Source organism: Equus przewalskii, chromosome 4 (assembly GCF_037783145.1).
Source record: "Equus przewalskii isolate Varuska chromosome 4, EquPr2, whole genome shotgun sequence".
In the NCBI taxonomy this organism is placed as follows: Eukaryota; Metazoa; Chordata; class Mammalia; order Perissodactyla; family Equidae; genus Equus; species Equus przewalskii.
Window position 1 is genome coordinate 61686519 of NC_091834.1, and position 143241 is coordinate 61829759.

At 47.2% G+C, this 143241-nt stretch overlaps 1 protein-coding gene across 26 annotated transcripts; it reads left to right on the plus strand.

The window, feature by feature from the left end:
- The first annotated feature begins 4017 nt into the window (after positions 1-4017).
- Positions 4018-62897, plus strand: ADCYAP1R1 (ADCYAP receptor type I). 26 transcript variants are annotated; one of them, XM_070616162.1, is made up of 19 exons: positions 4768-4965; positions 8274-8433; positions 15955-16094; positions 17534-17639; positions 31289-31399; positions 32842-32862; positions 34161-34202; positions 36599-36708; positions 37353-37450; positions 37927-38059; positions 38936-39089; positions 39505-39565; positions 40123-40192; positions 44018-44109; positions 47013-47096; positions 50972-51052; positions 54295-54424; positions 55823-55864; positions 58006-62897. In XM_070616162.1, the coding sequence occupies exons 3-19, from the start codon at positions 16044-16046 to the stop codon at positions 58192-58194; spliced, it is 1575 nt and encodes a 524-aa protein (XP_070472263.1). In that variant the 5' UTR covers positions 4768-4965; positions 8274-8433; positions 15955-16043; the 3' UTR covers positions 58195-62897. The 26 variants fall into 26 exon arrangements, with proteins under 26 accessions (XP_070472285.1, XP_070472269.1, XP_070472262.1 ...); XM_070616173.1 differs by lacking the exon at positions 47013-47096 and having other exon boundaries at positions 50969-51052; positions 58006-58226; positions 59044-62897; XM_070616175.1 differs by lacking the exons at positions 4768-4965; positions 8274-8433; positions 47013-47096 and adding exons at positions 10068-10315; positions 10673-10737 and having other exon boundaries at positions 50969-51052; positions 58006-58226; positions 59044-62897.
- The last annotated feature ends 80344 nt before the right edge of the window (positions 62898-143241 follow it).

The following is a 143241-nucleotide window of genomic DNA, read 5'->3' on the forward strand; positions in this document are numbered from 1 at the left end:
ATCATGGTTCAGGGGAGACAGTACAGGCCTGAAAGTCCAGAGATCTGCCACTAGTTAGCCTTGTAACTCTGAGCCAATCATTTCTGCTCTCTGAGCCTCATTTGCCTCACCTGTGAAATGGGGCGTGCTAACCAGTCAAGTCTGCACTTAGAATTTAGGGCTCCAAATCCCTGGGCTCCTGGTCCCACCTCCCCCTACTCCGGACAGTCCTCCCTTGTTCCTCCTGACCCATCGCCATGCCCTGTGGGGTGGGACAGAGAGGACTCAGGACTCCTCAGCTCTGAGGTGCTCCCAGGCAGCTCTGAAGATGGGTCTCTCTTCCTTCTGTACTCCAGGCTTCTGGTGAGGCAGCTTCAAGGATTTCTAGAACACAGTCTGAAAAACATGGATCCAGGCAGCCTGATGTTCACTGCTTTGGTTTCTTAGAGAATTCCAAGGGTCCATGGGATAACTGAAAAGGCTCTAGATGGCACTGACCATCTGATGAGGATGTTGCTTCCTGGATGAGAGGGCAGGGGTGAGAGTGCACCTGACCTAAGGTGCCCTGCTTCTGGAATGAGTGCTCTCCCAAGGGAGCCCGGGCCCTGCCACCTGGTACGTCCCTGCAGCCTTTGTATCCAGGGGAGAGGGGACTTTTATGGAGCAATGGGCATGGCTTACACACCTTCATGGAGCTGAGCATTCCAAAGCCTGCCTGCTGCTTGCTGTATGGTATTTCCAAGCCTTCCAGCGGGCACTCCCTGAGGGACCTGGGGCTTCTGAGAGTCTCCCTGGCCGTCCGACACCAGCACAGATGCAGAAGATGACCAGAGGGCCTTCTGGATCAAACTTTGCCCAGAGCTGCACAATCGAGGCCTCTGGCTCCACTGGCTAGTGATTGGTGACTCAGGATCAGCATTTTGCTCTTCCGTGGAAAGAGACACATACTCCACAGCCTGGCCTTCAAGGCCCATGACATTCCCCAAATATGAACTAAATCGGCTAATGCAGGTAAGGCAGTTACTTTCCATCCTTTTCACATCCTGGAGCATGTAGAAAACAAAACATGTATCTAGGTCCTGGGGAAAACGGAGCAGGCTGCTTATAGCTGCCCAGGATGCTGAGGACAGGACCTGAGTACATCTCTAACCGGTTCTGGACTCATGAGCATGCCACCTTGGGACACTCACATGTAAAGCCTTTAGCAGAGGACCTAGGACAGTGGTTCTGAACCTTGCTGCACATTACAATCCCCTGGGGAGCTTTAAAAAAATACTTTGGTCCAGGCTTCACCACAGACCAATTGTCTAATGGTCTTGGGTGGTAAGGCCCGGGCACGAGTATATTTTTACACCTCCCCAGGGATTCTGTAGCACCAAGAGGGTTGAGAAGCACTGGCCCAAGACGAGGTGAGCATTCAGCAAATGTCAGCTATCTACAATAAAAATGTCCTGGTGTCCTCAAATGTGCTGTGCTCTCTGCCTGAGCAGCATAAGGCCAGGGTGGGGTGGGGTGGGGTGGGGTGGGGGGCCAGGAGTCATGGAGGGAACTGCTACTCAGGAGAGATGGATGCTGGGTAGGGCAGCCTGGCATCCATCTCCTTCGGCCACGTCTCAGAAAATTGAATTAAAACCCATATTTTTCAGCTGCTGCCCGCCTGGCTGGCTGGCTTATGAAAAGGAGATGAGGTAGTGAGCACCTCAGGGGAGGGAAAAGCTGTTGAGGAGACCCCCAGCCTCCCTCTGGAGGGGACAGATGGCAATGCAAGGGGTCCTCTGGGAGAAGACTATTCCCGAGGGTGGTCCCTCGGCCTCCAGTCTTCCCAAAGCCAGACAGGCGGGGTGAGAATGGGCTGGCTGGCTTGGAGGAACAGGGAGACCTGGCCCCGTCCTTGAGAAGGCCTAGTCTGGGCAACAGAGTTGATGTAGCTCCTGCTCGAGGAGAAGCAAGAGAGACCAGAGCCATATGCCGGGAGGGGTAGAGAACAGTCTCCTGGGCTGCCGGCATGATGGGGCAGCCCCCAGGGGTAGAGTAAGACTAAATTGGGAACTAGGATGTGGGCATTAGTCCCCAGTCTGATAAGAAAGTTACCTATGTGTCCTCGGGCTAGTCCTGTGGTCCCTCTAGGCTCCGGCACTTTATTCATAGAGAAGGGGACTAGGCAACCCCCTTGGATCCCAGCTCTGTTGCCTATTTCCTGCTTCACCCAGGCCGCTGCTATTAGGTAGGGCTGGGATTAGAAGCCATCTGCAAGGACTGCTAGGCCATATAGCACCTTGGAGAGAACTGGAGGCGCTCCCGCCAGGAGCAACTAGAAAAAGTGCCCCTTTTGGGGAGACTCTGCATGCCTGGTTTGGTGGGCGGTGGACAGAGCAGGAGCTGGATTTCCACCCCTACTTGCCCCTTGGCCAGGTCCTTTTGTGCAGGGCACGAATTGCACAGTGGTACCCAGAGCCCTGACTGACCCCTAGCTGTGGCTGGCTAGGAGCTCACCCTCTGGCCAGGGACCTTGAAACAAAGGGAGAACAGGCGAAGGGAAAGGGTGTGAGCAGAGGACCGCTGGGTTCCTCCACTGTCTGTCTGGCTGCCCAGGCAGAGGAAGGTGTGCCCGAGTCTGGCACCATGCTACCTGCTCACTGCCCACACCAAGATACATCTGAGGACACAGAACAGAGAGCAGGGGACCCAGAGCCCCCTCCGGAGGGGGACCTGGAGAATTAAGAGTATCGGAAAGGAGATAAACCTGGAACTGAATGCAGAACCTCAGAGCTATGGGGACCTCATCTGGGGGCCTGACTGTGGATGTTTCCAGGGTGAGCTGGCCTGCTCTAGGTGACTCTGGTTTCCACTCCTCCTCACATGCCTGAGCCCCCAACAGCCTGCCTTCCACGCTTCCCTCCTGACTCTGAGGCTCCTGGCAGCCCTTCCTTCCCGCTCCTGACATTTCACAGTTTACGGAGCACTTTCACACATAGCATCACAGTTGATCATCACAACACCTGGCTGGAGCCTGATGAAGGAAGTAGGCTCCCAGGGTTAGGGCGACAAGCTAGGAAGGGGTGTAGCCAGGTCCAGAGGGAAGTCCTATCTGTCTGACTCGAGCACAGCACCTGGCCCTCTTCTCTCTAGAGAGGTCCCAGTCCTTATTGATACAGAGAAAGACTAACAGTCTCCTCCTCCAGTAAGCTTTCCTGGACTGAAAGGAATATAAGTCATGCAAATCAACAGTGTGGTATACCATCGGGGCCAGTGTCTTCTGTGCGGTAAAGAAAAACCATCAACTCACTCTGCAGACCCAGGGTACTCCTCGCTTCTTTCTGGGGCCTCAGCTGCTTTCCCTTCAAGTTTCCATTATGGACTCCTGCTCCATCCTCCAGTCCTCTTCTCCTCACTTGGCCTGGAATCCCCAAGGAAAGGCTCAAGTCTCTTTCTCCTCCCTCCTCCTTCCCCAATTGGAGGCTTCCCCAATAAGGTGGCCACACCCAAAACTTGGGCCCACAGGGAGGCTGGACGATGACTCACTTGAGTGGGGAAGGGCAGAGCCTGGTAGCATAACTGTGGATGGGGATATTGAGGGAGCCCTTGGGATACTGATGCCTGGGACGGTGACCAGAGACTGAGAGCAGGGACAGGTGGGGGCAGTGGGATGGTGGGTGGGGTGAACAGAGGGCAAGTCCTCTGCCTGGGAGTGGTAACTAATTGTTCTCAGCTAGGGTTGCGCTCCATCACTGACTGGCCGCGCGACCTTGACCTGTTTAGTTCTCCTTATCAAGCCTTAATTATCCCACCTGTACTAGGAAGAGATTCAGCAGGACCACAACAACAGAAGCAATAGTAATTTATTCAAGAGTGAGTAAATAAAGTCAGCGAAAACCTATTATGGGGCGTGTGTTCCATTCTTATTTAACGCTGTTGTCAAGAGGGAGGGGTTGGGGGAGAGGTGGCTCTACCAGTGAAGAAGCTGAGGTTCAGAGAGGTCAAGCCACCCGCCCAAGTTCACAGCGCTAGCCCGAGCACAGCCGGGACTGGAGCCCAGACAGCTGACTCCAGAGCAGTATCATTTTCAGTTACTGTAAGCACCCCTGTAAGACACCCCCCTCCGGCCCCCCGCCCCAGCCTTTTCTGGCCATAGAGGGCTTCTCCAGGAGATCACACTTGAGGACATGCAGGCAAGCACCCCAAGCTAGCTGACCTTCCCAGGACTGGGCTGTGGGAGCAAAGGAGAGCCCAAGGAGAGTCTGGGACTTGCCCGGTAAGGAAGGCTTCTCGGAGGAGGAGGAACAGGCTCCGACAGACACGGAATCATGAGGACGTGGGAGAGAGAAAGGTGAGGGCTTTCTCGCGCCGGGTATCTTAGGGAGGGTGGAAAGGAGGGCGGTGAGCCCCGGGAAAGGCCTGACTCTGAGCCCCGGAAGCGGGGCGACAGAGGGGGGCGTCGCCTCCGCATCCTCGCCCCCAGGGTCTCGGCGCCTCAGCTCCCGCTCTTGTCTGCGGCGAGGCCTCCAAACCCCCGCCGGCCCCCTCCCCGGCCTAACCCCTCCCCCGGGCGCCCATTGGCCTGCACCCCACCCCCCAGCCTGCGAAGCGCGCGGGGGAGGCGGTGGTCGGTCGCTTCCCTCCTGCCCCAGGCCTGGCTTCGCGGCGGAGGTGGCGCCTCTCCGGCAGGCAGACCCGGCCGGGAGGGCGAGGGCGGGCGGGGGGTGCCGCGCGCGGGCCCCGGGCGGCGACTGGCGGCGGCGGCGGCGGCTCCAGGCGAGCGCGGTCCCCGCGTGCGCACACGCACACGCCGCCGCGCAGGGACCCGCGGACAGCGGGCGCCGGCGGCCACAGAACGCGGAGCCCCGGCCCGGCGCGCGCTCCTCGGCGCACACGCTCCCCGTCCCCGGGCGGCGCGGGGCGCGGACTCGCCGCTGCGCTCCCTCGCCGCGGAGTCAGCCCGGCCGGCAGGGCAGCCCGCAGCCCCGCGCGAGGCCCCGCCGCGAGCAGGTAAGGGCCGCCCCGCCGCCCTTGCCCCTCCACGCCCCGGCCGCCCCCCCCACCCCCGACTCTAGAACCTTCGCCCCTCGTGGCCCACAGACCCCCCACTCCAGCTCGGCGGTCTCCACCGCGTCCTCCACCGACGGAGAGTGGGCCAGGGCCAGCGCGGGGCCAATCTCCCGAATCCCAAACGAAGCCCCTTCCCGCCGCTGCTCCCTTCCTGCGCGACAGTCTGACCCCCCCCCCCCACCGTGTCTGGGGGTCGCGCTTGGGGCGACAGATCCCTGCACCCCCCAAGGGGGTGGGGTCGGCCTAGCCACCTCGCGCCTCTCCGGGTGCTGAGAACCGAGAACCAGGGGCTGGGAAGGCGCTGCGGCCAGAGGGACCTGTCTCTGTGCTCCCGAGGCAGACGGAAGCGCCTACGCGAACTGGGAAGGCGACGCTGGTGGGTCCCCGAGGGCTGGGTACCGCAGTCCTCACCGGGTTTGAGGGGTGGGCAAGCGATGTGCTCGGTAGGGTGTGGGGTAGGAGCAAGCGTAGAATGCCCCCTCTATGGTGAAACATTCGGGATTGTTCAAAAGAGCGTTGTCCCTCGGTTTCCCGCGGCGCGGAAGGGCCGGGGCCAGGATGCCTGGGCTTGGGGGGTCCCGCTAGGAGACACCCTGCGGCGGCCTGTGGGAGAAAGGTGCTCGTCTCCCGGGCTGAAGCTGGCCGGCCCGAGACCCCTGCCCGTCCCGTTCCTGCGGCAGCTGCAGGGGGGGGGGGGGGGGGCCACATCCTGGTGGGACCTTGGCAGGTTAGGGCTCAGCAGGGAGCCCAGCCAGAAGCCAATTGTATTTCACAAGGAGCCGGGGAGTGGAGCCAACCCCCTGGAAGCAGCTCAGGCCCCCTTTGGAAGATGCTTCTTGGGTGTGGTAGACCCCTGCTCACTCTCCAGACCATTTCTAAGCTTTTAGTGCAGATGCGTCAGTTCCACTTTCTTTACCTCCCCCAGCCACACAGTGCCCCACAAAGCCAGTTCCTCTCAAAAAAAAAAAAAAAAAAGAAAACCCGAAAACTGAGACACAGCATTTGGCTTTTCCTGTGAGCAGCCCTGCGCGGTGTGGGGGGGGGTGGGGGGTGGGTGGAGGGAGTGTGGAGGGGTGCAGAAGAATGGGAGTGGGCCGCACACACTGTGGAGGGCAACAGCCTTGAAACTGCTGTTGGCAGAGGAGACAAGCATCCTGAAGGTCAGGCTAGAACCTTTTGAGTGGCCGTGGGCTTCTGAAGGGGAGAAAGAACTATATGGGGGTGGGGGGCAGGCTGTGGCAGCACCCACATTTTCTCAGGAGGCCCCAGTCTGTGTTTGGTGCTGGCTGCAGGTGGGGTTGGCGGAGCTGAATCTGGGGCTTCTGCTTCCCACTGACCTTGGGGAGGGCAAGCCAGGCCGCCAGTCTGGATGCAAGCCAAAATTTGTACATACAAATTAGAGACAGAACATACTGGGACAGGCCCTAGGCCAGATCATCCATCGAATCCATCAACAAGTGTGTGTGGGGTGACCAGGATGGCGGAGTCGTCCCTTCCATCCCCCACCAGGAGTCCTTCATAGGCGGTTCTGTGTCTGGGATGAGACCTGGTGAGTCTCCTTGCCCCTGTGTGTGGTGAGGGGAAGTGTCTGTGGGGAGCCTCTCCATGAACCCTTTCCTGCATTCCACTGAGTAATCAGACTGAAGGATCCATTAAGGTCCTGTTTTGTGAAAGGTTCAAGCTGGCAGGGGTTTGATTGGAGAAACACTGTGGGACCCATCCTTTTTCATGCAGCTACCGCCTCTCTGCCATGCTCTACCTTGGACACTCCCTCAATTTGTGTTGGATAAACAAACACACAAAATGCATGTTTACAGATCAGTATATGCAACTGAGGAGGTAGGAAGGGCAGGAGCTAAGGCCACAGGGTGGCTTTCTTCCTGAGGACATGGCCTGAGGTTGAGGATCCCAGGTCTGACCGAGAGCTGGCACTGATGAATTGCAGGATAGCTTGTGCTGCCTGGCCTAGGGCAGGACCAAGGTGTGCCTGGCACAGAGCTTGAGTTTGGCTCTGTGCCAGGAAGGCCTACCTTCCCCGAGAGCCGGCCAGCATGGAGCTGACACCTGGAGTAACTGGTTTCTTGTCCAGGGAGGTATGGGAGCAAAGGTCTGATGCCCCGGATAGGGGCTGCCTGGGGGCTTTCTGCACTGGGCTAGCGGCCCTGGAAGCTTCAGCCGTCTTTGACCAAAGGAATCTAAGAGTCCAGGGTCTCAACAGGCTGGGCCTAGTGGTCCAGCTGCCTGGCAACCTGCAGGCTGGAAACTCCTCGCCTGCAACGTGTTTGTACTGAGCCCTGGATGCCGTCAGAGGCACATGGTGACAGCCACCCCCACAGTGACACACAGAGAGGGAGTGACACACTGCTGGGAAGGCATATAGACTTCCCATGACAACTGCCGGAGAGCTGGGGCAAAACATGCAACAGCAGAACGACGAAGGGACCTGGTGACACACCCACTCACACAGATCTGGTCACAACTGGGGGCTCAGACATTTGCCTGAGGAGGATCACAGAAGTCTGCCTTGGTGAAGTCCAGATGCACGATGAATGGAATGGGGAAATTCTGCATGGGTTGCATGAGACCAGAACAAGAGTTGACAAACTTTCTGTAAAGGGCCAAATAGGAGATATTTTAGGCTTTGCTGGCCGTAGACTCTTGTCACAGCTACTTCATTCTGCTGTTGTAGTGTAAAAGTAACCATAGATGACAAATAAAAAAGTGAGCATGGCTCTGTTCTGATAAACTTTATTAACGGACATGGAAATTTGAGTTTCATGCAATTTTTGTGTGTCATGAAATATGAGTCTTTTAGGTTTTTTCTGACCATTTAAAAATGTAAAAACCATTCTTGGCTCACTGGCTGTACAGAAATAGGTGACAGGCTGGGTGTGACATGCTGGAAGGGTTTGCTAACCCCTGGGCTATAAGGTTAGAGAAGAGAAGTGGTTTAAGAGGTGGAAGGAGGGAGGGCCTTAGTACTGAGAGCCTGAGCTGCCCTAGGGGGCGTTGGATGCTTCCCTCCACTCTGCTTGGAGCTCAGAGTGCCCATCTGCATAATGGGTCAGTGCCAGGAGAGGCCCCCCGCCTGGCCTGAGCACCCCACCCCAGGCAGCCTCCTCTGTGTCCGTGTCATAAATCTCCCACTCTGAGGACACCTCGGCACAACATTCATGGGACGACATCCCAGCGCTGGGACTGATCAAACAGATCCTGAGTCCCCTTTCCCCTTCACCCTCTGTGCCCAGGTCTGTGCCCACCTCCACCAGGAGGGAGACTGCAGGGAGATCTGGACATGCCCCTTGTTTCCAGACAGGACATGAAACTGACAGTGAGCAGCACAAGACCTGAAACAGCCCAGGCAGGAGTGAGGGGCTCTCATCCAGGAGGAGGGAGAGGTCAGTGGAGGTGGGTGCAACCAGGATGGGCTTCCTGGAGGTGGTGGGAGGAGGTCAGGTTGGCCTTGAGGAACACCTGGACGCTCTCATCCTACTCCATGCATTGCCTTAGTGGTCCTCATCGTTCCCCCCTGACAAATGGGCACCGCAGAGGGTTGGCTGAGAAAAAAAATGTAGAGCTCCTTGCTAGGCACCTTGGAACTTCCCAGCTTCTGATTTAAGGCTGCGTGGTGAACCAGGTCCTGCCTTCAGTTTTTTCTTATCCCTTCTGTCCCCTTCTGACATTTCCTTCCTGCTATTTCCCTGGAGGTAGGCCAGGGAGACTCTCCTCTCCCATTGTCCCAAGTCTCTGGATTGTGTCCCCCTCTTTCCATTCCAGCTGCCCTTCCCCACCCGGGCCCCTATCACCTCTACCCTGAATCCGGAAAACGGCCTCAGTGTGGCTTTTCTGCCTGCACTTTCCCTTCCGCTCAGCTCACCAGCACTCTGTGGAAGGTTCCTGAACAGGGACTCCTGACTTCACTCTCCTGCCGCACTCTCGTCAGTGCTCCCAGCCCTGTCCCGTGGAACAGGGCAGCGTCCCTGGCATCTGAGGACTGGCACCAGCCTCCCACCCTCTTGTGCACCGCCACCGCCTGACATCTTGCTGTGCCCGTTGACACCCCAAGTCACCTTCCCAGACCCATCCGCCAGGCACTCATCACAGTGTCCTGGGCCCCCACCCCGTGCCCTGCCCGGGCGTGTGCCGGGGGCATATGCGAATGGGAGCTGTCCCTCCTTCCAGGAGACTTGGGACTGCTGGTTAACAGGGTCAGTCCTCCCTCTCCCTGAGCCACACCCTAGGCCTGGGAGGTGCTCAGAGTACCCTCGCCCTTCCCCCTGTCTTCCAGCACTGCCCTTCCCACCTTACTCTTCCCCCTTCTATCATCTTCTGCTTCCTCCTTCCCCCTCTTCTCCCTTTTTCCTCTTGCTAATGGGGGGGGGGGGCGGCGGTGCTCTCCTTGCCAGAGAACTCCCAGAACCCCTCCCGGACAGGGGATGTGCCTGGACTGTCCAGGGTTGAAGGGCTCTGCAGCATGACCCTGGGAAAGTCTCCCTGTCTCTGGGGGCCTCACACCCTCACCAGTGAAATGGAATAATATCACCAGCATGCAAGTATGTGCTCCTGCCCCGAGTCCGCGTTCCCTGAGTGTAAATTGTAGGGCTTGGGTGGAATCATCACTGGGGGCCCTTTCAGGGACCTGGCTTCTGTCACCAGCTGTGTGCAGGACCCTGGGGGCCAGGTTCTGAAAGGGGAAGGTTTGATTGCCAAGAGGAGCATCAGTATTATTGATTAATCCCGCGATTGCCAGGATGCGTCTCCCCCAGGTGCCGGGCTCTGCCTTTATCAGCTCTGACCTTCCTGAGGAGGAAAGGGGTTCCGTCTTCCTTCCCAGAAGCAAGTGCAGTTCCCTCCTTTTGAGGGGTGAGCTGAGGGGGAGCAGCGTTTCATCTTTCAGCCTTCGCTCCCTGGTTCCCTGCACTGGGAGGCAGAGGAGGAATTGGGGTGCAGTCCTGCTCAGGTCTAGTTAATAAAGGGAGCATGTGGCCAGCGAGGGAGGCCGTGATCCACTTCTCCTGGGTCATCTTCTGTCTGGTGTCCAGGCTTGGCACTGCCCTGTGACTGAGAGGGATGCTGAGCAGCCAGAGGACTCCAGTAGGAGATTGCCCAGCTGGCCCCAGCTCCTTCCAGGCAGGAGAGGGACCCCAGGCTGTGTGGTCCAATGGAGAGGGAGGGCAAGCTGCCACTCCCACACGGTGGGGGCTTCACGAGGCAAAGGATGGCCCAGAAGGACATGGTGGGAAGACGTCAGAGCTTGCTCCTGAGGGCCCTGGACCAGCTCTGGTGAGGGGTAAGTGCCCCATCCCAGGAGCCGGGCCGTCCTCAGCCGAGATGCTGCAGAAAGGGTCCTGCAGGGTGTGGGGGAGTGGGGGATGGCTGCAGGGTCTCTGAGTCCCCTCCCACTCCATGTGGGAAGTCGGGAGCCCGGTGAGTCACCTCTGGCTCCGGTGTGCTGAGTGATGATGCCATCTTCCTGTGTGCCTGGTGCAGTGGCTCACCGGAGCACAGGACGTGGCTGCTCGTGTCAGTTCCCGCTCCTGGTCGGTCGCTGGGCTAATGAGGCCTGAGGACGGCAGGCTCCCCTGAGTCTGGAAGGGGGCATGTACTTCCCTCCGGTTCAGGTGTCTGTCACATCCCTTTCTGCCAGGCAGGGCTCTAGGACTCTCCACTGTGTGAAGCGTCTCCCCCTCTCTGGCCTCGCTTTCCCCACAGGTAAGTCAGTCGCTAGGAGGTGGCTTTTAAAATCCATTTCAGGTCTGAAATGCTGCGTCTATAATTAACTCTTCCTAAGGAGGGTGTTTCAGATATAGAAATATGGGCAAGGAGTAGCCGAAGCCCTAACCAGTCCCCAAAGGTGTGAGAGGGATCACTAATGGGGTACCAATGGGTTCTGAGCTGATCTTCCTTTTACCAGTGACAGAAAGTGGCAGGAGCACAGGGATGGAGCATGCAAGCTTTGGAGCCAGGCTGCCTGGGATCACTTCCCAATTCTACCATGTATTTGCTGTGTGACCTTGGGGAAGTTGCTTAGTCTTTCTGTGCCTCAGTCATCTCAGCTATAGAACGAGGATAATGCGAGTAACTACTTCATAGGTTTTGGGCAGGTGAAATGAGTTAATGCATATTTATTGCTTGGAAGTGCGCCTGGCACATACTGAGTGGTTAATAAATGTTAGTCATTAGCAAAGAAAGGCACAGCAGGCCTGCTGTTCCCATTTTGAATGTGACACAGGGCTATGGGGGTAGAGGTGACAGCAAGAGGATGCAAAAACCTGAACATCAGTGGTAAGATGATAATAGTTACGCACATGTAGCTAGGACAGTCTATACTCTATAGAGTTTACTTATATAAATTTGTTTATGCCTCAGAGTAATATCTATGAGATAGGTATTACTAGTATTCTCATTTTACAGGTAATCAGATTGAGGCACAGAAAAGCCAAGTGGCTTTCCTGAGTCCCTAAGGCTAAAAACTCTAGCAAAATGGTCCCCAGCTTCACCACAATGAATACCAGGACATAGAATTGTCCTCAGACCAGTTGCAAAAGCCAGTGGCCCCAGCAGAGCCTGGACCCAGGAGACAACCTGCGTGTGTCAGTGAGAAGATCATCCTGAGCCACTTGTGTGGCTGGGCCGGAAGAACCCAGTGTCCATCCCCAGGGAGAGGGGAGACCAACCCCAGGCTGCAGTGGCCGGGCCTAGTCCTGTCCTGTGAGAGGGCACTGGCTGCTTGGGGGAGTCCAGAGGAGGGGGGCAGCCAGGATGAGGAGGAGGAGGAGCCCCTGAAAGGGCTGCAGGTGGCAGGCCCAGGGGATGCATCTCAGAGGGCAGATGAACCAGCATGTGGCCCTGAGGAGGACCAGGTGCCTGAGACAGTGAGCTCTGAGCGCTGTCCAGCAGGGATGCTGCAAGGTGGCCTCGGGCAGGGATAGGATGGGGGCAGAAGTGCCAGGAGGGGCTGAGGAGATTGTCACCCTGGGAGAGGTCAGAGTAGGTAATTCCATAGGTCCCCAGCAGAGGAGTGGGCTGGTCAAGGCCGGGCAGCTCCCAGGTTCTCTCTCGCTGGTGTCTGTGTGCGGTTGGGCAGGAGTGGACTATAGTGTGTGTATGGGGTGTTAATAAGCCAGGACAACAGTGGGCCAAGAGTAGATCTTACAAGTTTTCATCACAAGAAAACAAAGTCGTTTAACTGTGTGGTGGTGGATGTTGGCTACACTTATTGGGATCATTTCACAATGCGTACAAATGGGGAATCGTTATCTTGTGCACTTGAAACTAATGTTGTATGTCAGTTATATCTCAACAACAACAAATAAGAGAGGGCAACAGTGGGAGTCAAGACCCTGGGTCTAGTTCCAGAGAAGGCCCAGGTTGAGTTCCCCAGCCCCTCTCCCTGTCGTCAGGTGGAGGGGACACCTCTCCCTGGTTCATGTCGTTGCCTAAGCAGCCTGGTGACAGTGCGGGGAGCTGGGGCTGGTGGGGCTGAGCCGTCTGCTCCAGCTTCTTTTTAATCCACTGCAGGGGTGGCTGAAGAGCGGCCCTGCCTGGAGCAGGGACGAGCCTCCTGCAAGTCTGGCATCCCTGTGTGAGCATGTTTGTGCACGCATGCACACACGTGTGCATGTGCGTGTGTCTGTGTGTACCTGCGCCTGCCTCCGAATCCAGATCTAACTGCCTCTGTGTATCTGAATGCCTTTGCAGAATAAGTGTGTCTGTATTATGATATGCATCAATGGTCTGGGAAACGTACCTGAATATCTAAATGTGTGGTTGCACCTGTAGGTCTCTTTGTTCTATATGTGGTGAGTGTGCCTCTGCATTTCTGGGGAGGAGAGTGTGTGTGTGTGTGCGCGCGCGCACACGTGTCGTGTCTGCTGGTCCCTGTAGGACTCTCCACCCTCGTGTGTTCTACACATGGCATTTATATGATGCCTTCAGGCGGGCGCCCTGGGGATCAGTGTCTCTCTTTTTCTCGGTGGGATTGACATGTCTTATGCTCTTCTCTGTGGACCTTTTTCTGTGTATTTGTGTGTGTGTGAGAGAGAGGCAGAGAGGGAGAGGAGAAAATCAGAAATCAGCCAGCCCTCAAAACACAAACTCATTCTCTGCTTGCCTGCTGCCCCGCTAACCCTCTGGAGCAGCCAGAGCAGTGGAAGCTGCTAGCTCTTCCGGGCCAGCTCTGCTGGTTCTAATAAAGGTTAGAACAGAGGCTCTATAATCTGACTCTATGCCAGAGTCACCTGGAGAACTGTAAACAACACTGATGCCCGGGCCCAGCCCCGGAGAGGCCCACTCAGTCGGCAGGGGTATTTTTAAATGCTTCTGAGTGGTTCTGATGGGCAGCCCAGGGGAGCGCTGGGCTGGGAGGTCAGAGCGCACCTTGGGAGCAGGGTCAGGGCTTGCGGGAGGAGGCAGTGAGTCTTGGTTTGAAGGAAGTGGGTGGTGCTGTTGCCTTCTCAGGGTGTTGCTAGGAGCTCTGATTTCATTTCTGAGTGCTCCTCCCTCTTCCCAGGCCTCCTCCTCCAGGAAGCTTGCTCTGTGCCCCAGGCCGAGAGGTCTCTCCCAAGAGACAGAAACAGTGGCTGGCTGATGTTTCTAGTAGCATCTTGCTAGGAGTTGAAGGGAGACAGCTCCTCCGGAAGGAGCACTGTGTGTCCACATAGTGACACAGGCTGTGCATCCGTTTCCCTCCTGTGGCTCTTGTCTGGGCCCTGCTGGCTGTGAGGCAGGCCAAGGACGGAGCTCAGATGAGGAGTCATCTTCCTCTTGGCTAAGAAAGCTGAGACCCGCAGAAGCAAAGGATCTAGCTTGTGGCCCAGTGCTGGGGCCAGAACCCAGGCCCAGGCCGCAGATTGAGATGGTTGGCACCCCACCAGAAGGGCTGTGTGGACCCCTTCCTTACTTCAGACCTCACTAGCCTTTGGCCTGCCATTGTCCTAGGTGTGGGAGAGTCAGCTCTGGATCTCGGAGGCCTTCTGGCTTGCCCACGCTTCTCTAAGCCCTCTGCTGGCTGAGAGAGACTGCCTCCAGCATCTACTGAGGGCCGATGGGCCAGGCACTCCTCTGTTCCAGCCAGGCAGGTCAGAAGTGTCAGCTCTCTGCAGACTGAGCTCTGGGCTCCCCAGGAATAGTGGAAGTGACAGAGCCCCCCGGGGGCCACCAGTGCCAGAGGCAGCTGGTGACCAGCAGGGATGTGGAGGGCTCTGGGAGGGGTTACAGAGACTAAAGCCTGAGTGTCCAGGACAGCTGGTACCTCAAGGTGCCCAGGGATGCTGAGCCGGAGCCTGCCCAGTCCTGACCTGCAGGGGACAGGGTGGGCCAGCATCCCCATGGGCCCCTGGGCTTCTCAGAGCATCTCTTAGGGGTACTCACAGCCTCCCTCAGCATCTCTGAGTGGTCCCTGAGCTGGCAGGGCAGCAGGTGGGTGAGATGAGGGCCCCTTTCCTTGAGCCTTCCTGTGGCTGGTTTTCTTTCTCCTTTTTGGGTGCTTGCTTGTCACCAGATTGAGCTCGGAGAGGCCTAGGGGAGCTTGGAGAGGTAAGGAGTGGGGAGGGAGGGATGGGTAGGCAGACAGCCAGGAGCACAGAGGCCCCGGGGTAATGGCAGCTCTGCCCACTGGTCGGAGGTGTGCAAGGACTGATGGTTGGGATGCAGACCCCCATGGGCCTCCTGAACCAGGCACCTATGGGTTAGTGGTGGCCCTGATATGGGCCTACTCAATCTCTTTAATAAGAATTTAATAGTAATGAAAGTAATAATTTTTAAATTACCATGTAGTATTCCATTGTATGAGTGTGCTGGGGCCTATTAACAGTGCCTGCCTGATGGATGCTTTGTTGCCCCGGTTTTTGCTGTTGATGCTGTTTTAAATGATGCTGCGGTAAACATCCTTGCATTTGCTTCTTTTTGTATGGTGCAGATATTTCTCTAGGAAAGACACCCAGATGTGGAATGGCGGGGTTGGAGGGAATGTGTGTTAATGATCCATTTTAGAAGCAGACCAGACTCTTCCCCTGGGAATGTGCCAGGGCTCCCACAGCCTCCTCCCTTGGCTCCCCGTACCCTGTCTGGTCCCTACTTGCGGCTCCCGTTCTCGAGGACCAGCCCCCCCCCCGCCCCCCCCCCCGACTTGGAGTTCTGCAGCACTGAGGCCTGAGCGCCCTCTTCAGCAGTCACTTTGGTTTGTGTGTCGCGGTGGTAAAGGCATTATCCTGGGGGCCAGGTGGGCTGAGGCAGAGTGGAAGGAGGTGAGGTTTGTTAGGGGAGCCGGCTCCGCAGTGGAACAGCGGCCTTCGTGGAGGGAGCGCTTTAGACAGAAGCGGGTTCTTTCTCATGCATCGGTCTGGAACTGGCTCCACCTGCCAGGCCGGTGTGGCCTTGGCCCCGTCAGCTCACTGAGCCATCTGGGTTCCTTTCGGAGCATCGCTCCCTGCCCCTGGTGTTGCCCCTGCTGCACCATCAGAGCTGGTCCAGCGCTGGGGAAGGGTGGAAGGACGGAAGAGGAGAGTATGCGATGCCTTGTGGACGGGTGGTGCAGAAGTGGCACTGCCCCCCACGTGTCCTGGGGGGACCTTCGTCATAGGCCTGCACTTGAGGGACCTGGAAAGGTCCTCTCCAGGTGGGCATGCATGGGCCAGCAAAACCAGTCGCTGTTGGGGGAGACTGGGGGAGACAACGTCTGCTGCAGAGGAGAAAGCCATCCAGCCTGTCCCAGGAGTAGGATGGGGGCTCAGCCAGCATGTTCCCCACTGTATCCTCGGTGCCCAGCACTGAGTAGGGGCTCAGCTGATGTGTGTGGGATAGAAGAATAAAGAACAGCACGGATGAAGGCATGGAGGGGGATTACCCTCGGAGGCTGAGAGCCTTGCTGCAGGGAGGGGAGGGGGTCCCTGCCCCTCCTCTGGATTCACGCTTTTCCTTTCTCTCTAGCCCGCAGACACCTTGGGGCTGACCAGCGGCTGCTCTGACTGGGAGGCAAGCAGTCCTGGCCTGAGCCTCCTGCCAGGCTGAGAAGTGTCATGGCCAGGATCGTGCAGGCCTCCCTGGCTGCTCTCCTCCTGCTCCCTATGGTAAGGGCCCAGGACCCTCTCCTGCCTGACCAGCTGGAGCCCCAGGCTCACCTGAGCCCCCACCCCCGGAACCTGTGTCTTTCATGTGCCCTCAGTGAAGCTCAATTCGCCTGGCTGGTATCTCTGCCAGCACCCACAGCGGGCCATCCAGCACCTTTGTGTGAATCGGAAAGGGTGCCCCTTCCTCAAGACCCTGTACTGATTTGACTGGAAATTGTTACATAGTTTATATCCCTATTATGATGGTGACGTGCGGCAACCTTTAGAGTTGTGCAGTACACAACCTGCTCAACTGTATGGAGGGGCCCTGGTCAGGGCTGCAGATGGCTTTTTTGATTCCAGTCCCCAGCCCACAAGTCTTTGCCAGGTTAGAGCTCAAAAGCCTGCTTTCTGCTCATGTCTCTCCCCCAGCTAGGGGGATTGGGGGAGGAGGCTTCCCAAGCTTTGGCCCTTTCCCCTCAATCTGGGAATTCAGCCCTTCAATGGATACAGCAGTCTTCAGAGCCCTGGATGCCGGTCCTCCTTCTGCTCTGCCTTACTGTGACCACAGACAAGCCCATCCCTCTCCCTGGAAGCCGCCTGCACATCTGTGAACAGTCAGAGCTAGACTGGATCCCTGAACACTACCCTGGAGTTTTGATTAAAGTGACAGCATTAGGATGCAGCTGTCATGGGATGATGCGCGGGCTTTGAAGTTACTTGGTCCTGCGCTTTAATCCAGTATCTGCCGCTAACCACCTGTGTGACCTTGGGGGCGAGTTTCTTAACTGTTCTGAGCCTTGGTTTCCTCTTCCGTAAAATGGGCCGGGAGTAAATGAGTGCAGCTGGTGGGCCCCACTGAAAGCAACCGCTGCTCCTTCGCCTGCAGCTCCTTGGGCTGGGCTGCGCCTTCTTCCTGAGCCCTCAGAGGAGACAGAGGAGGAGCTCTCCCGGCCCCTCCTCTCTCCCACCGCGGCTTGCTCCCATAAAGTGCAGTACTAGCCGAGTGGTCTCTGGAGCCACAGCACCTGGGTTCAAATCCAGGCTGTGCATCTACTAAGCCATGTGACTTTGAGCAAGTTGTTTAACATCTCTGTGCTTGAGTTTCACGTCTGTAAAATGGGAAATGGTGAAAATAGTACCTACTTTGTAGTACTCGATATATATATATATATGGACAGAACAATGCATGCACATGGTAAAGTGCCATATATGTGTTTACTAATATTATTAAAGACGTGGCTGCAACTGACACCCAGGGAGGGGGTGGGATCCACCCAAGGCCACATGTTGAGGTGGTGAAGGAGAAGAGCCCTCATGGTATGTCAGGGTCCCTGCTGGCCCTGAAATCTCTGTCACTATCCCCTTCCTGCTTCTGCCACTGCCCCCCACGGCCCCTGGGGCTTAGGTAGCAGGCTTGTAGACAAACCTCCAAGCTCCCTCCTGTGTGTTCCCTGCAGGCCACCACCATGCACTCGAGCTGCATCCTCAAGAAGGAGCAAGCCATGTGCCTGGAGAAGATCCAGAGGGCCAATGAGCTGATGGGCTGGAATGACTCCTTCCCAGGTGAGCGGGGTGTTGGGGAGGGCACAGCATCCCCAGCACACGCAGGCCAGGCTTTAGAACTGGTATCCCAGCCCCCTGCCACCTTGTGGAAAGTGGTAGAAGGTACAGGTCCCTGGGTCCTTCAGAAAAGCCCTTTGTGGGGATGGAGTCCTGAATCTGCTCTGGGCAGTGACACTGGGCTTGCCCTCCTTGGGGACAGCCTGCTCTGGATGCCTCCCTCTGGAACGGGCTGTCCTGTGTGGCTGGAGGTGGCCACCTTCGATCCCATGGGGGCTGGGATAGAGAGCTGGTGTCTGAGCTGGGCAGCGGCTGTCCAAGAGCTCGTTAACGGGCAGCCGGGGCCTGGTGGCAGCAGGGACACAGCTGTTGTTTGTGGCCGAGCTGGAGAGCACCTGGTCCACCCAGGGCAGGAGGTGTGGGGTCATTTCCCACCTGCTTTGTTTGCTCCATTAGAAGCCAGAGAGCAGGCAACGGCAGGAGCTCCAGTCCTAAGCCTGTCTGGGGCAGTGCTTCCCGGGGCTGCTGTTAGCCCTGGGGGGATCCTGCTTCCTCGTAGTGGATGGGGCTGTGCCCTGCAGGACATTTAGTGGCCTTAGCTCTCCCCAGTAGATGCCCCTAACACCCGGGATCCTATGACAGCCACAAATGCCTTGCAACATTTCCAAATGTCCCGAGGGAGTGGCATGGCCCCTGTATGAGAACCAGTCGCCTTGTAACCCCTCTCCTCCTGACTTCCCCACTGTGCAGACAGGACGCCGAGGCCCACAGGGCAAAGGCACCCTCAGCTTCCTGATGCCCAGTGGGGCCAGAGAGAGGCTCTGTGTGGGCAGTTGGAGATTTGGGACTGGGGGCATCCTGGAGGCCTCGACAGCCTCACTTATGCCTCAGTCGCTGGAGGGTGTGGCTCTCTGCCCAGACTAGAGGGATCCACTTTTCTGTACAGATCCTCCCCATTTACAGGAGCTCTTCTGAGCACAGTGTTTAAATGGTAATTCATCTGCAGTCCAGTTCAATGTTATGGTAGGCACCCCCCGCCCCCCACCCTACCCTGAGCCCGAGCTCTCCACCAGTCAGCAGTGGACAGGAACTGGTAATGGAACCACTCCGGCCATGCTGCCTTTTCCCTCCAGCCAAGCTCTTGGTCAGCCCTAACCGAAGCCGAAAGTGGATTTAGGTTCCACCAGCCAGGGAAACTGAGGCAGGGGGCCCAGATGGGCGCACAGTTGCAGGAGACCAAAAGAATATCTGGCCCACGCCTCTTGTCTAGGGGATGGGAAAATGGAGCCCTGAGGGCAGGGACTCTAGACCGCATGGGGGGAGGTGTGTGTGAGGCTGAGGTGGGCCTGGAGCCCAGCTGTCCTGCCTCCCAACCCAGGGCCATTGTTCCTGCATTGTAGGTCTCAGATACATTTGGAGCTGAGCAATAAGAAGCATCCAGGAGGGAAGAGCAGAGCGGGGATGTGGGGTGGGGTCCGGGCCTGCAGGTGAGCTGCGTGCCATTTGTGGAGCCCTGGGCTGGGAGAGGACGAGAAAGCTCACCCACAGGGGTGTCCTGGCAGGAGACAGGTGTAAGGATGGACACCCTCCCAGGAGGGGGCAGGCCAGTGCTGGGGAGGGGGTCTCACCCCCAGGCATGCTCAGGAGAGGAAGAAGGGCGTTCTCTGTGGGGAAGGTGGGCAGGGATCCATGGAGAAGGGGGTATTTAAACTAAATTCTTGGTTCTTCAACCTGGCTGCACATCAGCATCACCAAGGAGCTTTTAGAAAAATGTACCCGAGCCACAATCCAAACCAATTAAATCAGAACCTTGGTTTGTCATAGTCACCTTGATTTCGAAAGGCTCCCCAGGCGATTCTGATGAGAAGCTAGGCTGAGAACCCCTGAGCTGGGCCCTAGGGACCAATAGACACTTGACATCAGGTGAGAGCTGAGGGATGGGTGAATGGGGAGAACATTCTAGGCTGAGGGAACCACAGCAGCAAGAGTCAGGGATGGGGAGGGGAGAAGTGAGTAACTCCCTGAATCTGGAGCCCTGAATTCGGGTGGGTGGTGTGGGCTGGATATGGCTAAGGGCCCCGAGATCAGGTATCTCTATGTTCCGTGTCCATCTCTGCTGGAGTTGGGGACAGCAGTGGGTGGCTTCCACTAAGCTGGCATCCTTCCAGCTTCCCCCGGGACCCCACCTGGCCCTCCTCTAGCCCTGCCTCGGGGGCCCTGTGAGTCAGGGCTGACCAAGCTCACCCCTCAGACCTGAACTTGGCTCAGGGCCCCCCCAAGCTTGTGGGAGAGATTCACTCACCCACCCACCCACTCATTCATTCACTCATCCACCCACCCACTCCTTCATTCACTCACCCACCCACCCGCTCATTCACTCACTCACCCAATCCTTCATTCATTCATCACCTCACCCTCTCACTCATTCCATTCACATGACAAGCTGGAATCTTAGGTGTCTGGCCTGGGTGGAGTGAGGGCAGGGCCAAGGGTAGGGGACTGCAGAGAGAGAGGTTTGCACTCTCATAGCCAGGATTGCAGTTCAGAGAGGTCATGCCACTGGGGAGAGGTGGAGCTGGTGCTGTGGGAATTCAGTGGAGGGAGAAAGCACTTCCTGCTGGGCAGGTGAGTGTAGGTGGTGGGATCAGGGAGGGCTTCAAGGAGGAAGGGGCTTTCAGGCTGGGCATGGAGGAGGGCAGAGTGTGAAGGTATCTCCTGGCGGCAAGGGAATGGCCTACCTCTAACCCTGAGTGCCCAGAGGAGAGAGGAGGCTGCACCCTCCCATGGTCTGCCTGAAGAGAGGTTCCCCTGCTTCTTCCTGTCCCCTTTGAGTCATAGGGTAGAGCTCCATAGGATAGAGCTGAGACCTAATTAAGCAGAGTCAAAAGGCAGCCATTAGGTGGAAATGAAGATGAGACTGTGGGCCCAGCTGGACCACTACCTCCGTAGCCTTTTACTGCTCTGTGCCTCAGAACCTCCTCTATTAAAATGAGGTGGCGGGATGGATCATATTAATAGCCAGTTCTTAGATAGGCTTACCTTGTCCTAGTGCTTTTTCCTCCCACTGCAGCAGGGGGTAGGGTCTGTCATTACCCCTATTTTATAGTAGAGGAAGCTGAAGGACAAGGAGGTTATGTACGTTGCTAAAGCCAGTCCAGTAAGAGGCAGGGGTGGAACTTGTATTCAGGCAGTCTGTGGCCTCAACCAGTGGGATGCACTGCCTCAGAAGAACGATAGGATACACTTTGAGCCCCAGCCCCCTGTCACCAGCCATGTGATCTTATTAAGGGCACTTAATACCTTCATTTTCTTGGGGCAAAATGGAGGAAAAAATACTATCTACCACATGGGATCATTGCATTAAATGACAATTGTAACGAGTGCTAAGGATGGTGTGTGGCATTTGCTAAGTACTCAACAAAGACCTCGTCATCAGAGTTGTTGAGTGCCTCCAGGGTCTCCCCTCTTCTGCTGGATCCGAGTTCTTCTGGGGAGGGGTGGAGACATCTCTAGGAAAAGGTTGGTGCAGTTTGGAACAATCTGGAAAGGCTTTATGGAAGAGCAGAGGAGGGGTTGGGGATCAGATCAGGGCTTCAGAGGATGGATGGAGAGGCATGGGGAGGCAGGAGAGAAAGGCCCAGGGGGTGACCTGAGTCAAGGTCGAAATGAGCAGTGGGTATGGTGGGCAGGAATTGTAACAGCTAGCACTTAAATACCAGGGACTGGGTCAGAATCTTTGCACACACCCCGTCGCACAATATGGCTCATTTAAACCTTACCAACCTATGGGCTGGGTAGAGTTTCCGTCCATTTTTCAGATGAGGCTCTGCAGACGCGCTGTTAAGTTGCCGGCCTGGTGCCTAGTAAGTCACACAGCCAGCAAGCGTGGAGCCAGGATGTGCGTTGGTTGGTTCACAGGTCTCGCTCTTAACCACCACACTGCTTTGCAGCTCAGAAGAGGAGTGAGGAGACACACCCACCCCCTGCTGTCCCCTGGCTGCAGTGAAAGGTCATAGACAGGCAGAGGAAGTCCAGATGAGGCTGGACAGAGGATTTGGGAGAGGAGGGCCTTGAATGTGCCCCCAGAGGCCTGCACTTTTCTTGCCTATGAAAAGGCCAAAGGGCATTTGCATTTCTAAGAGCCGGGACAGCATAAGGCTCAGCCTCTGGTGACCTGCTTGGCTGGGTGGCCCAGGCCCCAGCTCCAGTGCGCTGGAAGGAGAGGGGCAGCGTGAGGGGGACCAAGGAGCATGGTCGGCAGGGGCTTTTCCTGGCAAGCTAGTGTTGGCATTGCCCTCCTCGAGGGGACTTGAGAGCAGGTGGCCACCGGCACTGTTCCAATGCTGAAGTCCTGGCAGAGTGTTGACCCTGCTGTCAGCCGCCAGGGGAGGGTTTGCTCCAGCCTTAATTTTCCCGTAGGCTCCCTAGGAGCCTCAGGTCGGGTCCTTGGGGCATCCTTGTCATTGCAGCTGAGCTAGGCTTCTTGGCTTCAGATTAAACCTGCTTGTGCAATACAGGCAGCAATCCATCTCATTGCACCGTACGTGCATTAGAGCCCCTGGGAGCATTTACAGAGGTGGATGTCCAGGCCCTCCCCAACCAACGCGATCAGCATTTGGGTTGGGGCCTTAATGAGGGTATGTGTCTAAAAGCCTCCAGATGATTCTAAAGTGTATCCAAGTTTGAGAATCACTGATGTGGCCAGAGAATAGCATCCACCAGGGTTCTCATGCCATCTGGGGTTGGAGTGCAGCCCCCAGGCACAGGTCAAGCAGGCTGGAGCTCAATCCTGGGAGCCAGGAGTAAAATTTGAGTGTAACGGAGAATTGGCAGTTGTGTGGTATGTTGTCAATCTGTGCTTTGTGAATTGAGAGAGGCCCACCACCCTTCCATGGCCCCCCTTCTCTGCACCTCCCCTGCCCCTTCTGTCCCTAAGCATGCACACTGTGCACAGAACGCTGGCCTGAGGTCAGCCAGTGTCCCTGAAATATACTTGATATGAAAAAAGAAAATCTGTCAGCTTGTTCCAGTGACTGTGTGAACTCACAGCAATGCTTTTATATATTTTTTGTGTATTTATGTATTTTGTGTATCTTCCCATAGTCTTTTAAATCGAATAAAATGAGTACATTGGAATGAGGACACTGACTGTTAGAGGTGAGGCGTGTCTGTGGCACTGTGTATGTGGTCGGGGGGATGGTGACGGGCTCCCCGGAAGGCACCCACATCCCCTCAAATTGTGGTCCCTCCTGGTCCCTGGATCCCCCACCCCAAAAAGAATATGGCATGGTTAATGCATGTAGTGGCCTTCAGAATGGAAGCTGAGGACGTGCTGGGGGAGGCGCCAGAGCTGGGCAGGCAGCTGAAGGGTAGCTAGGGAAGGTAATGGAGAGGGGAAACAAGCCTCTGACTGGGTGGTTTTGTCCACAGCATCCTTGGCGTGTTTTAAAGATGTTTATTGGGTTGGTTATTGAGGAGATAAATGAAGTGGTTTTGTCCCTCATTCCAAACCCCTGAACGCTAAATGGGACTTGAGACAACATCGAGTCCAGCTCTGTCATGTGACACACAGAGAGGCTGAGGCCAGGGGTGGCAGTCACTGGCCAAGTCACACCGAGGGCTGGAGCCAGCTCTGGGACTGGACCCAGGTCTGCCGTCCCAGCAGGGAGCGCCCTTTGTGCGGCAGGGCTCTTGTGCCCAGAGAGCAGGAGAAAGGACTCCTGTGCGTGGGAACCAGCGTCTCTGCTCTTGAGCATCCCGGGCCCACGCAGGTCACAGGCCCCGCCTGCTGGGCTGGCTGCTTTGTTCTCTCTGCTCAGCCCAGGCAGCCTGCCTGCCCAGGGTGAGCCCAGCCAGCACCTCCTCTTTGCAGGGCTGCGGGCTTCCATCAGCCCGGAGGCTTTGCCTGCGTTTAAGCAGGGCTGGTGGGGTGTAGTCCACCTTAGGAGCCCCCCACACTCTGGAGACGATGGAAGATGCAGGCCTGCAGTGGCCTTGGCAGGGACAGGAGGACGAGAAAGCCTGCTCATTGCTATTCTGACCCGGCCTCTGAGGCCTGTCCAGGGTACAGAGTCCCTCCTCCCAGCCCCCACCTCCACCCTCACCAGAAGAGGAGCGGCCTGGAGGAGGGGGAGCCTCCCCAGGGCTGGGCCCAGCCTCCCCGTTCTTGGAGCAAGATCAGCTTCTTATCTGCACCTCCCAGCTGCTCTGAGACTGAACAGGCACCCAGCATGGGGAAGGGTGGGGTCCATTGGGACCCTCGCTCTGAGGAGCTCACTCCCCAGATCTGACAGAGGGTTCTGGTTCAGTTTCTGTCCAAACCTGTTTTCCTTTGTCCTGTAGTCCTGAGACTTGAGCCTGCATCAGAGCCCCCTGGAAGACTTGGTAAAACAGATTGCTGGGCCAGCCCCAGAGTTCCTGACACAGTGGGTCTGGGTGGGGCCTGAGCATCTGCATCTCTGGCAGTTCCCAGTCGTGTTCCCAGTCTGGAGTCCACCCTTTGAGAACCACTGACTTCCGGAGGGGAGGGCTGCATCTTGGATTCTCCCCCGCCCCCCAGCTCTGAGCTTGCAGCTGGTCCTCATTTTAGGGATCAGAAACATTGGCTGGAAAGTAAATTTTAGTAAATGGAATCATTTTTTACCCTGGAATGGTATGCTAAAATGAGGGGTTTGTTCTAACAATGCCCACGCATCCCGGAGCGGCTTCTCAAAGGGAGGACCGTGCCTTTGTCTGAGTCCCTTTGGTGCCCTGGTCTCACGGGTTTTGAACTGGACAAAATCATCACCATGACAACCCGAGATTAGCTCCTTATTTCGTTCCAGTCGAGGCTAATGGCTCCTACATTCTCTCCGTTCAACCCGCCCAAGTGGGCTTTTTCCTTTCTGCCATTGTCACTGGGCACTGCCTCTCCTTGGCTGCTTTGCGTGTAGTGTCCTCATGGGAGCAGCCCTGGGGGATGTGCACAGCATCCTCCCACCTCCCAGGAATCCCCCCAGGCCTGAATTCCTCTGACCATGTTTCATAGTGGCTTCCGGTGGGATAGACTGAGCCGGGAGAGCGCAGGTGGACTCAGTGTAGAATGGGGGTACAAGTGGAGAGGTGAACAGGGAGCCTTGGGGTTGTCAAAGTGGAGAATTCTCCCAGGGAGTAGGACTGGTTTGATTTTTGACCTCCTATGCAGGGGGACGAGGAGGAGGGGAACTTTCTCCACCTCAGGAGTGTCTGATGGACTTGACCATCTCCTCCTTAAAGTGTGCCCTCCTGGCTATGTCACTCACCTCTCCTGGTTTTCCTTGTGTTTCTGGCCACCCCTCCTCAGTCTACTTAATGTCAGCTCTTCTGAATGTTGGCATTCCTTCTGCGGGCGCCAGGCCCTATCCTTTTCTCTTTTCTTCTTCTCAAATCTCGCCCTCTACACTAGACATATCCTCTGGATCCATGGCACCACATAGCATCCCTCTGCTGACCACTTCCCATTCTCTTTCTCCAGTTCTGACCTCCCCTCTGGACTCCAGACTTTTCTCTAACTGCCTGTTTGAAATCTGGCTTCACTTGGCTCTTTGCACCATCTCAAACTAACCCTATCGCAAATGAAACCCTTGAGTTCCAGCTTGCCTGATTCCCTCCACCATTTGCTTCCCATCCAGTCCTCTGTCCCACTGTGGTGAATGGCTCATCCATCCAGACATCCAAGCCAGAGACCCGGGAGCCATCCTTGATACCTCTCTCCCCTTCACTGCATTAGTCAGAGCAGCCTAGACTGCACTGCAGTCACAAATGAATCTTAAAATCCCAGCGACTTAGCACAATAACATTTATTGTTTGCACATGTCACAGGCCAGGGTGGTCAGCAGAGGTTAGGGGTGGAGCTCCACTCCAACTCCACATGCTCATTCCAAGATCCAGGCTCCTTCCCTCTAGGAACACTGCCACCCTCAACATGTGGCCTCCAAGGATGCTGCAGAGTGGGGAGAGAGAAGGGCTGTGAGGGATGTTTTTGGGATCAGTTCCACCCACTTACCGTTGGTGAGAACTCAGTCACGTGAGATGGGTGAGCACCAACAGTCCCTGGCACACTCGCCGGCCGTATCCAGCCAGTCTGTCACCAAGCTCTGTCAGTCCTGCCTCCAGACTCTCCCACACAGAACTCCTTCTCATCCCTGCTGCCTTGGCTCCATTCAAGCGCCTCCACCCTCCCCTGGACTGCTGCCACGTCCTAACACATGTCCCGTGTTTGCTTTTCTGCTCTTGACATATACTACCTTCCCACACGGCTGAATCAGATCACGTGACTCCCTGTCTTAAATCCATCTGTGGGAGGCGGAATAGTGCCCCCACCAAAGATGTCCACATCCTAATCCCCAAAGCCTTTGAATGTGTTCCCTTACATGGCGGAAGAGACTTGGCAGGTGTAATTAAATTAAGGATTTTAAGGTGGGGAGAGTATCCTGGATGATTCAAGTGGATCCAGTATCACCACAGGAGTCAGAAGTGAAAGAAGAGGGAGAAGAGTCAGGGAAGGAGAGAGGTTCGAGGATGCTATGCTATTGGCTTTGAAGATGAAGAAAGGGGCCATAACGCAAGGAATGTGGGTGGCCTCTTGAATCTGGAAAAGACAAGGAAAAAGCTTCTCCTCTCCAGCTTCCGGAAGGAATGCAGCCTAGCCCACATCTTGATTTTAGTGTAGAGAGACGCATTTTAGACTTCTGACTTATAGAACCATAAGATAAGAAATTGTCATTCTAAGCTGCTAAGTTTGCTTTGTGACAGCAGCAATAGGAAAGTAATGTACTGTCCAAGGGCTTCTCAGCATTTAGCAACAATCCAAAATCTTTCACGTGACTACCGGGATGGTAAGCTCTGTGCAGACAGACTGGGCTGTTGTATTCACTTCGGCATCACTTTGCGGCGTCTGACTCAGAGTGGCACTTAGTATTTCTTGAATAAATGAGTGAATAAGAGGGAGGGGGAGGGGAAAGTAAGAAGTAAAGAAGGGTGAAGGAGGAGAGGGAGGAGAAGGAGAAAAGGCATCTTGAAATCTTCATTCCCAACGAAACTCAGCTTTATTAGGACTGGAACCTGGAACAGATGGGAACAGAGGAGCTGGATGTATTCTTTGGGCGTGGAAGGAAAATGAGTTGCTGTCTTTAGTTAGAAAAACCCCAGGCACTCTCAGGAGCCCAAATCCTGTCCTCGTCTCTCTGGCAAGGGTCCCTGGGAGGATTCAGCTCCAAGGCCCCATCAAGACAGGGAGAGGAGAGAGCCCATATCTCTTGTCCGGGAGGTGATAACTGCAGGAGAAATGGGCACAGGGCATTCTGGGAAGCCCTGAGGAGGTGACTTGAGCATCTTGTGACCCCAGTGATGCAGGCCAGAGGGGTGGGCGGAGGCTGTGATCTCCCGATGGAGTCGGGGACGTTGTTCCCTAGAGGAAACTGCTGCTTTACTCACAACACCAAGCAATACTCCAGTTTTCTGTGGACACCAACTGGATGTCCCTACAGTTTAATTCAATTCTGACACTACCTGGAGTTAGGGCACCCTACAGATGAAGAGCTCAGTCTCACGAGTCTGCCCCCTACTTCAGAGGCCAGTTGCAAGTCATGGGTCCCGAGGTTACCAACACTTCTGTCTCACTTGGCTACAAATCAGAGGTTCCCATGACCTCCTCCTGAGGTTTAATAATTTGCTGTAATGGCTCACAGAACTCAGGGAAACACGTTTACCAGTTTACTGTAAAGGATATTATAAAAGATGTAAATAAACAGCCAGATGAAGAGGTACAGGGGGTGAGGTCCAGAAGGATCCCAGGTGCAGGAGCTTCTGTCTCTGTGGAGTTTGGGGTGCACCACTCTCCCAGCACATGGATGTGTTTACCAACTCAGAAGCTCTCCCAACCCCATTGTTTAGGGTTTTTATGGGGGTTCCATTATGTAGGCGTAATTGATTAAATTACTGGGCATTAAAGATTAACTCGATTTCCAGCCTGCCTCCCCTCCTGGAGGTGGGGGGTGGGACTGAAAGTTCCCACCCTCTAATCCCATGCTTGGTTCCTCTGGGAACCAGCCCCCACCCTCTGAGTGTCACTTCATTAGCATAAACTCAGATATGGCTGAAAGGGGCTTGTGAATAACAAAAGATGCTCCTCTCTATTGGGAAATTTCAAGGCTTTTAGGAGCTCTGTGCCAGGAATCTGGGATGAAGGCCAACTACGTAATTCTTATTATATCACAGTATCACAGTCCCTAAACCTGGTCACTGGGCTGGGCCCTGGAGTGAGGGGTTCTAGTTCTCGGCTTCTCACCTGCGCTGGTGCTGCAGGAATTGCCCCAGGACCCTTAGTCTCTGGACGGGACGCAGGCTGGGAACCTCAGGAGGGCTTTGAGAGTGTGGCAGGCCATGGGGTGGGGTGGGGGGACCTTGGCAGATGCCCCCTGGGAGATGTTGGTCTTGGCAGTGGGCCCAGGGAAGGCAGCCCCAGCCTCCCCAGCCATTCTCCTGGGTACCAGAAGGTCCTGAGTGAACCGCTATTCCAGATTTGAGCTCTGGACACTCAGAGTTGGGAGTACCCTCAGGGACACCCAGCCCTCGCTGTGCACACAGGGAAACTGAGTCAGGGTGGAGGGGTAGATAGTTGCCAGAGGTGTGCAATGGGTCCTTAGCAGAAGTCTTGTGGCTGCTGTGCAGGTGCTGAGGGGACCACTGTAGCCCTGGACCTGATGGGTTGACACTTAGTAAATAGTTGTTAAGAGAATGAAGCCTCTCCGGCCCAGCCTCCACACCTCTGACCTCCACCCTGGGAGCTCCTTCTCCCCTCATGCCGTCCCATCTGAGCCCTGTGTCCCTCCTGTCCCTCAGCCCTTGTGACTGTGCTCCCTCTAGCTCAAGTGCCCTGGGACCCCAGGAACGTCAGCTGGCAGTAGCAGCTGGCTGTGCCAGGGCCTAATGTTCCACATTAAGGGAACATCTGTTGGCTGGGGCTCCCCAGGCATGGGCCACACACAGCCACGCTCTGCGGCCATTCCTCGGTCAACACAGGCCACGGCAACCAAAGATGAGCGGTTGGGTCTCTTTCAAGGCCATGATGTCATAACCAGCACATGCTGGCTGCCTGGCCTGCTGTGATGGATGGACAGGGATCATCAATAACAGGCCTGTGGCTGTGAGACCTGGGACCTGGCTCCTCCCTTGTGGCCCCCAGTGTCCTCGCCTTCTTGATTTGTTGTCCTCAGAGCTTCCTATGGTGCTTCCAGCTCCCAAACTTGGTCATTTTGGGAGCAGGATGCTATAGGCCAATGTAACTGGGTGTGAATTCCCAAATAGCCAGGTCTGAGTTCTGAGAGACAAGGTTTTCAGTGCCCTGAAGCCATTGGTGCCTTCTGGTCCAAACAGCACCCACAGGTCAGTCATGGACCCCAGCAAGGAGGCTGTGAACTCATGAGGCCTGGCCCAGGCCCCCTGCAGGCTGCCTCTGTGACCTGTCAGCGGCCTCCCCTGGCCTTCCTTCTCACCTCACGGGGCTCTGGTTCATCTCCCTGCCTGGGCCTCTCTCAGGGGAATGATTCCCAGGGACACCTAATTGAAATAATGAAATTAATTTTCATAACAACAGCAAACATGCTTTGAGTGAGCCCAGCGTTTTTCTGAGGGCTTTACATATATGAACTCATTAATCCTCACGGCAGCCCGTGCGCTGGGACCCTGTGGGTCACCGGCTGGCTGTCTCTTCTCTGGCAGAGTAGCCCTCTCCCAAGGCTGTCTTAACAGACGGCTCAGCAGGACACGGTTCCTCTCCTGAAACTTCCCTCTGCTGTCGCACACTCACTGCTGCCTCCCTCCTACCCCTTTGCCCCTCTCTCTTGATTGCATCACAACATGTACTTCCTCTGCCCTCCCCGTAAATATGGGGGTCCCCGGGGTCCCCTCCTCCACGCTCTTCTCACTTCGTATCCCTTCCTGGGGTAAACTCTCATCCCGTGGCCTCACCCACTCCCCATGGGCGTGAGTTTAAGGAATTGAGGTGACAAGAGCACTGCAAGGTGTTCACTGGGGGTGGTGGGCTGTACGACCCTACCAGACCTTCCTTTTGAAGAGATCATGGTCACAGCTGTGTGGGGTTGAGTGAAGAGGACCCTGGAGAGGCTGTCACCATGGTCCCAGTGCAAGGTAGGTGGCCCTGAACTAGGTAGGGGTGCAGGATGGACAGCAGGGCATGGATTCCACCAGTATTTGGAGGTCACACCAGCAGGACCTGCTGGCCGATTGGATATGAAAGATGGAGGAGACGGAGGCAAAGCAAGGTGACTCCAGGTTTCTAGCTGGGGCTGAGACAGGAACCAGGTTTCAGCAGGAGATGCTGAGTTGAGTCTTGGACATGCTGCGTTTGGACCATCTTTGGCGCTCCAAGGCCGGGATATGTGGCAGGCAGCTGACTGTGGGAGGCAGCCTGCAGGTGGTGCAGGAGGTGGGATTGGAGTTGTCTGTGTGGTTCTGTCCTTAAGTCCAGGAGCCAGGTGATTTCATTCAAGGTGAGTGGGGCAAGGGGCCAGCACCTGCCTTCAGTCAGGGTGCGGCCCGGTCAGTAAGGGCGAAGAGAGAGTTCGCTGGGGGCCCAGGAGAGAGGCATTTCAGTGGAGAGGAAGGGCAGAATTAGAGAAAGGAGTGAAGCATGAAGGGGAGGTGAGGAGGTGGCCACGAGGGATGGAGAGAACTCCATGGAGAGGCTGGCAGGGGCCGCCAGGAGAGAGTGCATGGCAGGCAGAGGGGTGAGAGGGTGCACTGAGCCCTCAGATCTGAAAACCTGGTCGTCAGGCTTGACATCTTCCTCCTCCTCACGGCTCTCATGCACTGTCACCAGTCTTGGTACTTCCTAAATACTTCTCACTTTGTCCTTGCTCCCTCTCTGTCCTTTGGCATTCACCTGATCAGGGCCTGTGACTCCTCACAATGTGGCCACCAAAGTGGTCCTTGCCTCCTGTCTCTTTGTGCTCCGGGTCCTTTCACAGTTCAGGGCCTCGGCTGCACAGGCCTCTGCCTGGATGGCTTTCCCCTTTTCCCTATCTGGCCAGTGTGTGCTCCTCCTTCAAGTCCTAGCTCCATACCATCCCCAGAGGCGGGTGTGGCTGTGGAGCTGCTCCCTCAGGCTAGCCGGTTCCTGCTATTCCTCCACCTAGGGAGAGAGAGGGCCCATAGAGGAGGACCACAGAGAAGCTGGACCGCACAGGGATGGCGGAGCCTAAGGATGCAGAGGAGTTGCTGCAGGGTGATGTGGGGGAGGGCCACAGAGACTCCCAGCATCTCATTCTTAGGAGTCCTGCCCTGGGCTGCGGCTGGGCCTGCTTCTTCCTTCCCCACAATCCTGCCTGGACCATAGGGCTGTGGGCTGATGTAAAATCAGATGAGGGCTCCCTCCTCACCCCAGAAGCTCCTGAAATGTCTTCTCTTTGAGGATCTTCCCAAGACAAGGCTGAGTCCTGCCTCAAACAGTAGGCCTCACCTTCTCTCCCCTTAAACGCCTCCCTCCTCCTGCAAGGGCATGGCTCTTGAGCGTGTGATGGGCATGCTCACGGATGTGTGTATGCATACGGCGGTGCCTGCAGGTGAGTGTGTGAGGGCTGTGCCCCCTCTCAGCAGGGTTCTCTTCTGCGCAGGCTGCCCCGGGATGTGGGACAACATCACCTGTTGGAAGCCTGCCCACGTGGGTGAGATGGTCTTCGTCAGCTGCCCTGCTGAACTCTTCCGAATCTTCAATCCAGACCAAGGTGGGTTTCCCCTGGGGCCTCTTCAGGCCATCCTTGGTCCCTCCTTCTCCCCTCACTCGGGCCCCAGGCCTTCCTGGGGACCGGCACCAAGGACACGGGGCGCCCTGCAGGCAGATGTTCCCCACTTCAGAGCTGCTTGGGTGGGACCTTGGTTCAAGGAGGGTGGAGGGCAGGGCTCCTGAGGGGGTCAGAGGGGTCTAAGTCACATGTGTGGCCATGCACAGGTCCCTTGCCAACTGGGCCTCAGCTTCCTCCTGCACTTGCCTAAGGCTTCAGCTGATGTCTTTCTAGAAGTAGAGAGTTTCCACGCTCTATGCTCCGCTCCACTGTGGAGTCCTGCCTGCTGCCCTCCTCTGTCCTGTCTGTGAGGGGTGGAAGGCAAATTCTCTTTCACACCTGGAACTCCACCAGCCTTGGCTCTGCCTGGAGGGGAAGGTGATGCAGGAGGTGGCAGAGGGAGATGGTGGGTGTCTGTTGGGGTGCCAGGCCCCTGTCTCTGGCCCCCATGCCAAGACCAGAGAAAGCAGGGTTTAGCTATGATGTACCCCACCTCACCTCCCCTCTTCCCCTTCTGGGGCCTCTTAACCACACCTCCCACCTCCAGACCTCCTGCTGGCCGGGACTTGGGGATTGAGTGGGACCCAGAGCAGGACAGGAAGTGAATTTTGAAAGAGGAGACCTACGAGGGAAGTCCTGAAGTGAGAGGCACAGTGTGAATGGTGGGATGTCAGGCTCAGTGGCAGCCTGGTGACTCAGCCCAATCTCTCATTCACTTCCATAGAAGCCAATTTAATCACTTCCTCCATTCACATTCTCCTTCCATTCAGTCATTCATTTAGCGTTTATTGAACATCTACTCTGGGTCAGTACCGTGGCAAGACAGCTTCTTTTCAATAACAAAAAAAGGCAAAATGAATCAGCAGTAAAATAAGATTTTCTTAAGATGAACTTGCCTTCAGCCTCTCTCCCTCCTCTGGCAGTTGCACAATGAGCATGTTATTTACACCTGGTTCTTAATGGCTCATTAAGGCAGGGCTTTTTAGCAGCTCTGTTCGCAAAGCTGGATTAGTGAGACTTGCCTTACTTAGAAAGCTGAGAACGGCATTTGTCCTTTCATTTCTTGGCCCCCTGGCTGAAGCTGGTGTTCACTGTGACAGTGGATGCTTTGAGGGTTATTGGAGATACAGGAGCACTGATCTCTCCTCCTCTTAGGTGCCGCTGCTCCTTCTGTTTAACTGTGTCCTGTTCTGGGAGGTAGAAGCCTTCACTGTCTGGCCAGTCCCCAGCTTGCAATCCTCATGCCTCTGGGCCCCTAGTGGAGCCTTTGCAGAGTTGGGGAGTGGGGAGGGGAGGGGAGGGCATTGTCAGCGGGGCCCCTGAGTGCAGACCCCCTTCAGCTCCCTGGCTCACCCCTGCATTCTCTCTCTCTTTGTCTGTTTCAGTCTGGGAGACGGAAACCATTGGTAAGAGGAACCTTGGAGAACACAGGCTGCTCCTCATCTGACCCTCCAGGGGCATCCATGCTCTGACTCTGGGAACGGGTGGGAGTAGAATGAGAGGGACCAGGTTCTTCCCTCTCCCCGCCACCCCCCTCTTGGTTCTCCCAGAGATAGGGAGGACACAGGAAGATGGAAGACACAGCCCTTGGCCTCAGGGTGCTCATGGGCTTGTTTGAGAGGACAAGACTCACCCATGGAGGGTTGGAAAACAAGCCCACCCATGGGCATAGGCTCATGCATGTACAGACCTGCAGGCCTGAATGTGTGTGTGAGCCTGCACAGACACTGACATCCCCAGTGGCCATGAAGTTGGGATCTACAGCAAGCTCAGGAGCAGAGGAGACCTAACTATGCATAATGCAGGCAGAATAATGAAGAGGTCAGGGGAGGCTTCCTGGAGGCAGTGGCATGTCAGTTAGACCTTGGAAATAGGATTTTGAGAAGTAGAGAGGAAGTGGCAGTTCATTGCTAGCAGGGGATTGGGCATAAGAAAAGGGTAGAGGTGAGAATAAAGTCAGGAGAGAAAGAAAGATGTCTGAGGATGAAGTCTTTGGAGTTCTGGTTTCCCTTTGATGAGAGCAGTTTCGGGGCTGAGGTGGAGGGTTGAGCACCAAAGAGGAAACACAAGCCCGGAACCCATGTTGCTGTTCCTTGCCCCCCTTTTTTTTTTTTTCCATAAGGAAGATTGTCCCTGAGCTAACATCTGTTGCCAGTCTTCCTCTTTTTACTTGAGGAGGATTGTTGCTGAGCTAACATCTGTGCCAGTCTTCCTTTATTTTGTATATGGGACACTGCCACAGCATGGCTTGATGAGCAGTGCGTAGGTCCACGCCTGGGATCCGAACCTGCAAACCCCGGGCTGCTGAAGCGGAGCGCACTAACTTGACCACTAAGCCACCAGGCCGCCCCCTCCTTCCCCTTTTCTTGAAAAGGCCCCGTCATCCTTTTCCATTCCTCTCCCACTCCCGAGGCCCTCCCATCGTCCTTTCAATGTCCCCTTTCCACTTCCGGTGGTCTAACGAGGAGAACTGAGTCATGGGCTGTCCTTAGCATCACAGGAATTCAAGGGAGATTGGCGCCAGAAGGGGCGGTGTGTCAGAAAGGTGTGCGGCTCCTGTGTGTGATGCTGCCTCTTGGCCGGGACCCCAGCGCCTCTTTCAGAGCAGGGGCCACCTTGGCCTTGCATGGTGGAGAGTAAGCCGTGGACGGGTGCAAGCCGATGCCCGAGCGTTCTGACTCATGCCCACGTCTGTGTTTTGCAGGCGACTTTGATTTCACTGACACTAACTCCTTGGATCTCTCAGGTAAGGGGATAAGTTGAGGTTGGCCATGGGCGGGCTGGAGGGAGGGCATTGGCTGAAGTGTGAGCCTGGAGACCCCCCCTTTCCAGGATGGGCTATGCCTCTCTGTGGCTGTGTGATCTCTGGCAAGTTGCTTTCCTTCTCTGATACAGCTGCAGATTTTCTCCATAGAAAGTTTTACTCAAGGGCACAGACAGAACATTGTGCGTGCAATTTCAGGGGAGCACAGATCTCTAAGCCCCATTGTGGAGCCCAAGTAAAGAACTGGATTAGATGGCCGTGATAGATTTGAACTTCTGTGTTGTAGTGCAGTGGTTCTCAGACTTTGTGATCACTCACCCAGGGGGCTTCTTAAAACTTGGATTTCTGGGCCCCACTGCTAGAGCCTCTGATTTAGTAGGATTGGGGAGGGGCCTGAGAGTGTGCATTTCTAGCCAGTCTCCCAGGTGATGCTGATGGGCTGGTCTGGGGGCAGGCGCCCACTTTGAGAACCGCTACCCTAAGATTCTGTGCTCCTAGGAAATCACTGGGGCAAAAACAGCCGAGTGAAGTGGGCGCAGTCACTGCGGGGTTTTGACAATCTGAAGAGCCCTCATCTTCCGGAGATTTGTATGTGCACAATAGAGTGGCAAATTCATGGAATAGTTCTGAACAAAAAGGTTTATATTTCTCTGAGCCCACACTGTATTAGAAAAAGAAAAAGAAAAGGAAGGAAAATAAAAGAAAGGAAATGGCTTCTACCTCTAGAACAGTTTAAAATGTTTTTTAAAGCAGCCTCCCTTCCCTCTTTTCACCACCCTGATGTGGGTAAAGCCGAGAGGAGATGAGGCCTGGGGAGGGAAGAGGCTTGTCCAAGGCCACGATCCCCTAGGACGTGCAGACTTGCTGACAGAAGTGTTCAGAGGCACTTGGAAGGAAGTTGCCAGTAGCAGCCTGAGATGGGTTTGCTGGAAGAAGGAACGGTTTGGCTTCAAACTGTGGGGCACAAGTAACTCCTTCTCTCCCTGGGCCTTCCAGAGGTCCTCCTTGTCCTGTGTCATAGAACTCAGAATCCGAGAAGTGATGGAGACCCATGTCCTGGCTCTGGGCAGAGCTCTCTTCATAGCAGGGTCACCCCCTCTGCAGCTTCCAAAGCCCCAGGAAGAGGTTTCTGACTCTCTTGGCTAAAAAGAACTGGTCTTATGTCTTCCAACTCAACTGGCAAGGATGTGAGGTTGGAAAAGTAGAGGGGTCTCCTGTCTTGGCCTCTGCCTTTGCCTCCTTCCTGAGCTCCCCAGAGGTGGCCTGGTCACAGAGTGGGGATTCTTCTAGCGACATGGGTACTGGAGCCCCATTTGTGCAGATGCCTCTTGTCCACAATTTCCTGGCCCCTGAATTCTGTGAAAGGAAGAAGCATCCCCATGTGTGCTAAGACACCAGGTAAATTCCCAGGAAGCCGGTTTTGGAGCAGAGGGCAGTCTGAGGCCACACTCAGATGCTGGCCTGGAGGTGGAGCGGGCTTCTTGCCTTCTTCCTATGCCTGGACATCCCAGTTCACCCTTACAGACAATCAGGAGAGGGGAGGATGAAACGAGCAATCTTTAAACGCTAAAGCAGCCCCAGGTGTGGTGCGGACTCCGTTCTGCAGCCAGCAAATGACTCCCACCCCCTCCAGTGCCCCACAAAATGGCCTTTAAAGTTGATCAAAAGAAAATTAAAGTACATTAGTGACAGGAAGCAGCACTTGAAACCTGGAAAGGCAAAAGTTATTTTAAAGAAACCTAAATGTATATCTTAATAAGATCTGGTGCTAGGTTCATGGAGATCTGGTCCTTGCTAGTTAAGCAAGCCATGTGTCCCCTTGGTGCCGGATATTACAGCTGCTGGGGGCCCCGGAGCTCCCAGTGAGAGCATCACACAGAGCTGAGCTTCTCCAGGTGTGATGGGAACTCCTGCCCCACAGTCACCTGAGGTGATTCCTGGACCAGAATCCCTGAGTGGGTGGGCCCTGCGGGAATCTGCATTGTGACCCCAGGTCATCGTTCTACTCGCTGAAGTTTGACAACTGCTAACCTCGGGCCTGGGCTTGGGGCGGGGGCCTTTCTCTGGCGAGCGTTTGTCAGCTCCAGGAGGAAGGAGGCTGGATCCAGCCCGGCTCACCCCTCACCCCTTGTCAAGGGGTCAGCCTGTGCCTTGTCCCCCACCTCCACCGTGTCGTTTGTAAAGACTGAGCTGGAGGTCACCAACAGTCACTCTTTTCCCTCAGACAGTGAAGGACTTCATGAACCCTTGGTTGCCACGCTTCCCAGTTGGGCATATGGGTTTTCAGGAATTCCTACTTAGGAAGTAATTTTTGAGTACAGATTTCAGAGTCCTCTTAAATCATTTCTGTGCCTCACCGAGTTCTCCTTCTGCTGCAGACACGAGGGTCGTGAGCCGGAACTGCACGGAGGATGGGTGGTCGGAGCCCTTCCCTCATTATTTTGATGCCTGTGGGTTTGATGAATATGAATCTGAGGCTGGGGACCAGGTGAGTGTCTGCCCCCCACCTGAAGGTGGTCAGGGTGGGCCTGAGGAGGTGGGTGGAAGGGTGTTCCCATCAGGGGCCTTGACTCCTGATGGGACTACGGGACACTCAGGTCTCTAGGCAGCATTCATGAGTACCTGCTGTATGCCCACACCAGATACACGGAGAGCAAGACTTTCGTTGACTCATTCTGGGCTGAGAAGCAGGGGTTTGCTTCTTGAGCTCCTCCATCCCCCACCAGTGTCCCCAACTTCCCTGGCTGCTCTTGTAGGACACCTAGCCTTCCTATGGCCTAGCACCTGAAGGGTGAATGCTGGGCTCAGCGGGGCCCTCCTGGACCCTTCTCCAGGCCAAGGCTGGTGACTGCTCTGATTGGTCTGTGCTCCTGCCTTTAATAAGCATTCACTGAGCATCTGCAGAGCGGGACACTGTGCAGAGGGGAGTACTCAGTGGGGGATGGGGAGGTTGGCGGGTCGGAGTGGTGGAGGCACTGATGGGGGAGTGGAGGAGGGGAGGTCCGTAAGAGGAGAAGAGAAGGAGGAGCTGGGTGTTGGGCCCAGAGGTGGGCAGGCCCTGGCCTGGGACGCTTTCAAGGGGGGCTGCCCCAGCCCCCATATGGAGCCCTGCATGTCTGCGCCCTGCTCTAGGATTATTACTACCTGTCGGTGAAGGCCTTGTACACAGTTGGCTACAGCACGTCCCTCGTCACCCTCACCACCGCCATGGTCATCCTGTGTCGCTTCCGGTGAGACCCCCATCAGTGTCCAAGTGAGCGCAGCCCATCCCAGCTCAGAGCCCTTGCTCCCTCCCTCCCACCCCAACGCCTTCCCCTGGGTGCCAGCCCAGGAGCTCCCTTAGAAGGCATTTCCCCCACTCGTAGGGTAACAAATGGGAAACTTGACCCCAGAGAGGGCACCTGGCTTGTCCGGGGCCATATTATAGCAAGGCAGAGACCTGTATTCCTCACTTTTATCTTCCTGGTTGAGATAGAGAGAGGTCACAGGAGGGAAAAGTCTGGCCACGTGCATGGTGGGGCCAGGCAACAGGGGCCTGGAAGGGAGTGAGGATTTAGAGAGGTGGGAAGAAGGGAGTGATCTAGGTGGGGGACCTCTGTGAGACAGAGGCGTGGGGTCGGCCCCAAGCAGAGCCTGGAGTGGAGGGCTGGAGTGCCGTGGGGTTCGTGGCTTCAAGGCCTCTTCCTGCGCTGGCCCCCTGGTGTAGGAAGCTGCACTGCACCCGCAACTTCATCCACATGAACCTGTTCGTGTCGTTCATGCTGAGGGCCATCTCCGTCTTCATCAAAGACTGGATCCTCTACGCGGAGCAGGACAGCAACCACTGCTTCATCTCCACCGTGAGTGAGCCGAGCCCTGCCAGCTTTCGCGCGCCCTGCGACGCCCCGCTGTCCGCGTGTTTTCCTGCAGGTTAACGCATTGTCCCCAGGGAACACACAAATCCAGGAGTGACCATGAGGTTGCTGGTAGCCAGTGAGACACCCCCGTCCCTTGACCAGTGTGTGTACTTGGCAGAGCAGATGAGGAAGGTCAGGTGGCAGTGCCAAGTCCACTTAACTGCGGGGGAAACTAGGCTCAGAGAGAGGGCCTGCCTGGCCCCTCATCATTTAACTTGCCCGGGACAGAGCCGAGGGGCCGATTGGCTGGCGTTCTTTCTAGACCACCCCCCAATCCTCATACTTTTGGAGGTAAGTAGAGAAGATAGGCACTGATGGGGTAAGATGGAAAGAGCAGGCAGTCCAGAGCACAGGGCCTTGATCTGGGAGCGCACACTTAGCGGGGTCTCTATGAGATTCTGGGGGGCCACAGGTATCCTCCACCCTTGTGATGTGTAAAACCCTCATTTTACCGAGGATCCTCCAGTGGGGACTTAGCTTGCCTGTGGGGGCTGGGGAAGGGGCAGTAAAGTGGGGGAGGATGAGCTTGGGGAGGGGGGGCTCTATGCTCACACCCCCACCCTTTCCTTTTCTGACGGGTGCAGAGTTGCCTCCACCGGTGGCTTCAACGTGGAACCCTAGGATGCTGCAATTTTAAACTCTTCAAATCCACGAATGCTGAGTCTTTCAGACCCGTGGGGTGTTGGAGCCTGAGCACGCTGGAGCTCAAGGGAACCTCAGGACTCTCCCTGGTCCTGCTGGGCTGGATTTTCAGGGCTCGGTGGGGGGCCAGGGAGGGGAGGGGGGCTCACGTTCCCGCCCTCACGGCTCTCCCTGCAGGTGGAATGCAAGGCTGTCATGGTTTTCTTCCACTACTGCGTCGTGTCCAACTACTTCTGGCTGTTCATCGAGGGCCTGTACCTCTTCACCCTGCTGGTGGAGACCTTCTTCCCCGAGAGGCGATACTTCTACTGGTACACCATTATTGGCTGGGGTAGGTGACCGGCTGTGGCCAGGACAGGCTCAGGCCTCATGGCCAGGTGTGTCCTGGGTTCTGCTGTCAGGGAGTGTCAGGTGAGAGGAGGGAGGTGCTCTGCTGGCCCAGCTGGCGGCACGCTCTGTTTCTTGGACCCTTTCTTGCTCTTCCTGCTCATAGGAAGCCCACCGACTGAGACAGGACATGCTTAGGAGTCCTTCTGAGAGGGGAGATAGCCCGGGTCTGGGGGAGATGTGGACCCCCAGGAGGCCTGGGTGTGAGAAGCACTTAGGGTCTGAGAGGGAGACATGCCCCGTGGCTCAGAACCTCCACATCTGAGGGGGAATGATGGCCCCTGGGAGGCCCAGTTTTGAGGGGGACCCTGGGCCTGTTGGCTTTCCTGTTATCAGAGTGCTCTTTTCCTTGCTCTTAGGAACCCCGACCGTGTGTGTGTCGGTGTGGGCTGTGCTCAGGCTCTACTTTGATGACACCGGGTGAGTACATGCCCGAGGGCCGGGGCCGAAGCCCCAGGTAGGTTCCCACAGATGAGTTCTCAGTGGCTGCCCTGACTTCATGTTAGCTGCTCCAGACACACCATCCAACGCCGGGCCCAGCCTGCACCGCCAACCCTGGGCACCACTGCAGGTGGACCCACATAGCCACCTCTCAGCCGGAACCCAGCGAGAGAATGTGCACGAGTTTGGAGCCCTGCTCTGCTCCAGTGTCTGTTTTCCTTTTAGGGAGGGGAGGAAGAATGTTGAGGGTGAGGCGGCACCCCCAAGAGCCCTAGGTCTGAAGGGGAAATGTGGTCCTTGCCCAGGAGCCCATTGGCAACCTTTACGCTTGGGTTCCAACCCCTGCCTTGAAGGGGAGCAAGGCATTTGAAGAACCAGGCTGGGTTCAGGTCTGCAGCCTGCCCAGGAGCTCTCCTCCCAGCCAGCCCTCCTCAGGGAGCTGCAGGGGAAGAAAGCACCACCCACAGAGCCAGGGGAGTGTCCTGCAGGCATCCCCGGCCCCGGCACATAATCTCTGTTCTTTCTCTGTCTTTCAGCTGCTGGGACATGAATGACAACACAGCTCTGTGGTGGGTGATCAAAGGCCCTGTGGTTGGCTCCATAATGGTGAGTGTCCTTGGGACAAGGAGTGGGGAAGAGACAGGGGTCTGGGCAGAAAGGCATGACAGGAGGGGAGATAAAGAGGTCACCACACACGCCCAACCTCCTTCTTTTTCATGGCTGCATTATATTCTGCAACATGGATGTACACATCATTTAGCTATCTCAATATTATTGGACATTTACATTATTCCATTTTTCCTCATTACAAAAGACGCTCCTAGGAACAATTCTGTGCATAATTTTGAGGCCATGTGAATATTTCTTTAGACTAAATCCCTTAAAGTGGAATTTCTGGGTCAAAATGGGTACCCCGTATCATTGTCTGAATTTATAATATCAGTCATTTAAACTTTTGCACAGTCTTGTGGGGGATAATGGCAGCTCAGTGTCTTACTGTGCATTTCTCTGTATTGGTAGTGCTGCAGAGGATTTTTTTCCCAAATGTTTATTGACAATTTGTTTTTATTCTGGTTATTACCCATTTATTTCTTTAGCTCATTTTTCTAGCCCAGTTGTCATCTTTCTTACTCTTTGAAAGATAGTTAACACTGTATCTGGAATACATATTGTAAGTGTTTTTCCAAGACAGTGTAACTCTTACATAGTCAAACCATTGGGCTTTCTCTTTACTAATTTAGAGCCTTGTTTTCTGTTCATAGAGGCCTTTCCCAACCTGAGATCTAAAAATATTCTTCTTACTTGTTTTATAACGTTTTTGTGGATTGGGATATTACATGCACATCTTTAATCCAGCTGAAATTTTATTTCTTTGTCTGATATGAAATGATACTTAATTTTGTCTAATTTAATTTTTTTCAGTGGAGAGACATTCCACCCTCTGAGGTTTTTTTTATTGAATAGATCATATTTTCTCCATTATGTTGAAATGTTGTTTTATCATAAACGCTCAATGTCATCTTCTTGTGTTTGGCGCCAGACTTTCTATTTTATGTTACTAATCTATTGGCTGTTCCCATGGCGAACTCCCCATTGTGCTAGTTACTGTAACCTGGTAGCATGTTTTGATAGCTGGTATGCTAATTTCCTCTTCTTTATTCTTTTTTTTTGTCAAAATTTTCTTGCACATTTACTTTTTCAGGTGGATTTTCAAATACCCTTGTCAAGTTGCAAAAAAAGTCTGGTTGAGATTTTTATAGGAATTGCATTGGATTTATAAACTAATTTGGAAGATAATTTTCTTAAAACATTGAGTCTTCTTCTCCAAGAACATGGCATGATTCTCCATTTATTCAGTCTTTCTCAGTGTGTCATCTTGCGCAGCTTTTCAGTTGTCCTGTTGAATTTACCTCTGAGGTGTTTTTTGGTCTGTGCTTTTATTGTGTCTGGAATCATTCTTTCATTTATTTTCTAGTGGGTTATGACTGGTGCAGAGGGAAGCTATTAGTTTTTATTTATTTTTTCTTTTCTTGGTTACCTTTCTAAACTCTCTTATTAGTTCTCATCCCTTTTCACTTGTTTCTTGTGGATTTTCTAGGTAGAAAATTACACAGTCTATGAATGAAAATAGTTTATACTCTTCCTTTCCAGTATTTATACCATTTATTCCTTGGTTTTGTTAGGATGATGTTTGCTATAGATTTGGGACATTCCCCTTCAGTGACTTAGGAAAGTTCCTCTTCCTGGCTTGTTTCAGTGTGTATTTTTTTAAAGTCAGGAATAGGTGTCGAATTTTGTCAAATGTGTTTTGGAGACATTTCTTGAAGCGATTGTTCCCTTAGTAATGGACGATTATAGTATTCCAGTTTTTCTTCGTTATGAACAATGCTTCAGTGGATGTGTTTGTGCCTGCCTTTGAGCATGTGTGAATATGTCTTGAGAATAAATCTCTGGGAGTGGAATTTCTGGGACAAAGCATGTGTACATTTAACATTTTCATGGATATCAAATTGCCCTCCATGAGCAGCCTACAGGAGTGCTCCTATCTTGTGTCTTTGCTGATTTGTTTTTAAATTTCATCTTTGTTTTGATTACTGAACTATTCGCCAGTCTTATGCGGGATAATGGTAGCTTATTGTTTTAATCTATTAATGTAACGAGTATTAGTTGATTTTTTTTTGCATTCCTGGCGTAATCTTTATGGCCATAATCTGTTCATTTTTTTATTACACTGCTAAATTCTATTTGTTAATATTTTATTTATATTTTTTGCATTGCTCTGTGTAAGTTCTCTGGTTTTAGGTGTGTGCCTGTGTGTGTGTGTGTGTGTGTGTGTGTGTGTGTGGCTGTGTGTGCTTTCTGTCCTTATCTGGGTTTTGTAGCAGGATTTTGTTAGCCTCATAGGGAATTTGGGAGCCTTTCTTTTTATTTGCTTTTAAACAACTAAGTACAGTCATGTGCTGTATAATGACGTTTCAGTCAACGGCGCATCATGTATATGACGGTAGTCCCGTAAGATTAGTAGTGTATAGCCTAGGGGTGTAGTAGGCCATGACATCTAGGTTTGTGTGAGTGCGTTCTGTGATGTTCCCGCAATAGTGAAATCGCCTAATGACACATTTCTCCGAACATAGCCCTGCTGTTAAGCGATGCGTGAATGCAGTAAGTAAATTACATTTCCCTTAAAGTGTTATAAAACTGGTCTATAAAATTATCTGGCCCTGGTGCCTTTTATTGCACATATCTTTGACTACTTTTTGAATTTATTCTGGGGTCATTGCTTTACTCAGATATTCTACATCTTTTCAGATTTGATTTTGTTAATTTATATTTTCCCATTTTGTTTGATTTTCTCCGTTGACTTAAAATATTGTATATATCTGTTGTCTTGTCCTCTGTCTCATCCCTAAATTTGCTTACTTGCATTTTCTCCTTTTGGGCGGACTAACACATGCACTTAGCACTGTTTCCTGTGCTAAGTTCCAGGTACCGGTTAAACAATGGGCAGGTAATAGAGGACACGACCACTGGGCCCCTGCCTTCGGGGGCACACTGCATCACTTTCATTGATCTGTGAAAACAAACAACTAAACGAAACCAAAATTGAAATTTATTTTTATTGATCAAGTCTACTTTTTTCCCTGTTTCTTTATAATGAATTTTTATCTCTATTAATTTCCTTCTCATATAAGTCAAATTTGTGGTGCTCTTTCCGTGGCTTTCGATTTGAGTTCTTAGCTATGTTGTTTTCAGTATTTATTATTTTTAATAAGTTAGTGTTAGGCTCTACATTTCTTTCCCCGGGCACTGCCTCCTCTCCGTCGGGAAGATGTTCCTGTGTGGTCCTCTCGTTGTGCCTCGTTTCTGTGTATCTGCTCCCCTCCCGCCTCCTTTCTCACCATACGCACAGCTTCCCACTTGGCTTAGAGAGCTTTTGTCCCTGATCTTCCTCTGAGGGTAAATGCTACTCTTGCTGTTCCCAGCTGTCCTGTAATTAATAATGCTCATGGTTGTCCTTTCCGGTTCTCCACATTCAGTGCCTCTGAACTTGGAGTTTCTCCAGAGGACAGCTCTCACCTCTGCGGTAGCCTCTTCTCTGTTTGGCATTATAGCTTTTCCATCATCCTGATCCTGTTTGCCCTTTCTCTTCCAGAAATTACTCACTTTTCTGGCTCGCTTGTAACTCTCTATCCTGTTTCTCAATACTCCTATGGAATTCTTTCTCTTCTATTTCTCTTGTCATTTCAATGATATCATAGGAGGCTGGGAGATAACGAGTGTTCCCATGCTGCCATCTTGGATTATAAGTCTAGATGGATCTTGACTGGAGGGGGGAAGGCCCTGTTGGGGGAATAACAACCTAGGCAGAGGCAGGGGTATGGAAAGTCTTTGCCCAGAATCGTTTCCATCCACTATTTCTTTGTTCCTCAGGTTAACTTTGTGCTCTTCATCGGCATCATCGTCATCCTTGTGCAGAAACTTCAGTCTCCAGACATGGGAGGCAATGAGTCCAGCATCTACTTGTAAGTACCACTGTGTGAATGCCACAGTCACTCCTAACAGCTATGTGGGCCCTGCACTCAGGTCACGGGCAGGAGAAGGCCTGGACTTTGCTCATAGAGTCACCTAGCGTGGGCATTTGCAAGATTTCCTTCTGATTAAAGTGCCTTTAAAATATAGTTGCCCTCCCATCCTTCAGCCAACCCAGGAGTTCCTAATTCGCATGCTGATTACGTCACAGGGAAAAGAGAGAGGAAGAGACTGGCAGATCCCTTGTCACACTAGGAAAATCAAGATGGAAAACGCCAGATCTCCTAGGGTGGTTTAGAAGTTGGATTTCCCTTGGGGGTCTTAGTTCCATGGGAAGCTTGTGATCCCCACCCTCAGCCCAGCGTGTACAGGTTGCTCAGCCCCCACTAGCGAGTGAGGTGGACGTTCTTGCCAGTCTGGGTGTTGGAAGTGAGGATTCTTTTCCTTCCTCACCTCCCCTCAGGGCAGCTCTGCTTCTGAATCTGGTCCTCCTTGTGCAACTCCCTCCTCCCTGAGCAGAGGACCGTCTGATATGGTTGGGGTTGATGGGTTTGTGGGCAACCTCTTACCATTGAGTGTAGGGTTTTGTCCACTTCTGTAGCCATTTGGTTTGTTTCCTATGAGAGTTTTTGCAGTCACATCCCTAACAGCTCACCCCTGCTTGCTCTGTCCCAGCCCTCTCCCAGCCCTTGATCCATTCTGAGTCAGACCAAGTAGCTTGCACTTCACCCTTCTTACCTCGTGATCAGGAGCATGACCAGCTGGATGTGTAGGATGTGGGGACACTTCTGATGCTGAGGAGGAAGGTTGGTCCCCTCTGGTTGGCTGGAGGGGTAAGATGAGCATGGAGAATCTGAGGACAGTCTCTGGGGTCCATCCGTGGGCAAGGTAGAACCCATATGTGTTGCTTCCTCAGGTTGAGAAGAGAGCAGGTTAGAAGGAGCTGAGGTGTTCTCATGGCCTCAGTGGGTGCTTGGTCCTGCCTTCATCAGAGACCCCAGTCTGGGGCTCAGAACCTTGATTGTCTGCCCAGTGGACAAGTGGCTCAGCAGAGACCCCAGCAGAGGGTTCCCTCTATCCAGCCATTCTCCTGGAGACAGGCAGAGGCAGGAACTGCTCAGAGACCAGTCCCAGATCCTTCCCTCAGGCTCCTTGGGGCTTCCCCAGGGAACAGAGCTTGCCCCTGGTCTGTCTGTCCAGCCTGGGCCCCTGCCTTGTGGAACACCTTCCCCAGGGGTGGGGGGTCGGCCCAGGGCCTGGCATGGTCAGCCTTGTCTTCCCTGCATGTAGGATGATGTCATTACATTGGAAAAGACCCCCCTATCCCCTCCCTTTTTCCTGTCCATTTATTGTCTTTTTTTCCCCATGTTCTTGCAAGTTTTTACCAACTTCTGTTTACATGTATGTTATGTTATGTAGTCGAAAGTTGTTCATCCATGTGAGTCATAGTCTCTGAGGCCCTGCACTGGGGGGCCAGTGGGGCCCATTCTCTGCAACCAACTAACTGCCCTAGAGACATCATCCCTGCCTTCGTCTCAAGGACTCACAAAACAGGGCACTGCTGCTCCCCTCACTGTCCTGTCCAGGGTCAGGAACTGTGTCCCTGTGTCTGGCCCCAGTTTCTCCTGCTAGGGAGTAGATTGGCTCCTCCACTCTCAGTTGCCTGGGATTTCTGAGTGGTGGGTACCTAAGTCTGCCTCATCTCTCCTTGGAGCTCTAGCAGCCTGGGTCCCGCCCCCTGCTTCCTGCTGGATCTGTTTCTTCTCCTGGCTTCTCTGGGGGTGCTCTCCCGGCTTCCCCTCACTCTGCATGTGCAGGGATGCACACAGGGGCTCAGAGCAGCCTAAATAAGGACACGCTACTAACTGCTGAACACGCTTTACCAGCCCAAACATCTTACCCCAGGCAGCAAGGACCGCCCCCTGCCCCAACCCTGGGTCTGGTGGGAGGGAAGTGTGGGGCCAGGGTTTTCAAGTTATCCCTTGAACCCTGAGAGCTGTAGGGTCTTGTCAGGCCTTCCTCATAAATAGATAAGAACCATTTGTAATTAGTACATGGTTTATACACTTAAGTACAAACATTGAAAGAACCAGCTAGTTGGTTTGCTTTTACTGTGTAAAAAATCCCCCTGTAATATCAGCAAATCCTTTTTTGTTAGAGAAAGCTAAAGCCATGCTAGTCTCAAGCCGCAAAGATTAAAAGTTCAGATGGATGTGGTCTGCCAGCCAGGTGGGAGGGCTGACGCAGGACAAGGAATCCGCTTGATCCCATTAAATTCAGCAACGTGTTTGAGTGTTTCTGGGGTCAAGGAGACCCTGTTGGCAGACGTGAGGGATAGATAGTCCAAGTGACAATGCTGCTAAGAACTGCAGAGCTTTGAGAAACATTTGCACCTCAGTCCCTGAACAGTGGATGCTCAGACACCCAGCGAATCTGTGGGATAGGTAACCGACTGTTAAATATAATCCCCATTTCACAGCTGAGGGAGCTAGTTATCAGGGAAGTGAAATGAATCCAGTAGGAGAGAGTGAAGCCATCGCTGCAGGCAGGCAGGCCCTTGACTCCAAGCTCCACTACACCATCATTCCCGTCTGCAAGGAACTTGCAGGGAGAAGATGGTGTTAAACAAGTACATAAACAAGGCTTCCTGGAAGACGAGGCCCCAGTGGGTTCTAGCCTTGTGTAAAACGGCCCCACGGGGAATGCTCTGAGCTGGGAGGGGTCTGCTATGGGGGAGGGGAGCCTGTGGGGGGATTGGAAAGGGCAGGGTGTGGTGGGAGAGGGGGATTCCAGAGCTGTGCCCAAGTACCCTTGGGCCACCAGAGTTATGTGTTAGGCTGAGAAGCCCCTTCAGATCTGCCCACAACAGCTTTCTGGTTTTTTCCTCTGTTTCCAGAACAAATTTAAGACTGGGAGTCCCCAAGAAAGCCCAAGAGGACCCCCTGCCTGTGCCCTCAGACCATCATTCACTCCCTTTCCTGTAGGTTGGTTCCAGCTGCTCAGATGCTAAGGGTTTGTCCTCCGTAGTCGGCGCCCCTGACCCAGCCTCAGAAGGGCCTGGTGGGGGCTGGGCCCCTGCAGGGGGCAGTGGCGCTGAGCCACCCACGCCCTCTCACCTGGTGCTTCTGGTAGAATGAGTGGCTGGGGTCTTGAGCAGTGGCCAGGCATGGAATGTGGGCCTGGGTCAGGGCTCCACGTTGCTCTGGCTCGACTTGTCTGGGCCAGGGGTTAGGGCTCAGCTCGATTCTGGGGTCAGGGTTAACCTGCCTTTTCCTGGGTCCAGAGTTTTCCTCCTTGAGAAGCCAGCTGGCTCAGAAAGGGGAGGGTGAGGTTTCCGGGCTGACGCTGTGTTGGCAGCATCCCAGGCCTGGCCCTGCCGGGAGCTGGCTTTATTCCCAGTGGGCTCCTCACTGCAAGGTGGGCATCGGAAGCTGCGATTTGGGTCTGGGGTCGGGGAGGAAAACCCAATCTTTGTCGCCCTCAGGGATGCCACAGAGCAGGTCTCCACAGCCCCTCAGGGTAAAGGAAGGAGAAGAGAACAGACACTGTGGTGCCCTAGGTACCTCAGCAGGGCTGTGACGTGCCCAGTATCAGAAGGACAATGTTCACCTCCAAAGACAGGCTCTTCCGTGGCTAGGCAGAGAAGCAGCCAGGAACCTTTCAGTCCTGGGACTCAGCCACAGCCTAAGGCTTCCAGTTCACATGGGGCTCCATCTTCCACTTCCAGAACACCTGCTTCCCTGTCTAGGAGTGCCCCATCCTCACAACTCCCGTTAGGGATGGGCAGCAGGGAATGGGTACCATGGTTTTGCAGATGGAGAAACTGAGGCCCAGAGAAGGAAACGATGCCACCTAAGATCACCCAGCAAGTCAGTGGCTAAAAAAGCCTTGCACCCAGGTGCCCCGACCCTCCAGGCTGGGCAGGTGGCAGAGGGCTTGCTCATCCTCAGTGGCGGGAAAGGAGGGGGTGGGCAGAGAAGCTCCAAGATATGCTGAGCTGGGCTTCTGGCTAGGGTACCAGTGTGGTGTGGAGCGCTTCCCTGGGGACTGGGCTAGGGTCTGGGGATGCACAGCATCTTAGCATCAGAGGGACCCTATGGAGAATGTGCAGCTCAGTCCGCAATGTTCTTTGGGCCTGCTGTGTGTCCAAGGCTATGCTGCTCACTAGGGATCGGGGGAAATAGGGCTGCTACCACAAGGGCCCCCCACAGGGGTCTGTGTCTGGCATCCTGTCAGGTGTCAAGCCTTGGCAGAACCAAGCCTGGGAGCCAGGGCTCCCTGACTTCCGGGTGCTGTCATGGGCCCTGCACCTGCTGTGGGTGTCTCCAGTCTTCTGATGCAGGCTGACACTGCTCTCCAAGCAGCCCCTACCCAACACCCTTGGCGGAATTTCTTATTATCTCTTCCTCTTGATTGAATTCCTTTTCCCCTTTTCACTAATTGTGGTGACTTTTCAGAGATGCCGACATGGCTTTCTTTCTCATGCTTGTCTCTGGCTTTTCTACCTGCCTCTTGCTGTGTTCCTTTTGCACAGAATCATTGAATGTTTGGGGGTAGGGGGGCCCTCCCAGGCACTGGGTGCCCTGTTTCTTGTCTGCCCCCACCCCGCCCCCCGCCTCATCAGAGGCACACATCTTTACCAGGAGCCTGATTTTCTAGCTAACTTGCCACTAAATGGCCTTTAACATACTTTGAAAGAAATGGGAGGAGTCTGTATTGACTGTCTCCAGGGCCCAGGACACGCAGGGACAATTTGGGAGTTCAAGGAGGAGAGGTCCCAGAGAACAGCTGAAGCTTTAGAATTTGGGATGAGGAATTAAGCCTGGCATATCCGAGGCGACATCTGATGTTCAAGCTCTTGGGCTCCTGGACCCTGATTTCTGTGGTTTAATCAAGTCAAGAATGAGGAATTAGGCCGTTGGCTGTAGGGAAAGTAGCCAGCCTTTCAATCTGGGCAAGGGAGAGAAGAAATTTGAAGACTAGAATGGCTTCCATTTCTGAATACCCAATTAAGCTCTTTTCATTACTGAGAAAAACATGCTTATATGTGTCCGTCTGTCTCTTTGTATGTACATGAGACAGACCTTTGACGTTCATTGAGGACACATGAAGAAACTTCTTAAGTACGGGACTTCCTCACAAGTGCTTCTTGAGCTTTGATTTGCATCCAGATCACTTAGGGATCTTGTTAAAATGCAGATTCTGAGCCAGCAGGTCTGGGCTGGCACCTGAGATTCTGCATTTCTAAGAAGCTCTCAGGTGGTGCTGACCCTTGCTGGTCTGGGGACCCGACTATGGGCAGCAGAGCATCATAACTTACCTCACATCCTTCATCTGTAAAGTGGGCCAGTAGCACTCGCCTCACACTGCAGTATGAATTGAAAGATGCTGTTTATTAAATGAGAACCACAAACCTGACTGAGGCACAGATGCTGGGTAGACCTTGACTGGCCCTGTCTTTGAAGTGTGTGATTAAAACGGTAGCTCAGCAAAATGACACATCACCACATGTCAAGGACCTTCAGACTTGCTCTCAAAGGGTTGGGATCACAAATAATGAATCCATGAATGCCCAAGGTCTAGTCTCTTGGTGCGTATCTGTGTATCTGTTCTCCTTTGCATCAGATCCCCCTCAGGTTGATGGGTTCGTTGGCGGGTACCAGGAGCTCAGCGCCACGCAGTGCTGAGGGGGGTTTGTGAAGTAGGCAACTCTTATACAGTCTGATGAGATGACACAGCTCTTAATCCATCTTTTCCATGTTTGTCATGGAAGGAAAAGAAGTGTACAGCTTGTGCCAACCCAAGCATAAGCAGGACCGGGAAGGGCTAGAAGAGATAGAAAGGCAGCCTGAGACCTCTCTGAGGAGATGGAAGCTCTGTGTCCCACCCAGTGGCATGGAGGGCTAGGCTGGCTCCTTGGGCCCACTGTGGATGCCTCCTTCAGATGACCTGTTTCTGCAGGCAGTGGGGCAGTGCCCCATAGGTGCCCCTCTCAGCCTTCAGCCCCTGCCCATTGAACATTCATGAAGCAGTCTAGGCCAGCGCTGTGCAACAGAACTCTCAGCAGGGATGGCAGTGTCCTAGATCTGTGCTGTTCAATATGGGAACCACTAGCTGCATGTGGCTGTTGAGCCCATGCAATGTGGCTAAGGGCAACTGAGGAAGCGGATTTTTAATTTGACTTAATTGTAATCCATATAGCTGCAGGTGGGTAGTGGCTACCATGTTGGAAAGCACAGATCTAGACTAAGTAACAATCTGCTCCGTCCATCCTATCTCTTCTCCCCCTGTGTGTCCACACGGAGGTGCCTAGGAGACAGAGAGGAAGAAACAGACAGGAGAGTGAGAGGTGTAGATGGGGAAGATCAGTGGACTCAAGTCTGTCTTACAGCCAAACCCAGACTGGCCTGATTTCAGGCTTGGTCTGCCCGGGCTAGGCAGCTTGAGGTCCGTGGTGTGAGTTTCCAGCTGCTCATCTCACTGAGTGACCTCCCACCAGGCCATGCTCTGAGCCTGGAGCTGATTCTGGAGACAGCTTCTGGCCTCACCTTCCGACACATGCATTTCCTCGAACCCTGCCACCTGTCAGTGGTCCCAGTGTGAGTGCTCGTGTGTGCATCTGTGTCCAAGCACACACGTGCACACATGTGGGTGTGCAGTTCTATGTCCAGAGTTGACTGCGTCTTGGCCCTTGGCTTCCTCATTCTCCTCCATGTCACTGCCCACCCTGTCTCCACCCTTGGACCCTCTGCCTGCCCCCCTCCCGCGAGCCATTTTGCTCTAAGTCCCACCTCAGTTTCTTCGTTGCCCAACGCCCCCAGCTGACAGAAGTGCTGATCTTGTCACACCCAGCAGCTGCGTGCAGAAATGCTACTGCAAGCCACAGCGGGCTCAGCAGCACTCTTGCAAGATGTCAGAACTGTCCACCATTACTCTGTAAGTGTGCGTGGCGTGGCTGTGGCTGGGCGTCCTGGAGGGGAGGGGGACGCATGCCGTGGCTGCCACCTGGAGCTTGCGTCCACCGGGCTGGAGGAGAGCGGAGAGCAGGCTGTGCCTCCAGCCCCGAGCCCTTTCCCGGCTGTTGCATGTTGAGTCCGGTGTCTTGTGAGTTCTCTGCAACCTTGTGCTCATAGGGCGGGAGGGGAGGTGGCGGGGAGGGAGCTGCGGCCTTGGTGGGAGCAGCTGAGGCTTGGCAGGTGCTGAGGAGTCAGCAGCTCTGAAGCCTGTCCCTTCCCTACATCCCCTTCTTCTCTGGGCTTCGGTCTCTGCAATTGTCAAATTATTTCTAAGAGCCTTAGAGCTTGAGTTTCTGTATGCTGTCTCCCTGCGTGGGACAGGACCCTCACCCCACTGAACCTCACTCACACTTCACGTGCCGTGTGGCTTAATCCCCACAACATCCTGGTGAGGTGGGTACTTGTATTATCCCCATTTTACAGATGAGAAAACTGAAGTACAGAGAGGTGAAGTGACTCACTCAAGGTCACACAATTAGTGGGGTGAGGATTTGAACCCAGGGAGTGCTGTCACTAGCCCCAGGGCATCTCTGACCAGGGCATCTGCCTCAATCTGGACATCCCTTTAAGTGGGGGACTCATTGGGCAGCTCTGACTGTTGGAAGCTCTTCTTGGCATTTTTAGAGCTCTTCTGCCCATTGATACCTCCTCAGGGCAGGGTGACAGAGGCCAAGGCCCTGGGTCATTGTCTCTCTGGGTTAATCAGATCACATGGTGATTTTGTGATTGTCCTCAAAGAGGGCTCTTGAGGCTCATACTGCATGTCCCCCTTCCAAGGCCACTGGTCAGCTCTGAAGGATAGAGGTCCCAGAACTCTGGGCCCTAGTGACCTCCTCATCTGCCCCCACTGCCCTGTCTACCAATGGGGTCACTGGGATGAGCTGGGTCCCTGGCAAAAGTCCTGACTGTTCTAGGCTGTCACAGCATCTCCAGGGGGGGAAGGTGTTGCCCTGGGACTGGACTGTGGGACGCCTCTGCTGCCATTTGTCACATCCATCTGGGGCCCGGAAGGGCCTGAGCCCAAGCCTGAAAGGTTGCTGTCTCACACGCACTGAACTCGTCACGTCCACTGCCACCACGAAAGCTGGAGAGATTTGGCCTTTGGTCTCCAGGGCGCTTTTCAAACTGCAGGGGCGAGTCCCTGGAAACGGGCCATTTGTGGGAGAGGAGGCAAGGCGGGAGGAGGGCCGGGGCCACAGGCGTGTCCCAGGGCCGCCTTCCCTCCTGAGCCCCTCCAGTTAAGCTGCTCTGGCAAGGTAACTGCTTTAGGCAGGGTCACAGAGGGACCCCCCCAAGATGTCCACGTGCCTGCACTTCCAGCCTACTTCCCTCTTCTTTTGGATTTCCATTCTTCAGCCAACACTCCCTGCTGCCCTCTGGGCCAGGCCCTGGGTGCCCGAGATGAGCAGGAACCGAGCTCCCAGGTCATGTTCCATTTTCAGACTCTGAGGCTTTCATACCAGCCCTGCTTGGCCCGTTTATTCTTTCATGGACAGGGATTTTCTGAACGTAAGCGCCGTGCCTGGCACGTGCAAGCCACGGAAGATAGCAGCTCAGTGAGGTACCACGCCTGCCTCCAGGGAGCCATGGCCTGAGAGAGGACAGGCCACTCCAGGACTGCACCTGGGCTCAGAGTGGGGACTGGCTCAGATCCTGTTGGCACCGGCTCTGGTCCAGGGATCCCAGGTTCTGCAGAACGGGCTGCCTGTGAGCAGGATGGAGAAGGGGTGGGCACCCAGCAGTCGAGCGACTTCTTCATTGGTCCACCTGAGTCTTGGTCCACCTGAGCCAGGTGTCCCCAGGCTACGCCTGTACCTTCCTCTCTGTCTCCTGGTGCTCTTCTTTCTTCCCCTTCCCCTCCCTCCTTCCTTCCCTCTCAGGAGACTCTGGGAAGCCAAGGGCCTCACTCAGACTCTGGATTTGGCTTCTTTTGAAATCTGGAGCCCCCACATTCAACAGAACATTTTCTCCCAGAAAGACTGGGGTGGGGAAGAGGAGGGGGCACACAGTGTAAATGCCCCAAGTCAAATGGTGCCCCCACTCCCAGCTGTCCACCCGGTGGACCAAGCTTTGCCGGGAGAGGGCGAGGCTGACCCTTCCGCTCATGCGCCCATTCAGAGGGCCCAGGGGGCAGGCTTCACCTGCAGGGCAGGGCTGGCTGTTTGAGGAGACCCAGAAGGGACCATTGTACTGGGGTGGGCAGAGAGGGGGTCCCACTCTTGGAGACCCTCTGGGTGCACCCCTCCCAACAGAGCAGGACCCCCAAGTGCATGCACTGTGCATACTCTTAATGTCTTAGCTGGCTTCTGTGTCCCTGCCCCCTCAGAACAGAGCCCCACCCTACTGGGCCTCGGAGCCAGTTGCAGGCAGAGGAACCCCAGAAGAGCTGGCCTCAGGAGGTGCAGAGGTCCCTTTGGCCCTCTCTCCCCTGCCTGCCCCACCCCCAAGCAGATAGCCTTCTCTCCCTTTGACTCAGTTTCCTGGGTGGCAGGTTCCTCGTGCTTGGGTGGTGATCGTTTATGCCCAGAGTCAGTAAGTCCTTCCTAGGATCCCTCCCAAGTCTCTCTCTCTGTGGCCCACCCACTGTGCCCCCCACCCCGCCTCCCTGTTGTCAGCACCTCCCCACCACTCTCCGTGAGTGTCCTGGGCTAGCCCCAGACTCAGAAGAGCCGACTCTCTCTGTGCCTCTTAGGGGCTACTCTTTTCAGGCACATGGAGCTTCCTTCCAGGGCAGGAGAATATTTACGTTGCTTGAGGACCCCTCACGTCGCTCAAGCCTTCCTAATCCCATCCCTGTGTTTTTCTCTGACTTCGTTTTCCCCAAGGGCTTTGCACCTCCCACGAGGGGTCTCTGTACGTCACATACTCACATGTTCGTGTTCAGTGGTTGTACATGATACTGACGTGGCCTAGAGGGATAGGCACCCTGCATACTGGGGGATGTCCCCCCAGAACCTCCCAGGGAGTTCTGGAAGCCTGGGCTCTGTCGTCCACTGTCTCTCCCAGGTCCCACGCCTCGGGAGAGGGTCCTGAGGGGGTCCATGAACAGGGGCCCCAGCTTAGGGGGAGAGCAGGGGGCTGGGACTGGGGCTCTCTGCCCTCCATGGCTCTGGCATGAAGCCTGGCAGCCCCTGGAGCTGATGTCTTGCTTTCTCCCGACAGACGGCTAGCCCGGTCCACCCTGCTACTCATCCCGCTGTTTGGAATCCACTACACGGTGTTCGCCTTCTCCCCAGAGAATGTCAGCAAGAGGGAGAGACTCGTGTTTGAGCTGGGGCTGGGCTCCTTCCAGGTAGGCCTGGCACGTGCAGAGGGCAAAACTCACAGGGAGCCAGGGCCCTGGCCCCTAACCTGCTGGTGGTTCTAGAAACTTCTTTAACCCAGAGCTGGTCTCCATGATTCTGTCTCTGAAATAAGTGTACTAGAATTGTGGGGCGCTGGGAGAGCCCTTGCTGCCTTCTCCACTCTGGACCCCTGTGAGAAGACACTGATATCTTCCTTTGCTGCGTCCAGTGTCCTGAGCCAGGCCTCCCTTGGGTGCAGCTCCCCATCCCTTACCATCGGCCCTGGGTGAGGGCCGAGTGCCCCCCAAGAGACCTCTGTGTTTACTCCCTGACTTCAGCCTGTAGACCACGTGCCCCGTGAAAGCTGGAGCTCTGTCTTACCCAAGTTGGGGTCCCAACCCAGGACCTGGCCACAGAGAGCTGAATGAGCTGAATGGCTGGATGAGCAAACGGATACATAAATAAGGGATCCAGGCAATGAGAGAGTGGGTGGATGAGTGACTCTGTGCATGAAGGAGTAAGCAGATGGGGTTATAAACGAGTGAGTGAAGGAGCTGGTGAATTGGCACGAGGATGCATGATGAGTAAGTGAAGAGATGGGAGCACCAGTGGGTCAATGAAGGCGGGTGGCTCCCTTGAGTGTCCCCAGGATGGAGCACCTCTCCCTAACCCAACTGTTTAGATGAGTATTTGACCTTGGTGGTCAGAACGTTAACTCTGTGTATCTGACTTGAGTCTCTCCTCCCCTGTGATTTAATTCAAGGCCATTTTACCTGTTCAGGTTCTTAGCCTGACGAGGCTGGGAGTTTTATAGACAAATCCCCCGCCTGGGAGTCAGAGCTCTGGATTCCTGTCTCAGCACAAGAATTCTAAATGCAAAGAATACATATGAAGAATGTGTGTAGAACAGCCACACACCTACTCTGTGCCGAGTGCTCATTCATGGGGTGTTCTGCGTGTGCTGTGTGCCAGAGTGTCTGGCCCAGGGAAGGCAGAGTGGGGAGGTGATGGGCATAAAGACACAGATCTGTTCTGGCCTGGAGGCTGCTGCCCTCAGGGGGACTGCAGACTGGTTGAGGAGCCCGGAGAACATTCTGGGGCGTTCAGAGAAGGCTTCTTGTAGAAAGTGGGGTAGAGCTGGCCCTTGGGAATGGGAAGGATTTCACCAAGGGAACATGAGATGCAAAGCCAGGGGTGTCAGTGGGACGGGACTCTCTCACCAGCCACTTGTCTTCATGGGTGTCACCACTTGTGGCATCTTAGCCCGGTTTCTTGAGCAGGTGCCCTCCATGCAGGTCATTGCATTTTTCTGCTTCTTGGTGTCCCTCCTTGCCCCTGCCACCATCCACCCCCTGCGTGGAAGGTCCCTTGCTGACATCCTCATGTTGTTTGCTCTCTCTCCCTAGGGCTTTGTGGTGGCTGTGCTCTACTGTTTTCTGAATGGAGAGGTAAGACCCTGGCCCTCTGGTTTCTTAGTGATGGAGGTGGGGCTTGGTGGGGAGCAGACAGGGGCTCGGCCTGCTGGCCACTCAGGACTTATTCCCCAGACCGGGGCCTTGCCAGGCTCCCAGCACCTCCAGGAGGGGGATGGCAGTGGTGCCGGGGTCTCTTGACAGTCTCCACTGCCAGAATCTCTCTCACTTTGCCTGCTGTGCAGCTGAGGCTCAGCCTCTGGAGCAGAGCTCCATCCATGCAGGCATCAGCTGCTGAGCACAGACCCGCCTGGGAGGGCTCTCACTGTAGGACACACCTTAGTGAAGAAGAACAGAAAGTGAGGAAGGGCAGGGCACAGGGAGTGGAACCTGCAGATCATGAGGCTGTGATGGGCAGGTGTGCTGAGTAGGGAGCTGCCCAAGTTCAGCACTGCCCTAGCAGTCCAGCCTGTAGGGTAGGGACTGTGGGGACCTGGGAGAGACCCTGGGGAGAGGCCTGGAACCTTCTAGTAATGCTCCGTTTCCAGAGCCATGGTCTTGGATCCTCCTGCTCTAGCCTGTTAGGGTGATACTTTTGAGCAGAGCCCAGAACAGAGGCCCTGAGAAAAGGGTGGGGGCTGGGTGGATAGATGGGTTTAGAGAGTGGGCAGGGGTCCTCATGCTAGTGCTTGGCTCTTGGCTGCAAGAAACAAGAAGAGTGGGCTCAGTGATCGCCCTGACAACCTGTAGAGGGTCAGATAAGGACAGATAAGGAGAGGCAGACGGGGCCCTGCAGGGAGTGGCTGGGAGAGACAAGAAATGGGAGTAATGGAGCTTGTCAAGGACCTACGGTGGAAGTGGGAGCTAGAACTGGAGGGGGTGGGTGCTGGTACTGCTGCCATTTATGCAGTTTGTGCACTGCCCAAAGGGGCTGGCCTGAGGGGCCATATGGAGGCTGAAACTGGGCATGCTCTGCACACACCATGCTAAAAGCAACATGGGGGTGTGTTCACCCAGAGCAGTGCCTTACTTAGTGGATCTCAATCCTGACGGCACATTGAAATCTTGGGGAAGCTTTAAAATATATGGACGCCTTACCCCAGAGATTCTGATGTAGTTGTTCTGGATTTTTTTTCTATCATTTTTTCCAAATTATTTATTTATTTATTTTTTTATTGCGATAAAATATACGTAACATAAAATTTGCCATTTGAACCACTTTTATGCATACAGTGCAGTGGCCTTAAGTACATTCACATTGTTGTGCAACCATCACCACTATACATCACTAAAACTTTTTGTCATCCTGAACTAAAACTCTGTGCCCATTAAAGAATCACTCCCCGTTCTCCCTTCCCCCAGCCCCTGGGAACCACTGTTCTGTATTATGTCCTTATAAATTTGAATACTCTAGATACCTCATATAAGTAGAATCATGCAAAATCTGGACTTTAGTATCTGGCTTATTTCACTTAGCATAATGTCTTCAAGGTTCATCCACGTTGTAGCACGTATCAGAATTCCATTCCTTTTTAAGGCTGAAGAATATTCCATTATATATATACACCACGTTTTGTTTTTCCATTCATCAATTTTTTTTAATTGAGGTCCCATTGGTTTATGACATTAAATAAATTTCAAGTGTACATCATATTTCAGCTTCTGTATAGAATGCATCATGTTCACCACCAAAAGTCTGGTTGCCATCTGTCACCATATATGTGTCCCTTTCCCCCTCCCCCCGGGCATCTGGATTTTTAAAGCTCTCCAGGTGATTCTAATGTGTAGCCACTGTTGCTAGTCAGTGAGAGTGGGGATCCTTGCCCTGATCTGTCTTCCTGGGAGCCTGCTTTTTCAAGATTCCCTGAAAGACCCTCTGGGCTGGTCTCTGATGGTAGAGCACCAAGGGCCGGGACAGAGGCTCACAGACGACAAGAAGCCATTAGAGGGCCTTGCTCAGATAGTGACTTGGGAAAAGGGCCAAGCTCAGCCCCTCAGAGGCATGCCTTTCCCATTGATGACTCCAGGGCTGCAAGCTGAAATTTGGGAGTCAGTGAGGTGATGCTGGAGGTGGTAGTGCCACCCTGGGAAGGGCCCCAGGAGAGGGCAGGTGGGTGGATGAGGTCGGAGAGGAGAGGATGTCCGTCCAGAGTAACGGCCCAAGTTGCTCCCCGCAGGTGCAGGCGGAGATCAAGCGGAAGTGGCGGAGCTGGAAGGTGAACCGCTACTTCACCATGGACTTCAAGCACCGACACCCATCCCTGGCCAGCAGTGGGGTGAACGGGGGCACCCAGCTCTCCATCCTGAGCAAGAGCAGCTCCCAGATCCGCATGTCCAGCCTCCCAGCTGACAACCTGGCCACCTGAGCCCCCCTCCTGCTCCTCTCCTCCATACACAGGTTGGGGCTGCAGGCGGGCACCAGCCCACGCATGCTGTGCCTTTTCTCTCCCTTTGGGCAGGCCCTGGGCTGGCAGCTGGGCTCCCCGAGGGGGGAGAAGGGTGCAGGGTGCTGGTCCCACCCACCGTGGGCCCCTGGGCCCTGACCCCAGACGTGTAAATACTCCTCAAATTTGGAAAAGTGATCCCATCTCTACCCTTTGCCCAGTGTCCCTGCTCACCTGGTGCAGGTCCCCAGCTCTACCCAGCCCTGTCTCCACCAGCCTCAGAGATTGCCTGACCCTGTGTGTGAGGCCTTGTGAGCTGAGGCTGATCACCTTGCTTTGGGGGGTTTGGGGTGGCGCCTGCCTGACAGCCCCCTGCAGTGTCTGACTCTCCATGTGGACTCCTTGAGTCTGCTTGCCACCCTGGGGCCCTTCTCAGGCCCGGCCCAGTCCCTGAGGCCTGCCAGAGGTCCAGCTTGGATGGCCATTGTCCTTCAGTGCAGGCCAGACCTGAGGCTCCCTCATGCTCCCTCAACATCTTGGTGTCCAGGTGCCCAGCTTCTGGGTGTCAGGGCGCTGGGACAGCTCTGGGGCTCTTCCAGTCAGAGACTTCAGTTTGAGTGTGGGGCTATGGGTCAGGGAAAGTTCTGGTGCTTTTTATTTGGCCCAAGAAAAATGACTAACAGCCAGAAACGTGAATGCGGTTGGAAAGGAGATGGGAAGAGTTTGGGAGGTCCCGTGCAAGAAGACCCTCACCATCCCAATCATTTTACCCCTCACTCAAGGTGGGTGGGGTTCATATGGGAGCCTTTCTTCTGCCTCTCCGACCCTCAGGCATCAGCTGCAGAAGGTGAGAGATGGATGCCCCAGAGAAACTGCTCCCCAACCATGCGTACCACATGGAGCCCCTAACCCTCCTCCTCCCCATTGCCCTTAAGTCAAAGCCATGACTCAGATGAACCAGCCACCTTCCTGTGATGTCAGTGAATGCTGAACCACCTTAAACCTCCATGTGCCCAAGTCCAGGGCCCAGGGCTCGCCCTCACCCCCGATCCCCATGGACGATGAGGAGCCCCAGCCACCAGCTCGTGAAATCTCTTGAAGACCTCTGCAAAGACTTCCCTCTGTGTGCTCTTGACATTGAATCACCATGGATGCTAGGGTGTCCTGGGGTGTTGGGAGAGGAAGCCGTGCCCACCATGCCCGTTAGCAGAAGCCGCTGATGGGAGCAGTGACTGCACCCCACACCTATCCTGGCTCCACAGCGCAAGTTGCAGGACCACAAACTCAGAATTTAAAATGGAGCAGAGCCAGGTTAGGGAAAGGTGGAGAGAAGTGCTAGAGTGCCATGGCCCATGTGTGGGGCCCACTTCATTCCCTGTCAGCTTTCAGTGTTCCTGTCCAAGTGTTTTTGTAGACTCGTCTCATGATCATGTTCTGGAATTCCTGGGGAGTTTGGGTCAAGGGGTAGTGTTGCTTTGCTTGGTTTTATGAAGAGGAAGGGCCTGGGGCGTTTGGGGGAACTGTTTCTGGAGAGGCCTTCCAAGTGGCCGGAGAAGGGCTTAGTTGCTTGGTTCAGAGCCCTGTGTCCTTGGCCACTGAAGCACTGTGGATCTTGGGTCTTTGGCAAAGCCAGAGGGAGGAAGGGAGCTCTTCCCCAGGGGTGTTTGGTGACTCAGGCTGGCCATGGCCCTTCCATCCTGCACCTGGCCTTGTGATACCCCTTGTCCTGTTTGGGAGCCATGGGTTACCAATGTGCTGGGCAACTTGCATTTTGGACACCGCTGGGGAGCCTGAGTGGCTTGGAAGGAACCATGGGCTGGGATTCAGAAATGTGGAATCTGCCTTGTCAGGCTCAGACTGCTGACACTGTGTACACAGTGCTCCCTGTTCTGGGCCTCAGTTTCCCCATTCGTGAGATGAGGCGACTTGTAATGCTTCTGTAGGCTCACTCTTTCAGTAATTCTCCAGTTCAAGATGAAGGCAGGGAACAGGACATGCATTCTTGTTATGTGGACCATATAAGGTTTGGAAGTGCATATGTTTGTGCATGTGAGGAGGGAGGGGGAATGCTGTTTATTTTCCCTTTCTTAGAAATGGGACTTCTGTCTCTTCCATTTGGACACCATGGTGGAAGCTGCTGGGCTGGAGGGAAGGATCAGGCTGGGGACAATTGGACAGGTGCCTTGGACATGAGGTGCAGAGCCAGCCATGTCTCTAGCCAGGACAGGGTGCCATGACTGGGTGGGCAGTGGCCACGCCCAGATCCTAGGAACTGTCCCGAGTGCTGTGGGCCCCGCTTCCTCATTCTCGACCCCACCAGCAGGTCTGCTTCACTGTGAAGAAGAGGCTTTGACTTTATACATACATCATCACGAAACAGCAAAAACAAAACCATCCCCCAGCTCCGTGTGCTATGCTGCCGCCTGAGCCCTGGATCCGCTGCCTCATAGAGCTTCCAGGTTCCTGGCGGTTTGTGGGTTTGTTTTTCTCTCTGAACAGATTATTGGCAGTCTTGTGAGCAGATGTATCCGATGTGTTCTGAAGGTCCCAGGAGGTTAGGCAGCTGGCCTTCAGGGCCACAGGCAGTGGAGAGATAGCAGGAGGTCTGGGCAGAACCCTTCCATCGCTGACCCTTTGTTTTCAAATCTGTAAAATGGGCAGTAAGACTAGGTGAATTGTATAGCCCATAGCATCTCTGGACTTCTCTGTCTAAACACCAGCCATCTACTGGGAATGGGCCTCGGGCAAGGATCGTGGGATTTGGAGCAGGAAAGGATAAATCGTGTCGCGTGAGGAGGGCTCGAGGGCCTTGGGAGTGGTTAGGCTGGAGAGGAGCAGAGCTGTCCGACTCCATGTCTGTAGGAGATCGCTACCAGGAAGGGGGTTATTCTTGTTCTATGCAATCCTAAAGGACTGAACTCGCCCGGGGGAGGCTGAGTGCTCCTTGGGATGAAGAAATCTCTCATCCTCTGTCACGACTGTCCCACTATGGAACAGGCAGTGTCAAGATAGAGTCTCCAGCCCTGGGGGAAATGGGACTCAGTGATGCTGAGGCTGTCAGGGAGCCTGTGAGGGGTCAGAGATTGGGATTCAGGCTTTCAGTGGCTTTCTGGTTGTACCCAGCACTACGGGCGTCATGGCTCTCCATCATGCCTGAGGCCAGGCCACATTCTCTGTCTCAGTGGGCAGCTCTGTGACCCTCCTTGACACCTGCGCTGGTCTGCAGTGATTCCTTCTCTAACCCGCACCCCTCCCCAAACCGGCTTCTCTGGGGAATGGGGCCAGGGAGCTGGAGCCGGGACCAAGGCTTGAGTCCATCATCACCCACTGAGGGCACTGGCTCACCTCATTCATCTGACCGTTTCCCTTCCTGGAAGGAAAGCTGGAAGAGGCTCTCTTTGTAACTCTGAGTACCCTTGACCCCCTCAAGGCCACTCCAAAGTGAAAGCAGTGAGTGCTTTGTCATCATAAACTCCTACCTGAGCCCAGTGACCGTGGAACCCTGCTGGAGGACCCTGAGCAGGGACCGGGGGACCTGGGCTTCTCCCAGCTTTGCCGGATCTACTGCTTGGCCTTGACACCTTCCCCCTTTATATTTGGGAGACTCTCCAAGTCCTAGAGCTGGGAGGAGACTTGGAGAGCTCCCCATTGGGCTGATGAGAAAACACCCGGAGGTGGGCTTAGCTCGGCGCCTGCACCACGTTGGGATCCAGTGCGCTTTACAACATGAAAGAGGAAGTGGGCCCGCCACCATGTGCCCAGCCCTGCACGTGAGCCAGAAGGAGACCCTCGATCAAGCTTCCATACAGAGAACAGACAGCCTGCGTGGGAGAGGGCTCTGGCCACAGAAGTCATTAGGACTCCAGACTACAGAGGAGCAATGGAGTGAGTGTAGCCTGGGTGACCTGCGTTCTGGCCTGGGCTTCACCACCTGCTCTCTGCTCCAAGGTGGAGCCTCTCTGGGCCTCTGCTTCCTGATCTGAGAAGTGGGAGGACGTGATTTGTGGTCTGCCCCACAGGCCAGGGGTGAGGCTGAAGCGAGATGCCCTTTTGTGGGAAAGGGCTTTGGAAACTGCCCGGGTGTGGACTCGTTACTGGGGTGGAGGCCCCTGACAGGGACTCTGTGCTGTTTATCAACTGCTTTGAGCCTTCCTGGGTTAACCTTTGCCCCATTTGTAAAACCACCAGCACTGGGGGCGAGGGGGAGGCTAGGGGACTCTGATGGATGCAGAATTCCAGGCTTATCTCCGTCAGCTGATTTGTTCTTGTGGTTGGGATGGGGATACTTCCACATGGGTGATGTCTGTTTCCATGCCACCCCCATGGGAATCCTTCAAGGATCTGGGACATCCCTCAAGTGGGCCATGTGGCCATTCCTTCTCCTTTCCCTGACCTCGAGGTCCTGGGACATATCTGTGCTTGGCCGTGTGTGTCTTGTCTTATGTCTGTCTTCTGTAGCTTTGCGCCTGTGAGGGCTGGAGTGGGGGAGCCCCTGGCATCCCAGACATGGCGCCAGGCTCACTTGTGGGAGCCAGGTCCGCCTGGGTTTCATCTCCCACAATAAAGATAAGCCCCACAGACCTCACTGCTCCTGCTGCCCCATTAATGCTGTGCTCACAACCTTGTCCGGGGTTTCAAGGATGTCAAACTGCTGTAGATGACTCAATAAATGTCTTACCATTTTTCCTGGTGACTGTAACTTGGCGGAAACGGAGGGCAGGGAGGAGAGGAGGTGGAAGGGGAGGAAATCTGATCACCCAGAAGAATCCAGTCTACAAGATCCTGTGGCCTTTCAGATTCCAAGGGAGATGTTTGAGAATGGGCCTGAATGAGCTTAGAATGGACTTGGAAAAGGTAAGTCTTGGCCTCAGAAGGACTGGCAAGGATCATGCAACTTTGGTGGAATCAAGGTCATTTGGAGGTTTTGGGTTCCTAGGAATGGAAGCAACTCACCCCACAGTGTTTGATGCCTCATGACCTTCATATTCTTTTGTGAGTGTGGCCACCAGGTATCCCCAAAGCTTGCCTACAGTGAGCATTTCATCCCAGGTAACTACAGGTGCGTCACTGGCTGCCGGAGTCCCACCCCTAAGGCATCTGGATGTTCAGAGCCATCAGCCCCAGCCAGACCAGACAACCAATTCCTGGTACTCCCCATTTCCTTGAGGTTCTGTTGATTGTCACAACCTCCAGGTCCTATTTTCATATTACAGTTTTTAGTTGCTAACAACAGAAGATAGTTTGATTGATAAATCAGAAAAGGAGTTTAGGAAAAAGATATTGGGCAGCTCATAGAATTATTGTGAGGCTGAAGAAACCAGAAAAGGTGTCTCAGGCCATATCACGCCACAGAACTGATGAGGAAGCTTTTGCCTACTGCTGCTGCCAGCCCAGTGGTGTCTCTTCTGTGCCAGGGACCCAACCTCACAAGGACCATTTTGAAAGCAGTTGGCTTTGTTGCCATTCTTACAAGGAAATCAGGTCCCACATTCAGTTTCTTTCCTCAAGTTGCTCACTTCTGAATCAGTCTCACAAGAGTCCATTGGAATGGCTGTGTTCTAGCTGTAAGGGAGGCTGGAAACTTGACTTTTCTGGATTTGACCTTGGGGTCAGGCTCATAAGTCTGGAAATTTTCTAAACTTAACAGTAGGATTAAAAAGTCCTGAAATAATAAATTTCCACCACAGCAGACCTAAGATCTACAGCAGTTGCAGGCTGGCTCCCTTCAGTGATCAGGTGGGCCACTCTGAAGGAGTCAAGTCAATGAAAAGATGGCTACCAACCCAGTAGTGTGTGAACCCTACAGCAAGATAGGGCACTCACCAAATGCACCCAGCTGTTTGGGTGGGTGGGTGGGTGGGTGGGGGTGTTCCTCAGCTGGGAGGCTGGCTGGTTCTGCTTCCTGAGATTGGCCCTGCTCTTTCCTTTCCAGGTCCACCTCTTCTTTGAATCTTGAGATTACCAGGCTAGGTCATTTGACCCATTTAGCAGACATCTTGAGCTACTTTCTAAACTGGAACCTACCCTCAAAGGGTGAAAATTAAACTTCTGTGTCAGACTATCCTGGCTGCTCACACAGAAGACTTCCCTAGTGTTTAGAAAGTATTCTTACTGGTGTGACATGGTAAGTTGAGGTTCCATATTTTCACTCTCAGAGGTCACCTTCAAGAAGCAAAGATAAAGAGCCAAAGGTAAATTTGAAAGGGTTGAATTCCGTGTTAGACTTGAGTTTCTTGGCGACTGTGAAGAGCATCAAACTACTTTGTATGAGAACTTACAAATCCTGTTTCCTCTGTCTCTTCTCCCAAATCAGTCAACTATTCCAGCCCTCTTTTCTCTTAAAGAATGCCTTCACCCTGGTTCTTCCTGATGATGACCTTTGCCCTTGGTAATGTGAGCAGTTCCTCTTGGGTATCTAGTGGTTCTCAAGCTTTAGCATGCATCAGAACGACCTGAGGGGTTGTTAAAGCACAGATTGCTCGACCCACCCCCAGAATTTCTGATCCAGTAGGTCTGAGATAGGTCCTGATACTGTGCATTTCTAAAACATTGCCAGTGCTGCCTCTGCGGCTGCTGGTCTAGAGACAATGGGAACCACTGCTCTAGATCTTCTACTGAGGACACCTGCTGGGCATCACAGTCCCTTTTTGTGAAACTTGGGGCTGGACCAGTGATTCATTTCCCAGGAGGGGGAGGACACGCTCAGACAGCAGCAGCATGAACTTTAGTTGACTTTTCTTCCCCAGGCCACCGTCTTAGGGACAGAAAGCTGGAAGTTCTAAGAGGAAATCAGCCCATAGATATCCATTTAGTCTCAATCAGAGAAGGTATAAGACCATCTCTAAATCAGCTAGGGTCAAGTTCAGTGGGCTATAAAAGAAAAACCCCAATAAAAGGTGGCTTAAAGAAGTTAGAAGTTTATTCTTCTCACATTAAAGAGGTCCAGAGGTAGGCAGTCCAGAATTGGTATTGTGGCTTTTTGTTTTCTCTAAGAACTCAAGCTTCTCCCTTTCTGCTCCTCCATCCTTAGCATATGACTTCCAGTCTCAAGGTCACCTCCTGGTCCAAGATGACTCCTGGAGGTCTAGATGTCGCCAGACTCAAGGGAAAGTGAGAAAAGGCAAGAGATACCTCCTCCAGATTTAGTTATTTTCTTTTAAGCAGCATCACATCTGCTTACATCTCATTGGCCAATAGTTAATCATGAGGCCACACTTCACTGCAAGCAGGCGATGTTATGCACCCCTAATAAAATTGGAAGGAGTCAATAGATATGGGCTGGCAAACAGTAGTTTGTACCATAGTCTCAAACCCCCAAATATTTAGGGATTTTGAGCTCATCCACACCTGCAAAAAACCAGAGACTGAGTGATTCCACTGATGCCCTACTCTACTACATTGGGAACAAATTAGAATACACAGTCTCCAACCTGGACCACAGAATGACTCTGGAGGGTCCCCAGTCAGAATTGAGGGAACTGCTTATGCCCACCCATAGGAAACTACTCTGGTGTGAGGTGTGAGGACATGTCTGCATCAATTCTGGTTTCCTCCATCCTTTTTGCTCTCTCATGACTGCCTTTCCTGAGGAGATTCTGTTCGTTCATGGCTTCCACATTGTTTAATCTCTTTTTAACATGGGAGGTCATCAGAGTGATGTATTTATGTAGTTCACTTTATTTATTTTTTTTTTGTCTTTTAATTTCTGTCCGTTCAGCCCTCAAGTAAACTCAATTTAGGTACTTCTGAGCCTCCCAACTTTTTAGACTGCCCCCTGGTGGATGCCCATTGCAGCTGTCCCTCAGGTCTGAACATAGAGTTGGCTTTCCCCCGTCTTGGATGCAAGATTATGAATTCAACGTGTGAAACTGAGTCACCAAGAGCTCTTCTAACTTTTAGGATATGGTCTTGGAAATGCTCATGTAGAGATTGTTGTCCAGGCCTCTGAAATAATGGTTTCCTAAATTTCTATAAAGGGGACACTTAGGGGTGTCAATCTTTTTAGAAGGTGGATGGTATGTGACTTTCACTTATTTGTTCAACCAGTAGTTGTCAAGCATCTAACTTCATTTAACAAATATTCCTTAGTGCCTAGTATGTACCAGGAACTGTTCTGTCACTGGCGAGTATCACAGATAAGGCCCTTGCTCTCAGGATCTTATGTTCTAAGGAAGGAAAGAAAGAAATGAGGTGACTTCAGAAAGAGGAAAGTGTTATGAAGACAATAAAGCTGTTGATAAGTAGAGAATATTGGGAGTGGTGGGACAGGGGACTATTTCAGATAGGGCAGCCAGGGAAGGCCTGTCTAAGATGCAGACATCCAAGCGCCTGACAATTCTGCCCCTCCCGGCCTCGTGTGCCCATCTCCTGTGGATCCCTGTAAACACCTAGGGGAAGAGCATTCCATGTAGAGGGACCAGCAAGAGTAAATGCGCCGAGCTATGAAATAAACAAGCATGTTCAAGGAAGGGTTTACTGGTTTCTTGGGGCTCCCTAACAAATTGCCATAAACTGGGTGCCTTAAAACAACAGGAGTTAATTGTCTCACAGTTCTGGTGGCTAGAAGTCTGAAACTGAGCTGTCGACAGGGCCATGCTCTCTGGAGGCACTAGACGAGAATCTGTTCCATGCCTTTCTCTTAGCTTCTAGTATTCCGGCAATTCTTGGCATTCCTTGGCTTGTAGATGCATCATTCCTGTCTTTTCCTCAGTCACCACGTGGCTTTCTCCCTGTATGTCTGTCTGTGTCTCTGTGCCTTCTATTCTTCCTATAAGAACACCAGTCATGTTGGATTTAGGACCCACCATAATCCAGGATGACCTCATATTAATTACATCTGCAAAGACCTTATTTCCAAATGGACAGGTACCTGGAATTAGGACTTCCACATGTCTTTGGGGGCACACAATTCAACACACATCAAAGGGCAAGAAAGTGTGAAGCTTCACTGGCTGAGCTGGCACATTGCTTTGACTTAGATTATTTGGAGGAGGTGAGGGTGTTGATGGAAACGTGGGGCGAGAGAGGCTTACAGCCTCCTCTCAACCGCAGTCACCTCTCAGCACCACCAATGCATTTCAGCAAAAAACATGTATCAGCTCTGACCCACCCTGGCCTTTTTGAGCATTTTTTGTGCTTTTCATGGAAATGGACTGACTCCTAGATCACAACTCCCACAGCAGCATCCAAATCCTTAGGGGGCCCGGCCTCAGACAGTCAAACTGGAGGAAATTCATTCGAGTGGGCCAGACACTTACCTCCTCTCACTATCCAAACAACCCCAACTTTTAAAGAAACCGAGTGCTTATTTCAAGGCACAAGCAAAAGCAAACCAAAACAACATTCTGATAGTCAGCCACACTTGCTCGTGGATGCCAGGAGACTTGTATGAAACCATCATTCACATCTATTCCAACTCATATAGACTCTCACATGGAGTTTGGAAGTGAAGTCTCTGGGTTGGTCAGCTTATCCTCCATCAACTCAGTGGGAAAAGTCTTTGTTCTGGCACTTAGGGGTCTCCCTCAGGTCACCTGTCTCAGTCATTCTTCCCTCTCTTCCCCTTCCAGACAGCCCCTACCTCAGCCTATTCTACTCTTGCTACCTCCCCTCTTCACCCCATGTCCCTCCTGTCTGCCCTTGATCTAGACTCAGGCATGGCTTGGTGGTCAATGTTTTCCTTGAACTGATACACTCTTAGTGCTCCTGTCTTTTGGGTTTCCCTAACATTTGGGAGTCACCTGTGTTTTTTTCTTCAGCTCTCTTCTCTTTATACACTTTCTCCATGGGCAAAAGCATCCATTCCTGTGCATTAACCATGACCTCGGTTGGTAATTCCAACTCTTCATCTCTGAGCACAATCTATTGGCACAGGCAGGGGCTTGTGCAGTAAGTACCATGGAGAGAGCCGAGAGAACTTCAGGTCCAGCACCACAGACAGTTCCATGACACTGTGCCTACTTGAGAGTCGAATCTTTGTGTGGCCAATTTATGACATGAACAAAGGCAGATCTAGGTTGTATGGGGTCTGAAGCTCATATAATTTGGGAGGGAGTCCTCTTTAATAAAAAGTGCAAAAATTTAAATTTAAAATTAGGTATAAAAATGAGTTTTTGTGTTTAGAATGAGAAAAGTTGACAACTGTCATAACTATTACACAATCCAGAAAAATAGCATAATATTTGTCTTACTCTATGATACTGTTTGCCTACCTTTTTGACTGTATACTCTTTGATCATATCTTTATTGGACAACAATTTTTACATCATTTTCTATATGGCAATTGAAACATAACTCAGTCACATGATTAATTAAAATAGGTGTTTTGTTATTGATAGTTTGGACTCAGCACCAATGAGAACAGAATCCTGCACTGAAGATTTTACCTATCTGATAATTGGAAGATTTTTTTCACAGACTAGTCCCTGGCTCCATACATGTCAAACTTTGTTTCTTTGTCACTACTCACAGTGCCAGACACTGTGGGAAGTTTTCCTATTGTGATATGATCTCTGGCCCGCTGCCTTTGTATGTAATTCCGAGTGGAATATAGGAGTATTCCTGGATGGAGAGTAGCAATCTGACTTTATAATGAAGCAATAGTGACTACTTCTAACCCAAACTGAATGACTCTCCAGCTTCGCTCCCCCTTTGCTGGATCCCCCAAATGCTCATGGTCAGTTCAACACAACCCGACACGTGAGACTGTTAGGTTTTCAGTCTCTTGTAACCTACAGTGTCTTGACAGTTAGAGGCATTGGTTATCGCTGGGGGAGGGCGTTGGTAAGTAAACTTTTCCAAGGGAATTTGCTCTTGAGGCTGAGTATTAATGAGAAAAAGAATAAGAAGAGAGGAAAGAAACATTAGAGGCAGAGAAAGTAGTATTAGCAAAGACTTCTTGACTTTCTTCTGAAATTCTTTCCATGAGTCCAAATCTGGTTAAATGCCTCTCAGATGTTTTCTCATAAAATTCTATGCTGAAGCCGCACTGAGTTTTGAGCACCCACACAAGAAATAGTAATGGCACATCTATTAAGTTCTATGTGCTTTAGGTGCCTGGGACTAAATCATGAGTTAAAGATAAGACTTTTTTTCTTGTAAGGAATATATTCTAATCAGGAAGGCAGAAAGTACATAGGCAAAAATGTTAACTAATAAGGCAATTTCAGGTAGTACTATGTATAAAACAAAACAGGATAATGGGATAGAAAGTAGGGGATAGAGCAGATTTTAATAGGGTGCTCAGGACAGCCCTCTCAAGAAGGTGACATTTGAGTTGAAACCTAAAAGATAAGGAGTTGGTCATGCAAAGATCAAAAGAGCAAGGATCAAAACAGCAAGGAAAGTGCAAAGATCCTGAGGTAGGCACAAATTAGGTGTTTCTAGAAACAGAAAAAAGACCAGTGTGGCTGGAATGTCTGGTCAACAAGGGTGGTAAACAACCTTCAACTCCCAGCACACAGAAATGCTGGATGAATTATGACATATATAAATATGTATATATTTAGAAATAAGAAATATAGCTGAACTAATGCAAGAAAGGGAACTCTCCAGGTGGTGGAAATTAGGAGGGATCTCAAAGATAAAGCAATGAGTGTAGGGAGAGGATCATAATGTTTGAGAAGTAGGCAGAGACCAGATCATGTGGTGTCTTATAGGCCATGATAAGAGATCTAGACTATTTCTCAGGTGCGATGGCAAGTCTTGGGAGAGTTTTAAGCTGGAGAGTGAAGCAGTTTATATGTTCAAAGCACTCTGACTGCCTTGTGGAGAATGGACTGTGGGTTGGTCCAGAGGCTGCTGCCATTGTCCAGATGAGAAGGATGGTCTCTCTCTTAGATTGGAGTGGAGCTATAGCAGTGGGGATGGTGAGAAATGATTTGGGGCATGTGGAGCTCAAGCCTACAGGGGTTGCTGTTGTGTTGAGGGTGGTGAGGGAAAGAAGATGATGCTCAGGTTCTTGGCTTGAGCAGCGGGGGGTGGTGGTGCCATCAATGAAGATGCAGAGGACAGGTGAGCGGACAGGAGAGGAGACCCAAAGAGTTCTGTTATGAAAGGGCACCTTAATGCCAGTGACTTTATCAGTCAGGGGTCAGTCAGAAAACAGAAGCCATTCTAGGTATGCCAAGTATGAGGGATTTTTAACAGGGGGCATTAGAGGCTCACAGAACCTTTTGAAAAGATGAAGGAAACCTTCCTGACACCCTCAGTGCTTAGCAGCAGCCTGCATGGTTTCCAGGAGCTCACCTGGAAGCACATTCAAGTGTCATGGGACTCTGGGAAGTGCTATGGGCTGTCTCATGCTGCAGCAGTAAAGTGGGGGGTCCTGAGAAGCTCTCTTCAGTGGTCCACAGTGCAGAAGTGGGCTTTTCATGGGGGCTGCCCAGGAAGCTATGGAGAGTCTCAGCTCCTGCTTGTGCTCTGCCGCCCGTCCCTCCTGTCCCTGCAGGGCCTCTGGGAAAGAAGGCCTTGTCCCTTCTCTGGGCCCCAGATTTCATGCAAGAGCCTCTCGTTGGCATGTCTATCCCCTGCCTTATGGGGAAACAGAGCCTGCGAAAGCAGCTCAGGCCTTCTCTGTGATGTGGTGGAGACCACTGAGCAGGTGACGATGGTGCCAAGCTGACATAGGAAAACCCAGGACATTGACACGCGGGAAGACCAGGGGAGTGTAGTGACCTGCAAGCCAAAAAAGGGTTCCAGGAGGGAAGGAGTGGTCGTCTGTATCAAGTGCTGTTACTGATTTATGGAACTGAGGACAGAAAGCAGCAGCCGGCTGGAGGGAGGGTGGGTCTGTTGGGAGTCACCCGCAGGCTCCACAGGGGCTGGCCTCAGTGCTTGTAGGAGCCAGAGTGGCTTCCCCCATAAGAGCCCAGGACTCATCCCAGCCTTCCCAGGGGTTCGAGACCAGAAAGTCACCTGATGGTGGCAGGACAGGCAGCTGGCCTGAAAGGGGACTGGCCACTTTGCCATCCTTGTTGACCCTGGTTATTAGGGGCAGGCCTGAGCACCTTTAGGAACCACAGGCCTCTCTCACCAAAATCCTGGCCTCGCCCCAGGCTACCCCATGGTTCCAGAGCTGAGACCAGGCTGCAGAAGGGACTGGCTGGGGAAGAACTGGCAGCTGGCCCGGGGAGGGGGGCTCACTGGGAGTCTTCTCTTGCCTCCAGAATCGGTTGGGGTGAGCCCCAGTGTTGGTAGAAACCATGGAGAGTTCTGTGAGAGCCCAATCGACATCCCTACCTCTTGGAGGAAGGAGGGGTGAATGCCAGGCATAAGAAGCAGGCCCTGGAGGCAATCAGCTGGTGGTAGAAAGGGCCCTGCCTGAGAATAGGACCCACCAGTTTTCAGCCCTTTATTTGCCCTCCAGGCAAGAACTTTGCAGGAGTGAAAGGAATACAGCTGAAAGGACAAGGTTGAAGACGGTATGAATTTTAACTTTAGTCAAATTTAAGGAAACATTGCCTCATATGACCCGCTCAAGCAATCAAAATGTTGGACCCAGCCCTGGCCCCTGAATGTTCACATCCTTGGCTCTGACTAGACCCCCAGGACCCACTGGAGCCCCATCCCTGAATGGAACCACACAGAGTTCTGAGGAGAGGTCTAAATGCTGTGTGGGCCTCCGTGAGACCCAGGCTGCACTGAGACCCCAGGGACACCAAGGCCTGAGGTGGGGCCCTGGCCCACAGGGCAGGCAACATGGAAGCACAGAGCACGGGAGAGAGGCCTCGTGCCCTCTGCAAATGGCCTGTGATCGGCCCTGCCTCTTCACTCATTTGCATCACAAGCAGAGAAGTACTTAAAACAGGTCGCCACACAACCAGTCATTTAACCCGAAAGGCGAACAGGTGAGGCAGCAGCAAAGATGAAAAGCCTGGGAAGTGGGAGTCAATTCCTCCCCCAGCCAAAACATCTATGGGCGGGCTCCCTGGTGTTCATTTGTTTCCAAGGAAAATCAGTGTGTGGGTCTGCACTGCCCTCTGTTGGTCACTCTATTATCAACAGTCCCGCGTTCCCTTCTGGAATCATAGCTCTTCTAGCGCAGAGTTTTCTGCCAACCAGGCTTGTTTCCACACAATGACTCACACATGAGATAATGAGGGAGGGGAGCAAGTTAAAATATTTACTGTAATTAACATTGGGAGGAAAAACTTATATCTTAAATGGCTGTGGAAAGACTGGCCCAGAGAGGGTTTGACAGTGGGTATAACCCTTAGCATCTCTTGTTTGATGGAGCACACGCTAACAATTTTTTCAGATCATACCAGAAAATTTATTTTTGAAGACCATATAAATAGAAGAAGCATATGTTTGGTGTCACTGAGGAAGTGAATATGTGTCTAAAAATTTTTGCACTGAATTGTAAACAGGAGTGTACTCATTTCTCGGTTCATTCATTCCTCAGATTTTCATGGAGATGTTTGCTAAGTCCTCCTTCCCATGCCGTGGGGGACACGAAGGTGAAAGAGATAAGGATCCTGACCTCCGGGAGCTTTTTGTTTGTGGGGAAGTTGATAAATATGCTAAAAGAAGGCAAACAGGGAGTTGTGTCCCAGCAGAGGCTGTGGGTGCCTGCCCCCGGCTCCTTTGGTGGTCCAGCTGCTGCAGGGGTGAGCTGCTGGTGGCATCACCTGCCCCTTCTCCAGGCGATTGCTGAGGGATGCCTGAGAGGTAACTAACACCACCCTTCCCTCCACACTTCCCCTCCCCAGTGGCCTCTGTCCAGTGACTGACTGATGCAGGGGGTGCCACAGCCCAGCCCCTCGCCTCTGGGTGGGACAACCTCTGTGGTGCAGTGTACACCCCAGAGCTCCCTGTGAGGTCAGGACGAGGCTGATTCTGCTGAAAGGACATCTTCACCCAGCTCCTTCCTCTGGCCCTCCCTGCTTTCCTCCTTGGCTACAGTTTCTCCCGAGGGCATCCCCTCCGTGAGCTATTTGCTCAAGAAACTCCAAGACAAATGATGGACAATTAGATGAATTCAGATAAGTTCTATGGTGAAAATAAAACATGATAACTAGTTAATGTCACCAGTTCTCTTTCTGTAGAGTCTCCAAAAACTTACCCATGGGGACAGGTGATTCGGTTCAATCTTTCTCCCAATAGTTCTAATTCTTTACGTCCAAGGTTTCAGATTTCAGTCAGTGTTGACTCCCATTGAGTTCCTATTGTGGATGGTCATTTTAAACCGTGGCATTGACCACCAAACATATTTCAAACTCTTGCAAGGCCTGTATTTGGGATCTTGAAACATTCTCTAGACTTTTCAAATAACATTTAAAGCACTGAAGTGTTTCATTTAGTCTCTGGATTCAGAGCAGAGAGTCCCTCTAGAGGCCCAGGGGTGCTCTAAACAGGAAGGAGGCGAGCCCCTGCCGTTGCTGGCAGTGAATACCTGTGGTCACTTGAGGGGACGGTCCTGGGGACAAGGGCAAGTGGCCCTTTCCGGGATCCCAGGACTGACATGTCCTGCCTGAGTCTCAGTTCCATTCTCCATGCCAGTGTCCCAGAACCATACTGTCCTTTGGTCCAACATGCCTCCCCAAGACCCATCGCCTTAGGAGCTAAAACTTCCCCTGGCTGGCCTGTAAGCTCTGCCAGACAGAGGTGTGTTTTATTCATCTTCCTATACTCCATGGGCACGAAACAAGTCCTACTGCCCAGGAGTTAACCAGTGACGTTTGTGGAAATTAGAGAATTCCAGGGCCCTTTTTAACCCCTACTTGCCCACCTTACTCTTCGTGATCACTTATGGCCAGCCCACAGTCCTCTCTCCATCCAACAAGCCTCCGGCCCTTTCCAGCCACAGTGCCTTTGCTTAGCCTGTTCTCCTGCTCAGTGGCGGCCTGGGGCACTGAAAGAAACCCCTGGGCTTTGGGGATAGCCAGGCCTGCGCTGGAATCCCAAAGTGTGTGACTCCTGCCTGTACACAGCAGGTGCTCAGTGTAGTTCATTCTCTAGCTCTCCCATCTTCCACCCAGTCAGTACACATCTGAAATGTCCTCCTCTATTTCCGTAACCAAACAGCACCCACCTTTCAAATCTCACCTCCACCGCCAAGACTCCCATGATCTCTGGGACACAGACTGACCTTAGAGCCAACACTATTTTTCTGTAATTTGTGTGGGATAGGATCTTCCTAATGCAGTGTTAACAATCCTAGGAAATTCAACATTCTTTTTACATCACACTTTGAGTTGTCATTAGGGCTTTTCTAAAAGTTCTGATCCTTCTCTTTCTGGGGACAGACTTGGTCCCCAGATACATTCACCCAAGGTCTTTGAAGTCAGGCGTGGCCGTGTGACGTGCGCTGGCCAGTGAACTGTGAACAGAAGTGAGCCAGGCAACTTTGCATTGAAGCCTTCAGGAGCTGCATAAGATCTGTCATGCTCTTGTTCCCTCTGCTGGAGCAAAGAACAATGTGCACCTGTAATTTGTGCCAGAAATAAACTGTGGTTGTCTTAAATCACAGAGATTAACACAGAGTTGTTAATTCCTGAACATAACGTGGCTCATTATGACCAATGCACTCATTTTAGTCTCCTAAAATGAAATTTATAGTATATATGTGTGTGTTTACATAAGTGTCTATATGTATATGCATATATATTGACTTAATTTTCTTTTTTTTGAGGAAGATTAGCCCTGAGCTAACATCCGCCACCAATCCTCCTCTTTTTTGCTGAGGAAGACTGGCCCTGAGCTGACATCCATGCCCATCTTTCTCCACTTTATATGTGGGATGCCTGCCACAGCATGGCTTGATAAGCAGTGCACAGATCCACACGTGGGATCTAAACCAGCGAATCCTGGGCCGCCGAGGTGGAGTGCATGAACTTAACTGCTATGCCACCGGGACGGCCCCTACTTAATTTTTTTTTTTTTAAAAATCAGTATAATCGTCTAACTAAAATATAAAGGAGAAAGAAAGGAGCATTAAATTGTAAGGATGCATATTCAATAAGTAAGTGCCCTCAGCTGACAACGTGAGCAGACATAAAGAAGTAGGTGCTTGCTCCCCCACACCTGATCACTGTAAATCCAGCAGCCTCAAATGCGGACCCTTTGAGATTCACCAGTGACTCCAACACCACTAGCAGTGCTGTTGTCACTCACATGATTATCTAAAAATAGGAACAAATCTCAATAAAGTTTTTGATGAGAGTTTAATCCTCCCCTGATTAACAAAGATTTGCATTCCTGGGAAAATGTAACGTATTTTGAAACTATGCCCCAACTATTTTGCATTTAAGTATAAAAGGATTTGTGTTCTTGTAAAAATGGAACCTACACGTGGCCCAGGTTTTAAGTAAAAACCTACATGTTTTCACTACATAAAGTTCTATTAGGATGTTGGTAAGTTGTGCGGGAGGTGGGACAATTCTTTGTCGTGTGGACCTGCCCTGTGGATTGCGGGATGGCTGCCATCCCTCGCCCCTGCCCAGGAAATGCCAGTTGCACTCCAGCTCCAATTGCTGTGACGATTGAAAAGACCCCCCCAAAATTTTCAAAATGGCCCTCAAAGGCTGGTTTTTCTCTCCTTGAGAAGCAGTGAAGTCTTTGAAGAAGGGTGCGGCTCCACACTTCTTCAGGATACCTAACACCACTCAGCACTGAATTGGTTAAAAGTAGCTTCCTAACTCTGTTGAGCTGATTTTTCAAAGTCGATTCTGTTAAGCTGATTTTTTCTTATTAGTACATGCGGAATGATTGCTCCTATGGCTTGATCCTCCAGGACTCTATCACGGATGGTGGCACCAGGGCCTGTGATATAGGGCAGCACAGTGCTGCCCAGAGGGCTGGATAGGCAGATGCCCTCCAGGCCAGCATCCTCAAATGCCATGAGTATTTCCCAAGTATCCCTAACTTTCCCTCATTTGGTTGTTAGAACTCATCACGCAAGTCCTTTCCCTATTCCCATGACGATCTCTGGGGTTTCCACCCCATCTCAGTGCCTTCCCATTATTCCCAGTTTTAGATGGCCAGACTTGGTTGAGGAGATCATGGTACTTGGGCTGGGCTGGCTTAGCTGAGACTAGCTGTCCATGGGGAACAGGAGTACACTGCAGGCAGCACATGTTCTTAGCTCCTTCTGGAAAGGATGGTGTTCCCAGATTCTTGTGACCCTCTGTGCCTTCCTTCTCTCCCAACCCATCATTCACCCTACCTGGCCGACCTCAAGCTTTCTCCTGGAGGGATTTCCCTCATGCCTTGTTTTCCAGAAGTGGAGCATGCGAACTCAACCACTACACCACCTGACCAGCCCCTGGGTGGCTACTTTCCTGATCTCTGCTTCCAAAAGTTAAAGAATAGACTTGTATTTGGCGGTGGAGGGTAGAACCCATCTGTTCCCTGCCTCCAGACCCCATTTCCGGCTGGCACTCCATGATGGCAGCAGGCATGATCTCTGGCAGACAGCTGGCGGTGGGAGGGGGCTGAGGATCTCATTTTCTAATTTCTTTGATTCCTCTCTGGCCCGAATCTTATTTCCTGCCATGTTTCCACATTCTGTCTCTGTTTGCACAGGCTTTGGCACTTGGCAGACATTTAGCTTTTGCAGTTCTGTAAGATGTTTAAGTCTCTGATTTCTGACTTTATGGACTTTCTTCACAAGGCTGAATCCTGTGTCAGTTCTCATCTCAGATGGGCCAGCTTGGGCCAAACCATATTGCTTCCTTAAAGAAACTTACTAGAGTAAAAAGAAATGAAAGAGCCTACACTATAGTATCTAGGGATACACATTGGTGTAATACAACTTTAAGGAAACCAAAGAAGTGATTACTATAAGTGAGGACAGTAGTTAATTTGGGGGCAGGGACAGGATTGTGATTGGGGTGTCATATGGAGGGGCTTCTGAAGTGGCTTGGGAAGTTCTATTGATTTGAGTTCTGGCTATGAAGGTATCTACCTTATCATAATTTATTAAAGCTATACTTTTTTTGTATAGTCTATATCTGTATTTACCTTACAATAAAAAGTTAGATCAAAAAATTTCATCAAAAGGCAGAGATTGTCAGACTGGATTAAAAAACGTGATCTAACTATATTCTGCCTGTAGGAGACACACTTTAGATTCTAAGAAACAAGCAGGTTGAAAGTAAAAGGAGGAAAAAAGATATGCAAACAGCAACCACAGGAAGGCTGGAGTGGCTATACTGATATCAGACAAAATAGACATAAAGATTTTATAATGATAAAAGGGTCAACCAATTAGGAAGATATAATAATTATAAACATATATGCACCTAATAACAGAGCACCAAAGCATATAAAGCAAAACCGACAGAAATGCAGGGAGAAATAGACAATTCATTATTTGTTGAAGACTCCAATACCCCAGTTTCAATAATGGTTAGAACAGCTAGAGAGAAGATCAATAATGAAATAGAAGATTTGGACAAACACTATAAAAGATGATGTTATAACAACATCTAAAGAACACTCCTCTAAAGAACAGAATATACATTCTTTTCAGGTGCACATGGAATGCTCTTCAGGATAGATGATATGCTAAGTCATAAAATAAGCCTCAATACATTTAAAAAGATAGAAATAATACAAAGAATGCTCTCCAGTCACAATGGAATGAAATTAGAAATCAATAACAGGAAAAAAATTGGGAAATCTGTAGAAATTCAATAACTTACTCGTAAATAACCTATGAGTCACAGAAGAAATTAAAGAGAAATCAGAAACTGCTTTGAGATGAATGAAGATAAAGATATACTAAAAACTTAGAGGATGCAGCTAAAGCAGTGTTGGTGGAGAATTTATAGCTGTAAATGCCTATGTTAAGAAAGAAGAAAGATCAGAAACTTGTACATGAATGTTTCTAGTGGCATTATTCATAATAGCCAAAGGTGGAAACAACCCAAATGTCCATCTAGTGAATAGATAAACAAATGTGATATATCCATACAATAGAATATTATTCAGCCATGAAAAGGACTGAAGTAATGATACATGCCACAACATGGATGAACCTTGAAAACATTATGCTAAGTGAAAGAAGCCAGTCACAAAAGCCCACACCTTATATGGTTCCTTTCATATGAAGGGTCCAGAACAGGGCAATCTATGGAGACAGAAAGTTGATTAGTGGTTACTTCCGGCTGGAGGAAGTTTGTGGGTATAGAGAGATGATAGCGAAAAGGTGTAGGGTTTCTTTTTGAGATGATGAAAATGTCCTAAAATTGACTGTGGCAATGGCTGCAAATATCTGTGAAGATACTAAAAAGCATTGAATTGTATACTTTAAACAGGTGAATTGTTTGGTATATGGATTATATTTCTATAAAGTTCTTTTTTAAAAAGTTAAAAAATGAAACAACGCTGAAAAAGAGAAACATTGCTGTAAGCAGCTTTGAATACATTTGAGGCAGACGTGTTTGGGAAGATCTGTAAACTCAGGCTTAACTAAACAATAATAATAATAATAATAATAATAAATGTAAACATTAAAAGTTTACTTTTTCTTATCTTTATCCAACTTAAACTGTACCTGTTTTTATGTAAATGAATACTATCATAGACTAGATTCTTTTATATTTAATCTATCTTCAGTATTTTTTTAATATTTCAATTTAGCCTTTGTAATTAGCTATTTTAAAAGGCTGTATACAATTTTAAGGTGTGAATGTACTAAAGTTCAGGTAATCATTCTTCCTACTCTAAGAAATTGTCAAACTGTTTTCCAAATTAGCTGTGCCATTTTGCACATCCACCAGCACGGTATGAGAGTTCCAGTTGCTCTGTGTCCCCATCCACACTTGGTGATGGTAGTTTTTTTAAGCCTCTCTAATAGGTATGTAGTGATATCCAATGTAGCTTTAATCTGTATTTCCCTAATGAATTATACTGACGAATATCTTTTCATGTGTATTTGCTGCTCATAACTTTCCTTTGGTTAAATGTCTGTCAATGCCTTTTACTCATTTTTCAAAAAATTGGGTGATTTGTTTTCTTATTATTGAGTAGTGAGAGTTAAAAAAATTCTTTATACAAATCCATCAGATGTGTGATTTACAAACATTTTCCTGCAGTCCATTGCTTGTCTTCATTTTCTTAATAATATTTTTAGAAGAACAGACTTTTAAAAATTTTTATAAAGTCCATTTATCAATTCTGACATTTATCTCGCTACTTTTGTTTTCAGAGACCTTTTTATGCAATAGGAAATAGAGAAATTTTAAAGCATTTTGAGCAGGGGAGCAACATATTGAAAGACACTAAAAAAACAAAACAAAACTTGGGAGCCAGCCCTGATAGCCTAGTAGTTAAAGTTCGGTGCTCTCACCACTTTGGTGGCCCAGGTTCAGTTCCCAGTTGCAGAACCACACCAACTCGTCTGTCAGTAACCATGCTGTGGTGGCGGCTCACACAGAAGAACTAGAAGGACTTACAACTACAATATACAACTGGGTACTGGGGCTTTGGGTACAAGAAACAAAAAATGAAGATTGGTAACAGATGTTAGCTCAGGGCGAATCTTTCCCAGTCCAAAAAAAAGAAAAAGAGCATGTTGCTATTTAAAAAATAAAAACAACTTGGTCTGATTGTAAACAACACTATCAATTGAAGTAGAAATAAATCTAGAGTAAGAAAAATCAACTGTAACAATAAATTAGATATGAAATAAATGAGGATTTAGGTAAGTGTGGTAACAACAGGAATGGTAGTTACTAAAATTTCACCTCTGCTTAACTAGAAGATACTAATGATTGACTGGAGTTACTTATGGTCAGGGCTAGATGACACCAAAGGGAAGTCAAGAGTCCTCTGACCAGCAACATGAGAAGGCATAGCTTCCTTAATTCCGTCTGGCCTGTCCGTCAAATGTGCTCCCTTTTTTTGTATCACGATTTCCTATTCAGTCAGAAAATATAAATTTTCTAAGATACAATTTAATCATAATGCTTATGTTAGCTATTACTGTGTTACAAATCACCCCAAAACTTAGAGTTTTAAAACAATCACCAGGGCCTGGGGGCTGAGTGGTTAAGTTTGGCATGCTCCACTTCAGCAGCCTGGGTTTGGCTCCCGGGCGGGGACCTACACCACTCATCTGTCAGTGACCACGCTTGGTGGTAGCTCACATACAAAAAAAGAGGAAGACTGGCACAGGTTTCAGCTCAGGGCCAATCTCCCTCAGCAAAAATAATAATAATAATAAAATCAAATCAAACAATCACCCTTTATTTAGCTCTTGATTCTGAAGACTAGCAGTTTGGGTTGGGATCAGCTGGCTGGTTCTTCTGGTTTCTGCTGGGCCCTCTCATGCATCTGTGGATGGCTTTGCACATCTTGGCTGGGCTCTGCCATGTCTTAGTATCTAGCTAGGATGGCCTGTCTCAGCTCCGTGTGTCCTCACCTGCTCCCCAAGGCAGACCTGGAGTTGTTTACTGGGCAGCTGGCAGGGTTCCAAGAGATTGAGCTGAGGTATGCAAACCTGGTGAGGCCCAGGCTCAGAACTGGCAAGTGTTTTCCACTGTGTTTTATTGGACAAAACAAGGCAAAGCCAGTACAGGCTCAAGGAGTGAATACAGGGAGGGGAATAATGTAGCCATTTTTACAGTCGATTTCAGGGTCTATGTTATGACCTGATCTAAGGTCATTTTGTGACATTTCTTGGAAATAAAACGTTCTTAGAGCCCCTTCTTCTGGGAGTTGATGGTGAAGGGATAATTTCTAACACAAACTTTCATTAGATTCATTATTGCAGGATCTGGGTCCCTTAAAAATGAACTGGAATTATGATCTGAAGTGGAAATCCCAACTCTTGTTATTTGCCTCCCACCAGGCTAAGAAACAGCCACATTAAGTGCTGTACTTTGCTACAAATATTAACTAACAACAATTGACCCTCTCTGGGATTTTCCATTTAGTCATTTACTGGAAGCTGTTTCTGTAATTTTCAACAGTGCTGTTATCCATGAGATTATCTTTTCTTTTTTTTTTTTTTTTTTTTAGCTGTGCTGGGTTTTCAGATGCATTAATACAGCTTAATATCTCTTCCTGTTGTTTCTCTAATTAAAAGCTTGTTGGATTTCCAAATAAGAAATACTATATCCAGGCATGAGTAATAAAGTCTACTAATAACCAGGAGAAAAAACATCAGCAAGGGACGACATCAACCAGACATGAGAGATCTCCTTATCAGGCAAAGAACAGGGACCAGGGGTCTGGGGAGGATTGTAGGGTAATGATGTGGCTCTGAGATGCCAGCCTCCTGGGACAGGGGCCGCTGCAGATGGAGGACCGCCAACAGGCAGCCTGAATGTAGTTCAGGTGCCCTGGTCCAAGCTGGATGTTATAAATCCAGGGTCCCAGAAGAACAGCCCATGTCTGCCTTTCCAGTCATGGCCTCTCTCCCTCCCTGCTTCCCTAATTCCCCCATCTCTCCCCTTTGGCTGCCTTTGCCCGCTTTGGTCCTCACAGCAGGAAACACTTCCACTAGTTATAGGAGTCAGCCACTAGATGGCACCAGCTGTTCAGATTAAAGTGCTTGACAGAGCACGCTCCATAGATTCTTCCTTGGTGAGTGAAGGCAGGGTCTGGAGATAGCTTCTCTGCTCTGCCACTGTCATTCTCTTTCTCCCGCTTCTCTCTCCATCTTCTCGGCCCATCCCCACCCCATTTAAAAATTTGCTTTCTTCCAGCAGCAGTTTTTGTATAATTTTGAAGGCAGAGGAAATGTGTGTGTACGTATGTGTCCTTGTGTGTGTGATATGGAATGGTGGTGGTGGTGGAGGGAGAGGGAATTTGTGGGTTCCCAAGGAACTTTGAATGGCCCCTCTAAAGGCACAGATTTAACTCTGGGCAAGAAACAAGGAACAGCAACTGCTTCCTATTCTCATATTTTGAGCCCTCTCCTGTCTTGAGCATCCCCACTGGGCTGTTCCACAGGCACTTCCGACCACCATTTCAAAGACTGAACTCACGACTTCCTTCTCTCCATCCTCTCCCACTCCAATCTACTCTTCTTTATATAGTGCCTCCTTATTTATGACACCCTTATAACCCGATCATTTCAGGAACCTCAAAGCCATTCTATTTTCTTACCCAACTCTCACCTTCCTGGCCACCCTGCACCAGTTAACGTTGCTCTGCTTCACGTCCACCTCCTCCATCCTTCCGTTCCTCACCATCCGCACTGGATGCTGCTGCTGTTTGTTTGCTCACCTCTGTGTTTGAATACAGCGGTGGTATTGACATTGAGGATGCAACAGTGACATCTAACCTGAAATTTCAAGGATGAATTGAAGTCGTCAGGCAAATGGGGGTAACAGCATTCTCGACAGAGCAGCGGTTCCCATCTAGGGCTGATTTTGCCCCACAAGGGGAATTTTGGCCACGTCTGCAGACATTTTTGGTTGTTACAACCTGGCGAGAGGGGGAGGTGGTATTGGCATCTCGTGGGTATAGGTCAGGGATGCTGCTAAACATCCTACAACACACAGGACGACCCCCACAGCCAAGAATCATCCAGCCAAAATTTTCCATGGTGATGAGGCTGAGAAACCCCATGACCGAGGAAGCAGCAGAGAGGTGAGAGAACACGGCTCTTCTGAGAAACCAGAAGAGTTTTCTTATGGTGGGAAGAAGTGGGGAGATGAGGCTGGAGACTGGAGTGTGCAGAGTTGTGCTCGGGATTTAGACTGTCTCCTAAGGCCGAGGGAGAGTTCTTGAAGCCACTGGGGCTGCTGGTGCCTTTATTCCAAGGGTCCCTGAGATTGGTGGGAGCTGTGGAGCCTCAGAAATAGTTAGTGAATGAATAGTCACAATTTCAGTCACTGGTTGGAGTCAGGCCTTCTTGTCCGGATCTCTGTAGAAAATATATTGGTATGCTATGATCCTTCTGAAATAAACTAGAGATAATCATATTCATTAATTTCATTAGACAAATAAGCACATTAATTGAACTGACACACCAAAGCACTGTTCCAAGCTTTTCATAAAGATTTTTGCCTTTCATCCACCCACCAACCCTATGTAATAGGGACCTTTGGGTTTTTGTTTTTAAATCCTTGTTGTTGTTGTTTTCTTTTTCAGAAAAGGACACAGAAGCTGAGAGAGGATAAGTCACCTCCCAAATATGACCCAGCAGGTAAGTAGTAAGGTCAAGATTTTCACCCAGAGCTGCAAGATGCAGAGCCTAAGGTCTTACCATCAGCTATGCTGTCATTATACTATTTTGTCATATTTCCAAAGAGTGAGGGGAAGTCAATAATCATCCACTTTTTGTATATTTACAGTAGCCTTGAAAATAGAACATGGATTTCATGTACTTTCTTGGGAAACTTTGTTGTGTATGTTTATTTTTAAGTAGTATAATCCAATAATATTTTGAAAGAATTTGAAAAAAACCCCTACATCCCAAATATTTATGGTCATAAAAAATAAATAGGGCAAAAAAAGAATTAAACACTGGATTCAAAAGTTAGAAAAAAAATAAAACAACAAAATTAATCCAAGAAAAACAGAAAAAGGAATTAAAAGCAGAAATTAATGAATGGGAAAAGAGAAAAAAAATTATAGAAACCTTAAATAGTATAATGCAATAATGTTTTAATCCAATAATATTTTGAAAGAATTTGAAAAAAATGCTCATATACCCTGAACACTTTATTCAGGTGTTGTTCAGGTGTTTATTCAGGTTAATTAAGCATTGTTTCAAAAGTTAGAAGAAAACAGGGGCCGGCCCGGTGGCGCAGCAGTCAAGTTGGTGTGCTCTGTTTCTGCCCAGGGTTCACTGGTTCAAATCCCGGGTGCACACCTACACATCGCTTATTAAGCCATGCTGTGGCAGGTGTCCCACATATAAAGCAGAGGAAGATGGGCACGGATGTTAGCTCAGGGGCAGTCTTCCTCAGCGAAAGAGGAGGATTGGTGGTAGATGTTAGCTCAAGGCTAATCTTCCTCAGAAAAAAAAAAGAGAAGAACATAATAAAACAGACCCAAGAAAAAGCAGGAAAAAAGAATTAAAAGCAGAAATTAATAAATTGGAAAACAAACACTTATAGAAACTCTAAATAAAGCCATGAGTTTGTGGTTTGAAAAATTAGAGAAATAGATAAACTATTACATACTCTAATTTAAAAAAAGGAAAACACAAAATCATGTATTAGAAATGATAAGGTGAAACTGATTGCAAAACCAGAGAAAATTAAAAGAATCAGAAAACAACATTTTTCCACAATATTATGCAAATACATTTGAGCAGTTATACGAAATTGGTTGATATTCTAGGAAAATATGGAGGAACAAAATCAGTCCTAGAAGAGTTAAAAAATATATAAACCAAATACAATAGAAGAAAGAGAAATTTGCCAAAGAGCTACCAACAGGTCCTACAAAAGGCACGACACCCAGATGGTTTTGGTGCTGAGCAGTGTGCTTGCTCTGCTCACCGTGATCTGAACCAATTAATCACAATGAGCTAGAGATAGAGAAAGAAAGTTTAATTAGGTTAGCCAGCAAATTGGAAGATGGGTGACTAATGTCTCAAAAACCCATCTTCAAGGGTTACAGAATCTTGAGGCAGTTGTGTAGGGAAAATGGGCAGTGAGGGGGGGGTCCAGGGATATTGGTCTCCAGGTATGACATGCTCCAGGCATCACATTGTTCCATTCTCTGTCAGCTGTGATGGATGCCTTGTAGGTGTGTTTCCCTTCTGTGGTCAGTCTGTTCCTGTAGAGAAACTCATAGAACAAAGTTTTAATTTATCAAGGTATGGGGGAGCACATACATAAGCCAGAGGCCATCAAGTAGGAGAACGTGAATTTTTTTAGAGTATGTGCAGAGCAGTGAGTAGTCACACAGACGAGGGGCTCTGTTTATTCATTTAGCGAAACAAGATGGCCTCACTTTTGCTAGCTTACAGTTTCATGGAAATATCTTACCATATTTTTGATGCACTTATAACTCCAATGCTGTTTAGTATTCGAGAGCATAGAACAGGAAAAAAAGGAAATCTTCCACATCTATTTTATCATGTGAAAAACATGTTAATATCAAGCCTGTCAAAGAGAAAATAGAAAATTGTAGACCGATCTTTATTTTGAATACTGTTGTAAAAAATAGTGAACAGAATTCAGTAGCAGATTAATGCAAGTAATATTCCACAACTAATGTGTTTATTCTAATAATGTTAAGATTTTTCACTCTTAGGAAGTGTGACTAATTTGAGTCGAGTTGGCTGGGCCACAGTGCCCAGAGAGTTGGTCATAAGGTGTGTATATGTTAAGCTTTAAGACATACTACCAAATACTTTTCCAGAGAGGTTGGTGGTACAACTTTACACTCCCACCAGCAGTATGTGAAATTTAAAATTGCTTTATTTCCTCACCAACACTTAGTATTATCAATCTTTTAAATTTTGGTTATTCCTGTGTATGTAACAGTATATTTCATTATGGTTTTAATAGTCATTCCTGTGTTAAATAATGACATTGAGCATCTTTTTATATGTTTACTTGAACACTTGGATCTTCTCTTTCGTCAAGTGTCTGCTCAGATGTCTTTAGTCTTCTATTGAGATGACAGTCTTTCTTGGATTGGTTTGGAGGTATTTAAAAATATTTTCTGAATACAAATCTCTTGAGCATTATGTATAGTTGTTAATATCTTCTCCCACTATATTGCTTCCAGTTTCACTCTCTTAATGTAATCTTCTGATGAACAGAAGTTTTTCATGTTAATGTAGTCCAAATTATCAATCTTTTCTCTTCTGGTTAGGACTACTGGGGTTCTACCTCAAGTTCATGAATATGTTCCCCTATGTTATCTTTTTGATATTCTTTTAAAAATCATTTCCATTTATATTTTTGATTCATCTCAAGTTTATACTTGTGTGTAATGTGAAGTCACACGCAACGTTCATTGTTTTCCCTATGGCTATTCAGTTGACCCAGAACCATTTATTGACAAGACCATCCTTTCTTCAATGTCCCACAGTGCCACTGTACTAGTTTTCTGAGGCTGCTGTAACAAATTTCCACAAACTTGGTAAATTAAGGCACCAAGAGAGAAATTCATTCTTTCACAGTTCTGGAAGCCAGAAATCCAAAATCAGCACCACTGGGCTGAAATCAAGGTGCTGGCAGGGTGCACTCCCTCCAGAGGGTCCAGCTTCAGTGGTTGCCGGCGTCCTGCCTGTAGCCATATGACTCCAGTCTCTGCCTCCATCTTCATATCACCTTCTCCTGTGTGTGTGCAATCTCCCTTCATCTCTCTTTTATAAACACACTCGTGATGGTATTCAGGGCCCAGCTGGATAGTCCAGGATAATTTCCTCATCTCAGTGTTTTTAATCATATCTGCAAAATCTTTACCATATGAGGTAACATTCACAGGGTCTGGGATTAAGGCTTGATATCTTTGGGGGCCATTTTCCAGCCTACCACAGTCACCAACTATCATAAATCGTGCCCATATATATGTGTCTGCACTTTCTATTTAATTCCATTGGTCTGTTTGTCTCTCTTTGTGCCATTATCACATTATGGTGATTTTATATGGTGATTTTATTATATATCTTGATATCTGTTAGTGTAAGTCTTCCAATAAGATTTTTTTCCCCTCAAGATTGTCTTGGCTTTTTTCCCACTTTTACACTTCTTTATAAATTCTAGAATCAGCTTGTCAGTTTCCTCAGAAACACAAGCTAAGGTTTTGATTGAAATTCCTTTGCATCCATAAATCCATTCTGGGGCAAGTGACGTCTTCAATAATTTCGAGTCTTCCAATCTAAGAACATGGTAATATTTATCCATTTATTTTTTTTTAATATTTTTTCAGTAATGTTTGCTAGTTTTCTGTGAAGAGATAACATCTTTTCTTAGATTTTAACTCTTTGATATATTTGAAGATGGAATAATATTTAAAAATTTTATTTTCTAATTTTTTGTTGCTTGTCTAAAGAAACATGGTTAATTTTTGCATTAAACTATTTTGTTAAATTTATTTAATAAGCACTATAAATTATCTGTAAATTTTAAAATTTTCTACACACAGTCATGTCATCTGAAAATGCTGACTTTTTAAAGAGGAACATAAATTAATACTTTAACCACTTGTCTCTTAATGCGAAGACCCTAGAATTGTTATCATGTATTTTAATTTTACATACTTATTAATCCCTATAAACAATGATTACTTTCATACAATTAATATTTATTTAGATTTACTCTCATATTGATCTTTCTTTTGCTCTTTATTCTTTTCTGCATTTTCATGATTAATCTGGGATTGTTTTCCTTATGCCTTTGTTACTCCATTTATAACAGATCTTCTGCTGATGAGTTCTCTCAGTTTTTCATGATCTGAAATGTCTTTTTTTTGAAGGATGTTTTTGCTGGAGGAGATTCAAGTTTGGCAGTTGTTTTCTTTCAGTGCTTTTAAGATGTTATTCCATTGTCTTCTGGGTTCCATTATTTTTATTGAGAAGTACGCTGTAATTCTTATTTTGCTTCTTTGAAGAAAATGTCTCCATTTTCCTCTAGTTACTTTCAACACATTTTTCTTGTTTATATTTTTTCCAGCAGTTTTACTGTGATAAATCTAGATGCGTCTTTTCTTTATATTTTCCTGCTTGGGATTCATAGCGTTTCTTAAACCTCTGGCTTTATGTGTTTCCTTAGTTTTAGAAAATTTCTATCTAGTATCACTTCAAATATTGCTTCATCTCATTCCTCCTCTACATTCTCTCCTGGACTGCAACTATACATATTACATTTGTTTTTTGCTATGCCTTATATGTCTCTTACTGCATCCTTCCTTCTTTTTTATACTTCACTTTTGATATTTCCTTCTGCTATATCCCCAGTTAACTAACTTTCTCTCTCTCTTTCTCTTTCAATCAATAGACAGATAGATAGAGATAGAGATCTCTACATATACATATATACAAAATATATACATATATTGCTGTTAGTCGCATCTGTTGAGTTTTTTATTTCAGTTTTGCATTTTTAAATTCTATTTTTTGTGTTGTACAGTTTACAATTCTGTAATGAAATATGCCATCTTGTAATTTAATTTCTTGAACAATAATCAGTCACTGTTGTCCCTCAGAATCCTTGGGGGATTGGTCCCAGGACCCAAACCCCCCCCCCACCCACAGATACCGAAATGCAAGAATGCTCGTCTGTTATATAAAATGGCACAGTATTTGCATATAATCTATGCACATCCTCCCATATACTTTAAATAATCTCTAGATTACTTATAGTACCTAATACAATGTAAATGCTATGTAAACAATTGTTACACTGTATTGTTTATGGAATAATGACAAGAAAAAAAAGTCTATATATATTCAGTACAGATGTAACCATCATATGCCTTTTGAGCCATGGTTGGTTGAATCCTCAGATGTGGAACCTGCAGGTATGGCAGGCCAACTGTATTTTAATGGCCATGTCTGATAAAACCAGTATTGAATTACCTGTGGCTCTGTGTCTATCTGTTTTTGTTTTCCTCTTGGTTTAAACCACTTGGTTTTATTTCTTGATGTGACAGTAATTTTTGACTAAATCCCAATTTAATATAAAACACTTTAGAGATGCTCTGGATGGTGTTATTTATGCCTGGAGAGGGTTTATTATGCCTTTAGTAGGCAGTTAGGATAGGATACGATCATTTTGATCCAATAAGATATTTGAGTCAACTTAGAGCTGGGCTTCAGTCTTTGTAAGGGATGGTCTATTTCTGGTTCATCCCCATTCCTACAGTGTAGCACCTTTAGGGCTCTTGGCTGAAGTCCCAGGGTGCTTACTAGGTTTCCTCCTCCAACTACTTCCTTCAAGTCTTGTAAGAATGTAAGACATCCTTGCTCAGCCTCTCTCTTGGCTACCACTTGTGAATCATCGAATTCCTGTATCAGAAAAGCAGTATGAAATTAATGACAAGCTCACCTCGTTGTAAATTCCTTCTCTTCAGGATCTCATTTCCTCAAGTTCTCGCTGCCATCCTAGTTCTCCAATATCTTCAAATGCATATTTTAAAAACATATTCCCAAGCATTTTTTGTTGATTTTAGTGAAAGAGTTGATCTGAAACCTGTTACTGTTTCATTACCAGAAGCATAAGTCTCAGATTACTCATCTTTAAAGTATGTACAATTTTCCTGGATGAACTTTTTACATGAGGTTTCTGTAGAAAAATAGTTAGGGCTCTGTATGGAGCTAGGTAAAATTTTTCTTATGATCTAGGGTTTGCTATATAAGTTCATTTAACTTTTGTTTCTTTTCTATGAACTGGATAGACGTATGTAATTTTTCTTTTTCCTTGCTGCTACAAATAAAATGTTTATCTTTTCTGTGTTTATATTTCCTATTCTTCTTTTTGCATTTCAAAGACTTCTAGGGAAATAAAGGGAAAATTCTAACTTTATAATGCCATCTTCATATTGGAAGTCTCATCTCCTTTTCATTTTAAATGTATCACTCTGGCTGTTGTCTGAAACATTATTTCAAATAAAAAAATATTGGAATGAACCTAAATGTACATGAATACAGGGTGGTTAAATAAATTATGATAAATTCATGTAGTAAAACATCATAACTATTAAAAATAATTAGGTAGCTTTCTCTGTAATGACATGAAGCTATTCCAAGAGGTATTGAGTGAGAAAAGGAAAGTGTGGAACAATGTGTGTGCTATTACTGCTACCATTTGTGTGCAAAAAATTTATGTATACATATATTTTATAAACACATAAACTGTCTTTGGAATAATATACAAAAACTAGGGAATGTTACTACTTTCTAGAAAAGTTACTCCTAGGGAGCGGAACAAGGTCACTGTGAGACAGGTCCAAGATGGACACTAACTTTTCAATGCATATCTTTCTGTATCTCTTGAATCTTGCACTGTGGGCATGTGTTACCTATTCAAAAATGAAATATTTTTAAAACATAAACATTCATTTTACTCTACTTTAATGAAATAATTGTAATTTGTGGGCATAACTCAACTACCTATATCCTTCCATTATTTGTCTATTAATATACATGTTTTATATAATTATAATCAGGGACTTATGTTATTTTTCTTACTATAACTTTTTAATACTTTTATAATCTTAGAAATTATTACTTTAAAGTTTTGCATAGTATTTTGTTTAGTTCACGCACCATAATTTACTTACCCTCCCCCTAGTGTTGGTCACTTATACATGTATACGTCTCCTTATTATATGTAACATGAAGACGAATATCTTTGTGAATGTATATTCATCTGGTCTCTATAATTAGCTCTAAAACTTTATGGTGAGGCTGAATGAAAATAAAATAAGCATTATGTGGAGTAGAAAAAAGGTCAGAAATGATTATAGATGATCCTTTGAGATACCTATGATAAGCACCGTGATTTTCATTCATTCTAACATTTGTCTATATGGGTAAAACAAACAAAGTTGTTGCGCTTTAAATATACATACAGTGAAAATTGAACTCATAGGAAATAATGCACTTAAAGAATCATTAATTATTACCTAATTACTTGCACCACTGTGGCATGGACAGAAAAGTGCTCTGCGATGATGAAGTTGTCAATTACAGTTGATAATTAAGGGGCCAGGTGCATGTTTAACTTAACAAGATAAATACCTGCCCAGATGTTGTTTGTCTGCTGCTTCATTACCAGGTAGGTTAGAGGATTTTCATAAACTAGAAAGACTGTTAAATGCATAACCTTGCTACATCAAGAAATCTTTCACAAATCTGTTGCTATAGCCAATATTCATTTAAGAGGGCTGTTCATCAGACTTCCTAGAGAGCTGAAGAAGTATGTGTATATAATACCATACTTGCAGACTCTCAGTGGAATGGCTATTTGAATATAGAATAGGGCAAAAATACAGCAGAACTGAAAACTAGAGAAGATGCCTCCTGATGCAGAAATGTGAAGGAATTTTATGCAAGATTTAAAATGCCATACTGAAAGAAGATAACAAAGAATCAGTCCATATTTGGACCATTCCACAGAACCCAAGATCTTTGGATGTAAGTGATGAAGACTCTGGCAGAGTTATAGTAAGATATCCTAAGTCGAAGGAGAGAGGCTGGGCAGAAAGGACTGGCTGCAGGAGAAATGGAAAGCAGATCATGTCACTCCTTGTGTTAGTTTGCTCGGGCTGTCATATCAAAATACTACAGACTGGATGGCTCAAACAAATTTATTTTCCCAGAGTTCTGTAGGCTGGGACTTCAGGATTAAGGTACCGGTAAGACAGGTTTCTCCTGAGGTCTCTCTGTGGCTCGCAGATGGCCGCTTCTCGCTATGTCCTCACATGGCCTTTTCTCCATGTGTGTGCATCTCTGGTGTCTCTTCTTCTTCTTATAAGGACACCAGTCATATTAGATTAGGGTCCCACCCTCATGATCTCATTTAACCGTAACTACCTCTTTAAAGGCCCTATCTCCCAATACAGTCGCATTTAGTATTTCAACACATGAATTTGGGGGGAACATAATTCAGTCTGTAATAGTCCTCTCCTTAAAACTCTCTGAAGTCCTTAAAATGGCCTACAAGGCCCCATAAAATCTGGTTCAACACTGTCTCTCCAACTTTTTCTCCTAATGCTCTTCACCTTTGTATATTCCACTCCAGCACATTAGCCTTCGTACTGGATCTCTGGCACCAAGCATATTGTAGGACCTTTGCAAAGGCCGTTCTCTGTCCCTGGGGCACTTTGCCTTCACGGAGCCACAGCTGGGAGGTCTCCGTCCACAGAGCAACTTGCCAATGAGTCTTTTCTGATCATCACATAAAATAGAACTCACTGTCACTTTCTCTTCTTTATTACCCAGCTTTATTATCTTTTTTCATAATACTTAAATCTTGTGATATGTATTTGTTTAGCATTTTTTTTAATTGAATACAAGGAAAACCAAGAAGTAAGTCTAATAATTCTTTCATTGAAAGAGAAAATAACATAGATGAGTCTCTGGCTGGTTCTGTCAAGGAAAAAAGAAAACAGACACAGAATTGCAAATGAGAAAAAGAATATTGGCCACCAAACTCAAGGGGCAGACTTGTGCTAATATATTTGAAAGCCTTCATGAAATGTATGCCATTTTTGGAATGTGACAAAATGATCCTGAAAGTCATTTATGATAATAAGTGGAAGGAAATTACTGAGAAAGTTTTGATAAAGAGATAGAAGGGAACGACTTTCTCTACTTGTTATTAAATCTACTTATAAAATCATAATAAGTAAAATACACTCATACAGGAATTACTGAGTTTGTTTTTACTGTAGGGTATATTATACTCAATATAGGATTATTAATTTTTTACAATATATCTCTTCTCTTTTAAGAACATTATTTGAATTTATGTCCTATTTTTCTACTATATTTATAATATATAATTCACCAAACATATTTTAATTTTTAACTGATTTCAGGGCTCACTGCTAGTCTATTTTTTTCTACATCTTTATTAATTTTTAAAGTTCTTTTTTTGATTTATGTCATTATTGTCTCCATAGCACCTTATCACCACTGATATATATTTATTTTTGTTGTTTTTGCTTAATGCTTTGTTTTTAAGATTCATCTGTGTTGTTGTGTACAGTAATAGTTTATTCATTTTCATTACTATATAATATTCCATTAAATAAAGATACTATAAATTATCTATTCTACATGGATAACATTTGGGTAATTTCCAATTATTGTGTCTATTATGAATAATGCCTCTATGAATGTTATCATATATGTATGTAGGTATGCATAAGCATACATTTCTATGAGGTAAATAGCTAGGAATAGAATCAACAGGTAATAGTTTACAGATATCTTCAACTATAGTGGAAAAATTCAACCTGTTTTCCAAAGTAGTTTTATTTCATTTTATTTTTTTTAATTTTTTTTGCTGAAGAAGATTGTCCCTGAGCTAACATCTGTTGTCAATCTTCCCCTTTTTGCTTGAGTAAAATTGTCCCTGAGCTAACATCTGTGCCAGTCTTCCTCTATTTTTTGTATGTGAGGTGTCGCCATAGCATGGCTTGGTGAATAGTGTGTAGGTTCCAGACTCAGATCTGAACCTGCAAACCTGGGCTGCTGAAGCGGAGCACACAAACTCAACCACTACGCCATCGGACTGGCCCCATGTACTTCACTTTAAAGCAATCCAGCAGGTGTGTAGTGACATCTCATTGTGGTTTTAATTTGCCCTGATTACTAATGAGGATGAGCTCCTTTTCACATGTTTATCGGTCGTTTGAATTTCCTCCTTCAGGAAGTGTCTATTCAAGTCTTTTAGTCTTGGTCAGCTGACGTTTTCTTATTGACTTACGAGTCCTTTACTTATTCTGGATATAACATGTATTGCAAAAATCTTCTGCTACTCTGTAGCTTACCTTTCACTCTCTTAATGACTTCTTTTGATGAACGTTAAGTATTTTTTTTCTTATTGTAATGGTAAGTGTTTAAATCTTTTCTTTCTTTGTTTTTAAAGATTGGCACCTGAGCTAACATCTGTTGCCAATCTTCTTTTTCTCTTTCTTCTTCTCTGCAAAGCCCCCCAGTACATGGTTGTATATTCTTGTTATAGGTCCTTCTGGTTCTGTGACGTGGGACACCGCCTCAGCATGGCTTAATGAGTGGCACTCGGTCCAAGCCCAGGATCCAAACCAGTGAAGCCCTGGGCCGTGGAAGTGGAGCACATGAACTTAACCCACTCGGCCACGGGGCAGGCTCCCCTAAACCTTTTCTTTAATAGTGATGTTTATGTCTCTTTTAAAAAATCTTTTTCTAGGACACGTGAGCCAATCAGAAGGTGTTCCCAATATCCACAACTAAAACAATTTAAGCAAAAAAATAAGTAATGAGAATGTTGTATTATAACCCACAGAATAAAAGAAATATCTATGAACCCATACCCATATAAATAAATCATTGAATAAATTTAAAAAGTAGAAGGAGGGATAGCCTTTCCTTATAGAAGAATACTAATTTAAAAATGTAGAAGATATGAGGAAATACGAAGTCACAAATAGGCAAACGCCCCACTACTATTTGTTGTAGGCAAGATCCCTGAATGGATGCTAACTTTGGATGAAACTTTGAGGAGACATAGGATATTTGCTTAGTTTCAAAGTATTTCCCCCACGATATTTATTAGTTACAAAGGGAAAAAGAGCAACTTCATAGTAGAGAAACCCAGGTCACAGCACCTTAACCAGGTGATCAGAGTTAACATCACAGGTTATAAGGCATGCTAATATCATATACCCCCTGGTGTGATGCACTAGAAAGAGAACAGCATCATTTCTACATATTCTTGCCAAAAATGCATAATCTCAATGTAATCACGAGAGAGCATCAGACTAACCCAAACTGGGAGACTTTGTATGAAATAATGGGCCAGTACTTTTCAAAAGTGCCAGGGTCATGAAAGACAAGGAAAGATTGAGGAATTGTTACAAATTGGGGCACCCTAGGGAGACATTAACAGCTAAATGCAATGTGGGATCCTGGATTCAATCTCAGAATTTAGAAAGGACATTTGTAGAAAAACTGGTGAAGTTTGAATAAGGGCTATAGCTTTGTTCATAGTGTTGTACCAACGTTAGCTTCCTGTTTTGATCATTGCACTGTGGCTGTGGAAAATGAGGACATTAGGGAGACCTGGGCACAAGATTTACAGAAACTCTCTCTCTCTCTCTTTTTTTTTTTTGCAACTGTTATATAACTGTAAAATTATTTCAAAATGAAAGTTAAAATGTCTGTGTCATCTATTCTTGAGGTCAATGGGCTGGATATAAAATCTTTTGCTTATATTTTATTTTCCGAAGTATGTAAATTATTTCTCTATTATCTCCTGGCATATCACATTACTGTAAAAAATAAAACGACAAACTGGTTTTCTTTCCCCTATCAGCGACTTAGTCGTTTTGTCTAGGTATCCAAAAAATAATTTATTTTTGTCAAAAGTTTGATAAAATTACTAGCCTATGTCTTGCTGTTGACCATTCTGGATAAATTTTCCTGACATTTAGTATGTCCTTTCAATATGGAATTTTCCTTTTTGTTTTTTTTTTTTGATGGGGAAGATTGGCCCTGAGCTAATATCTGTGCCGATCTTACTCTATTTTTTCTATGAGAGATGCCACCACAGCATGGCTTGATGAGCTATGTGTAGGTCCATGCCCAGGATCTAAACCCGTGAACCCCTGGCTGCCAAAGCAGAGTGCTGAACTTAAGCACTATGCCACCAGCCTGGCCCCTGCAATTTTACATTTTTAAATTTACTGTTACAGTAAAGTTTTCCCCAACTTTTTATTTAAAAAAATTTCAAATGCCCGGAGAAATAGAAAGAATATTCGCATGAACGTGCACGTGCACTTCATCTGTATTTAGCAATTGTTAACATTTTTCTACATTTGCTTGTATCTCTGTCGATAAGCATATCTGTATTATTTATTTATATTTGCCTGAACTTTTGCAAGTAAGTTGCTGAAATGATGATATCTCATCCTCAAATATTTCACCATGTATTGCCTAAGAACGAGGCCCTTGTCATATATTAGCACAAAACAATGATCGTGCTACACACTGGTAAAATACTATACTCTAATATAGTCATCATATTCAAATTCCCTCAATTGTCCAATAATGTTCTTACTGGTTTTCTTTTTTCAATCTGGGTTCCAATGAAAGATTACACATTGCATCTAGTTGTTGCGTTTCTTAAATTTTCTTTAATCTAGAACAGTTCCTGCATCAAATGAACAGCAGGTATGAAAGGTCTACCGGTCTGGGGGGTTCCCATGGGCCAGTCTGTACTGGTTGAGTTGAAGGACTGTTTTCTGAAGCTCCAGTCCTCTTGTGCGGCACAGGCCTCCCCTTAGTCTCCAGTTCTGTGGGTATATGAAAAGAAAATATTCGTTACCCAAGGAGATTCCTGTGTGAAAGGGCGCCATGCAGCCTGGCTTTCCAGAGAATCTGTGCTTGGCCCCTTCTGAGGCAGGCCTGGGGTTTCCCCCCTCAGCATCTGACACTGGTAGGCTCTGCGTGTGGCAGGTGCCCACACTGGAGTGCTGCGTCCTGGCACATATGGGCTCCACTGCAAGGAATGGTGCTGACTGGGTGCGGGCTTGAGTCCTGCTGTCCCCCGTAGCGTCACCTCTGGGAGGAATGACTTGGCTTTGGAATTCTGTCCCTGTTTTGGGGATCAGCATCTCACTTATATACTTCCTTGTGTTTCTTTTTTTTAAATCAACTGCATTGAGGACTTGCTAATCTGTAAATCTTCATAGAATTGATAAACGAATAAATGAACAAATAGAGTTTTAAGTGACAGGCCCTTTGTATGCATTATCTCATTTGGTTCTGTTAAAATAAAATAAAGTTCATTTGAAAGGGACAATGTGTACTGTTCCACTGCTGAATTCAAGTCATGAATTTCATACTATCAATTATTTATACAAATATTTAATAAGAATAATAATATTAAGAGTTTAGGATTGTTATGTGCTCTGAAGAAGCCAGCTGCTTTTCTTTTTATATATTAAAGTTGATTTGTCTTCCATCATACTCTGTTTTTACCATCTTGTGTGGGTACTTTTCTTTCTTGCGCCCTTTAAGACCCTCCTGCTCTATTCAGAAGCATCTTGTCAGAAATTTCTTCTCAGTTCTTGTTGGATAGCCTCTGCCTCGGGTGGTCATCATGTGAGCATTGTAACATGCACCTTAAAAATCCAACCCAGCCAGTCAGTTACTCCAGCCTCCTTTCTCTTCCAGGGTCAAAACTTTGGAAACACCACCTGAACTCCGTTCTGTTTTCTAGTCGGGTCCCTAGGGTTGCATTCTAGGTTTCTCCCGGCTTTGTACTTGTTCTCTGAGAAATTGTGTAAGTGGGAACAGTCTGTGGGGTTGTGGAACTTTGGTAGCTTTTTCCTCACGAATGGCTGTGAACATGCTGTAGGTCAGCCATTTCCATCTCCTCAGAGTCTTCCCTTGGGTCCCTTCTTGTGCCCCCCTTGGATCGTCACCCGTCCCATGGAGAGTCACACTCTTGGTGCTCCCGTCTGACTCAGCCGCAATCATGCAGGGGCAGCCTGACCTCAAATCGCCCACGGGTTTGTAGCTTGACCTTGAAGAAGTTGGTAGAACTTCCTTGACCACCCGGGAGATGGAACTTACTTCAGAAAGAGAATAGTGAATTGAGAGTCGTGGAATCAAAGGTCTTAAAAAAAAATCAGCCGCTAAAAGAGTTAATTATGCTGGTGTTTCTCCACCCATTTTGTTGATGAAAGAGCTTTCAGATCACTACCTGTCAATCTGATCCTTCAGATAAAAGACTCTCCCTTTGAAAACAGTCATCATATGAAAATCTGAGAGCCAGTATCAATATTTATTAAGGGACGCGCACCCCTCCTGTCCTGTTGTATCATGGATTTACAGTACGATCAGTTATCCTGGGCTCCCTGAGCTCTTTCAAGGACTGTGCTAAAATTAAACCTGTCGGCTGTTCCTTGGGAGAATTGCAAAGTTTTCGGTATTTGTGTTGCTGACTTGCCTGCAGAAGCATGGAAGCAGTGTTTTGTTTTTTTAAATCTCTACTTAGTAAAATATTTCTTCTTTTATTTCCCCTGCCCCTGTGGTTCCTGGTGATGGTTTGTGAAGGCCGTGTGCTCTGGGAATGGCTGACACATTCTTCTACAACTACGGAGGTCAAAAGGAAGAGATGTATGTTGGCCGCTGAGTGAAGGGAGAAACAGAAAGGTTAACAGTCACTGAAAGCTGTGCTAGAAGGAATAAGAAATTTACAACCATGAGAGGAAGAAAAAGTAAACTTTCTCTCGTTAAAATTGATTTTGGAGAAAGATTAGGCCAATCAGGAAAGTTAAAGATGCTCAGCAACTGAAGTGGCGAGCACCAAATGTTCCCATGGTCCGTGTGAACTGAAGTTGGTGCCACAGCCGATTTAGAAAGAACTAGCATGGCTTTTCCCTAAAGGAAAATGTAATAATCCGTCAACGGTCAAGTGTGTCGAGCTGTGTATTAGATGCAATTCCCATTTTTAAATCTCTAAGAATTTTGTAGCATCAAGAATAGAAGGTGCTGTTTGTGAATGAGTTAATGAGTGGGTGGAATGAATGAAGTGAACAGAACAGGGATGGTGATTTTCCCTCTCTGACCTGGTCAGACTTCATTTGGAATATTGTGCTCCAACTGCATGACCACTGAGATGGTGATGGTCTGGGAACCATATTATAAGAGGGATTTTGAAGAAACAGGGGACAGTTGGCTTTTAAGAGGGACCTTTAAGGCTGTGGAGGTATCTCATAGCTGCTTCCAAATATTCAAAGGTTTAATGAATTAAATACAAAACGGAGCACCAACTCAGGGCTAGGTACTGTGCATTGAGCCTGGGATGTGTAGAAGATGAATATGGATATGTCTTGCCTTCTGGACACTTCTCATGCAGGAAGGAAAGTGAGACAGATTCTGCATGCTTCTAAAGAGCAAGCTAGGATAATAGTGGCTGCTTTAAGACAGGAAGATTTCAGTTTAATAAAAGGAAAAGGGTCTTTATAAACACACTTGTCCCAAGTTAGAAGGGGCTACTCGAGAGACAGTGAAGCTCCCCATTGCAGTGGCTCATGAGGGTTTAGCAAGACAAGGGATCTTAGATGTCCTATGGGAAATATTCCGGTAGAGAAACGAGGACCACCTGTTTGGGCCGTCCTTGGACTGGATTGTCTGTTCCCTTCCACTTCTTGTGACTCTGTGTGTTTTTTAACAAGATTTGGGAGAAGAATGAGGATAGAGCAGCCAAGTAATAAAGGGAGCACAGTTCGAGTTAAAGCATAAGCAGTAATTGCTAACTTTTATTGAGAGCTTACTAAGTGCGTGGTGGTGTTGGGCAGTACCCATTTGAGGTAGTACTGTTTTATCTCCCTTTTACAGCTGAGAAAACAACTAAAGGAACTTGCCCAAAGTGCCACAGCAGGTCAACTAGCGGGAACTGAGGCACATGGTCTAACCTCCAGGCTGTGTCGCCTCGCTTACCGATACCTTGTGTCATTTCTTAACTCAGACCTGCATTTGTGTGCCCGCCAGGAATGATACCTGCAAGGATTCCGGGGAATGAGTCTAATTTGCTACAACTTGCATAAGCTCATGTGAATGCACACCAAATGTACAAAGCTATAGGAATGTGAGGAACTGTGGAAAATTACTTAGAGCAAGGGTTTTTTATGTGGTATCTATGTCTCTGTGTGCGTGTTTGTGTGTGCGTGCGCATGTGTCCCTCTATATGAGAAGATTCTGTAGCTTTAATTATGTTCTTAAAAGGACAACCCATAACCTCAAAAGTTTAAGAAACATTGCTTTAAGGCCTTCTATAGCTTCTGTGCGGAAAAGAGAGCTTGTCTAGATATAAACGTTCATTCACAAACAGGAATTAGCTAGTTTAGAAAAGCAAAAAAAACAAAGCAAAACCCCAGCAACTGAAGTTATTAAACCAATTCATTCGGATTGTAGGGACCATCTAGACCTAACCTTTTGGGATTCGCTTTCCCAGGTGTTTCAGACTCTGCACGTAGGCATTTAATCAATGTTTGTTTTTCCCTAGAGGAAACTGGGAACCATGTCGGATGGGGGAATGAGGATTACTCACTGGCTTTTCTTAAGTACCCCTTCCCTAGAGTTTTGCAATATTCAACAGTGGAGTCTCTGAATGATTATTTTGTTTCCACAAAACTTCATTTTTCCCGCCTTCGATCCTTGCCTGACACTGTCAAGCATCACACAGCCGCAGAAACATAGGGAACACAGTGCAAACCATATAGATAAAAAGCAATCGGATTTCCAAGTAGAAAAATTCCTCTCTGTTTCTAAGCATCCAAAGATGCTCCCACCACTCTTGCTGAATGCTTTTGATGCCAGAGAACTGCAGGAGAAAAAACCTCTCCTTGCATAATAACCACATGCTCGCTTGTGCTAGCTGTTGAGATTGTTCTTTGGCAGAGAACTTTTGCAAAAGCCATTGAGAGAAGAGAGGGTTTGGTTTTATTGACTAGTCTTATGTTAAGCATTTAATGATTACATTTCCATATTTCTATTAACACTGCATAAAATGCCAATCCCATTTTGCCTTTTTATTAACAGTCCCTTCTCTTGCAGGAAACGACCCAGGAAAAAGAAATAAAATTAAATACTTTCAACTAATGGAAAAGATCACTTCTCTCTGACTCAGCTTTTTTTCTTCCTTGCTTAATTCTCACATCCGCTTTGGGAGGATGGCCCCTTGCCTAAATGTCCATCTCCACTCTACATTAACTTGCTGAGAGCTCCCTTAGGTAACCCGCTGTGGGCTTCCCAATATGGCTTTTGCAAATTGAGCTTTCTTAGTTGTTACCAGCAATACTCCTCGATTTGTCTGCTCTGAGGCTGTAGATCAGCGTATCCTAGTTCTGTTGATGACATCAAGGGGCTAATGAGGTAGAATGATATAACTGATATATGGACAGTTGACCGCAGTGTACGAACTGCGCTCATATTCAGATCTCTTCTAATCCTAAAGAAACGTGTGTTTGCTCAAAAAAATCTTGTTTTCTCAGCAAAATATTGCCTTAGGTGACTGCCTTGCAAAAATGTGCAAAAAGTGACCATATATATAGATTCTATTGCTTCTGTTTCTCTGGAGGACCCTGACTAATGCATTATCTCCCTCACCCCCCGCCCCGTCTCTCTCTCATTGCTCCTCTCTTTGGGGTTGCATCTTCTGGGTACTAGTGTGTAAAGTAACTGGGCCCTCTTCCACGGAGAAGCAACTCACCCCAGTCTCACCGGAGACGGGGGGACTTCCAAGTCCTGATCCTGCTCTACGTTCTACGAGCCATAGTCGCTGTCTCCTGGGCACCTGTTTCTTGACTCTTTTTTAGGTTTTGTCAGTTTTACCAGTTTGTGGGCTTAACTAGTTTGATGGGGGGTGGGGGGTGGGAAGGGGGTAGCCTATGGTTTGTTCCATGGGTCAACTATGCTAATGATAATAGAAAGCACATAAGCTGCTGCTGTTACGGTATTGGCAATTATTTTTTAAAAAAATCCCAATTTATTTTTAATAATGTTTATTCTTTAGAGCAGTTTTAGACTTATGGAAAAATTGACAATATAGAACACAGAGTTCCCATACACGACTCCCCCCTCCCCCCTCCCCCCAAGCAGTTTCCCCTATTAGTAACACCTTACATCAGTATGGTGTATTTGTTATAATTAATGAGCCAATATTGGTATGTTATTACTAACTAAAGTCCATAGCTTATTCAGGTTTCCTTAATTTTACCTAGTGTCCTTTTTCTATTCCAGGATCCCATCCAGGGTACCATATTACATTTAGTTATCATGTCTCTTTGGGCTCGCCTTTGCTGTGACAATTTTTCCGAGATTTTGGTGGCCCTGGCAGTTCTGAGGAGTAGTTGTCAGGTGTTCTGTAGAATGCCCCACTGTTGGGATTTGTCGGGTGTTTTTCTCACGATTAGACTGGGTTATGTGTTTTGGGGAGGGAGTTCACAGAGGTCAAGTGCCATTTTCGTTACATCATTTCAAAAATACATATTATTGACACTATTTATGGCTGTTGATGCTGACCTTGACAACCTGGATGAGGTAGTGTTTGTCAGATTCCACCACCGTGAAGTTGCTCTTTCCCAAACCCACTGTGCAAAGCCCGCCTCTGAGGTGCGGGAAGTTCTGCACCCCCTGCTGGAGGGTAGAGTGTCTACGGATATTATTTGGAATTCTGTGGGGGAAATTTGTCTCTTTCCCCTCAGAAATCACTTTTCAAAAGGTATTAAACACAAGAGTACAAAAGCTTTTAAAAGAAAGATATAATATCATTTCTCTACAGTGTTATTAATTTATCCATCTAAGGCATGTATTTTGAATCATTCACTCTATAAACCTAAAATTCACTTACGGCTACAGATGTGCAAAAAGCTGAAGGTTAAAAAGTCTATGCCGTTCCCAGTTAGTAGAGAAATGTTGGAAGAGTCTCTGGGAAAACTCCTAAATGGGATCTGAAATCCCCGGGGCAGCCCTAAGACAGGCAGGTGGAGGAATAAACAGATAATCAAATACACTGTGACGAAGGTTGACAATCAAAGTACAGTACACAGAGTGTGCTCTGGGGCCCTCAGAGAGAGAGTAAGTTCCCCTGGGGGACATCTAAGGAGGCCCTAAGTGGTCAAAGGTGGAAGGACCCATCAGGCAGGGGTGGGTGATCAGAAGTGCTGCAGAAAGATCAAGTGGAGCCTGAAGAGGAGGAGGATGGAAGGAGCTGATAGGGACGGTGAAGCCTGTACAGGGAAAGAGTTTGGGACAAATTGCCTACCTTCTCGCTCTGCCCGTTTCTTAGCTTCCTTATCTCTTGTTGCGAGGATGTGAGGCAAGGATCTCAGGTGAATAGAATTCAGTTAATCACACTCCTCAGTTCATGCCAATGAATACTATTGGTCCATCTCTTCTGTTTGGTTTTATTTTATTTTTCTGCCCTTTCCTCATTCTCCCCAGTCCCATTCTCCTTACCCCACATGCACCCACTCTGGTATATTCAAGCCATGTCCTTTCAATCTACCTTCCTAATATTCTTAAAGGTTATGCAGTGTTGTTTGAGTGTGTTGTTTTAAAATTTATATAATAGTAGAATCATGTTATAAATCTTACTGTTTTTTACTCTTTAAAATTTTTTTCTTACTTTATTTTCATTCAATGTTATTTTTAAAATTTATCCAAATGGTTGTACATAATTTAGTCCATTATTTATGACTGCTCCATTGTATTCCATCCAGTTCATAATCCTACCTTATCTATTCTCCTGTTGTTAGACCTCAAGGTGGTTTCCAATTCCTTTTTTCCATAAACGTTGCTACAATGAAAATTCTAACAAATGTCCTCATGTGACTATGAGAAAGCTTCTCTGGGTTATATACATATAAATGGCATTTCTGGGACTCCCTGTATTCCTATACCTAATTTCATTAAGTACTACCAAATCGTCGTCAGGATCACCAAAGATCATGTTGCTGAGTCCAAACATTAATCCTCAGTCCTCATCCTAAGTAATCTCTCAGTGACGTTTGTCAGAGTTGTCACTGCTGTCATTTTAAATTTGGTTTCATTTTGGTTCCATTAAGCTAGATGGTTTTCACCCTTCTTCACTGGCCGCTTCTTCCCATTCTCCTCTGCCTTTTGTTGACCTCTACATGGGGGAAGCCCCAGAGATCTGCTCTGGACCCAGAGGAGCCCCTCTCCTCACTATTTACATGCAGGACCATAGGTACTCTCATGCACCCCAATGGCTCTTAATACCGTACCCACGTCAATGCCCTCAATATGTTTGCACAGCCCTGACCTTCACCCCAAACTCCAGGCTCCTGGCTGACTGCTAACTCAGTGTCTCCATTTGTGTATCTAGCATCTCACACATCTTAACATGCAATTAAACTCTTGATTTTCCTCTACAATCTGCTCATCCCATTTGCTCCTCAATTCAGTAAACAGCAACTCCATGTTCACAGTTGTTTACGTCAAAATCTTTGAGCATCTTTGATTCCTCTCAAGTTCTCACACTCCACATCCAATCTATTAGCAAACTCTGTTAGCCCCACTCTCAAAGTATGTCCCAGTCCAACATCTTCTCATCATCTTCTTGCACCATCCTAATGAGTCACCGCCATTTCTTTCCAGAGCAAATGCAATCATCTCCAATGCTTCCTTGCTCTGTCTGTCCCGTTCCAGTCCATTTCCCACACAGTAGCCAGAGTGTTTCTGAGAAAAAGTAAGTCAGATAATGTGGCTCCTCTGCTCAAAACTTACCAGTGGTTTCCAGCTCATGCAATGAAGGAGGTCACATTCCTTGTTATGGCTACTACTTTACAGAATCTGACCCTCTGTGGCCTCTCTGCCCTCATTTCCTTTTTGTACCATCCTCCCTGTTGACTCTCTTTCAAGTCACACTGACCCCTTTGCAAATTCTCTAACATGCCAGCACCACCCCATCACAGGATCTCCGCATCTGCTATTTCCTCTGCCTCTTTGCATCTCCAGAATGAAAGTTGCACAATCATGATGTATCATTTTTAAGAAAAATATTCATCAAATAGCAATAGAGGAAGGGCAAACACCGGTCTTCACAGGACAACATGGAGGAGAGGAGCTCTCTGCAGGCGCTGTCCCTCTGCAGGCCCTGGCCTCTCCTCTCCTGGCAGCCACTGCAGCTGGCTATCCCCTCATACCAGCACTTATCTCCTCCACCTCACTTTTCCCCCCTGCCCAAGGATTTCTTGTGGTGTTCTTTTGAGACCTGATGATGGTAATGAACTCCATGAGCCTGTCTTTCCCATCGCATGTCTAGGGAGGGTTAAGGGAGAAACCTTGAAACACATGCTGATTAACCATCTCGTTCTTGCTTATATATAGGTACATATATATACAAATTTGTTATAAGGAATTGGCTTGCATGATTATGGAGGCTGAGAAGTCCCACAGTCTGCCATCTGCAAGCTGGAGACCCAGGAGAGCCGGCGGGATAATTCTAGTCTGAGTCCAAGGGCCTGAGAACCAGGAAAGCTGATGGTATAAGTTCTAGTCCAAGTGCGGGAGAAGACTGATGCCCAGCTTGAAAGTAGTTGGGCTGAGAGAGCGAATTCTCTCCTACCCTGCCTCTTTCCTGTTCAGGCCTCTCAGGGCTTGGATGAGGCCCACCCACACTGGGAAGGGCAATCTGCTTTACTCAGTCAACCCACCCAACTATTAATCTCAGCCAGAAATACCCTCACAGACACACCCAGAATAAATTTTAGCCAAATATCTGGGCACCTCACGGCCCAGTCAAGTTGACATATAAAATTAACTATCTGAGAAAGAGAGAGAGAATGAGAGAGAGAGAATCCATTTAATTCTATTCCAAGAAGGTTCTCTGTTGAATGTTAGGACCTAGTCAATAGGAAATATAATTCAAAAACTCTATGTGGGGCAGCTGTAAATAATATTTAAATTTAAGCAAAAGTTATTGATTTTCAATTTTTCCTTTTTTTGATGAGGAAGTTTGTCCCTGAGCTAACACCTGTGCCAGGCTTCCTCTATTTTGTATGTGGGACGCCAGCACAGCATGGCGTGATGAGCAGTGTTTGGGTCTGCACCCAGGATCTGAACCTGCGAACCCCAGGAGGCCCAAGCGGAGTGCACAAACTTAACCCCATTCTGCCACCAAGCTGGCCCCTGATTTTCAACTTTAAAAGTCAATTGATGGACAAAGAATGGATGACTTGTTTGCAGTTGCAGAAATGAATGTAAATGGTAATGAAATTAGCAATGGTCAAGTGCAAGGTACAGGATGGAAGGTGGAAGGGGAGAGTGTTAGTTGGAAGAAATGGGAAGTGTGCTCATATCCTTTTTGTACTTAGAAGGGAATTGAGATACTGACTTATATTGATACAACAAAAACTGAAGTCATGACGTCAGATGGAAGCTAAGTTTTTCTCTTTCCCTCTTTCTTGAGGCCTTAATGAAATGGTAATACAGGAATAATCCCATAATAGCAAAGAGGAAAAAAAAGAAGAGATTAGCAGCAAATAGAGCTTTCGATAAACTTGTGGATAATGAAAAAGTGGAAGCCCCTTGCTAGTTAAAGTAGAGCAGGGAAGCTGTGGCCCAGAATGTCTAGAAGGGGGCCCATAACACAGAGAGCACCCACTCGCAGGACAGAGACCTTGAGGGTCTTCAGGATGAGACACGAAGAACAAGTACAAGAGTTGGTGTGAATGAGAATGAAAGCTGGGAATGGTGCTGGGGAGAGGGGGCTATTTAGTTGAAAGTCTGTCTCCCACTTTCTCAATGGAGGCACTACTGGCATTTTGTGCTGTATCGAACTTCATTTAATGTGATGGTCCTGTGTATTATGGGTCATTTGTCATTCCTGGCCCCTCCCATTAAATGCTGGTACCAATGATTTCTTAGTTATTATGACAACTGAAAATGCTCCCACTTCTTTCGAAATAAAAGGGGGTACTGCCTCCATCTAAGAAGCACTAGAAGATTGCCCTGATCCCACAGCCGCTTTTCCCTTCTGTACAGAGGATAAGTAGCCTAGGTTTTTATCCCCTCTCCTTCCCTGAGCTACACATCAGATGTCTCTCTAAAGAAATTGGATGAAGTTTTTGGATAGAATTAAGGCTGCAATGTGGATGCCAGCGCCAGCTTGTTACCTTCTCATGGTGATGGAATTCTGCCAGCAACAATCCCCACCCATATGCATAAAATTAGTCAGGTAGATTTTCTATTCTTGGAAAATACCTAGTGATGGGGTGATGGAAAGGGACATGCACAAATACAACAGCAAAAAAGGCATCACTACTAACATCGAAAATTCAACCCGGTTGTACCAACAGTGGTCACCAGATCTAAAGAAAACCAGCAACATGAAAACAAATGTCATGACAGATCAAATAGAACAATTCTCCTACAAGAAAATGGTTAAATCGGGGAACATGAGAAAAGTTTTTAAAAATCCTCTACTTAATATCTTTGGAGAGGTTCAAGAAGGTTTTCTATGCATAAAATAAAAACAGTATGCTATGAAAAAAGGAATAATCAGAGAATAAGAAAGAGCTCTTGGAAACTAAGGATTTATTTTCCAAAACTAAAATTTTGAAAGAAGAATTGAAAGGTAAAGGAGAATTTCCCCCAATATGAAAATAAAGAACTGTGATAGAATGCTTAAGATAAAAACATACTCATTCTGGGAAGTACGGTATTTGACTAACTCAATTTCCATTAAATGCTTCTATAGATAGATGTCATATACACATCTTATTGATAGAAATAAATGAATGCAAATCTGTTTGTATGGAAAGAAATTCTTGGTGTGTTTGTTTTGAATCTGAATGGATTCTTCTCTCATGTGCGTAGAGGATCTGTTGTAGGATGTCAGATTCACTCCTTTCCCTTTGGTGTTTTGAGCGCTTCTGAAACCTAGTCGTCTTAATCACTAACACAGCCAGAGCACTTCTGGGATGTGGACTGGCAGTTCCTACAGAAAGGAGACCACCAGGAGTACCACCTCCGCTCGCTGTGCTTGGGGGGTCACTATGGGAACTGGAGTCCACCTTCGCCTCCCCGACTCGGGGACTAGGCACTTAGACACTTCCCTCCCAGAAAATGGCCCTGCAACCTCCCTTGGTTATTCATCTGGATTCTTCTTCCCTTTAGACACATCTCGGCTCAAATACTGGCTCCTAAAAGAAGCCTTCTTTGATCATCTGAACAAAAATTGGCCTCTCCTACTATCACTCTGCTCACTTAGCCAGCTTTCCATTTCTTCATGTAACTGCCTGGTGTGATGGTACATATTTTCGGTCTTCCCCATGGGAATGTGTGCTCCATGAGGCCCAGGGCTTTGTTTCTTTGTTATGGTATTCCTGGTGTGTGGCACAAGGTAAACGGTCAGTAAATACTATTATTTGCAGACTCTGGACAGGAATACTACGAGGGAACTCCCATGGTATCTTTATCTTCTGGGGAGCCCCTCTTTCTGTTTTCCATTCCTGTTTTTAGCTCCTGTCCTGCTGGGGTCACTGTGGGAACCAGAATGGCTGGAAGGGCAACAAAAATGCAGACAGAAGGGTGGGGACGCCCCAGTTGTGACTGTGGGACTATTTTAGCCGCAAATGCTGTTCTGATGGAAAGTTTAACCTTGGTCCTTCAACACAGCCCAACCACGTGGCTGTGTAAAGTGCCCGCGTTCAAGCTCTTGGGACTGGAAGTCTTTGAAGCTGGGAGGAAAATTTATAGAATTCGGATCATATGCTATTGTTCAGCTTCAGATACAAATGAGTTAGCAAAACAAAGTTTAAAGTTCCCAACTGAGCATTTAAAATAAAAATAGAATTTTCCAAGGAGCATAACACCTTTCATTGCAAGAAGGGATAAGCCGACAATGAGACTTTTCTGAAAAATGGCATGACAGAGCAATCCACGGTGGTTGTTCAAGGTGACTGGAAATTTGTGTGAGACCCTAGAAAATTCTAGCTACTGGTAACCTCCTTGCTCTTGCAATACTGAGAGAGATGGTCAGCAAGGAATGTGCCCAGTTACAAATACTTCTTAAGTTCTAATGTGTCTAAGGGCTGAGCGAAAAGGATTTGTTTAATGGTGGCTATTTTGGCTCTCTATCCAGAAAGTTTATTTCCTTGTACTTTTGTAAGTTAAGGGGAGGCCTGCTACCGTCTTGCTCCTTCAGTCATTGGCCCATAAATGAGCAATTATAAGAGTCAGCAGTAAGAAAACAAATCTTGTGAGTGACCTGAACCATTCATTTGGGAGGGACAACAGTCAGAGCCATAGATGATCTGATACAGAAGGTTGTGAAGCTGTAGCAAGAGGCTGAAGACTATTCCTCTGTTTTCAAACTTGCTGCACTTTCGCACATGCGGTTCCCACTCCTGGGAATGACATTTCTCCCAACTTGGTAAACTAATCTCACGTGGAATCTACTCACATGTCACTTCCGTTGTGCAGCCTTCCTCATCATTGCTTCCCCCCAGGTGGAGTTAGTTGCTTTCTCCTTTGAGTTCCCACAGCCCTTTTCTCCATGCCTCTATTGTAGACCCTGCCATATACTGTAAATGAGTACTTTCTCTTTGTATCCTCCACCAGCTCTCATTAAGTTGCCAAGGGTAGGGGCACAAGTCTTCTTTATTCTTGCGTCTCTAGTGGTTTTAGCACAGCAGCTGGCCCAGAAAGTGAACAAATGCATGAGGTCATTCATCTATACTGTCTATGGATCAACCATCACTCCAATTTTATAACCAAATTCTCTCATGGCATACTGTGCTAATCTTGGTCAGATGCTGCCCCTCTGCACATGGATGGGTCATTGCAGCAGAAGTCCTCCTCTGCAAAGCTCTGGAAGGAAATTGCACGGAGCAGCCAAGGTGGCAGAGGCCACACTGACCCCTATTGGTAGCACGGATCATTGCTACTAGGTGCACCGTTCTGAGCTTCCTTCCCATTTTGGTGATTTCCCAGCAGACCACGAAGGTTTACTATTCAACCTGCCCCAGACGCAGAATCACGGCTTGACAGGAAGCTTGGATCCATTTCTTGTGTCCTCTGCCTGTCTTGGGTGACACACACATTCTGCTGAGATCAGCCATCAGCAGGATGTAGCTGCTCATCCTGCTCCTTTGAATTAAATTTTTTCTGCTGTTTTGAGCCTCTGCCTCCTCAGAAGAGTGACCAGATGTCTTTGAGTGCCCCGGCAGGCTTGGCACCAGAGGACACTGCCATCTCTCCAGTATACCTCCATCAGGATGCCTGGCCAAGATGCTGGAGTAGGCTCTCCCGCCTCCCCTGAGCATGGACACTTTTCCAACACCGTCTGAGTCCTTAGATGTGTGTCTAGGGCCTAGTCAATCTGCACTTGTTAATTTACCAACAGACCTTTAAGATAAACTCACAAAACCTCACTGAGATCATCTTGTCAGAGAATGGAGACATAATTAAGTCAAGTTCATTCTTTCAGACCCCTGCATCGGTTGCTCAGCAAGTGGTTGTAGAACGTATCCACGTCAAGCTGGTGCTGTGCCCAGGACCGAAGGGCTAACACGCCCTACCCAGAGCAATGCCAACGAGTCACATTCATGCCCGTTAAAATTGCAAAGTCCCATTATTTACCCACCAAGTCAGCTGACTGCTATCTTGACTGCTAAGCTGGCTTTTGAGTCTTGGTTTCTTAATCTGAAAAATAGGAGAGATTAGTAGCTCACCGGAGGACTTATTAAGAACATTGTTGTGGCTCCAGAGGTGCTGTGTTTTGGAAACCTCAAGGCCTGGTGGAGTACAAATTGCAGGGCGACAGAAGCCCTGTTGTCTAGGTCTGCTTCTGCCAACATCCAGCTGTGTGACTTTGGACCAGTTACCTCACTCTTCTGGGCTTCACATTCATCTTCTAGGAGATGAGAGGCCCTCCCATCTCCAATAAATCCCAGCTTGGAGAGATTACTGGAGCAACAGGGATTTGATTTTCTGCCTACGCAGGAAGGTTCTGCCTCTTCCTCGGGGCCTTTTTAATCCCTCGCTCAACAAACAGGCTCCAGGTGGTCTGGCTGTTTTGTCCAGATCTGGCAGGAAGGCCCTGTGCTCCAGGGAGCACCATTTGCACAGAACAGAATCTGCAGGCGCCCCTGGATCGTGAGACACAACGTACATCAAAGACTGCTTTTTCTTTTTCTTGAAAAGACATGTCTACTTTCAATTTTGTAGCTGAAATTAAATCGATAATGATGTGCAAATCATGAGGCAAAGCATCACTTTGTAAAAAGACATCTGAATATAGCCCATAGCAAATAATGTGCATCCCAACACAGCTACATCAAATATAAGAGCATGCATGTCCTCCCCCAGCTCAGTGATTTAAAGGAATTATTCTTTCTACATCTCTTCCCGAGTTCAGAGCTATCTTTGATGGTTTCCCTTCTCTGGTCATTTAAACCCAATCTGCTGTTTGCTCCTTATGTGTTTTTACTGTCTTCATTTCTGATGTCAGTCTCACTATTTTCTCTCCCATCAGCCCTGGTGGTCTGGTGAAGATTCGGTGCTTTCATTGCTATGGCCTGGGTTGTTTCCTGGTCAGGGCACCCCACCACCCATCTGCTGGTTGGCATGCTGTGACGGCTGCATGTTGCTGTGCTGCTAAAAGCTATGCCACTGGTATTTCACATATCAGACAGACTAGGAAGAAGGACCTGGTCACCCACTTCTGAAAAAATTGTCCTTGAAAACCCTATGAAGAAACGGTGGAACATTGTCTGATATAGAGATGGAAGGTGAGAGGATGGTGCAAAACACCAGGCAGGGTTCCGCTCTGCTGTACACGGTCACTAGGAGTCGGAATTGACTCCACGGTGCTACCTACAAAAATTTTTTCTCATTCCTTCGTTCAAGCCTTCACCATCTTGCATTTAGACAACTACAGCATCTTTTGGTTTCCCCAACTCCAGTCTCTTTCCTTTCTAAGCCATCTCCTGCACTACCGCCAGATGAATCTTCCTGGAGCACAGCTCCGATGAAGCCCAGCCCAGACCGGGTATCGGCCACACACTGCCGGCCAGCAGTGGTTAAGACGGTGGGCTGTCTACTCGGGCTCTCTGGCTTGGATCTTGGCTTCTCAGCTTGCTCACTGTGTGCTTGCCTAAGTTGCATACCTTCTGTAAGCGTCACCTTCTTCTTCTGAAGATGGAGTTAATTATCGATCTAACACTAAAGAGTGTTAGAGAAACTATATGCTCGGCACAGAGTAATTGTCAAAAATGTCAGCTGCTCTTTGTATTCTTGGTATTCATGGCTCTTCACGACCAGGCCTCCTCATTTCTGCCCAAATGTGTGTGTCCCCACCCCTTTACATAACCTGTATGAATCTACGTGGCTCACTGCTCCTTACAGTGTGCCTGGATGTTCCCACCTGTGCACTGAACACACGTATGTCCTTGTGCCTGGTTCTGTGCTTATCCGTGGTTAGAACAATCATTTATAAAAAAAATATATTATGGAAAATTTCATATGTATACACTAAAATAGGGAAATGAACCCTCATGTATCCATCACCCAGCTTCAACAATGACCAATATATGGCCAATCATGTTTCAACTTTACCCCTGAATGGATTATTTTTAAGCAGATCCAAGACATCATACTGTTTCATCTACAAGTACCTCAGTAAGTATCTCTAAAAGATAAGGACTCTTTTCAAAATCTTAACCACAATACCATGATCACACCTAAAAAATGAGCATTCATTCTTTCTTTCTTTCTTTTTAAAGGTATGCTTTTTTTTGGTGAGGAAGATTGGCCCTGAGCTAACATCTGTTGCCAGTTTTCCTCTTTTTTCCCTCCCCAAAGCCCCAGTACATAGTTGTATATCCTAGTTGTAAGTCCTTCTAGTTCTTCTATGTGGGATGCCGCCACAACGTGGCTTGATGAGCAGTGTGCAGATCTGTGCCCAGGATCCGAACTGGTGAACCCCAGGCGAAGCGGAACGCATGAACTTAACCACTAAGCCATGGGGCCACCCCCATGAACAGTCATTCTTTAAGATCAAGGATCTAGTCAATGTTTAAATTTCTCCAATTGTCTCACAAATGTTTGTCAAACATTTTTTATACAGTTGGTTATTCAAATCAAGATTCAAAGTCTGCTCATTGTATTTGGCTGATATGTCTCTTAAATCTCTTTTAATCTATACAGTCTCCTTTTTTTTCTGGTAATTTATTTATTAAAGACACTGGATCGTTTGCCCTGTAGAGTTTCCCACATTCTGTGTTTTGCTGATTGCACCCCTATCACACAGTTCAACACCTTCTTCTGTCTCCTGTTGCACTTATAAATTGGTGGCTAGGTCTACAGGCTTGATCAGACTCAGCTTTGAAGTTGCGGGCAAGAACACGTCACAGGCGCTCGGAAGGACCATCTCTTAGCCACGGAGCCCCGGGCACAGTTCTGGGTGCACAGGAGGATGAGCACGAGGCCCACATCAGGTTGGATATTCCTCCTCCAAGATTCACCTCACTGACATTTTCTTGTAAATAAATTTTTGCCTGGTACCACAACTTTGACTTACGAATCTTCCATTTCCTTTCTCTGCAGTGGGCTTCCCAAGGGAACCAGCCACGTGAAAGTCCACTTCATAAACGTCTTTTTCTCCAGTACCCTGCACCTGCATAGCCAGGTTTCAATAAGAAGCAATAACAACCACATTAAAAAAATCAAGTACCTTTTCCGAGGGCTTCCCCTGTACCAGCTCTGTGCTGCGCCCTGAACAGGAATCATCTCATGGAACTTCACAAGAACTTGACTTCAGTGTTCCTATTCTAGAGATAAGGAAACTGAGGCCGAGAGTTTAAGAACCTCCTTCAAAGGAACTTTAAAGTGATGCCCCAAGTGACTGGGATGGGTCTCCATTACCAGCGGCTGTGATCCAGCCCTGTAAACAACGCTGCTTCTTTTCCTCCTCCATGAGAAACCCTTGACTTTTCTTTGTGAACTGGGAATGCTGCATTACCTGAGGGTTAACAGAATTTTGCTATTAAGGGCTGAAGTCCTTGAGAGTTTAAATTCAGGTTTGACAAAGGTCTTTTGAGAGCTGCAGCTAAGAAGGGACTGTGGTACAGTAATTAGGGGAGGGGGCTGTGGAGCGGAACCCTAACTCTGCAACCTGCCAGCTGTGTGACCTTGGGCAAGTCACTTAACCTCTGTGTCCATAATAAAATATGTATGCTAAATGAAAGCACTTACAACAGTGCCTAGCATATAGTAAGCGCTCAGTAAATGTTACTGGCTACTGTTGGTGTTATTGTCCCAAAGAAATGAATAAAAAGCTTAAAAATAACTTATTTTGTGTTTGTGTACCTTGTATTGTGAAAAGGCCATCTCCCTTTTCCTTTAGCTGGTCATGTCTTTTCTTTCTGATAGAGGAATTAGAAGTACCGAGGTCTTGAGGTCTCTCCCCACCGTCCTCCCCCCACCACACACATTTTAATTAAGGTATCTTTTGAGAAGGAATACTTTAATCCGAAGTGATCACTTTGATACTCAAAGAGACACATTTGGAGGCTACTCGGCGAGGGGGAATTAAAGACGGAGAAGCTGAATAAATAGCAAGCAAAATGTTAATGTTTTGGCTTTGTGGCGCCTGCATCTGAGAGCCCTCGGCGCAGATTTCCCGGCCGGCTCCAGCTGGAAGCTGCGGCGGCCCCTTTTGTGCGCGCAGGAGCCGGTCTGCGGACCCCGCTCCGCCCCGAGGGGCCCGGCCCATCCCCCGCTGTCCGCCTCCGCGGAGTCGTGGACGCGCGATGGGGGGTTCGGCGCCCAGGTCCCCGGCCGCAGGGAGGATGGCGAGCAGGGGCGGCCTCCCCGGGCATCCCGCCCCCGGCCCCGGAGCGTCCCCCATCCCTCCTCCTCTTCCTCAAGGCCAGTTTGGGCAAAGTCAGAAGAGGTCGAATTTTTCTTCATCAATGACTGGGGTTAGCCTTCTGAACGGCAAAAGAAAAAAAGAGAGAGGAGAAAGATAAAAGTATAAGTATAAATAAGTAATATTTTCTAATGAATTCTAATTTTTGCTTGTGCTACATTCAACCTGTGGCATCCAGGAGCCGTAAAATGTTGGGGCTGTGAGAGGCCTGGATACAGTTTAATGAACCGACCCTTCATCTTGCAAGGAAACCGAGGCCCAGAGAAGAGGAGAAAATAAACAAAAAGTCCTGAGTATCACACTTGAAGTCTCAGGTCTACTTAATATTGTTCGTTATTTAAAAAAAAAAAAAATCTTTGGACTGATTATTAGTTTTAAAGGCCATGAATTGGTATAAAAAGTTGTTAGCTGGTTAGATGGCAAAGTAACATGCAGTGGTTTAGCTGGTGGACTTTGGAGGGCGATTATCTGTGCTCAAATAGGGGGTAGGGGTGGGGTAGGGTGGGGTGGGAAGGCAAAAGGTTTCTACTATTTGTGAGGTCCCAGGTCCTAACCTCTCTGTGTCTGAGTTTACTTGTCTTTGCAACGAGGGCAAATTGAGAGGATTCATTAAAAAAGGCAAACCGTATAGAATAATTCAGTAAACATTCACTGAATTAATTATTAGGATTAGAAGATTACAAGGGAAGTCTTTGAACTTGGAGAAGTGGCAATGCCCTGGTTCATCTTGGGGAGCCCCGTTTTACTCCTTCCAGTTGGTCCCCCGAATGGCAGCCATTTTTAAACACGTTTTGTGAGTCCCTTCCCCCATCCTAACACAAAAACTCAGTGCCCAACTAAAGCAGGAATGGCACTTGGGAATCTGGTGAAGGAGACAGGAGTGGGGTGATAAGGATCAGGATGGCAGGTGTGGGAGACATTTTCAAGGAGCAATTCCCAGGATTTAGCAACGCCCTCAAACTTCAAATCTCGAAGGAACAGGACCTGCAAGGAGACTTTGGATATTTTATTTCCTGCTCTGTGATTCATTTAGCTGTGTGTTGTTCACCCTCAGGTTGTCCAATCGCAGCTTCCTAGAGGACAGAGGTTGCAGCCCACTTTGACTTCACGAGCAGGGGATGCTTATGAAAATGCCTCCCTGTGGTGTGGGTTGCTGGACAAGATGCTCACTGCAATCTCCTCCTCTCAGACTATCTTGGGTACCATTCTTTCTCTGCAGACACCCTATCCAAGATAACTAGTAAGAAAGTCAATCCGGCAATAGACCACTGCCTTTAGGCTTTTCTGTCTTCTTTCCATTGATTTTGCTACAGTTGTGTTATTTGAAGATTTTGACACGTACACTTTCCTCCCATTAGTACTTAGTCTGCCCTCTGGAAGGGCTGACATCTAACCCTTCTTTCATCTGGCACGTCTGGAGATACTCGAAGACAGCTACCCAGGTTCCTTAATTCCTCTTTTTCACAAGTCTCCAGGCATTCAGGTTCACTATTATCCTGGTCACCATTTCCTTCTAGATCTTTTCCAGTTTGAAATGTCTCTCATCCCCTCTTAGATATTGGTACCCAGAAGTGAGCTCAGAACCGTGCATAGGATCAGATCTTCCCAGAGTGCTAGTTTATCACTTGCTTCCTTCTGAACACTACGCTGTCATTAACAGATTCCAGGAATGCGTTAGTGTCTTTGAGAGCAACGTTTTGCTCTTGAATCATGGAGTGTGTAGCAAAATATACTCCAAAGTCTTTTCCACATCAGTGGCCGTGGAGCCACATCACTACCGTCCTGTACTTGCTTAGCTGACTGTTTGGGTCCCAACACTGGATTCTGTATTTGTCTCATCAATACTATCTGGTTAATGTTGCACACTGTTAGTCTCTTTGGCCAGACTATGAGTTCCTTGAGGTCAGAGATTGTGTTTCTCATCTCTGTGTTTCCAGTGCCCGTGACAGTGCCTAGCATTTCATAGGTGTTGTGGAGTAGAATAATGAGCCTATTGAGAGTCTTTGAATTTTTTGTTTCTTATTCATGATTTTTGTAACATGTAAGCATATTAAGTGTTCTTTTATGTTTTCGTCTCGTCAGTAATATTTTGATGAAGACAGATCTATATAGGACCTAACCAGACATCATCTTTCATAAAATTTAATAAGAATAATAGTAATAAAATCAACACTACTTGACCAGGGTTGATGAATGTACCATACATTTATTTCATTTTCTGAGACCTAGCTTACATTTTCAGATCTTGAGCACAAGGATTTTAGGAAGTTTTGTTGAAGGCCATGTTGAATTTAAGATGGCTTATATCCACTGCATTCCTGATATTCAAATATAAGAACTAAGCCATGGAAATAAGGTTGGGTATCACAACTTGAGTTTTGGTGATTTGCTGCTTCCTTGGGCAAATTGCCTACGTTCTCAGTGTTACTACTGCCTCGTTTGAGAAATGTGGGTAAAATAACACTACATCACTACGTTGTGTAGACGGCACAATAATTCATACAAAGCATTTAGCACAATTCCTGGCACATACTACACGCTTAAAAATGCCAATTACACTTATTGTTACTTTTCTTTGGCCAGTTATGAACCTGCTCTATTGGATCCGTATCTAATAAATTGTGCATTCATCCAGTCAAGTCTGTTTTGATGTTTTAAATTAGTTTAGCCAATTTGGTGTTCTATAGCCAAAAATCATGGTTGGCTCAACTTTTATCATATCAACCTTTTTTGTTTACTTGTTTGTTTTGTTTCTTTGCCTGGAAGAGACAAAGACCTGAGTGTGTTTCTTCTGAGCAGATGCGTGTGTTTGTTTAAGCCAGTGGCACAGGGCTGGGAAGAGAACGAGGTAGTACGGCCAACAGGGAACCTTGTAAATACAGGTCAGGCCAATGCAAAGAAAGTTTGTTGCCTAAATCATTTGTGTCTCAGGGATTTATGAAAATGAGATGTGGGGAGCTTTCTGCATCTATCAGCTAGGTAGTTTAAGCATATGGCAAAATGTCCAGCATTTTTAATGCAGTTGTCTAAATTGATAAAATCTAAAATCCCATATTGACTGAAGTGTGGTCACTTGCCTCTATATGGTTTGATCTTTTGAGTTTTATCATATGATAAAACTGTTTGCTGCCTCAGTTGAGTGCATGTCTTGATATCCTCACCTATCACAGGTAATTGTCAACATGTATTGGTCCTGACCATGCCATTGTCGTAGATTTTTCTCAGTTGTTTTTATGGTCTTAGTATTATTTAACCCTTAAAATATTCTTATGAGTTAGATATTATTATCCCAACTTTACAGAGAGGTTGACTCATTTGTCCAAGGTGACACAGCTAGTAAGTGACAAAGGAAGGTCTGTTCAACTCCAACAGTCATGGTTTTAATCATTATGCTCTATCAGCCTCCCCCGAAATGCTTCTGTCTTTTAGGAGATCTCAACGGCCTCTTCAGTTCCTTCAGTGAGCTTTGAGAATGCTTTATGGAAGTAGGAGTAGCATGTGTATTATTAAAAAGAATGAAAGGGCCATATAGCTTCTTGTTTTAATCTCTGGGAGAAGGAGAACCAAAGGAGAAGTCGGGTATAAGTTATTTATAAATAGCCATTAATTATCTTCTTTGACTTTTGAAGTTTGATCTTCAGTTACTCGATTCAGAATTGATTAATTAATAATTTAATTAACTCAACAAATATTAATGAAGCATTTATCATCAGCTTGTCATTGTCTGAAGTGCTGAGGAACTGTGCTGATTCAAAGGCTTTTGACAGAGCTGGATGTTGGTCTAAACTAAGTACAGTCATGCTCCGCGTAACGATGTTCCCGTCAATGATGGACTGCATATACAATGGTGGTCCCATACGATTAGTACCATATAGCCTAGTATGTAGTAGGTGGTACCGTCTAGGTTTGTGTAAGTAAACTCTATGATGTTCACACAATGACAAAATCACCTAATGACACGTTTCTCGCAAGGTATCCCTGTTGTTAAGCAGCATGTGACTGTACTCACTTTTCAGGAAACTTAGATTCTAAACATCATTGCAACTTAAGTTCCCACTAATCAAAATATTCTTTATTCCTCTAGTGTAATTTATGTATATGTACACCTACCCATGAACCCTGGCCTCTCCTCAACTCTCACAACCACTTAGCTAAACCCTACCTCTCCTTCAGGGGCTCGGGGCCCACCTTCCCCTTGAAAACTCCCGACAGCAAGGCTCTGGGATATAGGTTTCTCTTCCTTCTCTAAACCTCTAGTTGGTGTCTGTAACACTCTATTTTCCCTTAAGAGCAAGACTGTTGGGTTCTCATATTTCAATGGTTCTTAATTTGGGGTGGACCCAGAGTCATCTAAGGAGTTTGGTCAAAATTCATGTGCCTGGCATTCATCTTACTGAATATTTGCTGATTCAATATTTCTGTCACTGGAGCCTGATGATGGATCGTTTGAAATAGCTACCCGAGTGATTCTGAAGCCTGAAGCAGGTTAAGAAGCCATAGTCCTATATTGTTGTCAGGCATTATGACTGAGCCCCTACATTTTATATACAACTTTGTATTTCAAGTATTACCTCTTCAACTGGATTTAACCACCTGGAAACATTGTGATTATAATTCTTTGTCTTTTCCTAACTACTAGCACAATGCTGAACAAATAGGCCATAGTTAATCACTGAATGGGTCATGAGTTAATAGGACGATCCTATTTCCTCTTTCCTCCCAATGCACTCAGTAAATTTCAGGAGTGAATTACATAGTCTGATATCCAAGTCTGATACCTTAGAGGCAAACTCCCTGGCCCTGGCTTGTGTGGTAGACATGGGGGTGGTTCTGGTTTCCTTCCTTCCACACATAATAGAATAGAGCTTCCCACACCCTTGGAGTTATTCGTGTGGCCATGTGACTTGCTTCGTTCTAAGACTCGTGAGTGGAAGTGATGGGCGTCTCTCCCAGGCTGGAGGATTGAGTTGCTGGTGTAGTGCCCTCTTGGGTTCCCTTCCTCTGCTTGGGCAACCAGCTATGTTGCAGATATGGAGGTTCCAGCACCTTGGGTCCCCAAGTGAGGTGACATGAAGCTGACCCTCCAGCTGACCCATGTGGGATGTGTTGCATGAGCAAGAAATAAAGCTTTGTGGTGATAAACCCACAAATCTGGGGGATTTTTGTTACTGCATCATAATTTCTCCTGACTGACCCAGCATGGGCCAAATCCATATTAAATTATTTGTCACATACATTATACAAGACTTTTCAATTAAAAAAATATGTGTGAAGGGTTAAACTATTTCTGGGAAGGAACAGTGGAAACAAAGCCAAAAACTAAGGCCTAGGTGCTGGCCCCGTGGCCAAGTGGTTAAGTTCATGCGCTCTGCTTCGGCGGCCAAGGGTTTCGCTGGTTCAGATCCTGGGCGCAGACATGGCACCATTCGTCAGGCCATGCTGAGGCGGCGTCCCACCTGCCACAACTAGAAGGACCCACAACTAAAATATACAACTATATACTGGGGGGATTTGGGGAGAAAAAGCAGAAAAAAAACAAAAAACCAGAAAAGATTGGCAACAGTTAGCTCAGGTGCAAATCTTTTTTTAAAAAAAAGCAAAAACAGAAACTAAGGCCTAGTGTAGAAAGTTAACGTATTTGGGACTTTTGTTTATATGGCCACTAAGGTGATGTTTTCTCATACATGTGCTTATTAAAAACCAGTTGAGGAATTGTTTGGTGGGGGGGTAGACACCATCTTCAGTCCTCTAATGTGGAAGATTGAATAAAAGACCATCATCCAATGAGAGTTAGTACCATGGTCACATTCTTGATTCGTCATGGGGGATAAATTCCACTAAGTGAGATGGCTGGGTGACAGGTGTGCCACTTTTCAGGTACTTTGATGCTTATTAAAAAGTACCAGGAGGATGGTTTTGCTTTACATGGCCACCAGCGATTTATAACAGGCTGTGTTTCTTTAAACTCTCCCCCAAAACTTTCTCAGTGTTTGGTAGTTTGATAGGTAAAAAACTGTATTTTGCCTTAATTTGCGTTTCTTTGGTGGGTGGTGAGGTTGACCAACATGACATGTGCTACTGAATCTTGATTTCTTCTGTTGTGAATTGCCTCTTTGAGTCTTTGATGGAGGAAATCTTTAAGGAGGTGGGTGGCTCTCTTGAAGTCAGGACACAAAGACCTTCAGCCCCTCTGCTCACCTTGGGGCTTCATGACGGTCCCCTGCCAGCATCTCAGCACACAGGCTGGCAGAAGGGCAAGGGGAGGCCACCAGTGCAGCCCACCTGGAATCCTCGCCTCCCCGCCCGGGCCCCTGAGCCTCCCTCTCCTTCTATTCCCTGAGCTCCAGGGTCTGATCAGGTGTCTGAAATGCCACGGAAGGTTGGAAAGGATCTGAGAATAAGGCTCAGCTCAGGACGTTGTGAGAATCCAGTGACTCTTGTGTTCAAAGTTTCTCTTCGTTTCCTTTTTTGAACCTGTCTCCCTCCTTTTCCAGTTTCCCTGGAGCAGAGGGTCAGGTGGCTGTAGCAGGACTACAGCAGCTGCTGAGACCCTGACCCTTGATTCTCCAGGGAGCTGCCAGCAGCTTGTTCTACGCCACGTGCTCCTCTGCAGGCGGGTGCGGGCTCACTCACAACCCTCCCGACCTTGCAGAAGGTCACATTCCAAGGAAGCTGTGGATCTCCCTCCTTCTCACTTCCCCATCCCACCTCCGCTCAGGCTACGTCCATCCTGGTCTTTCACCACACTGACGTCTGTGTGGTCTTTTATTGTAATCATCTTACCTCTCCCACTGCTCAGACCCCATCACCTAAAAGGCAGATGAAGACCCCTGACTTCATCTGTAAGGTCTTTGATCATCTAACCGACCAGTTGATCAGGAATTTTGCCTGTAGCTGGAAGGATAGATTAAGGCCAGATTCTGAATGACCTTGAATGCCAAGCCAAGAAGTTCAGATGGAATCCTTTAAGCTATTAGGAAAACAGTGCAGGTGAGCGTGTTACCATCAAAGATGTCCCTTCTCGTATCGGGGGTGGGCAGGTGACCTACTGCTCCCTCTTTTGTTTATAGCACCTGACAAGAAACAAGTGGCTGCCTTCCTGCACTGGGGTCTAACATGCAGTTTACTAGGTTGGGCAGCCCATTCCTGGGAGATCTACTGGAGAGAGGAAGCAGGGAATACTTTGGCTATGATGGATGTTAGAATTGAGAGTTTTGTTCCAAAAGAGAAGATAGAGCCTTCCTCTGATATCTGAGGAGAGTGCCCTATTTGGTTGGGACTTGGCTTTCCTGTGGGGAGAGAGTGAAGAAGGTGTGGCTTTGTCCTAGGACCTGAGGTGAAGTCGCTGTGGAGGCAGTTTTGAGCACATGGTGGGTGCTATCTCTCCACTCTCTCCTTACCCAGTCTAGGGGAGACTTGACAAACTCTGCTGAAAGAGGGACATAGATCAGATTGCTCCTTACTCAAAAGTGCTGGAATGCTGGTGGTGTTACCCTGTTATTACCTTCATCTTGGTAATAAGCACAAGGTCCATGGCCCAAGGGTCAAGAGGATTGATTGTGCTTTCATGGCTCTAAAGGAGCATAAAAAAGTCAGCTGGGGTCCTGATGCCAGACCAGGAGAGAGGGCTTGGAGTAGGAGGAGTTCAGTGACTCCCTAGCCCTGGGGCTCTGGCTCAAAGGTAACGAGATCGCCTCCAAATCCATGATTGTCTTCTGCCTTCCCTATACATCAGTGAGGGTTCTGGCAAGAAAGAGCACATCCAAATTAGGTAATTGGAAGGAGTTTATATACAACAGTGCAGAAAGGTGGAATAGGGTATAGGGTAATTCAAGGGATAGTTAGTTAGGACTTTCTCACCCCAAGGGCAGAGAGGGAAGTGGAGGGAGAGGTTACTAAAACCTGGAGCCAGAGAAGTTGCATAGGGTGGCTCCCTGACAGGAACTAGAACCCTCAGTGGAGGTACGTAGCCCATGGTGAGCCCACAGCGCCAGGGAGAACTGGGGGAATAAATACCACGACCTCGTTCTTCTTTCTCTGAGCTCTTCCTGATGCTTCCCATTGGCCAAACCAAACTGGAAACCAGAGGGAGCTTGTTAAAGTAGTCCACGCAGGTGAGTCTCCTAAGGCAGAGCTGAGGGCAGAAGGTAGAGGATGGGTCTAGAAGGGCAAATGAAGACGCCTTGCGCAGGCTGACCCACTGCAGAGAAAGAGAGCTTTCCCTTTACCTTCTTAGGTTCAGGACTTGGGGACCTTTGAGTTAAACTGACAAAAGACAGCCCAGCAAGAGAAAAGACAGATTCAAAATGTTCTTAAGGGAGTTCACAGAAAGGTGTGACTCAAGGAAGGGGTCAGAATTGAAGGCGTATACACCATCTTAATAGTGAAAGGGGAGAAGGGCACTTATGGAAAAACAAATGACTTTTTGGAAAGATAAATGGGCCTTTAAGGGAAAAGATGGGAGAGATGATAGTTTTATGACAATGTCTCATCTCTTGTGAAGAGTCAATCTTCTCCAGTTGCAAGAAATTCCCTAGGGGGATTTATGGCAGTTGAGGTCTTTTGGGAGGCTCTGCTTTTAAGCAGATAAGGGATTTCAGGAACGGCAAATGCCTCTGCTCAAGATAATTTTTATGCCACAGTGGTGTACTCTGGAGCCCTTCACCACCAAAGGTAGTATGGTCCATGGGGGACTGCAGGGAGACCAAAGTTTCCTATTTTCCTCCACACAGAGAACTGATGGAGTGGCCCAGCTTCCACGATGTGCTATCCTGACCAATCTTAGATTTTTCCGCAGCATGACCAAGGGGATTGCACATGCGTTTCCACTTAACCCATAGGATACGGCCTGTGGCCTTCCACTTGCTACGAAGTCAGTCTCCTGTTTATCTTGGAACTTCAAGAAATTTTACTGCTTCTAGGCCAGGTTCTGGCTGGAGTAAGGAATTCCAGGCCTCATTTTCTTTAGGGTTTGGAGAACATGTGGAGCCTTCTGAGCACTCTAAGAAGATTCTATGTACAATCATAAAAGTTTTTTGGAGTTCAAGAAGAAAGTGAACTTCCCAGGTGTGTGCTTGTGTGTCTTCCAGATGGCAGGAAGGGTAAAACAGATAAGGTGATAGAATTTCCATTGTTAGATGCCTCTTGTTTATCTACGAAATACGCATGAAGGAGCTATACTGGGCCATGAATACTGAAAACACTCGAGTGTTTTTCCATGTGTGAAAACGTTACCCTTTGAAAAATCTGAGGCCCACCCTGGGCCCCACATGCCGAATCCGGAGCTCAGCTGTCAGGCAGCTCCTCACCTGTGCCAACAGCAAAAGCAAAAGTGGTAGGCACAGACATTGTTGAAAATGGGTGTGTTAAAAATACCATCTCGGCTTCACAGGTTTCTGGAACTGTGAGGAGGCAGCCTCATTTATGTACTCCAAGGAGGGTAAGTCTGGGAGAAATGCACAAGCCCCATAAGTGGGTCTCTAATTGGATTATGCAACAACAGCTTTTGAATCTCAATGATCTATATTTTAAAGAACTAACAACTTCTTAGAGCCCAAAAGTGGGGCCTGGAGCAAAGCTTCGGGGCATCGAAATGGGGAGGGGCTGGCAGCTCAGTCAAAGTGTGACTTTGGTGGTGGCTTCCTCTGTAAGATGGAGTAACAGGACCATTGTGGGGAAGGAGAGAGATCCATATATGGGGAAGGCTTTCCTAGGTGTCGAAGGGAAAACAAGCCACTGGTATGTTGAAGGGAGGGATGCAAGGATTCCAGGAGAAGACGTGACTCTGGCTGTTTGTTCCCAGTGAGGGAAGTTGTGATAATCTTGATTCAGGTTCACTTTAGAAGTCATGAGAGCTCTGCTCCCTAAAGCTGCGCATGGCACTTGTGTAGTCAACTACCCCCAAAACCCAAGTCAGGTTCGTGAGCTTGGTCTTCTTTTTCAGAATGCATCCATTTTGTGTCCCCAGGCAAAGATTTTATGAAGGTCCCTCTAACCTCCTGTTAACTGCAACCTTAGCTACATACCAGCCCACCAGCCTCTCCTCCCACTTGTTTGATGTGAGGTTGGCTTGGCCAGGTTCCATTCCAATGGCACAAGCCTAACGGGCTTGTCGAGGACACACAGACCTTCTGAAAAGGGACACTATGGCTGTAAAGCCAGTGGTATATCTGGCTTCAAACCAAACTCTCTGTTGTCTCCATTCTTTATTTCTCCTTCTAATCACTACTTTATTCTCTAACTGGCTTTCGAGGTATAGTCAGAACTGCCAATGTTTCTGAAGTTCCTGCCATCAGAGGTGGTGGAGATTGCCATTGAGGCAAGAGGAAAAAGGAAGGATTAAGAAGGATGGTCAATGTAGTGGCCCTATGGGAAGATAACCTCTAGTATTTACTCCTGAAGAGTGGAACAGTTGGCAAACCACCCAGAAGTCAGGAAAAACGATTGTAAAAACAGAAGAAAGATGAAAAGTACTCAACATGTGTTGATTATGAATTTTAATTACTGAGTTATCTGTTCAGTCAAACAGGCTGGGAAAGAAATGTGGGCAGGAAGAGCTCTACGAACGTTACAGATGATACAATTCTGTCTTTAGGAAATGAACAATTAGACTGTATCTACACAACTCAAAGTAAAAGCAGATGTATCCATCATCAGAATATTTTGATTAATGGGGAACTTTGGAGCTTAAATTATCTGGTTCCGCTAGCTATGTTGATCAAATGAACTGGATCATTGCCAGATATCCATTTCCCTCAGTAGGGTGTAGACACAACTTTTTGGGTGAGGCAGTTAAAGAGACAGGATTCATGTGAAGAAGAATCTAAGTGGGAGGGAAAAAACACCACCAAGTAATAATGACACTCTTACATTTGGATAACCCATATGAGAGGTCATGGACTTAGTTTGCTTCCAGATGATATAATCACAGGTCCCATAATCTCTGGTCTGGAACCGTACTCTTCATATTCTCCCTGGGAGTTGGCTGTCCAATTGGGGAAAAGGTCCTCATCCTATTGGTCTGTGATCAGTGGACAGAGTGACTGGAGAGAAGTAGAAGAGGTGATAGGAAGCCCTTCGACACCCAGGGTAGACCTCTTTCTTGATACCTTGCTCCAGAGAGGGGGCTAGTACCAGGAAGATGGATCACTTCTGCCATCTTATGACCAGACCAAATTTCTCTCTTGATATGATAGACCATATTGTCTGCCCTTGAAAGTTTTTGCTGAGCCACTCAGGGTATTTTTTTTTTCCTTCTCTGGAACATGTTTCTTTGTTTGTTTATATATATGGTCACTTGCAGGTTATGAAGTCAGTGTATCTTCTTCCTCTTGTACACTAGGGTTGTTTTTAGAGTATACAGTTTAAATGACACCATTCTCTGAGAAAAGAGAATGATTTGAGTCATGGAGGATACTGTTGCACTGAAAAATATCTTTGAAATAAGGTCCTGTTGGAATGTGGGTCCTTTAACATTAACTGATGGGTTGAATGATCTTGGATGTCTTTTATTGAAAATAAGGGAGGCAAATTAAGGGCAAAAAGGAATAACCACACTGGAAATCATTAATGATAATGAATGATTAAGAAGTGGCTGAAAAAGCCCAAATGTCCATCAATGGATGAACAAATTGTAGTATATATACATACATAAATATATATGTATACACACACACACAATGGGGTGTTAGTCATAAAAAGGAATGAACTGCTGATACTTGCTACAACATAGATGAACCTCAAAAACATGAGAAGTGAAAGAAGCCAGACACAAAGGTCACATAGTGTATGATTCCATTTACATGAAATGTCCAGAATAGGTAAGTCCATAGAGACAGAAAACAGATTGGTGGTGCCAGGGACTAGGGGGAGGGGAAATGGGGAATGACTGCTTCATGGGTATGAGGTTTTCTTTTGGAGTGATGAAAATGTTCTGGAACTAGATAGAGGTCGTGGTTGCATAACATTATCAATTTACTAAATGCCACCGAGTTATACTCTTTAAAATAGCTAATTTTATGTTATGTAAATTTCACCCCCCCTCCCAAAAGTGGCTAGAAAGCAAACATGTTTGAGTCATGCTCCTCCCACACTTATTCCTTTTTCCTGATGAAGAAATACAGAGAGGTTAGGACCATTCTGGAGATGTTTCCTATAGCCAAACAAGGTCAATGCTTTAAAGGACCTTAAAATCATCTTCTTGCAGTCTCTCATTTTGGAGATGAGAAGTCAGGCAATAGTTCCGTGGGAAGTTAGGGAGAGGGCCAGGTTGGTATGCAAATTGCTTGATTCTTACATCAGTGTCTAATCCAGGAAATGACACTAGGTCCTGAGCTTAGGGGAGGCAGATACCCACCCTAAGTGCTGTAGAAAGTTTCAACAGCTTCTTTTCTGCTATGCTTTGGAGCAAGGTGGTAATAGTAGTAGTAGTAATAATAACAATAATAGTAATGAACTGACAGTAACATAAGTTTATTGAGCTCTTATTAGGTGCCAGATACTGGGTGAAAGAAACGCTTTCTATGCAATACCTCATTGAATTTGCCAAAAAATCCTGTGAAGTCAGTGAGGAAACCGAGGTCCAGAAAGGGTAAATAAATTTCCTCCAGAGGTTAGTAGTAGAGTTGGGAAACTGTCTATTTCCAGGGCTATAGTGCTCTTAAACAATACATCAGTGATTTCTAGAACTTTGGATTTCACAAAGTAATAAAATTTCCAGAAACTAATAAAAGGTAGTCATATTTTATTTTGTCAAGTATAAACATTGAGTAACAAATAAAAAATAAAAGAAAGAAAATCTAGTATTTCCTATATTTGTTATGTAGTCAAATAAAATATATTTTCACACCAGAAAGTGGAAAGACCTAATCTCAGAATAAAGAATGATCTTGTAAAGTGGATCTGTTATGCTTTATGAAAAAGTTCTTTACTTCCCAGGAAGATGTCACAGCGGAGGCTCAAAGTTGGTCTTTGCTGATGACTGGTCACTCAGCAATGGAGGTAGTCAAAGGAGAGAAAGTCTATGTCGTTGTGCCCATGCATGCCCTCCCTCTCTGCCACCATGACCACTTTGTACATGGGACCACTGAATAAGTATTGGGGTTGCTGGAGAAAAAAGCTGACAGATGTCCAACAGACAGGTCACATTGTCCTCCAGATTATTGATATCTTCCTTCTCAATGGATGTTCTATGGTAGAAATTTATGTGGGGAATGAATATCTTCATGTGCTGTACCCATTCCTAGAAGTTACCTACTTACTTCTCCTTCAGACCTCCTTGCCACCATTTTTCCAATATTGCTCTTTCTGAACACTTAACCTACTGGCCAATCCTTTGGGCATTGCTCCTGAATCAGCATAGATACACACATGAGGCCATCTCTTCTTGCCCATAAAGTGGATAACTAGATGTACCGCCCACAATTTGGCTCACTGGGAGGATTTTTCTCCTCTACTGTCCTTCAGAGCTACCCCTAAATAAGCTGCAATATAACTGCCTTTCACTTCTGGCTGGTGCCAGTAGATTGGAAAACACATCAGTAAAACAACCTGTGCCTTTCCTTTCTGTTAACTAGTAATTGAGAGTCCTCTAAGATATCATAGGTTCAGGCTGGAGAAGAGAGCACAGTACGAAGAGCAAGTACCATGGCACTCTGAGCCACCTGTCTGTGCTCCTCACTGTCCCTTCCAGATTTGCTCAGGCCAAGTCTTACATAAACCATTTCCATTTGACAATGAAATGCTGCTGTGCACATCCAATTTTCTATTTAGTCAATCAGAAAACAGTCAAATAACATGCAGTTCATGAGAGATAACCACTTGATGTTCCACGGTCAGGTGTTCAGTCTCCACGAGGCTCAGTAGCAAGTCTGGATCTGCCTTTCTAATGGTGAATTCTTCTTGGCAGAAGTTGGCACGGCCATACTCCAAACCCTAAGGGAGATGTTCTGTGCTTCTCTTACTGGGTCTTGCTAAGGACTTCATTGAGTATCTCTATCTACCATAAACACTTCCAGTCCAGTTGGATATGGTTGGTCAGAAGGTCCAAGTAGCTAAGCAGTCTGAATGGCAGCCTCATTTTTAATCAAAACAGACAGCCTCCCAGATGATCTGGAACTTGGGTCAGAGCAGTACACCTATGTTATTTCTTGAATCCAAAGACGCCCACCAAACCTTACACCTCTTTGTGGAAAGTGAGTCAAGGTAAAAGATTTCTTTCCTAGTTTAGAAGAGATACCTGGCTATGCTCCCAGACTACTGGACCCTTGGAACCTTCACCAATGTAGCAGGCCCCTGAGATTCTGTGGAGATTTTCTCCCATACTCTGGAATGCATATGTCTTTCTAAGACATCTGGAATTCTAGCTGCTTCCTGTTCTCCAGATCCAACTTGCATGAAGTCAATGATGAACTAGACCAGTGTGATATTCTGGAGGATATCAAGGCAATCAAGACTGTCTTATGACGGAGGGCAGAGAGTAGACAGAGCCCTTATAAAGTGTACAGTTGGCCCTTCCACTTGAAGGCAGCCTGTTTCTACTTATCTTTCCTGATCTCTTCCGTGGCTTATTGGGGTAATTGCACTGCCATCTGGTTTCTACCATCCTGAGATCCATTATTTCCATTGAAAGGAAGTTCAATGCCAGCTTCCACCTCTCTCTTCTATATAATATCACCACCTCAGGGACTTTCAAGGATGCCAGTGCTTCTCTTGTCAATGCATTTCCAAATGCCTTGATAAAGCATTGCCCAGGTCTTCTTAGGGGAATGGTTAGGTGATGTGATAATTTGAGTGTTCATGATGGTAGCACATGACATGAATTACCAGTGTCTTATTCTTCCCTGGCAAGGAGTCTGTTTGTCCTTTCTTGAAATATGTGGGCCACTCATTCTCAGAATCATATTTTGAGGGTCTGTTTTCTGGAACTACTCTATATTGGTTAAGGTCCTGATAAGAAACAGATGGCACACTTGAATGGGGTAAAATATAGTTTAATAAGGGAAGAAATCCTCACCTTTAGACCCGAACAGGCAAGAGGAGGAAACTGTTACCAGAATGTGGAAAGCATTATGTCTCTGGGAAAAGGATTCCTGGCAGGAACTGTGGCCTTAAGTAGAGAAATACAGCCACTTTCAAAATCATATTCTGGCAGGGAAGAAGAATGCAGCTCTCTCTTCTCCCACTGTTCAATCAAGGTCCTCACCAGGACCCTTTGACTTTTCCCTTTGGTTAAACCCAACTAGAAGCCAGAGAGCAAGAGTTCCTAGTGTTCATCTATGGAGGCGAGCCTACTGTACAGAGCAGAGTGGAGAAGAGTGGAGAGCGGATCTGGAGGGGCAAATGGAGAAGACTCAGCCCTTAGGCTAAGGATGTGTTTATGCATTCTGGAATCACTGGGAAGTCATGGCAACTTTTTTGAGTAGAGACATATTATTGGACTATGTTTTAGGATAATGGTGACATGTGAATTGAAGTTTGGGTAATTTAGAGAAGGGATATCTACCAGTAGACTAATAGCCTGAATATTCATAACATTCAGGTGTCACAGTGGGAATGGAGATGATGGGGGAAAAGCTTGGAAGGAAAATATTCAGTGTGTACATGTCTTTTATGCCACTCAGGTGATCTAGAGTTGCTGTTTGAAGACTAGAGCTTCTATCTGATGCTCTATTAGTGAATCCAGTCAGGAGGCTGTGAGGGCTGCAGATTGCCTTGGAGTTCTGCTTTTGAAGTTAGAAAAACAAATAGATGTGAAGAGCATTTGGCTTCTCCTCATTTCTATGCACACGGAGATCTCATATTAATATCAAAGGAAGTCAGTTGTGTATGTAAAGGAGAAATAATTTACTTTGGGGTCCTTATTTGTCAAACTCTATCAGGATTTTCTTCTTCTTGCTCATGAAAATGACAGAGTTCACTTTAAAAGCTTTGACAGCATGTGATGAAATTTGATGGCAGAGGTGGTAGCAATAATAATAACAGCTAATATTTACTGAGTACTTAGAATGATCTAGGCAGTGTGCTTTGCATTATTGCCTTATGAATAACTGGCAACAAACCTATTATCTCCATGTTAAAAATGAGGAAAGAGAGACTCAGACAAGTTAAGTTTAAACTTTCACAGAGAGGAGGAGAAAAAGTTGGTTCTCTAAGGCAGTACCAGCCAGCTCTAAAGGCCCTACTCTTGACTTTCATTCTCTATTGTATCTTGATCAAATTTACCCTGATGGTTGTCTATTGTCTTCCATGTGCTTATGTGTGTGTATATTCTCAATGCATTTGAAACTTCAGCTATATTTAATGATGCCATCAAATTCAGGTTTTTAAACATGTTAATAATTAAGATAATTAAATTTCTATTGGATGAGAAATTGATCAGGCTTTGGCTGAGTTATTTGGGTCTTAGTTAGGAGTGAACGAAATGACTATAGCTAATGTTCACCAAGCGCTTACTTTGGGCCAGGCACTGTTTTAAGTACTTTACATATTATCATCTCATTTTGTCCTCACAACAATTGCGGCAGAGAGAGAATAATAGGGTCTTCGGAGATTTAGCAATAATTAACAAGGGGGGAAAATGGCCCTCAGATTGAAAGGATGTTAACACTGGTTTTAATATTTCCACATAAAGTGACACTTGGAAAGCAGAATTTTGTCAGGATCAGTCAATTACCCATCCATACTTTCAGGTTCATTCATTCATTCAAAAAATACTGCCAGCTAATGTCAAGTTCCATTCTTGGTAATGGGTCTATTCTCAGGAACAGGACACACCCATGAATAAAATAAAGCCTCTGCTTTTGAGATGCCTCCTTCTTGGCAAGGGGAGAACCGAGGCCCATGTACATGCCACCAACACTCCCAGCCCTGGTCAAAAGTAGGGAAAAGAACCTACATCCAACCTTGATTGAGCAAGAGATACAATAACTAAGATTTTCTTAAGAGATACAATAACTAATAGTTTCTTAATATTTAAGATTGAATTGTTAATTCAATTTTGGTTGATATCATGGGACTCTGATTATGCTGCCTTGCCCTAATAACTAACTCCTATCTCTCATCAAGTTCTTGACTTCCTTCCCAGTCAGATGTCCAGAAAATGAACCTCATTCAAATGTTTTCTTTAAATAGGACTCTTTTTTACTAGAAACAAGTTATCTTTCTTTAAGAAGAAAATAGTATCATCACTTCTCAATGTTTATTCTACCATTTAATATAAGAACTACCCACAATTCTTTAAACAATTATTGGGGAGCAGTAAATGCCATTTAGTCACCCCTATGAGCAAGGGCAGTTGGATAACACTACAAAAATACTTCTGATGTTTTCCCCCTTTTTGAAGAAAGAGAAAGAAATCATTTCTTATGTACCAGTGAAGTTCTCTCCTATACATTAGATTAATATATCTTAGTACTCAACCTGCATCAGAGTGGTGTGACACATCATCTTGATCATAAAATATCAGTCCCCAGGAAAAATTTAGCTAGGAACACTGGCGAGATCTGTAGTGTGAACACTGTAAACCATTTGTGCAAACCATTGCTTCAACACAGCACCAAACTTATCCAGGGAGAAGAAATCACATTTCGTCAGAGAACAGGTTTTCCATCTGATTTGTGCCCAGAACATGTAAAAAACACAGCAGATTGCATGCTGCATTGACTAAGGAACATACATATGCATTTAAATCACTTATGTTTCACTTTTTTATGATGCGTTGGTGAATTGTATTCTTTTTGCGTTTGTAATTAGAAGGCGGAACAGATGTGATGGCTTCATTTAAAGTGATATGTCCATTAAAATAACCTATACTACCAAGTAATTGTTTCCTTTAACAAGGGAGTCTGTCCATTGTGATGTGGTTTTTGAGCCATTTAAATAAAGGCTGAAGAAAAACGTGTGTCTTCAGGAAATGTTGACTGATGATGGAAGTTAGAAATCTTTGTGATGGGGTTCAACTGTTTTCAAACATTTGTTTGTTTTTGTTGTTTTCTTCTTTTTATCTGGAGATGGGACATCATCGAAGAAATGATCATTCCTTCAACACCTCTTTTTGTTCTCAAACTGATATGAATAATCAAATCTATCTGTATTTCAAAAGGGACTAAGACATTTTAACAAGCTGTGGAGTAGTAAAACTGCATCTTCAAATATCACACACTTGGTGATCAAATATAGTTCATATTAGCACTGGCTCTTTGTTTGAACCCAAATAAAATGGGGGTTTTTATTTTGATCAATAACAGCTCTCGGAGATCTGCAGCTTTGCTTGATTGAGACAGACTCTGACAGGCAACGCTGTAGCCGGCAGACAATTCTTTAATACATGAACTCAACTGACCCAATTCTTTAATATATGAACTCGACTGACCCACCCCCAATGCAAATAGCTTCTCTAGCAATCTTTTCACCATTTTGTTCTTACAATGTCAATGCACTTAGGATAAAAATTAACTAAATTTAGTCTTTGTTGAACAGATGCATATTAATTTCTTGTATCCCTTTAATTAAACACTTCTGTCTTTGAGTCACCAATGCTTGTAGACACATCCTCAAGTTCAAAGTTGAAATTTTTTTTAAGGGAAATTTAATGTCAGGAACACTACAAGGTTGGCACCCAGCTTAAAAAGATAGTATGGTTACACACAAATTCCATTTAGGATATATTATTGCCAAAAATAATTCTTTGATGACATAAAGCATTCAGAAAGGCTTTATATGGGAAGAAATGTTGGGATGGAACATGCGATGATGATTATGATGTGGTTTTGTCTTCAAAGATAAGGATATTCCTTTCCTCCAGGTGTAAGGAGGGCATCTCTCACATGAGGGTTCATGACCTGTTTCAGGAGAAAAGGATGGGAGGGAAGGTCAAAGTGACTTTCCTGCTTCTGCCATTTTCTCAAATTCCTTCAGCTTAAAATATTCAATATAGCAAGGTGTCATATTTTGGGGTCGCGTGTCTTGAAGCCCCTTTGTTGGCATTTATTGAAATATACAAGAATGGCCAACTTTCTGTTCTTTGCTGTAGAGGTTTATCTCCATTTCATGTTTTTCTTGTTTTTTTATTCATGGCTCTGATTTTCCATTTCTATAAGAAACTTATTGGGTGTGCACTATCTGTTGATAATAGCTCTCAAGTCTTATTGGGAAGGAGAGGTATAGACACACTCAGGTCAATGACTATGAATTGATTTGACCAAAGAAACAAAACTTTTAATTTTTCCTAGTCATTGATTTCCCATTTACAAAGGACAAATAGTGATAAATTTTCTTCAACTGCACTATACTGTCTGTGTTTTCTGGACCTGTTCTCAGACGAAATGTGATTTCTTCTCCCTGGATAAGTTTGGTGCTGTGTTGAAGCAATGGTTTGCACAAATGGTTTACAGTGTTCACACTACAAATCCCACCAGTGTTCCTAGCTAAATTTTTCCTGGGGACTGATATTTTATGATCAATGTGATGTGTCACTCCACTCTGATGCAGGTTGAGTACTAAGATATATTAATCTAATGTATAGGAAAGAACTTCACTGGTACATAAGAAATGATTTCTTTCTCTTTCTTCAAAAAGGGGGAAAACATCAGAAGTATTTTTGTAGAGTTATAAATCCATGTTTAATAAATGCTTTAAAGATTATTCAAAATGCCAATTAAATAGTTGTTAGCTAGTGATTGATAGATGTTAATAGCAAAGATCTTGTAATAAGAATAATAGAGTCCATTTATTGAATTGATACTCTATCAGGTTGTTAATTATTTCTGGATGTCATATGAACAGACACTCAGGAAGTATGTTAGGGAGCCTCTTTGGGGAATGGCTTTCAGTATGACAGAAGTCCATCTGTTTGAAGTTATTTAAATATAATCCTATCCGAAACTTTGTCTTTTATGGGTTGTTTCTAAGGCTTTTCTTTGTTTACTCACACCACTTTCATGTTAGTTTTAACATTCATTAGAAAGTAAAATATTTTTTATCCCTAAGATCTTCAAAGTAAAAAGTTAACTTGTCTGGGTTTATAAATTAATTTTAAATTAATTGATATTAAATATAAATGCTTTTATTCGGCAATAGCCAAAGATGCACAGAAGGCTCAGTACCCTATAAACTTTACAACTGCTCATAAATCCACTTATATAAAATATAATCTCTTTCAAACTCAAGGGTTTTGGGAATGAAAAGGAAGAGTTTAAAAACAGTTTTCTAATCAATGAGGAAGTTTCTCTTTGGGGCCCTTCTCTATGAGCATTGCCTTCTGTGGGGTCACGACTATGAGCCCCTGGCAACCACGTTTGTAGGATGGGAAGATCCTGCCGCTCTGCCCACCGCAGATCAGATGGGCTCTGGGCACTCCTTACATGTGGTTGTAAGCAGGGACATCTAAACACAGGTTCTACAGACAGCCCTGTGCAGAGAGAAGTAAAGAAGAGACCATGCAATGTACCAGAGAGAGGAGTTTTATAAGCTTTGATGTTTATATCAATGTTCTAACATTGATGGAATGAACACATGAAAAGCCAGTAATGTGGCCTCCATTGAGTTCTTTATTTTATTTTTTAATTGTTTTATTTAGGTCATATTGGTTTACAACATTGTGCAATTTCAGGTGTACATTATTATATGTCAGTTTCTGTATAGACTGCATCTTGCTCACCCTCAGTAGTCCGGTTTTTATCTGTCGCCATATATATGTGCCCCTTTACCTCTTTTGCCCTCTCCCCCACCCGCTTCTCCTCTGGTAACCACTAATTTATTCTCCTTATCCATGTGTTTGTTTGTCTTCCACATGTGAGTGAAATCATACGGTGTTTGTCTTTCTTTCTTTGGCTTATTTCGCTTAGCATAATACCTTCCAGGTCCGTCCATGTTGTTGCAAAAGGGACGATTTTGTCTCTTTTATGGCTGAGTACTATTCCATTGTATATATACCACATCTTCTTTATCCATTCATCAGGTGAGTTCTTTGGTTTGAATTCTGCCGCTTCTTGGGAGAAAGAGGGTAGGTTGGATTGCTTCTAGGACCAAGACTCTATGAGGCTGTATTTGAAATTTTTTTACTTTAAATTTTATTCAAAAACACACTTACTTTTATTAAAGGAAATTTTGAGGCAAGCGACAGCTAGTAGCCAATAAGTTCTCTGATTTTTGATATTTTTATTTAGATTTACTGTAGCTAAGAAGAAATCGAGACCCTTGTTTCCTTTTCTAATAATGCAAATAAAAATGGATCTACTTCATTATCTAAAACAGGGGGAATCCTTTCATCTGTTCCATTGGAAATTTTAATCTGTTAAATGGATACACTCGGAGGGGATCTTTTCCAAGGTTCCGGAGCAAGTAGAGTGGCTGAGTGGAGCTTTTCTGAAGGGTCGAGGCACTCCTCCTACCTCTCCAAAGAGTGTACGGCTTACTTCTCTTTTGATTCTTGTTCCCTAAATGGCCTCTATGTTCTTTGGCCAAACTTCTCTTCTGTTTTTGTATTACTTCTCCTGGCAATTTAGTCCCCTCTCATGGCTTCAATGATGACCCAAAATCTATGTCTCCACCTTTACTTCTAAGACTGTCAATGTCCCAAGTATATATAAGCAAATTTTTCCAAAAGCCAATATATTACGTATTTCCAAACAAACATTGTGCATATATAATGTATGCGTAGATATTTACATATACACAATTTACATATCAACAGTTCTGTATTTGCAACTACATTTAAAATTGTCAGTCCTCAGTAGCTTTAAAACTGTACTGATCATCATTGCTCCTTGACCTGTTTTTCCACTCTCTTCCTATTTCGGTGATTAATTCCATCATCCCATCCTCCCAGATCACAAAATCAGAACCTCTCAGTTCTTCTTCTTTCCCCCACCTCCCATAGCAAAGCCATCTGCCAGGTTCCAACGATTTTACCTCTTCAGTGTCTGTCTTTTCTGAACCTTCTTCTTTACTCCCTTACTCGACTCTCTTGTATTGGGTTGTCAGCTGTTCTGCACCAACTCAAATTGCTTCCCAGTTTCAACTGATCGTTGTGTGATTTCCAGATTAATCCTTTTAAAGCACAGCTATGATTTCGTGCCACCAAGATATTTCAATGGCTTTCCATTGCATTCAGGCTAAAATCCAAACTTGTTTTCTAGGCCTTCATTATACTTTTGGTCTTTTCTCCCACTCTGCCAAGGTAAAGAGCCAGCTACTCTGTTTTTCTGCAGCCATGTGGTTGACATGCTCTTCCCGCTGTGAAAACAGCCAACTCCTCCAGCGACGCATGGCCATCTTCTCCTCCAAAGTGCATTACAGGAGCCACTGCCTACATAAAGCTTTCTCCTATCCTCCCAGGTGGAAAGACATTCCCAGTTCTCTGAATCAACATAGCACTCTTTTTTCTTTTTCCTATTGTGTTAGTTGCTAGGGCTGCCATAACAAAGTACCAAAGACTAGTGGCTTAAACAACAGAGATTTATTTTCTCATCATTCCGGAGGACAGAAGTCCAGGATCAAGGTGTCAGCAAGGTTGCTTTCTTCTGAGGCCTCTCTCCTTGGCTTGTAGATGGCCGTCTTCTTCCTGTGTCTTCACACGGTCTTCCCTCTGTGTGTCCGTGTCCTAATCTCTTCTCCTTAAAAGGACATTAGTCCTATTGGATTAGGGCCCATCGTAATAACTTCGTTTTAATTTAGTCACCCCTTTAAAGAACCTCTCTCCAAATACAGTCACATTCTGAGGTACTGGGGTTTTGGGCTTCAACATAGGAATTTTAGGGGGACACGATTCAGCCCATAACACCTATCTTTGCAGTATATCTCACTTTAGACATGGTGTTCTAACGTTTTGTGTACATATCATAAATTCCCAAGTTATTCTTAAAATGAGAGGGCAGGGTCCACATTTTCTCCATGACATATGTCTACGTAAACCCCATAAACCTCAACACAGTACCTTGTACATAGGAGATATGTGATACACTTTTCAAGATGATAAGAAAATAAATTAAGGCTTTTTTTCAAGGTACATCTGGCAAGTGAACAATAAGGGCTACATTCAGACAGATAGATTTGAATAGTTGTCAATAGTTGGATAATTCTTGCAAATACAGCTACTAAGAAACATGAAGACTTTTAGCTAAGATTTTGCACATTGTTAGCATTGATTACACCAACTAACGATCTGCTGTGTATTCTGCTGATGGGGAAGGAAGGCGCTCCCTAAAGGAGGCTATTCCATTAGTACATTAAAAACCCCAAAATAACAGACCAGCCTTGTGGTGCAGCAGTTAAGTTTGCACATTCTGCTTTAGTGGCCCGGGTTCACAGGTTTGGATCCTGGATGTGGATCTATGTACTGCTTGTCAAGCCATGATGTGTCAGGCATCCTATGTGTAAAGTGGAGGAAGATGGGCACAGATGTTAGCTCAGGGCCAATCTTCCTCAGCAAAAAGAGGAGGATTGGCGGCAGATGTTAGCTCAGGGATAATCTTCCTCAAAAAAAAAAAAGTGATTAAAAAACCCAAAATAAGAAGAATTAACATTCCTAAGCCCTGCTACATGCCAGGCACTGTTTCAAACACTTTGAAATTATTAACTCATTTAATAATCACAACAACTCTGTGAGGTAGAAACTGTAATTTCCCAATTTTGGACATGACAAAACTGAGGTACAAAGAGCTAAAGTAGTGTGCCCAAGGTCACACCAATGTCATTAAGTGGCAAACCATGCTTTGAACCCTTGATAATCTGTAATCTGACTCCAGGCTCAGACACCCTATAGTATTTCTACTGCTTGTTAATTCAGTTCTCTCATGATAAACTGTAAGATTCTCTAATTATTACAAAACATTGTTTAAATATCTATGACAAATAGAGCAACATTATCTCCTAAGGGTAGAGTAAAGTTCTGGGTCCTTTTAGGAACTTTGGAAATATGGACACAATATATTTTAAAAAATGTTAAATTCATTAGCATAGACAAGCACATTAAGCAGTTTAGGCCACAAAGTGGATTCTTCGGTCTGAATGATCTGGCCAGCATTTCGCAATGATCCTTGCCAAATGTCATACTTGAAGTGTTACGGAACAGGCACGGACTGTAAAAAGACTCAGTTTTGTCCCATGGCCAATCTCTTTAGTATAGAAAGTTGACTCTGGCATGTAATTACAAACTGATAGATTGCTTGGTGGATGGATGATTCCTTACTACAAGTGAAGTATTTGGTAAATACAGATCAATGACTAAAAATGACGTAGATCATTAAAGATGGGCTAGTGGGGTACCCTTTTAAAATCAGCATCTATGGATCTTTTGAGATATTGATCCACGTTTGCCATTGGAAAATTTGAATTAAAAAAACACTACAGAATTAAGAAATATAGATTGCTGCATAATATTTCTTCTGACTTTGGCAGACGCCTGTATTAGGATAATTATCCAACTCAAAGGAGTTGAAGAGTGGAGGAGAAAGATTGAGAGACAGAAAGTGAGAGAATTTTAAGGCTCCTATCACTGAGAAGTTCGAGCCAAGTTGAGCTGACATCAGCTTTATGACTCCCCTCCCACCCCCCATACCGCCTCTGGTCAGAAGAGATCTCACTCATCATAGCATCAAAGAGGAGCAAAGATGGCCCCCTATTGCCATAGAGCCTTACTATTCATTATTTTAGAAGCAGAAAGAACCTCTTTTCCTTGCCATACATAGCAATCCCCCTCTTTAGGACTTTGAGTAGCCCCATGCCCCAAAAAGGGCAGAGTGGGAGGATGGAGCCTCCTGATGACAGCCCCATGGCAGGTGGGGAGGAAGAGTACATCCAAAGAAAGGAAAGTACAGGTGAGGCAAAAAAGGAACAGATGCCTCCTGCAATTGCTGAACTATTTACAAACAAAATCTATTTAACCTCGTTCTTGGGAAAATTCACCATCTTTTTTTTTTTTTAACTAACTCAAAATACATCAGAGTAGAAAAGATAATCCTTTTAAAAGATAGGAAGTCCGTAAGAGAGTAAAAATTAATACAATAAACTAAAATGAAATGAAGATGAAACACCCAGGCAGTATTTTGTGACTAAAGCAGATGCTGCCATATAATAAAAATATTACGTGTTGGATAGACTCTGGCCTTCCAAGGTGAGTTTTTAAAGAGTAGTAGTGGTAGCCGGGTACATTAGAATACTTGAAAGCCTTGGGCGAAAACAAACAATCTGGATGTGTTTCCTGGCTCCAAATCTTGCTCCTGCTGCTTGCTTATTGGAAATTTTCATTTCTTTCTTTTTCACTATTTGAACAAGGGACTTAATCTCTTTGGGTTTTGCTTTGTTCGCTTGTCAAATGAAGATAATTACACCTTTCTTGGATGGTCGATGCAAGGTTTAAAAGAGAGGATGCACACAAAACACATGTCATGTAGTAGGTCCTCAAGAAATGTTAGTTTTCAAGCATGATGCATATGCTTAACACAGCTGGGTTTGATTCCCCTTTTCCTGTTAGCCATTTCTTCCCACTTGGCAGTAAACAACACAAATGGAAACAAAAGTAGTTTGTTCAGGCAGTATGGAATAAAGAATTAACAATAAATTATACTCACTGTATTTCTGGCAATGAAAGAGACAAGCGTATAAAAAAATTAATTACACCTTGTTATATGTCAGAAATCCAGTAGAAAGGAAAGACAGAGCTGGACACCCACTGAGTCACAATCATGGTATGGCAAGCATTTTGATAAGAGAATATTATACGTCACATTGTCACCATCATTCTGTCAGTCACTGGTGACTGTGGCCATATGAGGCCCAGAATCATGTACAGCTGCTCAGCGCAGCATCCAAACCAAAGGACGTAGCAAGATCTTATGTTTGACCCATTATTTAAAAATTCAAAATAATATTTTCCTTTAATAATGGAGAAGTGAGTTGAATCTTTTAGTTTGTAGCTTTGGATTTTGCATTCAAATTTTAAAGATGACATAACCTGCTTGTACTCTTCTCTCTCAAAAATAGGTTACTGGTAGGCTGAAAATGTATTTGGATATATCTAAAAAATATTCCTTTCTACTTGCAAAATGGCAAACCTCTCTTATAAGCCTATAGAAAGAATATTTAAGGCAGAGTGTCAATAGTGTTAGTTTTGTGTAGCTGTCATTCCTTTGGGCCTACAATCAAGATTAAATGACAGGTATGGGATTTTCATCAGAAGAAATCTCTGGAAGTTGGACAAAAAACAGAAAAAAACCCCTGAATTAATTTGCACAGCCTAACATATGATCATAATTTTCTTTGGATGTGGTTTATTGTTGGTAAAATTTAGAAAAATCTGAATGTATCCTTTTAATCTGAAGTATATTCTCATGGAATGTACATGGTTGTGTGGTTAAATGTTTACAGGAACTTTTCAGTTTTTGCTGTTCGGTCCGCTTTCAAAATATTCAAATGTATTTGGCTTTTGTAACTTCACTAATTAAACCTTCTGAAACAGATGGAACCATAGAAATTACAGAGTTTAAAATATCATTTTAATTGGTTTACGATCTATGTGACACACAGTGCCATTCATACTGTATAAAATATATACGGATGGCTTGAAAGAGATAGCATGCCAATTAATTTTTCTTTAACTCCTTCAATAAAATCTTGTTGTCTTCATTATTTCATCCCCTTTCTGTTAGCCTGGCTTCAAGAAAGTCTGGTTAACCCTAACTGTGAAGATACAGGTTGTTGCGTGAAACCATATTGGAGAGATTTTTTTAGAATGACTGAGGGGTGGGGAGAACGTTACTTTCCCTTCTTTACAAAGAAAATAAATGATCCTGAGAGGCCTTTAAGCCTGTGTATGGCAATCGCCTGGAGTGACGCATAGATTAATCTTTCTTCTTTTAATATGATTGCCTAACGTATGTAGGCAACCAGCTTCCTCTGATTTTCTGGAATAGTCTTGATTTCAAATATTCTATTTTGCTGCTCCACTAAGAACACTTGCATTTATCAGAACTGTTCAGACTTTATCACATGTTCAGATTTTTTAGTTGAAATGGGAAGCAATAATCATTGCACACAGATTTTGGGGAGATTTGTATAGGCTGCTTCATGTGTGTCTACGTGCCTTGAGATCAAGAATCTGGTGGAATAAAGCTCACTGGGGCCCACAAAGATTCTAATTTTGAAGCCCTCAATGAAGGCCTCGATTAAATAAATCTGCTTTACTCAACAAAATAACATGCAGTTTTAAAAAATACTATACTATGATTTTTTGGCTACTGTTGGCTAACAAAATTAAACCCGACTGTTTCCTTCAAATATCTCAATTTGCCATTTAGATGTGATTTTAAACACACTATGCCCCTTTGTTGCCATGGTAACAGATTTGAGCCCTCATGGGTGACAGAAAAGTATCACAGTACTGATTCCTGTTTGAACACACGCACTCGCTGGGTCTCGCCTTGCAGCGGGAGGATGAGGAGGCTGGAATCCTGGCGCTTCCCACACTCAGGTAAATCCACGTATCACATCACACTCGGGGCTGGGGAATCGCCCACAGCGGGGTCAGATTACCCCTTACAGTCACTATGGAGAACGATTCAAACTCTCGCTTTAATGATCCCAGATAGAGTCCTTCTCCCCACCAATGTGACATTTTGCAGGCATTTTATATATCAAGGAAATATTTAATTGAAATGTGCTTCTGAGAATGCCTACCGAGCTGGCTCCAGGCGTCTTCCAACGTGGCAGGGGTCAATTAAAAGAACCAATCAACTGTTTTAAAAACTTTAAAATATTAAAAAAAAAAGGTAGGGGGACAAGAAAGTGGACAAAAAGTAATGTTAAATAGCATGGAGCATGACTAATGGCGCTAGCATGTTAAAATCATTGGGAAAATGTCCTTGGAAGACAAATGAATTTTCAGCAGAATAATTAACTTAATTAACAAATTTGCATGCATATTCATCAGGCTATTGAAGTCTTTCCAGCCCAGCTTGATGAGCGTTGGTGTAATAATTGTCTCATTTACATTCTGCAATCTACTACCATTTAGGGCATGCAAAAAAAGGCGACCTCTTCCCTTTGACTTTCTTTAGGACCCACAAACTCCTAATAACACGGCCATCACCTACTCAGTGGCCTTAAGTTCTGGCCTTTTGAGAGAACCCCCAGAGAGAGTTGACTGTGGTTTTCCCATCCCCCAGCCTTCCTCTTCTTTCTTCTTTTTTTTTTCCTTTTGGCCCAGGTTCTCTGTTTTTGCCTCTGCTTGCTCTCCTGGGTAAATCTTGGCACCAGTTCTGACTTCAAATCTCCTGGGTCGCCAGACTGCATCATGTAAAAATTGCCATTTCCCTCTATCTCTGCAGGGCAATCTTTAAAGGCAGTAAGGTGTGACGCTCCAGACTGGCAGCTTGGCAAGACGGAGCCCATGGATACCAGCACACGGGAATCTGGACCGTTCGCTCTGACAGCAGTCAGCACTGGGAACAAAAGGAATGGAGGGAAAAAAGCGCAAATGTATTTTTACATATTGTAGGCATATGGCCACAAGACCAGCAGAAATATATTTAATTACCAATTGCACGCATTGAGGAGAAAAACGCTGGGAAGGAAAAAAAAAAACTGTGTACACAGCAATATTATTCTGCTTTAACTTTTCACCTCTTTTTTTTTTTTAATTGAAAATGGAAAGGATGTGGATTAGAATTGCAAAAGGTTGTCTGTTAGAATCCTAGCAAAGGTGATGAGGGTTTTCGATGTGCCTTCCTCGCTAGTGGAATATTATATAAGGAAATAGAAAAGGTTTCTTTTAATCACTTTAATTATAAAATTATTTTACTAAGGTATTGTTCTTGGGGTTCATGGGGAGCTAATTTGAAATATAACTATTAGATAATCTTGCTGTCCTGCTAAAACTATACTTCTGATGTTACATTAGTTTAGGCCTTCACAGTGAACAAATAACCCTTGAAAAACTATAGTCTTGTTCTTTCCTATGAAATCGAGACAGTCCAACCCACATATATTGCCTGCTTCCTGTCTGTCAGGCACTGTGTTAGCCAATGGAGGGACAGGGATGAATCAGATA

What these genes read in the sequence shown, in the direction of transcription:
- ADCYAP1R1 (XM_070616161.1), top strand. Translation starts at nt 16,044, where the DNA reads ATGGCCAGGATCGTGCAGGCCTCCCTGGCTGCTCTCCTCCTGCTCCCT. An exon ending in CTGGAATGACTCCTTCCCAG is followed by an intron (nt 17,640 to 31,288) that starts GTGAGCGGGGTG and finishes TCTTCTGCGCAG; the next exon opens with GCTGCCCCGGGATGTGGGAC. An exon ending in CTCTACTTTGATGACACCGG is followed by an intron (nt 39,566 to 40,122) that starts GTGAGTACATGC and finishes TCTGTCTTTCAG; the next exon opens with CTGCTGGGACATGAATGACA.